This window comes from Hypanus sabinus, chromosome 17 (genome assembly GCF_030144855.1).
Source record: "Hypanus sabinus isolate sHypSab1 chromosome 17, sHypSab1.hap1, whole genome shotgun sequence".
Taxonomy (NCBI): domain Eukaryota; kingdom Metazoa; phylum Chordata; class Chondrichthyes; order Myliobatiformes; family Dasyatidae; genus Hypanus; species Hypanus sabinus.
In genome coordinates this window covers 73,081,650-73,225,828 of record NC_082722.1, presented here as the reverse complement: position 1 = coordinate 73,225,828, position 144,179 = coordinate 73,081,650, and positions in this window count along the sequence as shown.

Here is a 144,179-nt window from a genome sequence, read left to right as displayed (position 1 = left end):
TTTAATTCCTGGTGGAGCAGCTGGTAGGGGACCGTTATGACAAAGCTTTTTGCACTGATCTCCAGGTTTTTGGAGCCAGCTGGATTCAAACCCGGGAGCTTTCGCTCCAAAGTTCGGTGCTGATGCCACTATACCACCAGTCCACCAATGTCTTGGTTACCTTGTAATAATCAAAGCCTCTACCCACAAGAATATCCTCTCCTCTTCTCCCTCCACCCTTACATGAGGCAAAATTTACAAAAGCTTGGAAGAACATACCATCCGGGTGAAGGACATCTTCTATCTAACTATTAAAAGAATACTGAACAGATCCTAATCTATTTTAAGATTATTGAACAGTCTTAGTAGAATAAGATGGACTCTTGACCTCACAATCTGCTTCATTATGGCCTTACACCTTACCATCTTTGTGTGATGCACTGTCCATGTAAAGGTAGCACTTTTTTCTTCCCCTTTCAGACTTCTTTCCCCTTCTTTTCCATTTCAGGTGAATGGTCTTGGCCGAAAACTTTGACTCTTTATTCCCCTACACAGATGTTTCCTGACCTGCTGAGTTTCTCCAGCTTTTTGTGTGTTACTCTTCATCCTTCATTCTGTTGTTCTGTTCCCTCATACCACCTCAAAGCACCATTGAAACAAACTGATTTGCATGGACGACATGTCAATCAAAGATTTCACAGTACCTCGGTACATGTGACAATAAAAAAAACCTCTTAATTCCAGGTTATGAAGCAATGATCTCTTTGAGTCAGCTGTCCCTTGCCCTCTCCATGTAAACTCAACAAGATCACAGTCATCCACTATCCTATAGGTCATCCTTGGGCAAGGTGTAGCCCCTGTATAGCCCCAAGCCTCCCTCCCCCTCCCCAATGAGGCTCACACAAGGCCATGGGAGCAAGTGGTAGATGGTCATATGAGCAGCTGTGTATATTGTATATCACCAATCCTGGTTATGTGACCACTGAAGCCGGCCAGATAATCTCTGAACTGATGATGGATGGGATCATTCATCTTGTAAAGACACTGCTCGAAAGAAGGTAATGGTAAACCTCTTCTGCAAAAACATTGCCAAGAACAATTATGGTCATGACCATGATTGCCCATGTCATACGGCCCAGCACATAATGATGATGATGATGATGATGAAAGGCAATTCTCTCTTCTTGCTACTACCATGAGCCAGAAGGTACAGATACTTTAGATCCCACACCACCAGGTTCAGGAAGAGTTATACAGTGCCCTGCAATTATCAGACTCTTGAACCAGCATGGGTAACTGCACTCACCAAACTCTACAATCTATAGGCTCACTTTCAAGGGCTTGCGACAACTCACATTCCCTTAGCTTTCTTTGCACAGCTTATCTTCTTTTGCATATTGTTATTTGTCAGTCTTTGTTAATGTGCAGTTTTTCATAAATCCTATTGTAATTCTTTATTTCCTATAAATGTCTGCAAGAAAGGACATATCAAGTGAGCATATGGTAATATATATGTACTTTGAAAATACATTTTACTTTGTTTTGACTCGCATTTTAATACCCTCCCTATTTAGTTTGTTTTCTAATTCCTCCCTGGACTCACTTCTTCCTTAGGTACAGAGGTGGTGTCAGGGATAAGCTTTTTACGCAGAGAGTGGTGAGTGCGTGGAATGGGCAGCCGGCGGCAGTGGTGGAGGCAGGAATGATAGGGTCTTTTAAGAGACTCCTGGATGGTTACATGGAGCTTAGAAAAATTAGAGGGCTATGGGTAAAGCATAGGTAGTTCGAAGTTAGAGACATGTTCGGCACAGCTTTGTGGGCTGAAGGGCCTGTATTGTGCTGTAGGTTTTCTATGTTACTGTGATTCCTATCTTCTCCTGCCTGACTATATCTGACAGCTCCTCCAGTTCTGGTATTCTATATCATATATCCCCAACCATTGACTCATCTGCTTCGGCCTTAACTCTGAATCTTACTCTCTGAATATCTCCAGTTCCTACCTCCTCATTTAAAAAAAAATCTTTAAAAACATCTTGCTTTGGTCACCTGTTATAATTGACATTTGTTGTTAAATTCTGTTCAATTTCCTTGCAACATTTTACATCAGCAGTGCCATATAAACACAAAGCAGTTGTTCACTTCTGTCAGTGCAGTGTTCTCACAATAATTAGTTTTTGTGCTTCTAACATTTTCTGTATGATTTTTTTTTCAGTTTTCTAGCACATGCAATTTATGTTCTCCTATTAATTTGGAGTTTAAAGACTACTGTGAACCACTTAGTGGCTGACTTCTAATAGTGATTTATTTCTATGCCAACTGTTCCTCAGTTGATCTTCCTCGTGCCTCTCAGTGCAAGCAGAAAATCTCTTGAGCCTCTGGTACGGAGACACAAGAGACACCAGATCCTGGAATCTGGAATCAACATGTGTAGGAACTCAGCAGGTCAGGTAGCATCTGTGGAGGAAAATGGACATTTGACCTTTCAGAATAAGACATCCCACTGCTGCCTGTAAGGAGTTATGACCACATGGGTTTCCTCTAAGTGCTTTGGTTTCCTCCCATGGTCCAGAGAAGTACCCATTGGTAAGTTCAAACACGAGGAAATCTGCAGATTCTGGAAATTCAAACAACACACACAAAATGCTGGTGGAACACAGCAGGCCAGGAAGCATCTATAAGGAGAAGCACTCTCAAAGTTTCGGGACAAGACCCTTCATTAGGACAAAGGGTCCTGATGAAGGGTCTCGGCCCAAAATGTCAACAGTGCTTCTCCTTATAGATGCTGCCTGGCCTGCTGTGTTCCACCAGCATTTTGTGCGTGTTGTTCCCATTGGTAATTTAATTGGTTGTTGTGAATTGCCCCATGATTAAGATAGGGTTAAATCAGGGGACTGATGCACAACATGGCTCAAAGACTGGAAAGGCCATTTCTGCACTGCATCTCAGTAATTAAATATCAAGGGACATAACCAGTATGAAGTGGTGAGGGGAAGAGTTGGAGAAGAGCTGGCAAATGGCACATGTATCCAGCTGAAGAGGGTTAATAGACAGATTGAGGAGGAAGGAAGAAAAATAGCAATAGAAGTTGCAAGGTGATAGGTGGAAGCAACAAAGGGCTGCAGATGATGGAATTTGATATGGAAGGAAGGTGAAACAGGGAACCAGTAAAGGAAGTAGGGTTGGCAGATTGACTCATAGAGTACTACTTCACAGAAACGGATATTCAGCTCACCTAGTCCATGCCAACCAGGTTTTTCTGTCTAGACCCATCTACCTACACCAGGACCATAACCCTCCAAACCCCTTTCATGTATTTACTTTTCCAAACTTCTCTTATATGTTACAATTGAACTCCGTATATACCACTTCTGCTGGCAACTTACTCCACACTCGCACTACCCTCTATGCAAATCAGCTTCACCTCAGATTCTCCTTAAAAATTTCACACTTCACTCTAAATCTATGACCTGTAGTTCTAGTCTCACCCAACCTGGGAGGAAAATGCTGCATACATTTACCCTAGTATCTATGCCCCTTGTAATCTTGTTGTCAAGAGCTCTGTGGGCCTGTGCATCTGTATTTGTTAATTGTTGTCTTATCTAGAGTTAATAAGCCTTCATGCTTTCTGCTTAATCTTGTCAAATGTACAAAAGCATTTTGATTGACCCAGGTTTTCAACATACTGTGATTGTTTAAAGTGAACTTCCAATTATTGTTGATCACAGGGTCCTTCTATGTTTTGAGAATGATTTGTCTCGCAATGTCACTAGTTGAGCCATTGATGTTTTGTTGGAATTCCTATGAATAAATTCTTGTTTCTGTCTCTACATGGGAATTTGTCACTCTTCCGCACCTGGGTTCAGGCACCTGTCAATGCACACGGTGACACATATATACCAGTAAAAAAATCTCCTATCCTTCCCTGGTGCTCTATGTAAGCAAGGAATCAAATAAGGGTGGTCAGTGTGGCTCTGCAGATATGCTGCACCCTCACTGCTCCCACTTCATGAAATTGTGGGATGAAACCACTTGCGAGTTAGGAGCCGACTTGGAATCAGGAAAGTTTGATGGCAGGTATACAGGAAGACTGGCTGTCACTCGCCTCTGAAGTGGGCACTAGTGATAAGGAAGGAGGAGGTGATGTAAAACATTAGTTTGGATTAGCTGCTGAGAGAATCACCTATACTGTTACATGGAGAGAGACTGCTGGGATAAGGAAGCCAGTTCCCAGTTGATCAGTCAGTCCTAGAACAAAAGAACTATTTTCCATTTCCATTTGTAAATTAGAGAATCAAGAAAAACATGTTAACAGACTATAAATCAGATCCACTGACCGACTGGATTAAAGATCTAAAGATTGGCTTTGTCACTTGCACATCGAAGCATACAGTGAAATTCATAGTTTGCATCAAATCAAATCACCGAGGATTGCGTTGAGCAGCCCTGCAAGTGTTAACATACTTCCGGTGGCAATATAACATGCCCACAACTTACTAAACCTAACTCAACATCTCTGAAATATGGGAGGAATCTGAAGCAATTAGAAGAAACCCACGGGAGAACCTATGGACTCCCTACGGTCAGTGATGGGAATTGAACTTTGATCTTCCAACTAGTGCTGTAAAAGCCAATTCTGCCTGGTTCTGCTTGCTGCTCCACGATGTTCACTCAGCGCTGCACTGAACTGAGACTGTGGCCTGCTCGGGCTGCAGTGATGCCAGGCTTCGCATCTGTGGTCCCACAACATTTACTCTGCTCTGCAATGACTTGAGTCCGTGGCCTGCTCCAGCTGCAGTGATGCCAGGCTTCGCATCTGTGGTCCCACAACATTTACTCTGCTCTGCAATGACTTGAGTCCGTGGCCTGCTCCAGCTGCAGTGCTGCCAGGCTTCACATCTGTGGTCATGTGATATTTTCTTGGCTCTGTGCTGAACTGAGGCTGTGACCTGCTCTGGCTGCATTGTTTCCTGGCTTTGTATCTTTCATAAAGCTTCAGCAGTTCTGAATGCTATCTGCTTACATTTATTGTTTGCTTGATTTTTTTGCACATTGGGTGTTTGACAGTCTTTTTTTAATGTTCTTTTGGGGTTTCTTTGTTTTGTGGCTGCCTGTAAGGAGACGTATCTCAAGATTGTATAATGTATACATACTTCGAGAATAAATGTACTTTTGATTTTGAACATTAAGCTATTGTACCATCCTGATAACAGATTCTAAGGTACTAGAATGTTTGTGGCACGATTCTAAGCACTGAAGATTCCAAATTAAACTTTGCCCGTGCTATTAAGATTTGCATATGCAATTAATAATTTTAAATAATTAAATAATCCTTCAACTAATTCAATGTACTTAAAATAATTCAATAATTGGATGCAACTCACCCTGTGCTTTTCCCTGCAGTTGTTCCTGATCATTCATGTGATGGAGTTCCACAACATCCATCAGCTCAGATCAGGGCTGATTCAGCAGAAACTCTCCACAGGAATCTCCTGAGTCTCTCATTTTTTACCACAACCCTGTCATTTACACAGTAGCAGCAATTTCCAGTGCTCATTAAACCTTTGAACTTCCACATCTTTGGGATACAGGAGGTTGAGGCCTTAAATTATAGGAAAAGATTGAATAGCTTAAGAGTTTATTCCCTGTCGTGTAGGAGTAAATGAGGGGAGATTTGATAGAGGTATATAAACTATGAGGGGTATTGACAGGGTAAGTGTAAGCAGGTTTTTTTTGCACTGAGCTTGGGTGAGACTAGAACTAGTGATCATGGGCTAAATTTGAAAGGTAAAATGTTTTAGAGAAATATGAGGGGAAACTTCTTCACTCAGAGGTGGTGTGTGTAGAATGTGCTACCAGCAGATATGGGTTCAATTTCAACACTTGCGAGAAAATTGGATAGGTGTACGGATGGGAGGGGTATGGAGAACTATGGTCTGGGTGCAGGTCACTGGGATTAGACAAGTTAATAGCTCAGCATGTACAAGATGGACTGAAGGGGCTGTTTCTATGTTACAGTGTTCCCTGACTCTATGATTCTACCCTGACACGGTCGCAGAGAGAATGTGCTAACTCTGCACATAAAGAGCATCTGAGGCCAGGATCAAACTTGGGTCACTGGAACTAGGGAGCTGCAGTCCACCCCACTGTGCTCCCTCTATGCTTCTGTCTCATCTTGCATCCTGCACCTTTCTCGCTTCCTCCTAAATGCTTGGTGCTTATCATCCCTCTGGTAGTGAACCCCATGGTAAAATGTATAGGTCCACATTCCAAAGACACATGGCTAAGGTTAGTGAGTTGTGGGCATGCTATGTTGGCGCCCAAGGCATGTCGGCACTGGTGGGCTGCCCAGCACAATCCTCACTCATTTGATTTGTTGCAAACAATGCATTTCAGTGCATATCTCTATACACCTGTGAGAAGTAAAGGTAATCTTTATCTTATTGGAAAGTTTTCTGATGAATATGCATTCCCTGCTATAGCTTCTCCAGGGCCTGATGTGGCATTGCTTTCACTTAGAACTTACTTCAAGAGTTGAATGCAAAGTGCTTAATTTAATAGACAAGATCAAATTAATTGGGACTGTTAAATCTGAGGAGAGGGAAAGCTGACAATTTTGAAACTGAGGCAGAACATGTACAGAGCTAGAATAATTAATAGAGGCATTTATGGGGAGGAGTGGTGACTCATATCACTGACCTGCAGTGCTGCATATGTAGAATTTAAATGTCCGCACTGTATCAGTGCAGGATTCCTTCAGCAGCTCCCGTTTCCTTCTGCATCCCAATGATATTTTGGTGAATTAATTGACTGCTATAATTTACCCCTGTGTGTGGAGTTAATGGGCATAAGGTAGAAAATAAATTGTGGGAAATGATGGCCTGGGACTGATGTAAATGCCTTGAGGTCTGACATTGACCCAAAGAGCCACATGACCTTCTTCTAGGTTGTAAGGATAAATGTGTAAAGAATAGTACATACACTAGGAATAATAAACCCCTTCAACCCCTTAGTCAGATCCATCATGGGCGCTAGCTTCTGTAGTATCCAGGAAAATTTCAAGGTGCGATGCCTCAAGGAGGTGGTGTCCATAATTAAGTATCCCCATCACCCAGGACATGCTGTGTACTCATTGCTACCATCAAGAAGGAGGTACGGAAGCCTGAAGACACACACTCAGTGATTCAGGAACAGCTTCTTCCCCTCTGCTAACCGATTTCTGAATAGATATTGAACACACGAACTTGCTACTTTTTTTATTTCTATTTATGCACCACTTATTTAATTTAACTATTACATTTTTTTTACTGCAATTCTATTTTTTCTTCTTTTATTCTGTGTTGCATGGTAATGTTGCTGCAAAGTCAACAAATTTCGCAACATATGCCGGTGCCATAAAACCTGATTCTGATTATACCATCGGACTCCTGGACTGGCTTCATTCGCCATAGTGCTGAACGGACTCCACAGCTGGGACTCTGCAGTTTATGCTCTGTCTATTATTTGTTTATTTTTTTATTATTTGCATGATAAGTTCTTTTTTTCACACATTGGATGTTTGCCGGTCTCTGTTGTGTTATGGTTTTTCGTAGATTTTATTGTATTTCTTTGTTGTTTTGTGGTGCCTGCAAGAAGACAAATCTCAAGGTTGTAAATTTTTAATAATAAATTTACTTTCAACTTTGAAGTTTTTGAAGTGTTACAAGAGGTTGGGGCTGAAGTTCAAAATACCAAAATCATAATGATTCCATTTTGAATGCATTTCTGCCTAGTATGAAAAAAACAATGCCCTTGAACAGAAGCTCCTACAAAAAATAATGGATATGGCCCAGACCATCACAGGTAAAGCCCTCTACATCATTGGGTACAACTACATGGACCACTGTCACAGGAAAGCAGCATTCATCATCAAGAACTTCCCAAAATAAAGGCCATGCTCTCTTCTCACTGCTGCCGTCAGGAAGAAGGTACAGGAGTCTCAGGATTTACGTCTCAAGGTTCAGGTACAGTTATTACTCCTCAACCATCAGGTTCTTGAACCAGAGGGGATAACTTCACTCAGCTTCACTCACCCATCACTCAAATGTTCCTACAATCTATGGATTCACTTTCAAGGACTCTATCTCATTTTATTGATATTTATTGCTTATGTATTATTATTATTATTATTATTATTATTATTATATCTTTCCTCTCAGCTCAACCTGGTAAAACTTGAGGTACAGGCATAGACAAACACACTAATTTTTCAATTGCTAGGAACTTCTGGACTATTCTAGTGGTGTTTAGTTTTGTGGCTTTAGATATTGCTATGTAGGACTTATTGTTTAACGCTATTGTGTAGTGACCTTAGTTGCAGATATTACTATTGGGACAATGTGTGCCCTGTTCGTGTTCCACAGTCATTCAAATTCCTCTTTTAATTCAGCATATTTGGAGTGTTTTTCGTAGTGATTTCTATATGTTACATGTGTTTGGAATGGCTATAGCTATTAAGAAAGTTGTTCTTGCTTATTTACCCTATCTTATTATATCCAGATGGTTATTATGGATTGCCCTATTTGTAATAACAAATCAATCAGAATATAATTGTGGGACTCTGACTCTAAAACTAGATCAGGCTTGTATTTATAGTAAGATACGATTTCTTTCATGAGTTTGTATTTTAAAGCAAAATTTTGGTGAATGATATTTGTTATTTGATTGTGCCTGTGTAAGTAATCAGGTTGAGTTAAACTGCTGCAGGATCCTGTAATGTGTTGGAATGTTTTGGTTTCCCATGGAAAGTTTTGCACTTATAATCTTGAACTTATTGGTCTTTTATTCTGATAAATTTTGATAATTTTGTGTTAACTACCTGTCCTGTATTGCCACGAGGAAGCGCTCTGTTTCTGGGAAAAGGTCTCCAACTCTAAGCCAGGTGTTTGACACTTCCTTGTCAACATCTAGTCTGCTCAGTTCATAGGGATATCTTCTATAGAGGGTCATGCTCTTCCATTGGTTAACTTTTTCTTCTATAATAATATTTTTCTTCATTTTTCTGCATTATGCTTTCTCTTAAGTTTAGTGGTGTGCATTTCTTATCAGAATTGCATAGCTCCTGTAGAGAGCTGAAACCTGTTTTCACTGATGAAAGTGTATCCTTAGAAGTTTTATCTGACTGTTATGTAAATTTTGTATATCTGTTATTCCTTTCCCCCTTCTGTCCTAGGTACAGTAGTGTTAATCTAAGCATGTTTGAGTATACATGGTGTTTTCTAAAATCTGTCACTTCAGTTATTTATCTTTGTAAGTTTTCCAGATTAGTTTCAGACCAAGATATTATGTCAAAAATACACTAAATATGGATATAGCAAAAGTGTTTATTGCCTTTGCTATATTTTTACCATTGAGCTCTGTCTGGCAGATTTTCTCAAGCCTTGAAGTAAATTCTGTTGAAAATTTTCCCTTTATCACACTATGATCTATTTTCTTTGCTTGTTGACATCCCAGATACTTATATGTTTCATATTCATCCATCGGTTGGATTGTATTCTGCTGTTCTGTTTTGTATTCTACCAGCTCTATTGCATCATTCTTTATGTTTAATGTTCTATACTTATCCAGTCCAAAGTTCATGTTTATATCTTTAGTAAAAAGTTCTACTATTTGAATTAATGCTTTAGCTGTACTAATGAAGGTGCACATAATTTCAAATCATCTATATATAGGTGTGTCAAGGTAAAATTTGTTTGTTTCTGATTTAATACCCAGTTTTCATCTGATGCAGTAAATTAGTAAGTGTACTTAAAGCTTGACAAAAACCATCGTGTGCTTTGAGAGTCACCCTGGAAAATACCTTGGTTATTATTATTACTATTTTCATTTCCTTTTTGCACTTTCTTTTTGAATTTGCAGCTTACTGTTTTTTTGCACAGCTTAGTGGGTGTGGTCTTTTACTAATTCTATTGTGTTTCAACTATTTGCATGCCTGTCAGTACCTCCAATTGAACTTTGTCTTTTTGTGTGTTTTCCCCCGGCCGTCAGTCTGTGTTTTTGTATTGTCACGTTCTCTTGTTTGTTGTCATGCCCCATGGATTCAACAGTGGCTAGATGGGAGATGCCAGAGAGTAGTGGTGGATAATTGTTTATTGGGACGGAGGCCAGTGACTAGCGGGGTTCCTCAGGGATCTGTTTTGGGCCCAATGTTGTTTGTAATATACATAAATGATCTGGATGATGGGGTGGTAAATTTTGGATTAGTAAGTATGCCGATGATACCAAGGTAGGAGGTGTTGTGGATAATGAGGTGGGTTTTCAAAGCTTGCAGGGAGATTTATGCCAGTTAGAAGAATGGGCTGAATGTTGGCAGATGGAGTTTAATGCTGAGAAGTGTGAGGTTCTACATTTTGGCAGGAATAATCCAAATAGAACATACAGGGTAAATGGTAGGGCATTGAGGAATGCAGTGGAACAGAGAGATCTAGGAATAACAGTGCATAGTTCCCTGAAGGTGGAGTCTCATGTAGATAAGGGTGGTGAAGAAGGCTTTTGGAATGCTGACCTTTATAAATCAGAACATTGAGTACAGAAGTTGGGATGTAATGTTAAAATTGTACAAGGCATTGGTAAGGCCAAATTTGGAATATTGTGTACAGTTCTGGTCACCGAATTATAGGAAAGATATCAATAAATTAGAGAGAGTGCAGAGACAATTTACTAGGATGTTACCTGGGATTCAGCACTTAAGTTACAGAGAAAGGTTGAACAAGTTAGGTCTCTATTCATTGGAGCGTAGAAGGTTGAGGGGGGATTTGATCGAGGTATTTAAAATTTTGAGAGGTATAGATAGAGTTGATGTGAACAGGCTGTTTCCATTGAGAGTAGGGGAGATTCAAACGAGAGGACATGATTTGAGAGTTAGGGGGCAGAAGTTTAAGGGAAACATGAGGGGGTATTTCTTTACTCAGAGAGTGATAGCTGTGTGGAATGAGCTTCCTGTAGAAGTAGTAGAGGCCAGTTCAGTTGTGTCATTTAAGGTAAAATTGGATAGGTATATGGACAGGAAAGGAGTGGAGGGTTATGGGCTGAGTGCGGGTAGGTGGGACTAGGTGAGATTAAGAGTTCGGCACGGACTAGGAGGGCCAAAATGGCCTGTTTCTGTGCTGTGATTGTTATATGGTTATATGTGCGCCTGTCCCCGTTCCTGCTCTACTCCGGCCCCTGTATTACTGAGTACTCCATCTCTCACCTGTTTCTCATTATTACCTGTATTGCTGCCACCCATGTCTCACTGTGCTCCACCTATCATCTGCCTCTCTGCTTATTGCTCTGTGTATTTCAGTCCTATGTTTTCACCTGTTTGTTGCCAGGTTGTGCCAATGAGTTTTCCTGAGTCTGAATAGCGACGCTGCCTGTTGCACAATTCTGGTTTTTGGATTTCTCTGGATGTTTTGATCTCTACCTAAACTTAGATGTTGACTTTGTTCACACCTTGGGATTTGTTACTCAATTAAAATCACTGTGTGCACAGTACAGGGTCTGCGATTGGATCCCTGCTCCAGGGTTCTGACAGTACAATCTGGCCAGAATGGATCCAGCAGACCCTGGTCATCTGAGAGCTGCCCTGGGACAACAGGACGTGTCCCATCTGTCTGGTCGGGTGAGAGAATGGGGAACAGCCGTCTGGGAGGCAGGCTCCCCTTTCTGCAATAGTTTTCAGTTATTTTCTGAGGAGATATGAGAAGTGTTTGATTGCTCCAAACATGGAGAGAGGCTGCCTGTGAAATGCTGCACATGCACCAGGGGCATAGATCTGTGTCAGATTACACCATAGAGTTCTGGACCCTAGCCACCTCCAGTGGCTGGAACTCGGAGGCACATTATGATGCATTCCTGAATGGCCTCTCAGAAGACCTCAAAGATGAGTTAGGCCCCCAGGACCTTCCTGCCACCTTTGAAGCCTTTGACTTGGCCATCTGTAGTGATGTTCGCCTTCAGCAGTGCCACAGAGGCTCCAGAGTGTCCCTGGGGGCACTGGGCGAGTTCCAAGCTCCTAGTCAGTCTACATTGACCTGCTGTTTGCCCTGTTTACAATTCCCATTCCAGAGCCTGAAGCTATGAAGGTTAACTGTACCTGCCTGATGCCAACTGAAAGACAAAGGAGAATCGGCACCCATTCCTGTCTGTACTGTGGCCAGCCAGACCACTTCATCTCCACCTGCCCAGTAAAAGCCAAGTGCTCACCAGTAGGATGAGGAGTACTGGTGAGCGTGACCCCTGTTTGCCCCTCCTCGACACCACTCACTCTCACACCTGCTTCTCTGGAGTGGGCTGTCCAATGGTGAGTAGTCTCCATCTTGGTTGATTCTGGTGCGGAGGGGTTTTTTATCAATTTTGGCTTGGCTGTCCAGTGGGGATTACCCACGTCTGTTCTCTAGTCACCATTGGGGGCCAACGCCTTGAACGGTCGGAGACTGGCTAACATCATCCATGTCATAGCCCCGGTGAGACTCAGTTCATCTGGCAACCATCGTGATCAGGTCAACCCTTTATGTTATTGACTCTCCTCAAGCTCCCATTGTCCTGGTTAGATAAACACAACCCCCATATTGACTGGCTCAGTAACAAGATTGTAGGCTGGAGCCCATTCTGCCCATTCCACCATGCTCAGATCTGCTTGTCTCCAAGCCCAGATCCCCCTGAGGAATTTCCAGATCTTAGTGCCATCCTTCCTGAATACATGGACTCAAGACTGTGTTCAGCAAATTCCGGGGCACTTCCCTGCTGCCTTATCGTCCATATGATGGTGCCTTTGACCAGAGTCTCTGGCTGCAGGCATCATCCGACCGTCTTCCTCCCCTGCCGGGTTTTTTCTTTGTTGAAAAGAAGGACGGCTCCTTACGTTCGTGCATTGATTACCGGGAACTGAAAGAAGTCACTGTTAAGAACCGTTATCCTCAGAACCATGTGCCTTGAAGTCCAGTGCTGACGCCACCACACCACTGGCTGACCCAAATTACATAATACCTGTATAATGATAGGACATCCAAAAGAAGATTACATTTAATGAGTTATATCTGAAGTTAATTTACTATTGCATGATCAGAAATGCACTGGCTTAACTGTACAGTAAGTTCCCACAAACTTGGGAGTGCGACCAGATAATCAGATTTCACAGGACTGCATTCACCAGAGGACATGAAGAACTCTAGACTCTTTACTCAAAAGAGATCCTCCACGTTCAACAGTCAGGGTCCCTGATCAATAGTATGAGAGAAATGTGGTACCTTTGTATGTGCAGCACTGCATCAGTCCAACATCATATTGCCAGCCTGAATTTAGTTAGGCTGACATGGAGGTGGAAACAACAACATGGGCCACAGCTAAATGGAAAAGACCCATGTACATACAGATACCTCCTACACCTAATAAATTGGCCATTCAGTGTATGATGCAGGTCATCTGCTGCTGTAGCCTGTCCACTTCAAGGTTTGACATGTTGTGCATTCAGAAATGATCTTCTGCACACTACTGTTGTAACGTGTGGTCTTTAGTGTTACGGTCATCTTCATGTCAGTTTGGACCAGTCTGGACATTCTCATTTGACCTTTCTCATTAACAGGGCATTTTCACCCACAGGACTGCCACGTACAGGATTTTTGTTTTGTTCCTTGCACCATTCTCTGTAAACTCTAGAGACTGTTGTGCATGAAAATCGAGAGCCTGTAGTGAGTTCAGCAGTGTCTGAGATGCTCAAACAACCCCACCTGCCTCTGTGGTCAAAAGACACTCAGATCACATTTCCTCTCCATTCTGAAGTTTGGTCTACACGACAACTGAACCTGCATGTTCCTGAGCTGTGCTGTTCTAGGTTATATTAAACTCAGAAATGAAAACACTACAGAAAAGTGATCGATACATCCCAGTCTATGATAGGCAAAGTGCTCCTCACAATTGAGCACATTTATGGGGACCGCATGCCACAAGGAAGTAGGGACCATTATCAAGGACCCCCACTACCCTGTCCATGCTGTCTTCTCTCTACTACCATTGGGCATAAGCCTTTGATTCCACACCATCAGATTCAGAAACAGTTATTTCCCTGCAATTATCAGGCTCTTGAACCAGCATAGATAGCTCTGCTCATCATAGCCTACACTCTCAGTTTCAGAATCAGAATCAAGTTTAATATCCCATGTTCTGTTATGCTGTGAAATTTGCTGATTTTGCAACTGAAGCACAGTGTAATACAAAATAACAGACAAAATGTAAATTAAACTCCTGTAACTAAACTAAACACCTTAGAGATAGTATTTATAATTATCTGGATAGACAGGATCTGATTAGGAGTAGCCAGCATGGATTTGTGCATGGAAGGTCATGTTTGACAAACCTTATTGAATTTTTTGAAGAAGTTACGAGTAATGTTGACGAGGATAGGGCAGTGGATGTAGTCTATATGGACTTCAGCAAGGCCTTTGACAAAGTTCCACATGGAAGGTTAGTTAAGAAGGTTCAGTCGTTAGGAATTAATGCTGGAGTAATAAAATGGATCCAACAGTGGCTAGATGGTAGATGCCAGAGAGTAGTGGTGGATAATTGTTTATCAGGATGGAGGCCGGTGACTAGCGGGGTTCCTCAGGGATCTGTTTTGGGCCCAATGTTGTTTGTAATATACATAAATAATCTGGATGATGGGGTGGTAAATTGGATTAGTAAGTATGCCGATGATACCAAGGTAGGAGGTGTTGTGGATAATGAGGTGGGTTTTCAAAGCTTGCAGGGAGATTTATGCCGGTTAGAAGAATGGGCTGAACGTTGGTAGATGGAGTTTAATGCTGAGAAGTGTGAGGTTCTACATTTTGGCAGGAATAATCCAAATAGAACATACAGGGTAAATGGTAGGGCATTGAGGAATGCAGTGGAACAGAGAGATCTAGGAATAACAGTGCATAGTTCCCTGAAGGTGGAGTCTCATGTAGATAGGGTGGTGAAGAAGGCTTTTGGAACGCTGGCCTTTATAAATCAGAGCATTGAGTACAGAAGTTGGGATGTAATGTTAAAATTGTACAAGGCATTAGTAAGGCCAAATTTGGAATATTGTGTACAGTTCTGGTCACCGAATTATAGGAAAGCTATCAATAAATTAGAGAGAGTGCAGAGACGATTTACTAGGATGTTACCTGGGATTCAGCACTTAAGTTACAGAGAAAGGTTGAACAAGTTAGGTCTCTATCCATTGGAGCATAGAAGGTTGAGGGAGGATTTGATTGAGGTATTTAAAATTTTGAGAGGGATAGATAGAGTTGACGTGAATAGGCTGTTTCCATTGAAAGTAGGGGAGATTCAAACAAGAGGACATGATTTGAGAGTTAGGGGGCAGAAGTTTAAGGGAAACACGAGGGGGTATTTCTTTACTCAGAGAGTGATAGCTGTGTGGAATGAGCTTCCTGTAGAAGTAGTAGAGACCAGTTCAGTTGTGTCATTTAAGGTAAAATTGGATAGGTATATGGACAGGAAAGGAGTGGAGGGTTATGGGCTGAGTGCGGGTAGGTGGGACTAGGTGAGATTAAGAGTTTGGCACGGACTAGGAGGGCCGAGATGGCCTGTTTCCGTGCTGTGATTGTTATATGGTTATATTAAATAATTAAATTAAGTTGTGCAAAAATAGAAATAAAAAAAGTAGTGAGGTAGTGTTCATAGATTCAATGTCCATTCAGAAATCAGATTGCAGAGAGGAACTAGCTGATCCTCAATCACTAAGTGTGTGCCATTAGGCTCCTGCACTATCTTCCTGATAATAACAATGATAACAAGGCATGTCCTGGGCGATGGGGGTCCTTAATGATGCATGCCACGCTTTTGAGGCATCGCTTCTTGAAGATGTCCTGGATACTACAGAGGTTAGAGTTCATGATGAAGCTGACTGAGCCTACAACTCCCTGCAGCCTACTTCTATCAAGTGCAGAAGATCCTATCCTCCCAACCCCTGCACACCGGACTGTGACTCAGCCAGTCAGAATGCTCTCCACGGTACATCAGTAGAAATTGGCAAGTGTTTTTGGTGATATATCGAATCTTCTCAAATTCCAAATGAAATATGGCCATTATCTTGTCTTCTTTATAGCTACATCGATATTTTGGGTCCAGGTTAGATCATTAGAGATACTGACACACGGGGATTTGAAATTGCTCACACTTTACAACTTTGGCTTTAGTTATTTGCACAATTTTCCTTCTTTTACACATTGGTTATTTGTCAGTCTGGTTTATGTTTAGTTTTTTTTCGTATATTCTATTGTACATTTTCTTTATTTTCACATACTGTGCCTTGTAAAAGAACCCAGCCCCCAACCCTTTGTTCACTTACACTAAATGCCTGCAAAAACTGAAACACAGGTTAGTATATGGCAACATATACGTAGTTAGATAATAAATTTTACTTTGGTTTTGACTTCGTTTGTTCACAATAACTGCTGGATGTGGCCTCAGTGGTGTGGAGCTGGCTGTTTCCTCTCAGCTAAAATTAGATGGTATTTGTCTTCCAATTTTCCTGCTCCCCTGAAAGATATTCACCATTCATCTGTGAGCTGTGGTTCTGAAGTGATTGCTTCCATTAAATCAATCTTCATGACGCTCCCTGATGGATTTCCATCAGCACCATCTGCTATACTTTAATACTTTCTGATTATTACGACAATGTCACGTCACATTTCCCTTGAGTGTTTGCTTTTTGGTTCACCACCTGCAAAGAGTGTCATTTGGCCAAATTCAGTGTACATGACAACATACAAATTAAATTTAAATAAAACAAACTATGAGATGTGATTCAGATGTGGCCAACTGGGAAACACATTAAATGTTATGAGGGTGTGTAAACAATGAATACATACAGTAGTTCACAATTAGAACATATCCTGTTACAGCACGAAAAACCTGACAGAAGTGTCCAGCTTTGGCTAACAAGAGAAGTTAAACATCGCTTCAGGTCAAAAGAAAAGCCTTGACCTGTATGTCACTAAAACGAACAATAAGACTGGGGACTGGGGAAAAAAAATCTCTAAATGCAGCAAAGTAGAGCCAAGACATCAATAGAGAGGATGTAGAATACAAGAGTAAACGGCAAGAAAAATGGAAAAAACAGTCTGCAAAATTTCTGCATGTAGTAAAATGATGGCAAAATAAAATACAGATTTTCATTGACAGTGAATGATTTTGAGGAAATACTCATTTTATTTAAAGATATAATGTGGAACTGGCCCTTCTGGCCCAAAGAACTGCACTGCCCAGCAACCCACCTAATTAACCTTTGCCTAATCACAAGATAATTTACAATGACAATTAACGTACTAACTGGTACGTCTTTCGACCATAGGGAGAAACCCGAGCACCCGGAGGAAACTCACTCACTCATAGTGTGACCGTACAAACTCCTTATAGACAGTTTGGAATTCTCCAAACTCCAGAACACCCTGAGCTGTAATAGCATCTCACTAACCACTACGCTCCTCTGGCGCCGCAAATGAAAACCTTTCCTCTCATAAGATTTAAGAGCAGAAATAATCAAAGAGTCATTGGAAAATTTACAAGAATGTTGTTGGGCCGTGAGGACCTTAGATACATGGAAAGGTTAAGTAGGTACAAACTTTATTCCCTAAAGCAGAGGAGATTGAGGGGAGATTTGATAGAGGTATACAAAATTATGAGGAGTACTAACAGAGTAAATGCAAGCAGACTTTTTCCACTGATGTTTGGTGAGCCGAAAACTAGAGGTCATGTGTTAACGGTGAAAATCAAAGTATTTAAGACGCTCCTGAGGGGGGTTTACTTTTCTTGGAGGCTGATGGGAGTGTGCAATGAGCTGGGTGTGGGTTGGGTTGCAACATTGAGAGAAGTTTGGGTAAGTACGTGGATGGGGAGGGATATGGAGGGCTATTCTCTAGGTGCGGGTCGATATGACTAGGCAGGGTACAGCATGGACTGATGGGTTGAAGGGCCTGTTTCTCTGCTGAAATGCTCAGTCCTCGCTGATTTCACTGCGTTTTTCAATGTCACAAATAAAGCCAATCGTTTCATGACTCTGGCACATTCTATTTATTATTTCTATTTTTTTAGATTTACAGATAGTGTGAATCGTGTGGAACCAGCCCAACCTAATCACAATGACAATTAACCTCCTAACTGGTATGAGATTGGACAGTGCAGGAAACCAAAACAACCAGAGAATACCTATGTGCTCAGAGGAAGAATGCACAGTCATTACAGACGACACCAGAATTGATCTCCAAACTCTGAAACCCTGAGCTGTATAACGTTGAGCTAGGTTAAACTGGCATCCCTTTCTCATACTGTTAATTGTATACTCTTTGTAGAGATGATTTTCCAATCCATATTTCTCCTGCCCACAGAATGTTTCATTTATAACCGCTTGTGTTGCCGTCCACTATAGTACTTGCAATTCCACCAGCACCTTGCATGTATTTCCAATGTCCTAAATTTATTTTGTTCTTCATCCCAGGGTCTAACTTCTCCCTCCTGTTCAGTGTTTGCTACCCAGCTCTGGATAGGCCTACAACTCTGCAACATGCACTCAGTGGCCTCTTTATTAGGTACACCTGGTCATTAACACAAATATCTAATCAGCCAATTATGTGGCAGCCACTCAATGTATAAATGCATGCAGACATGGTTAAGAGGCTTAGTTGCTGTTCAGACTAACATCAGAATGAGGAAGAAATGTGATCTAACTGACTTTGACTGTGGAATGATTGTTGGTGTCTGATGGGGTGGTTTGAGTATTGGTTTGACCCCCTCTGGGATTTTCATGCATAACAGTCTTTAGAGTTTACAGAGAATGGTGTGAAAAATAAATCAGTGAGTGGCCATTCTGTGGGTGAAAATACCTTGAGAGAGGTCAGAGGAAAATGGCCAGACGGGTTCAAGCTGACAGGAAGGCAACAGCAACTCTGCTAACCATGCTTTACAACAGTGGTGTGCAGAACAGAATCTCTGAATGTGCAAGAGGTCAAACTTTGAAGTGGATTGGCTACAACAGCAGAAGACCAGAAACCTTCATTCAGTGGGCACTTTGTTAGGTATAGAAGACAGCTCTTTTTGAGAATTCCCTCTGACTTGTGTTGTAATTATTCCTCCAGGCTGCACTCCCAAAGGTCCTGCAGTTAATACATTCACTAATAAGCAATTCCTTCAACTCTGTAAAATTGCAATTATCAGCTTTGTTAAGAAAGCCTCCAAAAACTTTCTCTGCTCCTGGTTATGAGTAAAGGACAAGGTAGTAATAATCAATGGGGGAGGGTGTGTGTGTGTGCATGATAATGTTTCTGTTAACGCAATTCTATTTCTGTTTGGAGCTTGGAGTGCAATTCTGGTATCCTCTGAGAAATTTTGTATGCTCTTGTGTGCATTTGAGCATCCTCCAGGTGCTCTCTTTTCCACCCAATGTCCAAAGTTGTACAGTTAGTAGGTTAGTTCATCTTTGTAAACTGTCCTGTGATTAGGCTTGTGTTAACTTAGCATTGTCAGGGTTTGCTGGGCAGTATTGAGACATTGTTGTACTTCACAGAACCACCATATGCCATGGTAGCATACTGGTTGGCAGGGCACTATTACAACATGGGAGCATCAGAGTTGGAAGTTCAATTCTGGCATCCTGAGTAAACAAGCTTGTACATTCCTTTCTATGTGCCTGTCAGTTTCTTTCGGGCATTCCGGTTCTCCCCGCCCCCCACCCCCCCACATAACGAAGACATACTGTTTAGTAGGTTAATCGGTTACTGTAAATTGGGCTGTGATCAGGTGAGAGTTAAATTGGTGGATTGCTGGGTGTTGGGATGGGAGAGTCTGTTCTGCACTGTATCTCTAAATAAAGATAAAGCTATTTTTTGTCAGGATGGCTTCAATAGCCCTGGAATATATCTGGTGGATTCTCCTGGGTTTCATTTAAGGTTTGATGTCTTGCTTGTGACAGATGAGACACAATAAAAAATTTTTACTTTTACCTACTCAGAGCGGTGGTTTTTCATGGACTCTGCTGTATTTCATTGTTTTCCCATGGGTGCCTGCAAGAAAATGAATCTCAAGCTTGTATCTGTAATAACATAGTTTGATATCAAATTTACTTTGAAATTTGAATTTTGAGCATAACATGGAGTCAAACTCTTCCCCCTACCTTCACCGTTCTGTAGGCAAGTTAGTTGCCTGCAGATTCAGAGGCTCTGCCAATTTTCTTTGCTCCTCTATGCTCCATCTCACACCTTAGTATCTCTCAGCACAGAAAATGTGTTACCCCAACTGAAAAAGGTTATGTCAACTATTCTGGACTCTGATTTAGAGAGAGCAGTCAAACTGCATAAATTAATTCACTGGGACTTTTGATACCATGTCTCAATAGTTCCTGTTTTCAATCCCTGATACAGTGGGAGCATTTAAGCTATCATCACTGGTTCAGTGCTGTGCACAATATTTAGGCACATGTATATAGTTAGGGTGCCTAAGTCTTTTCAACAGTAAAGTGTTTGTCAATATGGAGCAACGAATGACTTTGTCAATATGGCAGGAGCAAAGAATGGTCATAATGATGAAGGTGGAGTGCAAGGGGAGGAGTGGGCAGGTGCCCAAGAAGAACTGCCAGTGTGTGCAACAGGTGCAGGCACACCAGCCCTGATTCCAAACAATCGGTTTATTGATCATTACAGAATGTCCTTCCAGTCCTTCCTGCTCTCTCCTCTCTTCCTTCCCCATTTCCCAACAATGATTCCCCTCTCCAGGCCCCCTTTCCATTCTAAGTCCACAGTAGAGACCCATATCAGCATCAGGTTTATCATCACTCATATATGTCATGGAATTTGCTGTTTTCTTTTGTAGCACTTGTACTGTGAAAAGCATAAGATTAATACAGTACAGTTCAAAATAGAATTTTGCATTGTACTGTATTTCACCACTTAATCAGGTTCCTGGTCCAAACATGTTGATGTCACAGGAAAGGAACTCATCTTCAGAAGGATGAATAAATTGGCCATCCCTGTTGACCATTACCAATTTCTTTCGATGCACCACAGAAAGCATCTGATTTGAATGCATTACAGCTTGGCAGCTCCTCCGTCTGTCACCACAAGAAACTGACACACCTCAGCTCATTATGGAAACCAGCCTCCCCTGTATGTCTGTCTATACTTGCTGCCTCAGTAAAGCAGCCAACATAATCAAAGACTTCACTCTCCTGAAACATTCTTTATCACCTCTCTCATTGAACAGATGGGTGGCAGGTGGAGATACATCTCTACCAAAGGAGGCAGAAGGCACTACTTCCCTCTGCTAGACTGCAGGTCACCCTTGGGCAAGGTAGGTGCCTACATAGTCCCCCCAAATCGTAAAGCTATGGAAGTAGCTGGTGGATGAGCAACTGGTGCATATCACAAGTCCTGGTTTTGCGATCACTGACGCCAGGCAGATTATCTTTGAGAGTATTGATGATGGCTAGGGTCACACGTCTTGTAAAGACACTACCCAGAAGAAGGCAAAGGCAAAACACTTCTGTAGAAAAATTTGCCAAGAACAATCACAATCATAAGACCATGATCACCTATATCTTAGAGATGGCACACGATGATAATGATCGATCAGAGGATATAAAAGCTTGAAAGCACTTACCACTACTGTAATAAAACTATGAAATTGATGTTCATTATTATGATATGGTCAAAGTAAATTTAATTTTATTATCAGAGGACATACAGTATGTCACCACATATAACCCTGAGATTTAGTTTCCTGCGGGCATACTCAGCAAATCAGCAGAATACCAATTATAACAGGATCAATGAAAGATCAGGGAGAGTACAAAAGACAACAAACTGTGTACATGCAAATATAAATAAATAGTAATAAATAATGAGAACATGAAATAACAAGATAAAGAGCCCTTAAAGTGAGATAATTAGTTATGGGAACATCTCAATGGATGGGCAAATGAGTGTAGTTATCCACTTTTGCTCCAGAGCCTGATGTCTGTGAGGTAGTAACAACTCCTGATGGTGCAAGTTATGAGATTCTTCTACCTTCCACCTGATAGTTGCAGTGAGAAAAGAGCATGACCTAGCTGGTGAGGATCTCTGATGACAGAGTTTCATGTAGATGTGTTTGATGGGTGGGAGGGTTATACCTGTGATATACTGGGCCGAATCTGCTACATCACAATCTACCCCGTTAAGATCTTGCACTTTATTGTCTGTCAGCTCTGTGCTTTCTCGGTAGTTTTTACACTTTATTCTTTATTTGTTTACCTTGTTCTGCCTCAATTCACTGTGTAATGATGTTATCTAAACGAACAGCATGCAAGACAAGATCCTCACTATATCTGTGTCAATAATAAGACAATACCGATACCAGACCCCTTAACATTCCTACCATGAATTTTTTCCAGACTGCCTGCCTCTGGAACCTTCCACACAAAACACTGGAGACATTTGAGAGCAGTTAGACTCATGACAGAATCATTAAAAAGGTGACAAGATTTAAGAGATAATTACAGTCCATGGATCAATATTATATATGACACATCTGATGCAAAGACTACTCATAATTTTGAACTTGATATTAAACTTTCCCTTTAACTTTATTTTTCAAAGTTCCAGTGAACAAATCAATTTTTAAGCATTACTTCATAACCATAACCTTCCCGTGCCTGACAACACTGTAGTAAATCAGCTATATGGTCCCTTCCCTGCCACTGATAATTTGGCTCAGATGTTGTGCCCAGAATTGCACTCAGTACTCGTGTTGACAAAAACTTCTTCAAATTCAGAGTTCCTGTTCCTAAAATTTCCACTTCTAACATGATCCTGACCAACAAAATTCATTTGCTTTGGTGTATTTAAGACAAAGGTAGGTAGGTTGTGATTAGTAAGGATGTTAAAGGTTCCCACAGAGAAGGCAGGAGATTGGGGTTGAGAGTGAAGGTAACTTAGCTATATGGCTTGTGGGGTGCATCTCTTGTGTCTATAGTGGTCGTTCCAGTTAATTTACTATCTCCTTTCTTGGGTGGTGAGATGGAGACACGTCTCTATCAAAAGAGGTGTAAGGCTCTCTTTCCCTCTGGTAACCGGCAGGTCACCCTTGGGCAAGGCATAACACTGGCTTATCTGCCCGATCAGAGTTATTTGAAGCCATGGGAACAGGTGGTGAATGGTCATATGAGCAGCTGGTGCACACCACAAGTCCTGGATATGCAACCATTGACCCTAGGCAGAGAAGCTCTGGAGTATTGGTCATGGCTGGGGTCACCCATCTTGTAAAGACGCAGCCCAGAAGAAGGCAATGACAAACCACTTCTGTAGAACAATTTGCCAAGAACAATCATGGTCGAAGACCATGGTCATGTACCTCAAACAATGCAGCACATAATGATAACAGATGCACCATAGAAAGCATCATATCTGGGTGCATTGGAACTTGACGTAGCAACTACTCTGCTCATGAAAGCTTACCAACACCTCTACTCTCTGAGGAGGCTGAAGAGGGCTCCACTATGCACATCAATACTCACGACCTTCTAAAAATGCACAGTAGACAATATCCTAACAAGCTGCATCATTGTATGTTACGGAAACTGCTCTGTGGCAGATAGAAAGTCCCTGTGACGGGTAGTCAAATCTGCACAACGCATCACTGGAATCAGCCTTTCTGCCATCAAGGTCATATATACAGAAAGCTGCCAGAAAAAGGCCAGGAATATCATGACGGATCCCACTCACCCTTCTCGTGAACTGTTCGTCTCACTTCCATCTGGGAGGAGGCTGCACAGCATCCACACCAGGACCACCAGACTCAAAAACAATTACTTTCCCCAAGCAGTAGGACTGAGCAACAGCTCCACACACTAACACACCCCTCCACACCCCCAACCATCACAACTTTATCGTTTTCTGTCTGAGTCAATTTATGTACAGACATTCCTGTAGCCAATGTTACTTTATGTGCATACAATCAATCTATGTATATAAGCTATCTTGTAATATATTCGATGTGTTCTTTATGTTATTATGTGTTTTTGTGCTGCATAAGATCTGGAGTAACAATTATTTTGTTCTTTACATTTGTGTACTGGAAATAACTTAAAATAGCATTGGAAGTCTTGAATGCAAGGAAGTGCAGAGAGTTGTGGACAGCACAACACATTTTAGAAACCAGCCTCCCCTCTAACAACTTTGGCTACACTTCCCGCAACCTCAGTAAGGCAGACAGAATAATGTATAACCCCACTCAACCCAGAATTCTCTGCTCTCTGCTGTCCCATACCAAAACCTAAAAGCACATACCATCAGGCTAAAGGATAGTTTCTCTCCTGTTACTCCGAAGGGTACTGAATGGACCTCTTGTATGATTGGATAGACTCTTGACTCTCCTTACCGTTTGCCTGCACTGCAGCTTTTCTCTAACTGTAACACTTCATTCTGCATTCTGTTACTATTTTCCTTTAAACAACCTTGATGCATTGTTGAAATTAAGTGACCTGTATGTGTGGCATATAAAATAAGTTTTTCATTCTACTATCTCAGCACATGAGGCATGAATAACTAATTTACAAGATATTCCTGAGAAAAACTGGCACAAGCCTAGGATCAGGAATAAGGAGGAAGATAAAATGATAGGAATATTCCAGCTCTTTTCACAAGCAATAAGTCTCATAACCATTACTGTATACTAAACAAATAGACTTAGTAACCAAGTTCATGTATCTTCTGCAAGTAAAGTGTGTAATAAATATGCAAACACAAGGAAAACTGCAGATGCTGGAAATTCAAGCAATACACAGAAAATGCTGCCCGGCCTGCTGCGTTCCACCAGTATTTTGTGTGTGTTGTGTAATAAATAGGTGGCTACTATTCTCAACAGAGTGAATGAGCAACCATGGATGAAGTGCATATATAAATATGAAGAGATTATTTTTATAGAGTCATAGAACAATACAACACAGAAGCGGGCTCTTCGGTCCATCTAATCCATCCCTAAGTTTTTTTCTGCTTAGTTCCACCTACCTGCAGCTAGACCCAAGTCTTCCATACTCCCTTCCAAGTACTTATCAGAAGTTCTTTTAAGATTCAAAGTTTCGAGATTCAAAGCATATTTATGATTTAGTATGTATGTAATATACAACCTTGTGATCTGTCTTCCTCACAGAGTCACGAAATAAAGGACCCTTGAACTAAAGCCACTCAAAGAAAAATAGCAAACATAAAACTCTTCTACCCATCCCCCGTGTGCAAAAAAAAATCATACAAATGGTAACAGAAAAAAGAGTGAAAAAAAGAATATATAACACAAGATCAAAAGGCATACTTCATTTCCATTCAGCTCAGTGTTCATTATCTGCAGGCTGCTCCAAAAACATCGCCCAAGAGTAGCAATGAAAAGGAGCATCTGGAACTAGAACTGGCAACTAGAACACACCATAAAAACGGAATTAGAGTCCAGATCCATAATTAGTGTCATTTAAACCTTGCTCCAGCACCATCTACCAACAGCACTGAGGGAGAGAGGGGTCGCTCAAACGAATGAACCTTTCCTCAGGAGCAGAGAGCGAGACTGCCGTACGCAGACACTTTCTCCGACGGCAGCGAGTGGGAGGCTGATACACAGCGCTGAACACTCGCTTGGCCTCTGCATCTACCCACTTTGATGATTTCAATCTTCCTCAGCACTTCAGTCAGCAATTTCAGCAAGAAATGGTGTCGGTCAAGGGCCCCATGTCCCATCTCTTGGCTTCCTAGCCTTCATGCTGCACACATTGTCCATCACCTTGTGAAACTCTCTCAGAGACAGCAAAGTGCATTTCACCTGATTGGCCCAAAATCACAACTCCAGAAAGTAGATAACAGTACCAGAACCATATCTGAAATTATAAGAAGCTGTAAATAAAGTGAAAGGAATTGTTTCATGAACCGTCTTGAGGATGTTGCCTTTGGTAGCATTATTTGCTGGCTCCACCTTTAAGTATAACAATCAAACCTGCATCCACCACTTCTGGTGGCAGCTCATTCCCCACTCATACCACCCTCTGAGTGAAGCTTCCCTTAAATATTTCACCTTTCACTCATAACATATGATCTCTCGTTCTAGTCTCACCCAGCCTCAGTGGAAAAAGCCTGCTCGTATTTACCCTCATAGTGTGTATACCTCCATCAAATCTCCCCTCATTATCCTACAGTCCTGGGAATAAAGTCCTAACCTATTCAATCTTTCCCTGTAACTCAGGTCCTCAAGTCCCAGCAACATTATTGTAAATTTTCTCTGTACATTTCTTTTTCTATTGTTCAGTCTGGTAAAAGGGACTCAGCTGTTTTATTCAAGCATTTTTTAGCTTTATTCATCAATAGAGTTCTGTGGTCTGTTGGTCGCCAACGCAAAGCTAATATGTGAAATTTAATATGGAGCCTAGATCAAAGGACTTTAATAAAATAAATAATGTAAAAAGAGAAAAAAATAAAATAGTGAGATAGTGTTTATGGGTTCAATCTCCATTCAGAAATCTGATGGTTGAGGAGAAGAAGCAATTTCTGAGTCGTTAAGTATATGCCTTCAGGCTCCTGTACCTCCTTCTTAATGGTAGCAATGAGAAGAGCTAGAAGTATAGAGAATTATAAGAGGCATAAACAGCACTAATAGCTCAAATCTTTTCTTCGAATGGTAAGGGTATTAAAAACAATAAGGGATTAGTTTAATGTTGTGGGGGGGGTGGGGTCTGAAAGGAATGGTAGATATCCAGAACATGCTGTCAGAGAAGATGGTTGGATTAGATACAATCACTATATTTAAGACCATTTAGACAGACATTTACATTGACAAGGCATAGAAGCGTACAGACATAATCCAGGCAATTAAACAGGCAAAATAGGTTGGCATGAATGTGTGGGCAGAAGGACCTGTTTCTGTGCTGTATAACTCCAACAGTATGATTCCAAGAGTTATTTTTATATATTTATTTTTTTAATTTATTGAGATACAGTGCCAAATAGACCCTTCCAGCCCTTTGAACTACGCTGCCCTGCAATCCCCTGATTTAATCTGAGTCTATTCATAGGACAATTTAGAATGATCAATTAATCTACCAACCAGTACATCCTTACATGGCGTGGGAGGAAACCCACTCGGTCAGGGGAAGAAAGTACAAATTCCTTACAGGCAACAGCAGGAATTGAACCAGCTTGTCTGTACTGTAAAGTGTGGTGCTAACCACTACACTACCATGCTGTCCCACTATGCTCTGAAGGCAGCAGTGGACTGACTCTTCTCTACATATTTTAATGCATCTAAATCAGTGGAACCTTGAGTATGGAAGGTGAGCGTGAATGATAGACAATGATGGTATCTTGCTTTGGCAATAACTGAAGATAAATCTCTCCCTAAAGTATTTACATAATCTCTGAGAATGAGAACAATTTTGAACGTCTTCCTTAAAAACAGTAAATCATTCTTTGATCCAAATAAAAAAAATGTTTGTCACATGGCCTTTAAAACTCTTCCTTTCCAAACTTAAACCCATGTCCTTTTGATTTTGATACCATTATAATCAGAATCAGACTCAGGTTTATTATCACTAACATTTCGTATGTCATTAAATTTATTGTTTAGCGGCAGTAGTACAGTACAAGATATAAATTATACTGAAAGTTTCAAGAAGGTAGTATATATATATATATTTTAAAATCAACACACACAAGATGCTGGAGGAACTCAGTAGGTCAGGCAGCATCTATGGAAATGAATAAACAGTTGACGGTTTGGGCCAAGACCCTTATTCAGGATTGAGAAGGAAGGGAGAAGATGCCTGAATAAAAAGATGAGGGGAGGGGAAAGAGGCTAGCTGAAAGGTGATAGGTGAAGCCAGTTAGATGGAAAAGGTCAAGGGCTGAAGAAGAAAGAATCTGACAGGAGATGAGAGTAGACAATAGGAGAAAGAGAAGGACGAGGGAACAAGGGGACATAAGGGCAAGTAATAGGCAGGTGAGAAGAAGTGAAAGGTCAGAGTGGGGAATGGGGGGAGTGTGAAATTTGTTCACCAGAAGGAGAAACCAACATTCAGACCATCAGATTGGAGGCTACTCAGTCAGAATATAAGGAGCTGCTCTTCCACCCTGAGGGTGGCCTCATCTTCGCACAAAAGGAGGTCATGGATCGACACATCAGAATCGGATATCAAGTCAAGTCAAGTCAAGTCAACTTTAATTTTCATTTCAACCATAACTGCTGGTACAGTGCATAGTAAAAATGAGACAACGTTTTTCAGGATAATGGTTTACATGACACAATACAAAAACTAGACTGAACTACGCATAAAAAAAACACAGAGAAAGCTACACTAGACCACAGGCCTACACTGGACTGCATAAAGTGCACAAAAACAGTGCAAGCATTACAATAAATAATAAACAGGGCATTAGGGCCAGGTGTCAGTCCAGGCTTTGGGTATTGAGGAGTCTGATAGCTTGGGGGAAGAAACTATTATATAGTCTGGTCATAAGAGCCCAAATGCTTCGGAGCCTTTTCCCAGGTGGCAGGAGGGAGAAGAGATTGTATGACGGGTGCATGGGGTCCTTCATAATGCTCTTTCCTTTGCAGATGCAGCGTGTAGTGTAAATGTCCATGATGGCAGGAAGAGAGACCCTGATGATCTTCTCAGCTGACCTCACTATCCGCTGCAGGGACTTGTGATCCGAGATGGTACAATTTCTGAACCAGGCAATGATGCAGCTGCTCAGGATGCTCTCAATGCAACCCCTGTAGAATGTGATAAGGATGGGGGTGTGGGAGATGGACTTTCCTCAGCCTTCACAGAAAGTAGAGACGCTGCTGGGCTTTCTTTGCTATGGAGCTGGTGTTGAGGGATGAGGTGAGATTCTCCATCAGGTGAACACCAAGAAATTCGGTGCTCTTTATGATCTCTACCGAGGAGCCGTCGATGTTCAATGGGAAGTGGTCGCTCTGTGCCCTCCTGAAGTCAACAACCATTTCTTTTGTTTTGTTCACATTCAGAGACAGGTTGTTGGCTCTGCACCAGTCTGTTAGCCACTGCACCTCCTCTCTGTAAGCTGACTCATTATTCTTGCTGATGAGACCCACCACGGTGGTGTCAAAGGCGAACTTGATGATAAGGTTTGAGCTGTGTGTTGCAGCACAGTCGTGGGTCAGCAGAGTGAATAGCAGTGGACTGAGCACACAGCCCAGCCCCCCCCCCCCCCCCCGTGCTCAGTGCTCAGTGTGATAGTTTTGGAGATGCTGCTCCCGATCCAGACTGACTGAGCTCCCAGTCAGGAAGTCTAGGATCCAGTTGCAGAGGGAGGTGTTCAGGGCTAATAGGCTCAGCTTTCCAGTCAGTTTCTAAGGAATGATTGTATTGAATGTTGAACTGAAGTCTATGAACAGCATTCATACGTACGTGTCTTTTTTGTCCAGGTGGGTTAGGGCCAGGTGGAGGGAGGTGGCAATGGCGTCATCTGTTGAGTGGTTGGGACGGTACGCAAACTGCAGGGGGTCCAGTGAGGGGGGCAGCATGGTCTTGATATGCCTCATGACGAGCCTCTCGAAACACTTCATGATCATGGATGTAAGTGCAATGGGACGGTAGTCATTTAGACAGGACACTGAAGCCTTCTTCAGCACAGGGACAATAGTGGTGGCCTTGAAGCACGTTGGAATGGTAGCACTGCTCAGGGAGATGTTGAAGATGTCAGTGAGAACATCTGCTAGCTGGTCTGCACATCCTCTGAGCATTCTACCAGGGATGTTGTCTGGTTCAGCAGCCTTCCATGGGTTGACCCTGCACAGGGTTCTTCTCACATCGGTCACAGAGAGACACAGCACCTGGTCATTCGCAGGAGGGGTGGACTTCCTCGCCGCCATGTCATTTTTCGCCTCAAACCGGGCATAGAAGTTATTCAGCGATATGTAATAGGAATGGGAATTAGTGAAAAAGAGAGCAAAAATAGTGAGATTGTATTCATGGATTTAAAAATCTCATGGTGGAGGAGACGAAGCTGTTCCTAAAACATAGAGTATGTGTCTTCAGGCTTCTGTACCTCCCCTTTGATGGTAGTAATGAGAAGAATACATATACTCAATGCTCGTGAGGATAGTGCCCATGATGGAGCAAGCTGTAGCTTTTTTGATCCTGTGTAGTGGTTTCTCCATACCAGATGTTGAGAGGATTAAGCACATTGTCCGTCTACCCTATCTGTGCTCTTCAGAATCAAGCATAGTCCTATCAGGTCATGTCTTTTCCCTGCAGCCTCAGTCTTATGGACTTTCTGCATCCACCTTGAGAGAACAGACAAGAACAAACCAATCACTTATCTGAAAGGCAACACCTTAGACTGTGCAGAACTAACTCACACCACATAATCAATGCAATAGGTTCAGTTTGCTCAAGTCTCTCGAATGGTTTTGAGTGCAGGATCAATCCAATACAAAGTAAAGATGCTTCCTATCAAACCACTGCTGACTCTAAGAGATACAATGAGCAATGAGCTGTACTGCATCTGTGGACATGATTAACTATTTCCTCTTGAATTAGCTACCGTCTTTGACATGATTTGCTGAAACGTCTGCACTTTGTAACAAAGAAAAGCTCTGTAGATGTAACTGGAGATAAGAGGAGATAATTTGCTGCTGTTATCCCTAACTGGAGATTTGGCTTGATCTCTATTACTAATTTTAATTGAATTTGCTTGAAGGCTTTACTTAAAGCCATTATGAAAAGTGCAGATAGTCATGTAGAAAATACTTACCCTCGCTAATCATCAATATAATTATCATATTTGGTACTGAATTATGATTGCAAGATAACAATATTGCTCTTTAATTAAATGTATAACATATGTATGACCTGCCTGGCAATTATGATAATTATAGTGCGTGAGGTTAATACATTTCTTTTAATATCTTCTTCCAGATGACATTCATCTTCCAGATGAACCTATAGACCATAAGATCTAGAAGCAGAATTAGGCCATCCAGCCCAATGAGTTTGTTCCAGCATTCCACCATGTTTGATATATTATCCCTCTCAACCGTATTTTCTGCCCTCTCCCCATTCTTGATAGAGTGGATGTGGAGAGGATGTTTCCTCTGGTGGGAGAGTCTATGACTAGGGGGCACAGCCTCAGGATAGAGGGACATCCTCTTAGAATGGAAAAGAGGAGGAATTTCTTTAGCCACAGAGCTGTGAATTTGTGGAATGCTTTGCCACAGGCAGCTGTGAAGATGAAGTCTTAATGTATATTTAAGGCAGAGGAAGATAGATTCTTGATTGTTCAGGATATGAAAGTATATTGGTGAAGGCAGGAGATCAGGCTGAGAGGAAAATTAGATCAGCCATGATGAAATAGCAGAGCAGATTCCATGAGCCAAATGGCCTAATTCTGTACCCTTACTAATCAGGAACTTATCAACCTCTCCTCTAAATATATCTAATGATTTGGCCTCCACATCCGTCTACAACAATAAATTCCACCGATTCAATACCCTCTAGCTCTATAAATTCCTCTTTATCTCATTCTATAGGGATGTCCTTGTATCCTGAAGCTCTGCCCTCCAGTCCTAGACTACCCCATTCTCTCTTAAATTGTAAAGAAGGAAGTTTTCTCTCTCTATGGCTTACTGGACAGGGTATGATAATGGATGAAAGATGATATTTTTATTCTCTCCTTTAGTTGGGGGCATTTTATTCCACACCTCTAAACAGTTTTGAGATCTTAAAGCTGAGCTTTTTGTGGCAGGCTGGTGTGTGCCTTGGAGAAAAGTTGCTAGGTCATGATCTGATATATCTCCTGCTTCTGTTTTTTTTTAGGTGGAGAAGACTGAATGCTTGGAAGGAACTGTTGATGGAGTCTTGATTAACCAGTTACAATCTATCTTTTGTCAGATGTACCCTAATCAATGCCTTCTATAAATTCATTGCTTCAATGCTCCTACATCCCATGTTACCTGGTCTGGAGGGCTTGTGTTATAAGGAGAGGTTGGAAAGGCTGTAACATTTTAACACTAAAGCAAAATCATAAAGAGCACCTTGGTCACAACCCTTCCACGTATCAAGGACATCTTTAAAAGGTGTTACTTCAAGAAGGTAGAGTCCATCACTAAAGATCGTCATCATCCAGACCATGCCCTCTTCTTCTTGGTACCATCAGTGAGGAGATACAGGAATATGACATCCCACACAATGATTCAGAAACAGCCTCTTCTCTTCCAAAATTATAAGACCTTAAGACTATAAAATATAAGAGCAGAGGTAGATCATTCAGTGCATAGCCATACGCTTCCTAAAACTGTATTCCATCTGCTACTTTGTTGCCAATTCTCCCAATCCATCTAAGTCATTCAGCAGACTCCCTGTTTCCGCAAAACTATCTTCCCCCTCCACCTATCTTTATATCATCTGCAAACTTGGCAACAAATCCATCAAGTCCATCATCCAAATTATTGACATGTAACGTGTAAGGAAGTGGTCCCAGCACTAACGCCTGTGAAACATCTCTAGCCACTGGCAGCAAACTAAAAAAAGGTCCCCTTTATCCCCAATCTACATCTCCTGCCAGTTAGCCAATCCTCTATCCAAGCAGGTACCTGTCCTGTAATACCATCAGCTCTTATCTTGTTAAGCGGCCTCGTGTGCAGCATCTTGTCAAAGGCCTTCTGAAAATCAAAGTACACAACATCCACTGACCCTCCTTTGTTATTTCCTCAAAGAATTTCAATGAATTAGTCACACAAGATCTCCCTTTAAGGAAATTATGCTGACTTTGACCTATTTTATCATGTGCCTCCAAGTACCCCAAAACCTCAACTTTAGTAATGTACTTCAACATCTTCCCAACCACTGAAGTCAGGCTAACTGATCTATAATTTCCTTTATTTTGTTTCCTTCCATATTTTTGAAGAGCTCATGAATTTTTGAACACAACCTCATTATTTATTTCTATTTGCTCGATTTGCTTTTGTAACTCAGTGATTTTTTATCTTTGCTGAAGACAGCTGCTGCAAAACAGCAAATTTCATGTCTTATAATTCAGCGATAATAAATCTGATTCTGATTCTGATAAGGTGAGTGGTCACAGTCTTTTTGCAGGCAGGCTAGTCTAAAATTTGAAGGCATAGAAAGGGAAATATTTAAATGGTACCTGCTGAACAATTTTTTTTTTTCACACAGATGGTGGTAAGTAATAAAACGGTTGTTGTGGTTATGCTCAAAGACTCAAAGTATATTTATTGTGCTTTTGTGTATATGCAGTATTCAATCCTGAGATGTGTCTTCCCATAGACAACCATGAACCAAAGGAGAACACTGGAAATGGTTCAAAGAACAAAAAGATCAAACCCCCCACAGGCAAAAAAATTGCACAATCGGCAGAAAGATGAGCACAAAACACAGAATATAAAATAGAAAATCGAAAGAGTCCAGGCACTGTTCAATCAAGCACTGTGTTGTTCATTAGCTGCAGGCCACCCTGACCAAAATTGTCCAAAACAGCAACAAATTAGAAGTGATCAGAAAGCACCAACACATCATAACAGGAACTGCAGAGTCCAGTCCACAAACTGCCCAAGATCCAGAACTCCAGCACAATTCACGGGCAGCATTGAGCGAGAAGAGGAGAAAGAGAGAGCCCTTTTGAACACCAGGAGTAGTGATCAAGAGCGAGAGAGAGAGATTTAGGTAGGTACCTGGATCAGAAGGATATAGAGCTGGGGATCTCAGCCCCCATTGATCCCTCAGTCAATGATAGGGTCCCATAGCATAAAAAATGTTGGGAACCATTGATGTAGATGGATATAGACCATATGTAGGCAGACTGGATTAGTTCAAGTAGACTATTTGATCAGCAAGGACAAGATGGGCTCAAGATCCTGTGCTCTTGCTGTATAATTCTATGACTCATTGATTCTGTGCATCTTTGATTATGTTTCCCCATTTTTATAGAATATGGTACTGTGCAGTAACATCATAGTTTAATTACTGAATGTGATCAAGGGGTCAAGATTATTTGATACACAAATTTAATGCTCATCCCACCTGCATGACTACTGGGAAATTAAAATTCATGTAACACTCAATTAAATAAAGCTAGATTGAAGGGCTAGTGGTAGTAAATGAGACCATGAAACTTCTGGATTTCCATTAAACATTATCTGGGTAATTTTTTATTCCTGTACTTAATGTTACTGTGTCGAATAGGCCCTTCTGAACTTTCAGTCATACCATACAGTAGCCCATAATTTAGCACAAGCCTAATCAACGGACAATTTACAATGATCAATTAACCTACTAACTGGTACTTCTTCAGACTGTGGAGGAAACCAGAGCACCTGGAGGAAATGTTGGCGGGGAGAGCGTACAAACTTACAGACAGCGCCAGAATTGAACTCTGAACTCCCTGAGCTGCAACACCATTGTGTTAACTGCTATGCAGTCATACCACACACCCTTTAGGAGAGCAAATCTGTCATCCTTAGCAGTTTATCTTGTATATTATTTCAGATTCACTGCCTCCTCAGTTCAGGGACAAGAAGCAATTGACAAACATTGCTGGCCTTGTTAGCAATATCTGTGCTCAATTAATTAAAAATTAAACACAATTATATTGGTCTTTGTTATGGATTCGTTCTTCAATCTCCACAGCTGCTTGTCGAACCGTGCAGCACAGTCACTTATCAGTCAGGCTGCTCCCTGTTGATGATATATGACACCCAAATTTAAATTGTATTTCCCTAAGTCATGTTGAGTTTAATACCATGTGCACAGATATGGTGAGACTATAAGATCATAAGATATAGGAACAAAATTAGGCAATCTGGCTCACTGAGTCTGCTCTACCATTTCATCATGGCTGATCCATTTCCCTCTCAGTCCCAAACTCCTGCCTTCTCCTCATATTGCTTCATGCCCTGACTAATCAGGAACATATCAACCTCTGCCTTAAATACACCCAAAGAGTTGGCCTCCACAGCCACCTGTGGCAACAAATTCTACAGATTCACCACTCTCTGGATAAAGAAATTCCCCCTCATCTCTGTTCTAAATGGACGACTCTGTATTCTGAGGCTGTGTCCTCTGGTCTTAGACTCCCCCACCAAAGGAAACATCTTCTCCATATCTACTCCATCGAGGCCTTTCAGCATTCGATAGTTTTCAATGAGATCCCCCTCACTCTTCTGAATTCCAATGAGTAAATGCCAGAGCCATCAAATGCTCCTCATACAATAAGACTTTCTATTCTGGAATCATTTTCAAGAACCTCCTTTGAACCCTCTCCAACATCAGCTCATTTTTTCTTAGATAAAGGGTCCAAAACTGCCTCAAAATACTGCAAGTGAGGTGTTGGTACAATGAAAAACTTGCTTGCAGCAGCACCATAAGCAGCTAGGTTCAGACAACATACAGAATATACGCTCAATAGCTACATTATTAGGCACACCTGTACACCTGCTCATTAGTGCAACCATCAAATCAGCCAATTATATGACAGCAATTCAATACATAAAAGCATGCAGACATGGTCAAGAGGTTCAATTGTTGTTCAAACCAAACATCCGAAAGGGGAAGACTTGTGATGTAAGTGACTTTGCCCATGGTACCCTAAGAGGTGGTTTGAGCATCTCACAAATTTATGACTTCCTAGAATTTTCATGCACACCAGTCTCTATAGAGTTTACAGAGAATGGTGCAAAAAACAAAACAAAAAAATGTGAGCAGCAGTTTGGTGGGTGAAAATGCCTCGTTAGTAAGAGAGGTCAGAGAATGGCCAGACATGTTCAAGCTGACAGTAACTCAAATAACCACATATTATGACAGTGGTGTGTAGAAGAACATCTCTGAACACACAAACGCATCTAACCTTGAAGTGGATGGGCTATAGCAGCAGCAAACCACACAGGGTTCCACTCCCATACCTAATAAAGTGGAGACTCAGTGTAAATTGTTATTGGCAGGTCAGTTTTTTTGAGCCATGTTGCTAAACTGTGGAATTCAAAACTTAAAACTGAATGCCCCAAGGCGTTCTATGTGTATGTGAAGAACTGGAGGATGACGAGAACGAAGGTGGGATCGCTAAAGGATAAAGAGGGAAACATGTGCCTGGAGGCGGAGGAGGTTGGGGAGGTCCTAAATGAATACTTTGCTTCAGTATTCACAAGTGAAAAGGATCTTGAACAGGGTGAGGTTGAAATAAAGCAGGCCTGTGTGCTGAATAATGTAGAGATTAAGGAAGAAGAAGTGCTGGATCTTCTTAAAAACATCAAGATTGATAAATCCTCAGGGCCGGATACGATACGCCCTTGGTTGTTGTAGGATTTGAAAGAAGAGATCACTGGAGCATTAGCTATGATCTTTGAATCCTCTTTGGCTACAGGGGACGTGCCGGAGTACTGGAGAATGGCAAATGTAGTTCCCTTGTTTAAAAAAGGTAATAGGGAGAAACCTGAGAACTATAGACCAGTGAGTCTTATGTCGGTGGTCTGCAAACTACTGGAAAGGATTCTTAAGGATAGGATCTATGAGCATTTGGAGAAATACAGTCTTCTCAGGGATAGTCAATGTGGCTTTGTGAAGGGAAGGTCGTGCCTCATGAGCCTGATTGAGTTTTTTGAAGAGGTAACTAAAGAAATTGATGAGGGTAGGGCAGTGGATGTGGACTACATGGACTTTAAAAAGGCATTTGACAAGGTCCCTCGCGAGAGACTCAAACAGAAAGTCATGAGGCATGGGATAAGTGGAACCTTGGCTGTTTGGATTAAAAAATTGGCTTAAAGGAAGAAAGCAAAGGGTAGTTATGGAAGGAAAGTATTCTTCCTAGAGGTCGGTGACTAGTGGAGTGCTGCAGGGATCTGTTCTGAGACCCCTGCTATTTGTGATTTTTATAAATGACCTGGGTGTAGAGGCGGAAGGATGGGTGAGTAAGTTTACAGGTGACATGAAGATTGGAGGAGTTGTGGATGGAGCTGTAGGTTGTCGAAGGTTACAAGAGGATATAGACAGGCTGCAGAGTTGGGCAGAAAAATGGCAGATGGAGTTCAATCCGGACAAATGTGAGGTGATGCATTTTGGAAGGACAAACTAGAGGACTGAGTACAGGATTAATGGTCAGTTACTTAAGAGTGTGGATGAACAAAGGGATCTTGGGGTTCAAATCCATACATTCCTCAAGGTCGCTGCACAGGTTGATAGGGTGGTTAAGAAGGCCTATGGGATGTGAGACTTCATTAACAGGGGGATTGAGTTCAAGAGTAGAGAGGTCATGTTGCAACTCTACTAATCTCTGGTGAGACTGCACTTAAAGTATTGTGTTCAGTTCTGGTCATCTCATTATAGGAAGGATGTGAAGGCTATGGAGAGGGTGCAGAGGAGATTTACCAGGATGTTGCCCGGTTTGGAGAACAAGTCATATGAAACAAGGTAAGCAGAGCTGGGACTTTTCTCTTTGGAGCATAGAAGAATGAGATGGGACCTAATAGAGGTCTACAGGATTATGATAGAAAAGGTGCATAGTCAGTATCTGTTTCCCAGGGCACCAATAACAAACACCAGAGGGCATATGTACAAAATTAAGGGAAGTTTAGGGGAGACATCAGGGTTAAGCTTTTTACATAGAGGGTTGTGAGTGCCTGGAATGACTTACCAGGGATGGTGGTGGAGGCTAAACATTAGGGGTATTTAAGAGCCTCTGGGACAGGCACACGGATGAAAGAAAAATAGAGGGTTATGGGGTAGTGTGGGTTTAGTACTTTTATTTAATGGATTATATGGGTCAGCACAACATGGAGGGCTGAAGGGCCTGTACTGTGCTGTAATGTTCTATGGTTCTATGGCAAGGGATGTAAACTCAGCTGATGCTTTGAAATGCCAGTTCAAAACCTACGAGGGGTGATTGATAAGTTTATGGCCTAAGTAGAAGGAGTCAATTAAAAAAAAAACAGCATGTTTATTTTTCAACATAGTCCCCTCCTACATTTACACACAGTCCAGCGGTCGTGGATCATATGGATCTTGGACCTCCAAAAAGTGTCCACAGTGTGGGTGATTGATAAGTTTGTGACCTGAGGTAGAAAGAGATGAGTTATACAGCTCTCATTACATGCACAATGCAGTTCAACTCTTTGAGTGATTATGCAGAAAGTTTGAAGTTAATAACTCATCTCCTTCCACCTTAGCCCATGAACTTAGCAATCACCCCGATGAGTTAGTAACTGATGAATTATTAACTTCAAACTTTCAGAGTTGAACTGCATTTGCATGTAACGAGAGCTGTATAACTCATCTCCTTCTACCTTAGGCCACAAACTTATCAATCACCCCTCGTATTTATTGAACCTGACTTTTAACTAAAAACTTTTTATCTTTTATTTTCATGTTTACTTTTATTTTATTTCTATTTTTTATTTATGCTTTCTTATCCCTTTGTACAGCATTTAAACGGTATCATCTGCACATAAAGTACTCTGTAAATTGTGGCAACCCACTTTCTGCACAGGCGAACTGGCTCACAAATAGCCAGCGCGCGGGGGGAGACTTTGGTAATGCACATCTGACGTCATTTCCGACCGGAGAGGGTGGGCGCTAGGGATTTAAATGCCAGCACTGCAAAACAAGACGTAAGTGCAAAAAGGAAAATGTATTAGAAGAAGTGGTCCACAGTGTTCCATTGCTGAAGGATTGGGGTTGTGTAAATCAGTTCAATAAAGTAAGAAAGTTTCTGTTGGGAAGTAGCTGTTCCTGAACCTGATGCTGTGGGATTTCAAACTTCAAATTCAAAGCCAAAATAAAATTTATTATCAAAGTACCAAAGGTTTAAAGGCTCATTTTATTGTCAAAGTATGCATGTGTGATGCAATGTCTTCTCCAGAAAGCAATGAAATACAGAAAAACCATGGGCTTTCTTGAAAGAAAAGACATCAACTTCCCTCCATGGCATTAAAAGAAGAAGAAACAAAACTTGCAGACAGCAAAACCCTCCAGCCCCCACACAAAAAAGTAACAGATTGCCCACATGGAAAACAGCAGCTGGAACATCAAAAAACTCAAACCCCCCCAAACTCTCCCTCACAAAAAAATCAACCAAATCATCAAAGCCCCAGCCCCCTCCCTTGCAGAAAAGAACAGCCATGACGGCGTCAAAACCCCCAAACCCTTTCTCACACACAAAAATCTAACAGATTGTCCACACAGGAAAACACCAAGAAGAACATCAGACCCCAAATCCTCAACCCCTCCCTCGCACAGAGAGTAATATACGACCCCGCCCCCACCGCCGCTGATCGGCAACAAGAAAGAAACCAGCAAAACTGAAGAAGTCCAACATAAAGTACAGTCCAATAATCACACAAGTCTCCGAATTTCAAAAACATCCTCCCATCAGCATTGGGGAGTGCAGCCGCACAAACTCGCTCCTTTCATGAAGAGTAACCGCTACATAAGTCCGACCACCAATCAACCCGGATACTGACTTCTGTCGACCCCATGGCCTCCTTAAAGAGTGACCACTGACCTCCTCCGCATTCACCTCGATGCTTCAATCTTCCTCAATGCTTTCAAATGGAGTTCAATGTGACCCCTGTCTCTGATCTTCTCCCCAAGGCTGCTCGTGATCTCAGTCCTCTCCAGACACGGCAGAGCACTAGACCATTCGATCAGATTTCAAACGGCACATCACAGGCTCCACAGACTCTAGAAAACAATCAAGACAAAAGGAACAAGCAGAAGCTGTAGAGAAAATGAAATAATTGAAGAGGCGGGCTATCTTGAAGACATCGTCCAAGGAATCATTGTTTGCTGGTGCCATCTTGGCTGGGTGTATTTGTAGAAGTATTCTGCCCCCAACCCTTTGTTCACATAAATGAGTACTAAGGCTAGGGTTTCAATCAATTTACCTGAGAATTTTTATTAGTGAATTACATGGTTATTTTTCACAGTAGATCCCAAAAATCAGGGATAATTGTAAAGCATGAAAAACTAAACATTAAAGAAGTGAAATATTATCAGTTCGAAAGTATTCATCTCCTTTTGCTCAGTACTTAGTTGAACGACCTCTCACTGTCATTACAGCCTGTATGTAAACTTTTTGGATAAGTCTCTATTAGCTTTTCATAACATAATGGAGCAAGATTTGCCCATTTCTATTGCAAAATTGCTCAAGCTGTGCTAGGTTAGCTAGGGAGTGGACAGCAATCTTGAGGTCTTGCCTCAGATGTTCATTCGGCAGCCTGACCTACGCAGTGTGCTGCGGTTTCATTTATATTCCACTTTTTTTACAACGGACTGCACTGAGCTGAGGTATGTTCAGTACCTTTGAGACGATCTTGTATCCTTCCCCAGATCTGTGCTTCTCTATTATCAATTCCATGGCTTGCCCTGAATGCTCTTTTGTCTTCATTTTGCTTGGTCTGTTGAAAATCTACCATTCTGTTGGAACTGACAGAGAGAAGGGTTATTTATTCTTAGGAATTCACTGAAACCAGGTAATCCTCCAGTTTTATACACAACAGCATATTGGGTGAGTTAGTGAGGTAACGTATAGTATTGCTAAATGAAGAAAGTTCCTTTAGTAATTACAACGTGAATGTATACTTCTTTAGCTTCACATTTTGGTTTTAAAATTTTAGTAAATTGTTAACAGGTTTTGGAATTTTTCCTTTGATTTGACATGATGTACAATGTTTTATAAATCTTACTTCAATGTATTTTAAATTTAGAAAATAAGACAGTAAAATGTGAGAATAGTTGTGGGTGCTGAATACATTTTTAAGGCAGTATATTTTTCAATCTTAATTTTTAGCAATAAGGCACAGAGGAAGCCTCTCCAGTCCTTCAAGCCATGCTGCTCCAGCAACTCTAACCTAATTACGGGACAATTTACAATGGCCAATTAATCTACATGGTACCTCTTTGGACTGTCAGAGGAAACTGGAGGACCCAGAGAAAACCCATGTACTCCACAGGGAAGATGCATGGAGACTCCTTACAGAACCTATCTTTGCCTCGTCTGCAGGGTTCAGGATTGTAATGCCTGTGTCCAAGGATCTAGGTAAGTTAAAACCAATGCCACTACTGATACTGACATAATCCATTTCTCCCATTCACACTTCACAGTAAATTTATTATCAAAGTACATAGAATTCACCATGTACAATCCTGAGATTTATTTTCTTGCAGGCATACTTAGTCAATCCATGAACCATAATAAAATGAATGAAGGGCCATACCCAACACGATGGGCAAACAACTGATGTACTAAAGACAACAAACTGTGCAAATAAAAAGAGAAAAAATAATAATAGTGAATGATTAAATAATAACTATTGAAAACATGAAATGAAGAGTCTGTGAAAGTAAGTCCATAGATTGTGGGAACAGTTCAGTGATGGTGCAAGTGAAGTTGAGAGAAGTTACCCCACTGGTTCAAGAGCCTGATGGTTGAGGGGTGATAAATGTTCCAAAACTCATGGTGAGAATCCTGAGGCTTCAGTACCTTCTTCCCAATGGTAGAAGTGAGAAGAGAGCATGTTCTGGATGGTGGGGGCAACATATAGGAGCTCAATGGTAGAGAGGGCTTTACCCATGATGTATCATTGCACTGTATCCAATACTTTTTGTAGGATCTTCCATTCAAAGGTATTAGTGTTTCCATACCAGGCTGTGATGCAACCAATCAATGTACTTTCATCTGTAAAAGTTTGTCAAAATTTTAGATGCCACACTGAATCTTTGCAAACTTCTAAGGAAGGTAGAGGAGCTGCCATGTTTTCTTCATAATTCACTTACATGCTAGACCCAGGAAAGATTTGCTGAAATGATAACACTGATGCACCATCAAGAACTCTGAGACGTGGGTTAAGGTAGGCTTTTATCGGCTGGAAGAAAGCACAAGCAGCAAGTGACCATCACACAACATCCTGGAGACTGAGGAAGGGTCTTTGGCTCCAATCGCCTTTATACCGGGGTTTGTGGGAGGAGCCACAGGAACAGTCAGCGGGGGGGGGGGGGGGGGCGTGTCCAGACAGGTATATGTAGTTCTCCACTTCTGATTCTCTGATGAGGACTGGCTCATGGTTAATAATCAGCTCCTTGGTCTTGCTGACATTGAGTAGGAGGTTGTTGTTACTGTACCACTCAGCCAGATTTTCAATCTCCCTCCTATATGCTGATTTGTCATCACCTTTTATCCGGCCAATGTCAGTCGTGTCATCAGGAAACTTAAATATGGCAGTGAAGCTATGCATAGCCACACCATCATAAGGATAAAGTGAGTAGACCAGGAGGCTAAGAACACAGACATGTGGTGTGCCTGAACTGATGGAGATTGTAGTGGACATGTTGCTGCCACTCTGAACAATTGGGGTCTATAAGTGAGGATGTTAAGGATCTATTTGCATAAACAGGTATTGAGGTCAAAGTCTTGGAGCTTATTGATTAATTTTGTGGGGGTGATAGTATTGAATGCTGAGCTGTAGTTGATCAAGAACATCCTAATGTTACCATTTTTTCTGTCCAGATGTTCCAGGATTGAGTGATGAGCCAATGAAGTAGCATCTGCTGTTGACCTGTTGTGCTGGCAGGAAAATTGGGGAGGATCTAAATTGCTTCCCAGGTAGGAGTTGATATATTTCATCAGCATCCTCTGAAAACACTTCATCACCGTAGGTGTAAGTGCAACTAGATGATAGCCATTGAGGCAAGTTACCAAGTTCTTCTTAGGCACCGGTATAAATGAAGACTACTTAAAGCAGGTTGCTATCTCAGACTGCCAAAGTGAGAGGTTAATGATGTTAGTGAACACTCCAGCCAGTTGATTAGAACAGGTCATTAGTACTTGGTCAGTTCCCCCAGCTGGTCCAGCTGCTTTCTGGGGTTTCACCCACTTGAAGGAAGCTTGCATGTCAGCCTCACAGACTGAAATCAGAAGGTCATTGTGGGCTGTGGGAGCTTGTGAAGGTTCTTCCATGTTTTGACAGTCGAAGTGAGCGTAGAAGGCATTGATTTAATCTGGAATTGAAAACCTGTTGTCACCTATATCCCTTGATTTTACTTTGTGAGAGATGATAGTATAGCATTCATCCATGTTAATGAGTTCTTTTTTATCCTTGCTCCTTTTTCTCCTCAGTTATCACATGCTGAATTTTGCAAACAGACCTTTGGGAAGACTCCTTATTGAACACTTTGTAAAAATCCATATATTCTACTCCTGCTGGCTTCCTTTCATCTATGTATACAGTGAGTCTTCAAAAAACAATTATTTTGTCAGATGTTCACCTTTAACAAATCCTTGCTGGAGATCCAGATTAACCTTTACCTTTCTACATGTGTAGTAATTTGAACTCTTATTGTAGCTTCAAAGACTTAACTGCTAAGTTACATAGTTGCTTTTACCTGGCTTATCTTTCTGTCTCGTCTTGCACAATTTGTTGCGACCCAAGAAGAACAGAGGAATCATTTCCATGAGGAGCATTAGACCATAAGCTAATGGAGCAGGATTAGGCCTTTTTGGCCCATTTTATAAGGTGTTTGATAAGGTGCCACAACTTGATAAGGCTGCTTAACAAGATAAAATCCAAAGGCATTACACAAAAGATATTGGCATGGATAGTGGAATGGCTGATAGGCAGGAGGCAGCAAGTGGGAATAAAAGGGGCCTTTTTTGGTTGGCTGACAGTGACTAGCGGTTTTCCTCAGGGCTCAGTCTCGTGACTGCTGCTTTTCATATTGTTTGCCAATGATTCAGATAATGGAATTGGTGGCTTTGTTTCAAAGTTTGCGGATGATACGAAGAAAAGTGACGGGGTAGGTAGTGCTGAGGAAGCAATGCGATTGCAGCAGGACTTGGACAAATTGGAAGAATGGGCAAAATATTGGCAGTTGGAATACAGTGTTGGGAAATGTATGATAGTACATTTTGGTAAAAGAAACAAGAGTGTGGACTGTTATCTAAGTGATAAGAAGGTTCAAACATTAGAGGTGCAGAATGACTTAGGAGTCCCCGTGCAAGGCTCCCAGAAGGTTAATTTACAGGTTGAGTCTATGGTAACGAAGGCATTAAGTTCAAGCAGAATAGAATATGAAAGCAAGGGGATAATGCTGAGCCTTTATAAGACATAGTCAGACGGAGTATCGTCAACAGTTTTGGGCTGCACATCTCAGAAAGGATTGACATTAACTCTTTTACTTCTAGGATCATGCTCTTGAACCTTCTCTGGATCCTCTCCAATGCCAGCACATCCTTTCTTAGATAACAAGCCCAAAACTGTTCACAATACTCCAAATGTGGTCTGACCAATGTCTCATAAAACCTCAGCATTACATCACTGGTTTTATAATCTAATCCTCTCAAATTAAATGCTAACATTGTATTTGGTGTCCTTACCACCAACCCAACCTGCAAGTTAGCCATTAGGGAATCCTGCCCAAGAGCTTTCAAGTACCTTTGTACCTCTGATTTCTGAATTTTCTCCCTGTTTAATCTACACCTTTATTCCTTCTACCAGAGTGCATGACCATACACTTCTCTGCACACATATTGCATCTGCCACCTTTTTGCCCATTCTCCTAATCTGTCTAAAGTCCTTCTGCAGTTGCCCTGTTTCCTCAGTACTGTCTGCCTCTCCACCTCTCTTTATATCCTCCACAAAAGTGGCCACAAAGCTAAGAATTTTGTCATCCGAATACAGAATGCAAAACAATTGGCCAATGAACCAGTAGTGCAGAAAACAATACTTACCATCTACTATCTGCAGAATGCCAGAGGGAAGCACAGATCCAAAAACTTTTCACACCTCCATCTCTCCCTTTCTCTCACCTTCTTGACATCCTTGTTCAGAGCTTAGACCATAAGGTACAGGAGCAGAAGTAGGCCATTCAGCCCATCATGTCTGCTCTGCCACTCAATCATGGGCTGATCCAATTCTTCTAGTCATCCCCATTCCCCTGCCTTCTCCCCATACTCTTTGGTGCCCTTTAGCATCTACCAAGGGGGACTCCTATTAACTCTTTCCTTACAAGTGAACAGAAATTGGTAAGTCTATTTTAGGAAAATAGGGGGGAGGGATGGCAGTGGTGGGTGGTGGGTGGAGGGTCATGGGATATCCTAGCAGGGCTGGTGAAAGAGGCACATTATTGGGTAAATTGTAAACAATTTTGAGCCCCATTATTTAAGAGAGAATATGCTGATGTTCAGAGGAAATTCATGTGAATGATTCCAGGAATAAAAGGCTTATCGTGTGGCTCTGGGCTGTTACTCACTGGAATTTAGAAGAATGAAGGAGGATCTCACTGAAACCAAATGAATTTTGAAAGGCCTCGATAGAGTGGATGTGGAGGGGATGTTTCCTATTGCAGGAGAATCCAGGACCAGAGAACACAACCTCAGAATAGAGGGACTTTGCTTTAGAATGGAGATGAGGAGAAATCTCCTTAGCCAGAGGGTGGTGAATCTATGGAATTTATTGCCACAGGAGGCTGTAGAGGTCAAGTCATTTGGTATATTTAAGGTGGAGGTTGATAAGTTTTAATTAGTTAGGGAATCAAAGGTTATGGGAAGAAGGCATGTGAATAGGGTTGAGAGGGAAATGGATCAGCCGTGATTCTTCTCCTATGTCTTTTGAACATTTAAGAGCATTTGGATGAAAGGAAAATTGAAGGTTATGTGGTAGAAAAGAGCTAAATTGATTTTGGAGAACTTAAAATATTAGTGCAACATCATGGGTCAAATCATATATGCTTTGCAGTACTATGTAATGTTCAAATGCCAGCTCGAATCAGAACATTGAGGAAGTTTGTTTGAATGAAGGGGAGGAAATGGAGAAATAAGGGATTGCAGATGCTGAGATTTCAGCAATTGGGCTTCAACTCAAAACATTGACTGTCCAGAGAAACTGCTTGACCTCCTCTAGTATCTTGTTTGGTGAAGGAATGAAAGTGTTGCAACTTGACTGAGGAGGTTGGAAGAAGCATGTCAGGCTGAACTCAAGAAAGAGAAAGAAGAGTTACAAATGGCTAAGCTAAAGAAAAATAAAAGTTTTCAGTTTGAGATGGATGGGGTTGGGATTGGGTTATGTGCATAAGAACAGGATTGGATTTATTATCATTATCATATGTATGACATTAAATTTGTTGTATTGTGGCAGCAGTATAATACAAAGACATACATCTATTATGAATTACAAAATAAATAGTGCAATAAAAAAGGAAAAATGAGATAATGTTCATTGGTTCACAGACTGTTCAGTAATCTAATGGCAAAAACGAAGAAGCTGTTCCGAAATCATTTAATGTGGGGCTTCAAGCTCCTGTGCTTTCTCCCTGATGGTTCAGAGAAGAGGGCAAGACTTGGATGTCTTGTGGAAGGTTCTTAATGATGGATGCTGCCTTTCTTGTGGCCCCACCTCTTGAAGATGTCCTCAATAGTAGGGATTATTGTACTTCTGTGCTGGCTGATTCTACAACCCTCTGCAGCCTCTTGCTGTCCTGTGCATTGGAGCCCCAATACCAGGCTGTGATGAAGCAGTCAGAAAGTACTCCGCCATATAGAGTTTCTATAGAAAATTGTAAGATTCTTCCACTATCTTCTAAGGAAGATATCCTCTGGTGTGTCTTCTTTGTGGCTGCTTTAATGTGTTGGTCCAGGATGGATCCTATAAGATTTTGAAGCCCAAAAGCTTCAATGATATATCATGAAATTTGTGGTTTTGTGGCAGCAGTGCAGTACAATACAAACACAGTGTTGCTACCTGCAGTGGTTAGAGTTTTGCCAGTTGCCTCAAGAACCAAGTGGTTTTTGAACTTAGTGCTGTGGGTTTCAGGCTTCTGTGCCTCCTTCCCTTGTGATGCTTGTCCATGCCACTAGACTTGGCCCTCTGAGGTCGAGAGAATGGAACTACCCCAGTGCAATAGCTTTTCCACTTTAAAAACTCTCCAGCCCAGATTTCCTGTCGTCGTCGGACATGATGGACAACCACCATCCCCTGCCCAATGATGGTTGCGAGAAGATGGCATGGCCTGGATGGGGAGGAGCCTCAATAACAGATGTTGCCTTCTTGAGGTAGTGTCTCTTGCATATGCCACTGATAGTGGGCAAAAATGTGTCTATAATGTACTGGGCTGAGTTCATTACTCCCTGCAGTTTCTTATGGTCCAATGCAACCAAAATTGCCATACCAGGCAATGATGCAACCAATCAGGAAACTTTCAACAGGTCATCTGTAGAAGTTTGTTAGAGTGATCACTAAAGCCCTGGAGGTTGAAGGGAGACTGGTCAAACTATAAGAGGTGTAGATAGGATAGACGGTCAGGACTTGTGTTTTCCAATGTTAATATGTGAAACACAAGAAGACGTACAGTTAAGCTGAGAGGTGGAAAGTTTAAAGGAAATGTAAGGGACAAGTTCTATTTTTAACATAGAGATTGTTAAGTGTCTATTTTTAACATCGAGATTGTTAAGTGTCTGAAACTGGCTGCTGGGGGTACTGGAAGAATCAAGAATGATGGTGGTGTTTGAGAGGCTTTTAGATGGACACCATGATTGTGCAGGGAACAGAGGTTCAGATGAAAGAGATTAATTTGGAATTATGTTCAGACCAGACGTTGTGGATCAAAGTGCTTAGCCCTGTGCTGCACTGTTCTATGTTCTGTGTTCTACTTTCTAAAAGGTATCTGCATCAATGCAGCATTGTAGGGTTAATGTTACGTTCAGTCGTCCGGAGTGGAACATGAACTCTCAAATTGTTGAGTACAACGCAATCAACAATGGTTGAATACCACTAGCTGTGAATCATAACTCCAGCCTGAGCTTACTCCTGCAAAAGGGAAAGAACAGCCTGCATAAAAACTGTCCACACTTCGCAGCAGTAACTTCGTTCAGCGGACAGATAAGCAAGGAAGGCAAAGAAGCAGAAGCAAACGAGGAGCTTTCAGATGCAGAATTATGATACGATATTATTTGAGAATGAGATCGAACTGGAACACCATCATTACAATCTCTGTCTTCCTGAGTGCAAATCACAGCAATAACTGCAACACCAAATTGATTTTTGAATGAAGCCCAGAGCACATGATAAATTTCATTTCATTACCAGAACTCAGGTTTCTCCTGCTAGCTGTGTTTATTTATTTTGTTCTTTCCTACCTTCTTTTATATCTTGCAGCAAAATTGCAATAATTAATCAAACAAGTCAGATCCTCCATTTCTTTATACTCTGTTGATGTTTCTCTACCACAATATTATTCTATTGGTCATTGACTAGAGTCCTTCTCCCCCACCCTATCCTTCTTCTAATCGAGCTGTTGTCAGGTGCTTTCAATTAACCCCACAGTCAGTGATAAAGCAACAAAGTAAGTAAGAAAGTTACCTGTTTTATCATTGCCCAACTTCTCACAAATCCAATATGTGATGGTGAATGTGTGGAGTTTACTTTTGTAACAAGAGCGAAGATGGAGTTTTATGCCTCAAGGTTAAGAAAACAATCGAGGAGATTTATAGCTTCTTGATCTCTTGTTTGGCTCACCTTGTTCACCCTTCCCAATCATGAAATTAAATTATACCTAATGGCCAATTTATTAGATACTGCCTGTACCTCATAAAGTGTCCATTGAGTGTACTTTCAGGGTCTTCTACTGCTGTAGCCGTTCCATTACAAATTTCGACACGTGTGTTTGAAGATGTTCTTCTGCACCTCACTGTCTTTATCATGTGGTTATTTGAGTTACAGTTGCTTTCTCGTCAGCTTGAACCAGTCTGACCATTCTCATCTGACCTTTCATTAACAAGGCGTTTTGCTCACAGAACTGTCACTCAGTGGATGTATTTAATTTTTGCACCATTCTCTCTAAACTCTAGAGCAGGGGTTCCCAATCTGCGGTCCATAGATCCCTTGCTTAATGGTTGGAGTCAATGGCATAAAGGAGGTTTGGAACTCAGCTCTGGAGACTGACTTGTGTGAAAATCAAAAGATTTCAGCTGTTTCTCAGTTACCCAGACCACCCCGTCTGCCACCAACAGTCATTTCATAGTCAAAGTCACTTGGATCACATTTCTTCCCCATTCTGATGTTTACTATGAACTGCAATTGAAAATCTTGACCATGTCTGCCACTTTTGCCTCAAAGCTGCAGAGGTGTGCGGCTACACAGAAATTGAAATGCTCCCGTGCACATAGCCTTTTTTACTGCAGAGCTGGAATTAGACGCAACAGGAAAAAGTTTACGAAACATGAAAGATTTTCTTTGCTGTACTGTATTCCATTATACTCGTCAATTAATAAATAAAATCAAAAGTATGTGATTTTTCAATTTTCATTCAAAATATTCATACAATACATTACAAAAAAAACAATTAAAGTGCCACACAGTTTTCAGTCCATGTAAAAATTTCTTGCTCAGAGCAATGGTTGGTCCGTGCAGCTGTAAAAATATTAGAGGGAGCATTAACGCCTGAATGCTTTCATGTTTTAAGCTGCCACATGATTGGTTAATTAGATACTTGTACTGACAAGTAGGTGTGCAGGTGTACCTAATAAATGGCTATTGAGTGTTATTACTTTTACAAATTCAGTTTTAATAACACTGGCATATGTCATGAAATTTGTTACTTTGCAGCCACAGTGCAAAGAATTACATGATAATATACGGTATTTTTAAAAAACCGTAAATTACAGTAAGTATATATATTCACAGTATATTAAATAGTTAAATAAGTAATACAAAAAAAAACCAGAAGAAAACGTAGAGGTAGTGTTCATGGATTCAATGTCCATTCAGAAATCAGATGGTAGAGAAGAGGCTTTTTTTGAATTGCTGAATGTGTGCCTTCAGGATTCTGTTCTCCTACCCTGATGGTAACAATGAGAAGAGAGCATACCTTGGGTTCCTTCATGATAGGCACTTTTTTTTTGAGGCACTGTTCCTTGAAGATGAGTTAGATACCATGGAAACTTGTACCCATACTGGAGCTGACTAATTTAACGAGTCTCTGCAGCTTACATTGATCCTGTGCAGTAGCCCCCCCCCCCCACCAACCCCACCAGACAGAGTTGCAGCCAATCAGGATGCTCTCCATGGTACACCTGTAGAAATTTCAGAAGTTTCCTTTTACTCATTATTTCAGTCACTGAATATAAATCCATTGACTTCACAATGTGTGTTGAAAAGGCTTTCTTAATCTGAGCCTAGGAGATTGATGCTCCAATGGGCTGCAGCATTCAGCATTCCATAGTTCTTTCATATTCTTTCCAAAAATAGAACATAGAATACTGCTGGAAAGCCCCTTCACTCCATGATGTTGTGCCAACCTGTGAACTGATGAAGTCAATCTAACCTCTCCTCCTACATAGCCCTTCATTTAAAAAAATTGTTTATATGCCTATCTACGAGTTCCGTAAACGCACGTAATGTATCTGCGTTTTCGACCACCCCTGGTGAACATTGTGGGCATGGTATGTTGATACAAGAATGTGTGGTGTCACCTGTGGGCTGCAAGAAAACCAAAACTTAACAAAATAAATTATATTTGTTTTCTGTTAGGTTATGTCTGATTAATACAAGTACATGGTATAATTGGGAAGATTTATTGTAACAAAAGGACTTTGTATCAACAAAATGTTCCTGGAAATTACCTTGGCTAGGTGTGTGAAGGTGAACTTGGTCAGGAGTACATGGACAATTTTCTGTATAGGCTATTAACGCTGTATTCTGATTTGGTGTCAGAGCCAACATTTTGCCCATTGATTTCAACCTGAGTTTGACTGATACAATTCCCCATTGGTAACATTCACCCTGTTTTGTTCAGTTGTAAATCTCACAAGGTATGGGAGCTTCTTGCTGTTACCAATTGGGAAGGAGATACAGGAGCCTTTGCTCTCATATCACCAGGTTCAAGAATGGTTATTAAACATCAACCATTGGGCTCCTGAACCAGCATGGATAGCTTCACTCTCCTCAACACTGAACTGCCTATGGACTCACTTTCAAGGAGTCTACAGCTCATGTTCACAGTGTTATTTATTTATTTGTATGTCTGTTTATTTATTTTCAGTTTGTCTTCTTATGCACATTGGCTGTTTGTCAGTCTTTGTGTGTAGCTTTTCATTGATTCTATTTTATTTCTTTGTTTCACTGCGAATGGTCCGTGAATTGTACAGTCACAGGGAGAATATACAAATGCTTTCCAGCTGCTGCTTGTAAGGAGTTTGTACGTTCTCCTGGTGATCGTGTGGATTTCCTCCCACAGGCAAAGACGTACCAATGGTAGGTAACTGGTCATTGTAAATCGTCCCATGATTAAGGTGGGATTAACCTGAGTGATTGCTGGGCCTCATGGCTCAAAAGGCCGGAAAGGCCTGTTCCCAGCTATGTCTCACTAAATAAAAAAATAGGGTAGTAAATGGTGACATATACCCACTTTGATAATATTTTTACTTTGAACAAGGGTTGTTTTATTAGCTGTGCTAAAGGAAAATACACCGTTATATCTGTGTAATTCAGGCAGATAGTGATTTAGACTTCCTCCAATATTTGGCCATCCCTTCCCTAAAATGAGTTATGAAATCAGTTGTCTACACATCTTACTTTACATAGAGATTTACTAGCCTTGACAAGTGCTTCAGACAGCCAACTCTGCTGTAACTGTAATCGTTTTGCTCATTTCCTAACCAATCGCACAGGGTGTGGAATCCGTCACGGTCTCTTTATCACGCATCACTCACCCTTGATTGTGTGCTACCAGCAGCTTCCTTCCGAACTCATTAGAATCCTGAAAATAGGTTGGGACACTTGCCAAAAGGGGCGCTGATGTGTGGCCATGTGCTTCCTCTCTCCAGATTTCTTTGCTGGCTGCCAAGTAGTGGAAAAAGGTCAAGTTCAAGTCAAAGTTCTACCTCACTGATTCCGCACTTTTCAACTGAATGCTGTAACATTTTATCAGATTAAATGCAGGGACGCTAATACAAATGCCATCCAGTGAGATCTTCCTTTATTCTCAACTGTCAGTCATGGACTTGCACATGGAACGGTGGTGTAGTGGTTTGTACAATGCTTTACAACAATATAGGTGATTGAGTTCAATTCTCACCACTGCCTGTAAGGAGTTTACACGCCCTCCCCTTGACTGCATGGGTTTCCTCTGGGTGCTGTGGTTTCCTACCACACTCCAAAATCGTAATGGTTGATAGATTAATTGGTCATTATAAATTGCACTGTAATTAGGCTAGGATTAAATCAGGGAATGCTAGCCAGTGAGGCTGTAAGTGCTAGAAGGACCTATTCCATGCTGTATCTCAATGAATAAATACATGAACTATCCTCATTAGTGTGTGGGTTCCTCCTACGTTCCAAAAAGATGCATGATTTATGGTTAGTGAGTTGTCAGTTGTCAGATTTATGGTTAGTGAGTTGTTGGCACCGGAAGCATAGCAACAACACTAGTGCTCCCAGCACATTGCAAATGATGATGCAATAAATGCATTTCATTGTATTTTTTGATGTTCATGTGACAAATAAAGTTAATTTTTAATCTTTACGTTCAGGCACTCTTCCTTCTCACTTCCAATCTGCCTCCTTGGCAAGCCAGAAACTCTGCGCACGCATACCCAGTTGCCGAAAGCAGACCTTTCAGGATAGCAAGAGGCTGCAGAAGATTGTAGGTGGCTCTATCATGACCAGAGCTCTCCCTATCATTGAAGACTTCTTCAAGAACACCCATCAGTAAAGGTACCTAAGAAGGAAGCATCCATCATTAAAGACCTTCACCATGGGAACATACTACCATACTACCATTCTTCTCACTGCTACCATTGGGGAAGCGGTACAGGTTTCTGAAGACCTGCCCTCAATGATTTAGGAACAGTTTCATCCCCTCCTATCATCAGATTTCTGAACAGTCCATAAACCCATGAGTACCTCTGCATTAATCCTCCTTTCCACTGTTCTTTTTTGTAACTTACAGTAAATTTTGTCTTTGCACTGCATAGCTGCCAAAATACAACGAACTTCATGACATACATCAGTGATAATAAAATCAAGATTTGGTTCCTGAAATATCTGAGTGCTTGAACTTGGTCCTATAAAGTAAAGAGATTCTGGAGATGCTGGAAATCCAGAGTAGCACACACAAAATGCTGGAGGAGCTCAGCAGGTCAGCAATCTATAGAAAGGAATAAAGACTTGATGTTTAGGGCTGAGCCATGATGAAGGTTCTCATCTGAAATGTTGACTCTTAATTCCTGTCTATAAAAGCTGCTTGACCTGCTGAGGTCCTTCTTTTTCTTATTCCCTGCTTGTTCCCATGGAATGGGCAAAGCTTGCCCCCTCAATGCTTCTCCAATTCACCTCAGAGGGTGATGAGAGTGTGGAACAAGCTATCAGCAGAAGTGGTGGATGTGGTTCAATTTCACATTTACCAAAAATTTAGATAGGTTTCGTACAACGATGGGAAAGGTGAGAGGACTATGGTCCAACTCAGGTCGTAACTACAGATTAATAATTCAGCATGGATAGATGGGCTGAAAGGCCTGTTTCTGTCCTCTAGTGTTGACTCTATGACTTTGTGACTTGACTGAAAGTTACCAGCGAGTCTTCTCTCCTTCCGTACTTTCTAAATGACCTGGTGTGGCATCAGATGCCCAGAATAAGAATCCCAAAAGAAAAAATTACAACAAAGATCTCAATTTGGCTCAATGAGTCTTTGGCAGTTAAAAACTAACTCATGTTCCAGGTCTAGGTCCAAAGCCTGCAAATCTGATCTGTTTGAGTTTTGATTGTTTAAACAGTGATGTGACTTTCAACATCTCCCTTCAGGTGGAAAGATCAAAAGACTGAAAGCATGTACCATCATGCTTATGGCAGTTTTTTTATCCCATTGGTATTAGACTCTTGAATGGACCTCTTGTGTGATAAGACAGAATCTTGACTTTACTATCTACTCCATCATGATCTTGCACTTTGTTTACCTGTACTGCACTTTCTCTATGACTCTTTCACTTCAGTCTGCATTGTTGATGTTTAATCTTATTTCTACTTCAACACACTATGTAATGATCTGATCTCTATGACCAGCATGTGAGACAAGCTTTTTACTGAATCTTGGTATATGTGACTATTAAACCAATACAAACCAGTCAGGTGATGAGTTCTGCACGTCCATCCACCTTTTGGGACACCCTTTACTCGTACTTTTCCTCAAAACTTTCAACTCATTATTATCATCATCTTTATGTGTTGTGTCGTATGACATAGGCGATTAAGGTCAACATGGCCATGAATGTACTTGGCAAATCTTTCTACAGAAGTGGTTTACCACTGCCTTCCCCTGGCCAATATCTTTATAAGGCAGGTGATCCCAGCCATGATCAATACTCTTCAGAGATTGTCTGCCTGGTGTCAGTGGTCACATAATCAAAACCTGTGATATGCAACAGCTGCTCATACGACCATCCACCACCTGCTTCTGTGGCTTCAGGTAACACCCTGATCAGGGGGACTAAGCAGGTGCTACACCTTTCCCAAGGGTGTCCTGCAGACTGGTGGAAGGAAGGAGTGCCTTACACTTCCTTTGGTAGAGACTACCTATAAACTTTCAACTAATTATTTTAAATTTATGACACTTTGTCTTTGACCCCTTTCCCTACCACTGTTGGCTCTTCACATCTGCTAAAGAACAACTGCTTTGAATTTACTGTATATAGTTGTACTCAGAGCTCTCCACACTGAGGAATGAATTCATTGTTGAACTACCTCAAATCAGTTTGTCTAAAATCCAATTTATTGTATTTGAGAAACGAGCTTAAAACAGCGGCTGCACAAATTGAGAACAAATTTATCATTGTGATACTTCTTTTAAAGATCTTATTTTTGCACAGCTAACAAAATGAGAGCACGGTTTGAATCTTTTCAATTATCTTTTTCTCAGGTAGTCGGTGCACTTTTTCACAAACCGTGATAAAAATTAAATTTTATCCCGAAGGGTCTTGCTCTCTCAAGGGTTCTCAACTCCGAGTGGCAATGTAACATTACAAAAGCTTCCCAGAATTAGTCTCACTTCAGGAACACAGTACTCTGTGAGGGTGGTGGAGTGGAAATAAGTGCAGTAGAAGAAAGTAATGTGTATGCTAAATAAAATTTAGAACACGGAATGGTAGAGCGCAAGATTACACTGTTCAGCTCGCAATGTTGTGTCAATTGAATTACACTAGTAATTAAATGCCTAAGTGAACATCTTCTGCCTGAAGAAGGTCCATATTCTTCCATTCTCTGCACATCCATGTGCCTATCTAAGACTCTCTTAAATGCCTCTTTCGTGTTTGCCTCCACCACCATCCCCCGGCAACACATTCCAGGCACACATGTATGCCTGTGTAAAAAAAAACTTGCCCCACAACATCTCCTTTGAACTTATTCACTCTCACCTCAAATGCAGCCCTCGAGTATTTGACGTTTTTACAATGGGGAAAAAGGTATCTGCTATATTTCATAACTGAGGTGACGCCCATCACCCGGGTCATGTCTTGTTCTCATTGCTAGCATCAGGAAGGAGAGACAGAAGTCTGAAGGCACACAGTCAACGATTCAGGAACAACCTCTTCCCATCTGCCATCTGAGTTCTGAATAGCTATTGACCCCATGAGCAGTAGCAAACTACTTTTTAATTTCTATTTTTGCACTACTTATCGAATTTAACTATTATATACTATATATATATTTACTGTAATTCACATTTTTCTCTATTATTATGTATTGCATTGTACTGCTGCTGCAAAGACAACAAATTTCACAGCATATGCTGGTGATATTAAACAGAATTCCAGTTTCGAAGAACCTGCAACATTACATTAAGATTGCTGTGGATGCATAACACTTCACAGCACCAGCGATCAGAAGGTCAAAGTCCAATTTCCACTGTAAGATCTTTGTATGTTCTCATGATCACATGGTTTTCTTCATTGACACAAACATGTTTCAACATACATGTGATAAATAAAGCTATAACTTAAGGTTTAAAAAAAAACTGTAGTTAAAGCAATGGGTCGCAGAAAGAGGTATTTACCACTGTTTACTTCCGGTACCAACATCATTATGCTTTTATTTCCCAGAATGCCCTTCAAATGTTTTCTTCTCCCTCTTGTACTTAACCTAATTCCCTTTAAAAAAAAGCATCTGGGCAACTTGTAAAGCAAAACACACAAAATGTTAGAGGAACTCAGCAGGTCAGTCAGTATTTATTGAAGTGAATTAACAGTTGATGTTTCAGGCCGAGACCCCTCATCAGGATTGGAAAGGACAGGTGAATGTGCCAGAGTAAAAAGGTGGGGGGACGGGAAAGAGGCTAGCCGGAAGGTGATAGGGGAAGACAGGTGGGTAGGAAAGGTAACAAGCTAGAGAAGAAGGAATCCGATAGGAGAGCAGAGTGGACCAGGAGAAAGGGAAGGAGGAGGAGACCCAGGGAGAAGTCATGGGCATGTAAGAAGAGTTGAAAGGACAGAGTGGGGAATAGAAGAAGAGTGCAGGGGAGTGAAGGAAAACAATTACTGGAAGGAGAAATCGATAATCATGCCATCTTGCTTCCTGTAATGGCAAGTTCCAGCTACTTGGTGCAGAAATTTCTCCTGAATTCATTATTGACTGCTCCCAGGGATCATGGTAATGAGCCAATTATTTTATTTTGCGCTTGGGAGTTTGGAGGGCAGATGAGAGTCATTCTTCTGAGTGGGTCCAGAGTTAAGGAATGACATAAGTGATTAGATTATATTTTTGCATCATTTCTCTGATAGTCATCATTACCAGTAATACCTCTTTTAAAATTCCAAGTTTGTTTAATTGTTTGAGTTTGAATTCCCAAGCTCTCAATTCGAGATTAACAGAGTATAACTCAGAACCGCCAGTCCAGGAACAATCATATTCCCACGTGATTGTATCCCTGATTGCCCATAAAGTGCTACTTGATATCGAAAGAACGTGCAATGTGTAATAAAAATGCGAGTCTTTCATCTTAGGTGTCAGGAAACCCCTTGAGAAATAGGCAAAGTGACCTTACTTAACCCCTGATATGCTTTCAAAGTCCTGTAAAACACCTTGATAATTTTTTTTTGCTGCTCTACAAATATGAACAAGAGAACAAAAGAAATCAGAACAGGAGACTAGAAAGCCTTTCAAGCCATCATTCAGTGAAAATCACGACCAATCAGGTCTTGATTTCAGATACGCTTCGCTGCTAATAATGAAAAGCTTCAGAGAGTAATGGACTCTGCCCAATCCAGCACGGGCACATCCCTCTCCACTGTCTATAGTATCTACAGGAGACATTCTGCCTCAAGAAAGCAACATCCAAAGTCAATTAAATTAATTATCAAGCTACATGTATGTTAGTAAATACTACCTTAGGATTCTTTTTGTTTTGCAGGCATTTGCAAGAAAATAAAGACAGAGAATAGAATTTTTTGAAAAAGCAATACATAAACAGGGATTGACAGGCAACCTATATTCAAAAGAAGACAAATTGTGCAAATAAAAAATAAATAATACCAAGAACTTGAGTTGTACAGTCCTTGAAAATGAGTCAGGTTTAGCTTCAGGAATCATTAAGAGTTATCCATGCAAATCTAGGAGCCTGATGGTTTTGAAGGGAAGTAACTGTCACTGAACCTGCTGGTGTTGGACCCAAGGCTCCTGTATCTCCTGCCCAATTGTAGTAGCAAGAAAAGAGCATGGCCTGGATGGTCAACCATGTGGACCATGGCACCTTGTCACAGCTACAGAAGCCTGAAGTCCCACAATACCAGGTTATGCAATTCCTGTAGATTCAATAACTAGTCCTTGAATCATCCAGCAAAACAGTTTAGTAACACTGTGACCACTTTGATCACTTTGCACTAAAATGGACAGTTTTGTTTTTGTAATTGTGTTTTTTTTTAAATTGTGTATAATTAATGCTTATTTTAGGCTTTTCTTGAAAATGTTGCATATATCATATTGTGCAGAAATCTAAGGTAAATACTATAGATAAGGTGCCTAAGACTTTTGCACAATACTGTATATCTATACACACCTCAGAATATTTTTCCTCTCATTTGCTGCTACTTATTTAATTTAATTTTCTTTTTTATATATACTTACTGAAATTTATAGTTTGTATTATGTGTTGCAATGTACTGCTGCTGCAAAAACAAATTTCACGACATACAGTACTGCACAAAAGTCCTAGTCACTTTAGTGATACAGGTGTCTAAGACTTTTGCACAGTACTATATGATGCTATTACCTGTAATGCTGCTGCAAGTTTTTCAGTGCAGCTCTGCACATGTGTACTCGTTCATATGAGAAAAACAAACTTGACTTTGACTATGAAATGACAAAGATCTCTGTGCACTGTGGCATTCTAAAGTGTCCCTCCAAAATGCAATGGAACATCTCACATTTCCTCCATGTTGTGCTTCATCTGCCAGACTGTTAGTTTGTTTCCACTTATCTGTCCCCATCTGGTGGCTCATTTAGTCAGAAAGTAGACTGCACAGCTTGCGATGGATAATCTGGAGGAGATTCCAGTAGTGATCATTTCCAGATGAATTTGTGCAGTAACCTTAGAGACTTCCCACAGGGTATGCAGTTCTTGTAGATGTTATGAGTGCAATGTTAAATGTGCAGTTAGTGACATCATATCATTGGCACTGCACCCTACAAATTAAAATTTACCCCTCACATGTGGTGAACTATTACTGTATTTTGGATATATAAGCAGCCCAGTCGGGCACTCAATGGAACTAAGGATATGGAAACAGGCCCAGATGGTCTTTGCTAATGAAGATTTTCATCTAAGCTAGTCCCACTTGATCACATTTGACCCAGATCTTTCAAAAGTTTTCCTGTCCTTTACCTGTCCAAGTACCTTTTAAATGTTCTTCATATTCCTGCTGGGATGGTGGGGTGCATTTACATCTCTATCAAAGGAGGTAACGCGCTCCTTCCCTCTGCTAGCCTACAGATCACCCTTGGGCAAGGTGTAGCACTTGCTTAGCCCTCTGATCAGGGTAACATGGCAGCTGGTGGTGGATGGTCATATGAACAGCTGGTGCATATCACATGTTTTGGTTATGCGACCACAGATACCAGGCAGACAAATCTCTGAAGGTATTGACAATGGCTGGGGTCACATGTCTTGTAAAGACACTGCCCAGAAGAAGGCAATGGCAAACCACTTCAGTAGAAAAATTTGCCAAGAACAATCGTGATCACCCATGTTATACAACACATCATATAAAGAGCGAATGTATCTGCCTCAAATACTTAACCATATAAGACAATAAAGTAATCTGATCTGATTTGAAAAGGTGGCATGGTAGTGTAGTGGTTAGCATAATCGCATAATAGTGGCAGCAGTCACCAATCAGGGTATGATTCCCATCACTGTCTGTAAGGAGTTTGTATATTCTCCATGTGAACGCATGGATTTCCCCTGGTTTTCCCACACACTCCCAAGATATATGATTAGAGTTAGTGTGATGTGAGCATGCTGCTTTGGCCTGAAAACATAGCAACATTTGAGGGCGACTGTTAGTACAACCCTTGAACAGTGTTGGTCATTTTTCCGTAAAACAGTGCATTTCACCGTATGTTTCAGAATCAGTAACAGATTTAATATCACTGGCATAGGTCATGAAATTTGTTGCTTTGTGGCAGCAGCCCATAATAATAAAAATATATAAATTACAACAAGGAATACTGTATGCATTTAAAAATAAATTAAGTAAGTGACGTAACAAGAGAGTCAAAAAAATGAAGTGGTGTTCATGGGTTCATTGTCCATTCAGAAATCTGATGGCAGAGAGGAAGAAGCTTTTTGCAAAACGTAGAGAGTGTGCCTTCAGGCTCCTGAACTTACTCTCTGATGAGAAGAGGACAGGACATGTTCTGGTTGACACATGCATGTATGTTTCGATATACATGTGACAAATAAAATTAATCCCACTATTCAGGACATTTACAAAGACAGGTATGTATAGGGAGCCTCCACTCCCACACCAGCAGGCACAGGAAGAGCTTCTTCCCTGAGGCTGTGACCCTGCTGAACCTCACATCACAGCGCTAAGCAGTATTGCACCCATATTGGACTGACTCAATACTTTCATGTTTGTGTGTTGTAGCACTTACTTTTTATTTGCAGTTATTTTGTAAAATAATACTATTCTTGTGCACTTCTGGTTACATGCTAATTGCATTTCATTGGCGTTGTATCTGTATTCGGCACAATGACAATAAAGTCGAATCTAATCTAACCTAATCTAAAAAAGGGCCTGAAGGATCATTGGAGACCCGAGACTCCCCAAACACAAACTTTTCCAGCTGCTGCCATCTGGGAAACAGTACCGCAGCATAAAAGCCAGGACCAACAGGCTCTGGGACAGCTTCTTCCACCAGGCCATCAGACTGCTTAATTCATGCTGACGCAACTGTATGTCTATGTTATATCGACTATCCTGTTGTACTTAATATTTATTATAAATTACTGTAATTGCACATTGCACATTTGAACGGAAATGTAACATAAAAATTTTTACTCCTCATGTATATGAAGGATTTAAGTAATAAAGTCAATTCAATTCAATTTAATAATCTTACCTTAACCAATTCCTATCCTCACTTGGTGGCACGATGCTTCTTATGGAAGTAATCTTGTGGAGGAATGTATAAAGTTGACAGCATTTGCAAGTAGAAGTTGGCAAGTGACAAGAAGGAGATCAATTCATTGATTGATCTGCATCAGGAAAAGTGTCACAGAAAAAAACAATAACTTCTTCCCTACTTTGTCCTTAATTATCCCATCTCTGCACTGCTTGCTGTGCACTCTTCCTCCTCGGTGGCCTCTCTCACCCCAACTTGTAGGGGAGGAATGGAATAGTTTCAAATACATCTTTCACCTTTAAGCTGAACTCTAACGTGAAGTTTTGTGCTCTTTGTGCTCTCTTTCTTCCTTTTGTCCTGGTCCGAATCTTATTCATAATTCAGGCATCGACAGCAGGGGAGATGAGGTTGACTTTCCCATTTGCACGCACAAAAGGGAATAATTTGTTCTTGCTTTTGGCTACCTCTGCCGCAGGAACTCGAACCCCTGCTGACATTTGGCATTAAGAAAAATAAGCCAGGCATCAGGGACCTAATGGTCCAAAAGCAGCTCAGAAGGCATTTTTTTTCTCCCCCTTTGTTCGATAAAGAAGCATTGAGAAAATAAATTGCATTGCAAATGAGAATCGGTTTTCTTTGTGAGCAGCATCCAGTTACCTGGAATGCATGAATACTCCTACCAGCAAGTCAGCTTCATTCAGCTGGTCAGATAGAGAGAAAAACTTACACACTCAGTGGCCACTTTATTAGGTACCTCCTGTACCTAACAAAGTGGCCTCTGAGTATTAGTTCATGGTCTTCTGCTGCTGCTGTAGGGCACCCACTTCAAGGTTTAACCACAAACGAGAGAAAATAAGCAGATGCTGGAAATCTAAGCAACAAACACAAAATGCTGTGAAGGTCCTTGACCCGAAACATCCACTGTACTCTTTTCCATTGATGTTGCTTGGTCTGCTGAGTTCCTCCAGCATTTTGTGTGTGTCACTTCAAGGTTTGCTGTGTTGTATGTTCAGGGATGCTGTTCTGCACACCACTGGCGTAACGTGTGGTTAGTTGAGTTACAGTCATATCCCTATCAGCATGAACCAGTCTGGCCATTCTCCTCTGACCTTTCTCATTAACAAGGCGTTTTCTCCCACAGAGCTGCCACTCACCTGATGTGTTTTACGCCATTCTCTAGAGACCACTGTGTTTGGGAATCCTAGAACATCAGCAGTTTTTGAAATATTCCAACCACCAACAATCATTCCACAGTCAAAGTCACTTAGATCATATTTCTTCCCCATTCTGATGTTTGATCTGAAAAACCACTGAACCTCTTGACTGTGTCTGCATGCTTTTATTCATTGAATAATTGCCATATGATTGGCTAGTTAGATATTTGCATTGATGAGCAGGTGTGCAGGTATTCCTACTGAAGTGGCCACTGAGTGTATATATCTGTGGCATTTGTCACATATCCACGACATTTAAAAGCAATTTATGCCCAATGAATTGGCACCAGTTGGCACAAGTTATCTTGTGCTAGATAACTTACAGCACAGTTTTGCTAACAGGAATTTGATAGCAGCTTGCTAGGCATTTGTTCCACAATGTTAATTGAAAAAGAAATCCCTTGACTCCCTTCTGTCTTTCTTTTGTTAGTTTAGTCATTGGCAATCATTTACTTTCTGTCCCCGAATTCCCTGAACTCTTACTTAGTTGTTTAAAAGCCAGGAGATCATGGTGTAAATTTATCAAGCATTAGTTAGGCCACATCTGGATTGCAGTGTGCAGTTCCGTTCCACTGTTACATGGGCTTCTTGTAAAATAAGGTTGATTCTTTACTTCTTAATTTACATTGTTATAGTCTTGCAGCTTATTATCTGCCTGCACTGCACTTAATCTGTAAATGTAACACTCTGTTCTGCATTCAGATTCAGATTAATTTATTTATCACATGTACGTACATCGAAACATGCAGTAAAATGTGACATTTGTGTTTACAAATGACAGCTTCTTTCCTCAGGCTGTGAGACTAATGAATACCCTGCCACTACTGAGGTCTCGTCACCGGGACAGCGTGCTGTTTGCTGTTCACTTCCTACCTGTGCTGAGCACTACATACATCTTGAATTATATTTCATTAACTTATTTGTGGGAATATTTTGTTTTATGTATGTGCTGTGTGTGCTGTATGTTTTACAAGAGCACCATGAACTGGAGGCTCGCTGTTTCCTTTGGTTGTGTTTATGTACAGTCCGATGACAATAAACCTGTACTTGAACAGAACCTAGCAAAGTGATGGGGGCAACCTGCAAGTGTCACCAAACATTCCAGAGGCAACATAGCATTCCCACATTGCCTGGCAGAGCAATACAGAACTATACAATTCAAGTCCTAGTCCTCCCTATGTCCAGTATATACACAGTCCTCCAAACCCTGAACAGGTCATCTCTAGCCTCAAGCAGACTCATGGACTCACAGACATTAGGCTTCGACTTCCCCAGGAGACTCAAAGACCCAAGTTTCCAGAGAATTCTGGACTTCCGATTGACCTTTGAACTTCCATCTTCATTATCAACACCAGGACTTGCTGATGATGATAGATGATGAACCTGGTTAGTTGTTTTCCCTTGTACTACCTAGTGAAATGCTTCAATCTCTGAAGAATGGTTATGCAAGATGCAGCTTTTAATTATGCTTCAGTACATGTGACAATAATAAACCAATGTACCAATTTATAAACACAAGAGCTTCTGCAGGTGCTGGAAATCTTGAGCAAAGCACACAAGAGGCTGCAGGAACTCAGCAGGTCAGGTAGCACCTATGGAGGGGAATAAACATTTAATGGGTTTATTCCTAATTCCTAATCCTAATCAGGAATTCCTGATCAGGAAGGAAGGGAACAGAAGCCAGAGCCAGTTTACAGTTTTTGTCGTCGCACTTATGGAAGGATGTGACTGTATTGCGTTTGGTGAAGAAGGGATTCACTTGGAAGTTACCCAGATGAAGTGTTTTAGTCTTAGTTAGGGATCAAGTAAGCTAAGTTCGTTTTCCTCGGAGTGGAAGAAAATGAGAGAGGTTAAGGGGAGCAGATCTTGTTATACAATGTATGAGGAGTAGTAGCAGGATAGCTCTTCCCCATGCCTTAAGAATCTAAAAATAGATGCTATTAGTTTTGTGTAAAGTGTAACAGGTTTAGAGGGGGCCTGATGAAGAACTTCTTCATTCAGGGGATAGCTGGAATCTAAAATTTACTGTCTAGAATCTACTCCCACAACTTTGAAGAGTTAAGTGGAGGCCCTCCATTGGCCAGGGTCCCAGCTGTCTACGTGATATGCAATCTAGAATGCAAGCCAAGGCAGTATGATGTGGAGAGCTGAGTGTTGCCAATGCAGCAGCACCCCCTCTCTCCACACAACTAATGAGTCTAAAGAGATGGCAGAGATCAATGTAGTTTCGATTCAGCTGAATTGTCGGTTTTACCAGTCAGCAGCAAACTCAATGAAGGGACTCCAGCACCAGATTTTACCTTAAGGTTTACTCCTGAAGCCTTCTCCATGAGTGGGTATAGCTGCAAGGCAGTAGAGGTTTGAGATCAGAGTTTTCCTTCTCCTGGGTGAGATGCCAACCATGACTGACGAGTCACATTTGCCCGAAGCGACTGGGTTTAAGGTGCCAGTGACCTGCCTTTGTCCTTTTTCCTGTTAGTAGAAATGGTGCAGCCAGGCTTAGTAGTTAAATCACACATGGAGGCCAGGACTGATCCTAGTTGTCAGGGGATACTTAAGATGAATGCCAGTGGAAATATTTAATAGGCACTGGGAATTTAGCCTCACTACCGAGAGTTAAGTGAATGGGTATTTGGATCATCATGGCAAGAAATCAATAGACCAAGTGGAGGTGAGTGGGATTACAACCGAAAGGATAGCATGGGTATGGTGGGCAGAAGGGCCTGTCTCTATGCACTGTGACTCCCTTTGTGAATGAAGTCAGGAGTCAATCACCTTGCTATAGACCTGGAGTTACATACCAGCCAGATTTGCTTCCTTCAAGGACTATTTTAGTAACCCAGATACGTTTTTTCAGGAGCATGGCATACACAAGGCCTTTAGCATTGTCAAGGATACCTCTCATCCATTCCATAATCTCTTTGAGCCACCAACCATTAGGCATGAGGCACCATAGTGTTAGGACAAGAGCTGTCAAGATGGGAAGCAGCTTCATCCCCCAGATCAGGAGGCTATGGAACTCCCTGTCATCACCCAGATCTGATTTGATGGGGTGAGGATACAGCTCAAAAATAACACCTGGTGTTTATGGGACTCATGTTTCTCAGGCTTGGTATTTGGGTTATTTTTGAAGAGCCATTTGAGAAACTTCTATACATGCTGGATGTGTTCCTGATGAGAACTGCAATCGATAAGGATGTTGTCTAAATACACAAAAATAAACTGGTTCAACATGTCTCTGAGCACATTGTTAATTAAGGCCTGGAATGCAGTGCGGACATTGGCCAGACCAAATGTAATCACAAGGTACTCATGGTGGCCATTAGAGGTGTTGAAAGCTGTTTCCCACTCATCTGCTTCTCTCATATGAACCAGATTGCAAGCATTCTCAGATCAGTTTCGTAAAAATGGTTGCTTGCTGGAGATGTTCGAACGCAGACACCAGCAGGGGAAGAGGGTAATGGTTCTTCACAGTGATGTTGTTCAGGGGGCAATAATTGATGCAGTGATAGAGCTTGCCATCTTTATTGCTCACAAAAAAGATGCCTGCTCCTGTCAGCAAGATTGATGGATGGATGAACTCCATGGTCAATGCCTCCTTGATGTATTCGTTCATGGCCACCATTTCAGAATGAGAGAGAGAAAAGAGCCAGCCCCGGAGAGGACTAGTGCTAGGTAGAAGGCCTATGGCACAGTCGTATGGCCAGTGTGGAGCAGGGTGGAGGCCTTCCTTTTACTGAAGACCTCAAGAAAATCTGCGTATTCAGTTGGAATCCCAGATGGATCCATATCCTTACTTGTCACAGGATGGGGTTCATGGAATTGCAGACACCATGAACCCCTCAACTCTGATCGGCTCCGATGAGGTGTTGAACAGTTGCAGTAAGGGATGATAGCTGTAACTGCAGATGAGACTGCGCTTGTCGACACAAGATTATCTGCGTCATTGCTTCCGTAACTTCACTCAGAACAGATTTAATTCCCTGTAGCTCGTCCCCTACCTGACCAATGAATCTCAGGGCCAAGGTCAGCAGCTCACTCTCTTTTGGGTCCATTTTTGTGTGGTCAAGACTTGCTGACAGTTCATTCAGATGTGGTCCAAGTGTGGGGAAAGAGTCACTGAAGTGGGGTGATTGTTCAAAGTCTTAAATGCGATCAGGGTTTTAAGGGAAAAGAAACATAATATTAAATGCTAGGTCAAGCGGGGCTCTTAATTAAAACTCTCAAAATGAAAAACATAGCAGCTGAAAGGATAATTTTAATACCACTAGTCTTCAGCGTCCACTTTCTCGGGCAAGGCCGAATGCAAGCAGGCAGCCTAATGTTGCTGTGCTTTGCTCAAGCCAAGACAAGCGCTACAACAAAAATGGAGTTAAATACAGCCATAATGAAATAATAATTAGCTGATATGTGCATAGTCACAAATGCAGTTGCCGAATCTGCAGCACTGCTGAGTCCGTGGTTATGACACCACGAAGATGGATTTTTAGATTGAGATATATTTAATTAACAAAATTCAGAATCCCTCGTCAGCATAATGGGATTTGTGTAAGTCCCCAGATCATTGCATGGGGCCTTTAGATTAATAATCCAGTAAAGTCACCAATCTTATTTTCACCATGCTTCTGGTACCTTAGTTTAACATCTCAATAAAGAAAATAGACCATCACTCAATGCTACCTTGGAGTACCACCGTCAAAATTTTTCACCAAGTCTTCGTACTTCATGGATGATGGGTTTAAATCTTGCTGCGAAAGAGGAAGAATTAACAGAAAAAAGACATACACCGGATTCTGCAGATGCTAGAAATTGAAAGGAGCACACAAAAAATGTTGGACAAACTAGTAAATCAGGAAGTTAGAGAAATCGATGTTCATATCATCAGATTGGCGGCTACCTGGACTGTATATGAGGTGTTGCTTCTCGAATCTGGAAAAGGCCTCTTTGTAGCAGTAGAGGAGGCATAGCCCGACATGTCAAAATGGGAACTGGCAGTGGAAATAAAATGGATGGCCTCTGGAAAATCCTGCTTGTTCTGGCTGAAGCTAAGGTTGTTGCCAAGGCCGTCACTGAGTCTATGTCAGGTTCAAGATTAGGGTAGCCACTGATCCAAAGATTACTTGCACTCATTGCATTTAATATGTAGCCCCAGAACACCATGTTGATTTCCATTCACTGCTTTTTTAATATATTGTTGTTATTTGTGTTTGGGCTGAATCTGTCCAGGTTGGCTGGCAGACACAGAGATGTAGTAGTTAGCACATTCACTTTACAGTACCTACCCATCTTCGGGGCCCAGTTGCTGCTGCTGTCTGTAAGGAGTTGGAACGTTCTCTCCGTGAGCACATGGGTTTCCTCCTGGGGCTCTGGTTTCCTCTCACATTCCAAGCTGATACAGTGATGGTTAGTGAATTGTGGGCAGCCCATGTTGACACCGGTGGTCTGGCGGCACTGGCAGACTGCCCAGCACAATCCTCACTGATTTGATTTGATGCAAAAATGAAACTTCTCTTTATGCAACATGCACAAAATGCTGGTGGAACACAACAGTCCTGATGAAGGGTCTCGGCCTGAAACGTCGACAGTGCTTCTACCTATAGATGCTGCCTGGCATGCTGTGTTCCACCAGAATTTTGTGTGCGTTACTTTTCTTTATGTACTGATGTACATGTGACAAATAAAACTAATCTTTATCTTTGAAAATCAGATAAGGCTCACAAAGGGCAGCACGATGAAAAACTCTTTTAAAACCATTTTATTAAAACCAATCCAAATACTGCAAACAAAATAAATATAAATGCAAGTACTACTAATATTTACAATGTTACATGAAATGACCAGAAGTCTACAATACAGCCAGGCACATAGCCCTGAGTCCTGATGCAGTGTTGCAATCCAAAGCACTGATAATTTTTTTCCCTCCACTGATGTTTCTGTTCGAGTCTAACATCTCCAGTTTCTTGTGTCTCCATAACATGTAGCCCTTTGCCCACAAAATCCATGCCAATCATCATCCACACACTTACACCAATCCTATATTAATCCCGTTGTTTCAACTTCCTCTAGATTCTGCTGTTCACCTACGCTCAGGACACTTGTGAGGCTTCATAGAACATAGAAATCTATGGCACATTATAGGCCCTTAAGCCCACAATATTCTGCCAACCATGTAACCTACTCCAGAACCTGCCTAGAATTTCTTTACCGCATATCCTGCTATTGTTCTAAGCTCCAGGCACCAATCTAAAAGTGTCCTGTTGAAACCACCTCTACCACCGTCACTGGAAGTGCAATCTATGCACCCACCACTCTCTGTGTGAAACACTTAACTCTGACATCCCCCTTGTACCTTCTTTCAAGCACTTTAAAACTCTGCACTCTTGTGTTAGCCATTTCAGCCCTGGGAAAAAGCCTCTAGTTATCCATATAATCAATGCCTCTCATTATCTTAAACACCTCTGTCGGGTCATCCCTTATCCTCCATGGCTCCAATGAGAAAATGCCAAGTTCACTCAACCTATTCTTATAAGGCATGCTCTCCAATCCAGACAACATCCCTGTAAATCATTAGGAACACAGCTGTACCAGTCATTGAGGAAACATTGGAAATGGATTGGGCACACAATGAGAAGACAGGCCAACTCCATCATCAAGACAGCACTTCACTGGAGTAAAGAAAACTTGGTGCCATACCACAGAGACAGAAATGTGGACTCTGAACCACACCTAAAGGTTCAAAGGTTCATTTTATTATCAAAGTGTATATACAGAATACAACTCTGAAATTTGTCTTCTCCAGATAGCCATAGAATACAGAAAACCGCATAAGTAGTTGAAAGAAACACATCACTCACCTCCTTGCATGAAAAAGAAGCAACAATTCACCAACCCCAAACACTGAACCCCTACCTCACACAAAAACTAACAGATCACTCAAACACTCAGCCCATTAATCTGCTACAAGAAAGAATGGGCGAGAACACAAAAAAAAACATTAAACTGAAAGAGTCCAATCCATAAATCTCAGAATTCCGATAACATTTCCAAGAGCATTGGGACCCAGCGACTCGAACCAATGGCTCCCCTGACACCAGCGACTCAAACCAGTGAACCTGTGGCACAATAGAAAAGATGGTTAAGGACAGACAGAGAAGGAGGACCTTCATTGCTGCCCTAAACACCAGTGGCATAACAAGCATTTAATGATGATGATGATGATGTACAAGACATTGGTGAAGCTGCATTAACAATATCATATTCCATTTTGGGCACCCTGCTTGAGAAAAGATGTAATTAATCTGAAAGAGCACAGAGGAGATTTACAAGGATATTGCTCAGACTTGAGCGACTGAGTTATGGAGAGACATTGAATAGACTGGGACTTTTCTCAAACGAGTGTAGGAGAATGAAGGCTGATTCGACAGAGGTGCATAACATCATGCAGGGCAAAGAGCAAGGGTTCCCAACCATTTTTATGCCATGAACCAATACCATTAAGCAAGAGGTCCATGGGCCCCAGGTTGGGAACACCAGGCATAGGGTCAATGCTCACAGACTTTTTCCCAGGGATGGGGTCTCAGGAACTAGGGGAATTGGTTTAAGATGAGGAAGAAGAGATTTAATGGGTGTCTGAGGAGCAACTTTTTCACGCAGTGGGTGATCAGTTAATGGAGGGAGCTGCAAGAGGAAGTGATTCTGGCAGGTACATAAACCGCATTTGGCATAATAAAGATGATTTGACAAAGAAAGGTTTCTTTGTGTTTATCAGCAGTCAAGAACTTGTTAACAAATGTTTTATGAATATTCACAACTGCAAATACCTGCTGAGGACAGAGACACACCGCACTACTTCATTTTATTGATGTGATGGCTTGTTACTTGGATGACATTGTCACAAAGCACGGGGCTGGAGGATATGCCTTTCAAATAAATAAATACTTCAGGAAATCCTTTCCAATTTACAATCTGTTTGAAGTATTCAGTTCTGAGACTAGAGACTGACAGCATTGCGGGATAGGAATTTCAAACATCCTTTTGGTCAGTTTTTTGGTCCATCATTAGTTATGCTTTCTACCTGCACGTGACTACAATGGCAATACCCATCAAGGACTCCTAGCAACCAGGCCATTCTCTCCTCTCACTGCTGCCATCAAGAAGGAACCTTAGGTCCCTCACCACCAGGTACAGGAACAGTTATCATCCTTCAACCATCAGACTCCTGAGCAATTATGTATAACATCACTCACCTCAACACTGAACTGCATCCACAACTGACAGACTCATCTTACCTGACTCTAAAATGTATATTCTCAGTATATATGTATGTAATTATTCATTTATTTATCATTTTTATATTTGCACGGTTTGTTTTCTTTTACATTGTCTGTTTGTTCGATTTTGCTTACATTTAGTTTCCCATAGACTCTATTGTATTTCTTGGTTCGACTATATATGCCTGCAAGAAATGAATAATACTATATGCTGATATATGCATATTTTGATTAAAATTCACTCAATTTTGAACTTATAACTCAATGTACAGCAACATTCTTGTCCACCTGCCTGACCTATTGTAGACCTAAATATTGATGAACACACACAAAAAGCTGAAGGATCTCAGAAGGTCAGGGCAGCATCTATGGAAATGAATGAACAGCTGATGTTTCAGGCTGAGACCCTTCTTCAGGACTGAAAGGGAAGGGAGAAGATGCCAAAATAAAAGGTGAGGGGTGGGGAAGGAGGAGAGCTAGAAGGTGGTAGGTGAAGCCAGGTGGGTATGTAAGGTAAAGGGCTGGAGAAGAAGGAATCTGATAGGAGAGGAGAGTGGAACATAGGAGAAAGGGAAGGGGGAGGGGGGAATGCAGGCAAGGTGATAGGCAGGTAAGAAGAGATTACAGTCCAGAGTGGGGAACTGCCTGTCAACTCTACTTGGGTCCCCTCTTCCTCCAATTTCTCCTATGGTCCGCTCTTCTCTCCTATTGTGTTTCTTCCTCTCCAGTCCTTTATCTTTCCTATTCACCTGGCTTCACCTATCACCTTCTAGCTCTGCTCCTTCCCCTCCCCCCACTCTTTTTATTCTGGCATCTTCCCCTTTCCTTTTGAGTCCTGAAGAAGGGTCTCAGCCCAGAACTGTTTATTCATTTCCAACTTTCGGCTGTTTATTCATTTCCATAGATGCTGCCTGACCTGCTGAGTTTCTCCAGCAAATTGTGAGTGTTGTTTTGGATTTACAGCATCTGTAGACTTTCTTGGGTTTATATATTAATGAACGTTTGCTGTACTACCCAGACAGGCAGTCCATTGTCTGTACTTCCTTGCCATGTGAAATAAAAATCCAGCCAGGTATCCATCAGGGGTGGCAGGGTGATTGATATCAGTGGTTTAAGGAAATGTGGCTGCATGTTCAGAACACAGATACACAGCAGGGCACTGGAACTAAACAGTTGCTTGCCAAAATCACCAGCAGAAGCCTGAGATGATTTGTACCCTGGAAGCAAGAATGTTAGCAGTAAAAAGAAGCTTGGCAGAGTCTGGAGGCCACTAGTGTTTATCCCTGTGAGAAAAATTTAATGAATGGCTTCCAAAAATGTCCAAGAAAATGTCGCCTTCTAATTAAAACAAAAAACGATGTTGACTTTGCTCGTCTTTAATGAGGTAAAATGCTAATCTGAAGCAAATAATCACAACATATTTCAGTTGTCTTTACGGTTTAGAAAGGATTCAATTCTACCCATTTCTTTTCTGCGTAAATAAAAGCTGGGTTTGCGATGGTATGTAAAATATGTACAATTTGAATCTGAGACAGAGCAGTGTGTCGTTAAAGAAGATTCAATCCTGGGAGCATGTTGAACTATATCCTACTATCCATTAGATCAAACTGACCTCAGATTCAGATTAGATTATTGTTAGACACAGCAAAGTGCGAGAAAATTCTTTATGTGAAAGTGACACAGTAAACAGTACACAGAACTGTGCAAAAGTTTTAGATGCATGTATATAACTAAGACATTTGCACAGAACTGTAGTAATTTTATATATTGCATTGTATTACTGCCACAAAAAAAATCATCACATGAGTTATGATAAATCTGATTCTGATATGGGTCTGTACTGTGGACTGAGAGTGGGAAGGGGGCAGGAAGAGGGGAATCATGGTTGGGAAAAGGGGAAGGGTGAGGGGAGGGAGTGGGAATCAAAAGACCTTGCCTGGTGTCTCAGGCCTGGGCGTGTCTGCACCTGTGCAACCCCCTGCCCCGACACTCCTTCTCTGCCACCTGTCCCACACCCCTCCCACGGCACTCCTCCATCGCCATTCCCATCATCCTCCATCCACTCGCTCTCCATCCATGTCAACAAATACAGTACAATGAAAAAGTTCTAGACACCATAGCTATAGATATATGCCTTAGACTTTTGCACAGTACTGTCCATTCATTATGTGCCGTGTTGGGTGATATAGACAGCCATGGTCTTCCATGACCACAATTACGCTGGGCAATTTTTTTCTACAGAAGTGGCTTGCCATTACTTGCTTCTGGGCAGATCTACAAGACTGTTAACAATTTCAAATTAAAATATAGTTATTTCTATTTATGAAACACTCAATTCCCTGGGGAGACTCATTGTTTCTGAAAATCCCCCAGTGTACTCACAGTTACTGCATGTTCCCTCTCTAAGGACACCCTGGTATGACCATAACCTTATAAGAGGGGTAGTCAATCAGCTTGGACAGAGCCCTCAACTGCCCAGCACCTGGGCATGTGAATGGCTGTCTTTGTCAGGCCAGCAGCAAGCCCACCAGATCTCCCCAGTGACTCGTCCCACCCCTTCGGAATGGGTGCCTACATGTTTCTCCTTCATTCATATGTGCTGTGTCGTATCATGTGTTTGATCATTGTCTTTGCATGACCATGAATTGAACTGAATTGAATTTATTTGAATTTTACATCCATCCCACCATGTGAAGGAGTAAAAACCTTTGAGTTATGACTCCATCACTATATACAGACATGTAAATTTATAAGTCTAATGGTTTGTAGAAAGAAGCTCTCCCATAGTCTGTTGGTCCTGGCTTTAATGCTATTTGCTTGACGGGAACAGCTGTAACAGTTTATGGTTGGGGTGACTGGTGTCCCTGATGATCTTCCAGGCCTCCTTTATGCACCTGCTGCTATAAGTGTCCTCAACAGAAGGAGGTTCACATCCACAGAGGCACTGGGCTCTCAGTACCCCTCTCTGCAGTGTCCAGTGATCAGTGTAGTTCCCGTACCAGGCGGTGATACAGCCAGGCAGGATGCAGTCAATGCTGCACCTTAGAAAGTCCTGAGGATCTGGGGGCTCATGCTGAACTTGTTCAGTCGCTCTGGGTGGAAGAGACACTTGTGTTTTTTTTTTGCCGCACAACCGATGTGCACAGTCCATGTGAGGTCTTCAGTGATGTGTATACTGAGGAACTTGAAACCATTCACCCTTTCAACTGCAGTCCAATTGATGTTGATTGTTCTTGGCAAATTTTTCTACAAAAGTGGTCTGCATTGCCTTCTTCTGGACAGTGTCTTTATAACTCTTGCCATTATCAATGCTCTTCAGAGATTGTCTGCCTGGTATCAGTGTTATGCATAACCAGGACATGTGATATGAACTAGCTGTTCATATGACTATCCACTACCTGCTCCCACAGCTTCATGTGACCCTGATCAGGGGGCTTAAGTGGGTGCTACACCTTGCCCAAGGGTGACCTGGAGGCATAGGAGGGAATGAACACCTTTCACTTCCTTTGGTAGAGATGTATCTTCACCTCACCAGCCAATATCTTTAGGTTAGAAGTCTAAAATCATACACAATATACCAGGAATAGTCTCAACAAAGTCCTTCAAAATTGCAGTAAGAATTCTTTTCTCTTGCATTCAAAACCTCATAATAAATAAAGACTAATGCGTAATTTGCCTTTTTAATTGCATTAGGGCAAAATCAAAATTAAAATCAGAAATTGTTGGAAATTCTCAGCAGTTTAGGCTGCATCTAAGGAAGGAGACACAGCGTTAATGCTTCAGATCCAAGACCCTGCATCAGAAATTTTACATGTTGGCCTTCAATAACTTATACTCAAACACAGCTATGTCTCTTTGTATTTTGTTCTCATCACCCTGTTATACTGCATCATTTCTGCTTTCCTTAATACAGGAAGGATATAAAGGCTTTGGAGAGACTGCATAAGACATATATCAGTGTATTCATTACATAGATATAATCATGGAGGAGGTATACTAATGCCTCTATATTCTCAGAAGTTTAAGTGTCATAGAGTAATTGAATAACACTACATAGAAACAACCTCATTTGCCAAACTTGTCCATGCTAACAATGGTCCTGATCCCAGGAATTTGCCTGAATTTGGCCAATATCCCTCTGTTTTGTGATAAAACAGATCTGATGTGCACTGTACATTAAGCGCTAAATCATGAGTGCAAGAGATTCAGCAAATGCTGGAAATCCAGAGTAACACACACAAAATGTTGGAGGAACTCAGCAGGGCAGGCAGCATCTAGGGAAAGGAATAAAGAGTCAATGTATAGGCAAGGACCCTTTATAAAGATTTCTGGAGTCCTGACCAGAAACCAAGGAGACCTGATGAAGGGTTTTGGCCTGAAACAACAACACTTTATTCCTCTCCATCATTGACCATTATGCCATAAGACACCCCTTTATCCTGAGGCTATGCCCTCTTGTCCTAGACTCCCCCACCATGGAAAAAATCCTTTCCACATCTACTCTGTCTCAGCCTTTCAACATTTGAAAGGTTTCATTGAGGTCCCCCTGCCCATCTTTCTAAATCAAATGTCCCTCTTATGATAACCCTTTTATTCGCAGAATCATCCTTGTGAGCCTCTGCAGAGCCATCTCCAATGCCAGTACTTCTTTTCTTAGATGAGGAGACCAAAACTGTTCACAACACTCAAGGTGAGGCCTCAGCAGTGCCTTATAAAGCCTCAGCATCACATCTCTGCTCTTGTATTCTAGAATGCTTGAAATGAATGCTAACATTGAATTTGTCTTCCTCACCACTGACTCTACCTGCAAGTTAACCTTCAGGGTGTTCCACAAAAGGATTCCCAAGTCTCAGGTTTTTGCATTTTCTCCCCATTTAGAAAATAGTCTGTACATTTATTTCTACCAAAGTGCATAACCCTGCATTTTCCAATATCATTTATATAATTTGCCACTTTCTTGCCCATTCTCCTAATCTGACCAAGTCCTTCTGCAACCTACCTGTTTTCTCAACACTACCTGTCCCTCCACCAATCTTCATATCATCTGCAAACTTGGCAATAACACCATCTATTCCATCATCTAAATCATTGATCTATAGCGTTAAAAAAAAAGTGATCCCAACTCTGACCCCTGCGGAACACCACTAGACACTGGTAACCAACCAGAAAGGATACTTTCATTCTCACTCACTGCCTCCTACTTATCAACCAATGCTCTAACCATACCAGTAGCTTTCCTGTAATACCATGGGCTCTTAACTTGGTAAGGAGCCTCATATGTACTACCTTGTCAAAAGACTTCCGAACGTCCAAATATTTAGCATCGACTGCATCCCCTTTATCTATCCTATGTGTACTCTCAAAGAATTCCAACAGGTTCATTAGGCAAGATTTTCCCTTAAGGAAACAATGCTGACTTTGTCCATCCTTGTCCTGTGTCACCAAGTGCTCCATGAAGGGTCTCGGCCAAAAATATCAACTGTTTATTCCTCTCTATAGATGCTACCCGATCTGCTGAGTTGCTCCAGCTTTTGCTGTGTGTCACTTCAATAATGTGCTAAGAAAAGGAACATTCATTTATTTTCTTTTCATAGTTTAAATGGATAGAATCAGAATATCCCACACCTAATGATTGATTTCAAGAGCCACAAATTATCAGTTGAAAATTTAATTGTCTACAGGTTTTCTGAATAGTGTTTCTCCTTTAGTTAATGCATATAATGCTATCCATAATGTCATAACTCCAGTCTGATCCCTAACAGGATGAAGAATTTGATGACAGAACAAAATCTCAGAGGGATGGACTTTTTTAGCATGCAAAATATTCTGGATGAACTCAATGTGTCAGGCAGCATTAATGGAGAGGAATAAACAGATGATATTTTTGGCCGAGACCATTCAACAGGATGTGAACTCTTTATTCCTTTCCATAGATGCTGCCTGACCTGCTGTGTTTCTCCATCATTTTGTATGTGTTGTTCAGAATTTCCTGTGTTTTTGACGTTTTCAACATTGTTAGAACATATGAAATAGGAGCAGGAGTAGGCCTTCTGGCCCATTGAGCCTACCCCGCCATTCAATAAGATCATGGCTGATCTGGCCATAGACTCATCTCCACCAACCTGCATTTCCCCCATAACCTTTAATTCACCATACTATGCAAAAATCTGTCCAACCTTATCCTAAATATATTTACTGAGGTAGCCTCCACTGCTTCATTGGCAGAGAATTCGAAAGATTCACCACTCTCTGGGAAAAGCTGTTCCTCCTCATCTCCGGATTAAATCTACTCCCCTGAATCTTGAGGCTATGTCCCCTAGTTCTAGTCTTGCCTACTAGAGGAAACAACTTTCCTGCCTCCATCTTATCTGCCCCTTTCATAATTTTATGTTTCTATGAGATCTTCTCTCATTCTATTGGATCTACTTCTCATTGTTGTTTAGAAAAGTGAAAACAGTTGCCTAATCTTAATCTACTTGAAATAGTGGATTCTGAGGAGGGAATCATGTGCAGAAGAGATATTACAGATGCTTGAAACCCAAAATAACACCACAGTATGCTGGAGGAGCTCAGCAGGTCAGGCAGAATCTATGATGAAGAGTCTCAACCCTTTATTCCTTTCCAAAGGATTGTGTAATCAAAACTAGAAAGCACAGATGTAAGGCAAGAGGGGAGAAATTTAAGAGACCTGATAGGTAAATTTTGCTTTTCAAAGGGTCACGAGGGTAGGAGTGAGCTACCAGATGCAGAAACAATCCCTACATTCAAGAGGCATTTGTATTGGGACATGGAGGGAAAGGGCTTGGCAATTATAGTCCAAGCCAGACAACTAAGACTAGCAAGAGTGATGCCATGGTCAGCATGGATAAACTGGGTGGAAGGGCCTTTGTTTCCATGCTGTATAGCCCTGTGGCTACAGTTTGACATGGCGGACAATCAAAAGGAGGTTGTGGAATAAGAGGATTTAAATGCATCAGAAACATTATTACAATAGTTGGCCATTTTATTAGTTACACCTGTACACCTGCCCGCCAATGAAAATATCAACTCAATGCATAAAAGTATGCAGACATCGGCAAGAGGTTTATTTGTTCAAAGCAAACATCAGAGTTGGGAAGTATTGTGATCTAAGTGACTTTGACTTTGGAATGTTTGTTGGTGCCAGACAGGGTGGTTTGAGCATCTTTGAAACTGCTGATCTCCTGGGATTTTCACACACAACAGTCTCTAGAGTTTACAAAGAATGCAAAGAATGGTGCAAAAGGCACCCCCCCCCCCCACCCCGCAAAAATGTCTTGTTAATGTGAAAGGTCAGAGGTCAATGGACTGGTTCAAGCTGACAGGAAGGTAACAATAACACAAATACCCACGAGTTAGAACAGTGATGTGCAGAAGAGCATCTCTGAATGCACAGTATGTCAGACCTTGAAGTAGATAGGCCTACAACAACAGGTCACACAGAGTTCCACTCCTGTGACCACATCATTAGGTACTAGGGGTATCTAATAAAGTGGCCACTGAGTGTACAGTGAGTGCTCTGGACAGAAGGAAGCCATTATTCCTGGTCCCAATCAGTCATTATCGCTTCCCCCATGATTCCCAAACTGTAGTGGCTTAAACATGAGACCCGATGAAGGGCCTTGACTGTTTACTCTTTTCCATAGATTCTGCCTGACTTGCTGAGTTCCTCCAGCATTTTGTGTGTGTTGCTTTGTAATGGTTCAATATCATTATTATCAAACTTATGTTCAAAATAAAATGAAACTCTTGTGAAACTGTTAATGGAATTAAACTCTGAGCCAAAACCAGTTAATAGTGAATAATTAGAATTTTCTTAATTGCGTTTATTCCTGCAATCCCCACAATAATTAGCATTCTATTTTTTTCAGCCTTTTCTATCATACCGTACTGTCACCCTGCTTGTGTTGTTTATAGAAGCAATTTTTGTTATTTGCCATTCTGTACCTCATCCTCCAATTTATTACTGGGCATTGTTCCACTGTATGGTGGGGGAACAGCAGGTAGTACTGCTTCCTCACAAATTCTAAGGCCTGGGTTCGATCCTGACCTGTCTGTGTGGAGTTTGCACATTCCCACTGTGACTGTGTGGACTTCCACTGAGTGATGCAGCTTCCTTCCATAGGACCATAGGATTTGACGTACATTTATTATGAAAGCATGTATGCAGTACACAACCCTGAGATTCATCTTCCCACAGACAGAAACGAAGCAAAGAAAACTATGCAGACCATTTGGAGAAAGCAGTTCGTGCAAACAGCAATCCCCTCACACAAAAAACAAATTGTGCAAGTGGCAACAAGAGAGAATGACCAAGAATACAGAATATAAAACATGAAATTGTAGATTATGTATTCAGTTCAGCCCAGTGTTCATTATCTGCAGGATGCCCCTATTCAAAGTTGCCCAAAATAACAACAGAGAAGGGAGTGATCAAGAACTGCAGTCCACTCCAAAACCACAGACCCTGAACTTCAGTACCATCATCTAACAACGTCGAGGGAGAGAAATAGACCATTCAAATGCAGGAGTCTTCCCTCGGAAGCAGCGACTGAGAAGCTGGTAGACAGTGCTGAACACTCGCCCGCCTTCTGGACTCGCCTCCATGTTTTCAATCTTCCTCGACTCTTTAATCGGTGAAGGAAATGGAATTGATCATGGTCTTGCTCCCTGTCTCTAAACCTCTTGGCCTCAAGGCTGCTTGCCTACTGGAACCCTCTTGGAGACAGCAAAGCACCGGGTTGCTCAATCAGCCTGAAAACACACCAACAAACTGTAGATCACAGGCTCCAAAAGTACCAGAACCACATATAAAAGAAAAAGAAGATGCAAAACTAGTGAAAGAAACAGTACTGGGGACATCACCCATGGTAGCATTGTTCACTGGTGTCATCTTCTCCTGGATTGAGGCCAAGATCATGAGACACAGGAGCAGAATATGGTCATTTGGTCCTTCCAGTCTGCTCTGCCATTCCACCATGGCTGATTTATTATCCCTCTCAACCCCGTTCTCCTGTCTTCTCCCCTTAACCTTTGACACCCTTACTGATTAAGGACCTATCAGCCTCCACTTTCAATATACAAAATAACTTGGCCTTCACAGCCATCTGCGGCAATGAATTCCACAGATTCATCACCCACATCCCAAAGGCATGTTGGTTGGTTAATCTCTGTTAAGTATGAAGCACCAGTCATGTATACTGTTTACTTTTTGATTTGTGTTTTAAATGCACTTTATTAATTGTTAATTTATTTGTGTAATATTACATTGTGTTGTGTATGTTACATGTACCGCATTGTTCATCTTGGCCTGGAGGAACTTTGTTTTGTTCGGCGACATACATGTGTATGGTTGAATGACAATAAACTGAATTTGAACTTGAACTTGTCATCTACTCTAAATGAGCCTCCATGTCTGGTCCTTTGAACAACTGTTCCATTACTAGCAACCAAGAATTTGGCTGCCAAGATCCTAGACTCTAGAATCTCTTCCTGAATTTCTCTCCCTTTCTAAATATCCTCCCATCTGTAAAATGGGTTTGAATTCCTGATCCATTGATAAATATTTTTACAACCAAGTTAGGATGTTGTGCAAACACCTTGCATCAGCCCCCCGGGATGTCTGATGTTACCGCTGTAAGCAAGTTGATCTTAAACTCAGTGTTAAATTCTGGATGCAGGGTTTTGAACAGAAAAATCGACAGTTCCATTCATTCCACAGATGCTGTTCAACCTCTGGAGTTCCTCCAGCAGATTATTTTTAAAGCGATACACTCATACAGTCATAGAAAATAGCTGAGGTGAAAATAAAAATGGTTCACCTACTCCTTGCTGAACTATGAATTTACCTAGTCCCTTTGACCTTCACCTTGACCATAGTTGTCTATACCTTCCCCATCTATGTACATCGGCAAATTTCTCTGAATTGTTAAATTGAAACCCACGTCTATAACTTCTGATGGCAGCTTATTTCACCCTCTGAGTGAAGAAGTTTTCCCTCATGTTCCCCTTTAACATTTCACCTTTCACCCTTAACCCATGACCTCTAGTCCAGTCTTATCCAAACTCAGTGATAAAAGCATGCTTGCATTTCCTCTATCTATATCCCTTATACTTGTGTATACTTCTATCAAATCCACCCTCATTCTCTGATACTGTAGGGAATAAAATCCTAACCTAATCAACCTTTCTCTATGCCTCATGTCAAACTATATTACTTGAAATTTTGGAAGACGAAAGCACAATTTCATTGAAACGTACAAAATGTTTACAGGCAACACACACGAAACACTGGACGAACTCTGCAGGCCAGGCAGCATCTGTGGAAAAGAGTAAACAGTCAATGCTTTGGACCGAGATGCTTCATTAAGACCAGAGAAAAAAAAGATGAGAAGTCTGATAAGAAATTGAGGGGAGGGGAGGAAGAAATACAAGGTAGTAAGTGATAGGTGAAACCAGGAGTGGGAAGGGCTGAAGTAAAAAGCGTGAAAGTCAATTGGAGAAAGAGATAAAAGACTGGAGAAGGGGGAATCTGATTGGAAAGGACAGAAGGCCTTGAAAGAAAGGGAAGGGGGAAGAGCACCAAAGTGAAGGTTATAGGTAGGTAAGGAGATAGGTGAGAGTGGGAAATGGGAAGGGGGATTGGTGAAGTGGGGGCTATTATCTGAAGTTTGAGAAATTGATGATTATGCTCAGGGGTTGGAGGCTATAAGGTGCTGTTCCTCCAACCTGAGTGTGGCCTCACCACGACAGTAGAGGAAGCCATGGACTGAAGAAAGGGAAGTGGAATTAAAATGGATGGCCTCTGGGAGATCATGCTTTTTCTGGTGGATGAAGCATAGATGCTCAGCGAAGCGGTCTCCCGATCTACATTGGGTTTCACCGATATACAGGAGGCCACACCCGGAGCATTGGATACAGTAGATGACCCCAACAGACTCAAAGGTGAAGTGTTGCCTCACCTGGAAGGACTGTTTGGGTCCCGGAATGGTAGTGAGGGAGGAGGTGTAAAGGCAGGTGCAACATTTGGTCTGCTTGCAAGAATGTGTCAGGAGGGAGATCAGTGAGGAGTATGAATGGACAATGGAGTCGCGTAGGGAGCAATCCCTGCAGAACGCAGGAAGTGGAGGGGAGGGAAAGTGCTTGGTGGTGGGATCCTGTTGGAGTTGGTGGAAGTTATGGAGAATTATGTGCTGGATGCAAAGCCTGGTAGGGTGGTAGGTGAGAACAAGAGGAACCCTACCCCTGGTGGGGTGGTAGAAACATTGGGTGAGGTCAGACATGTGTGAACTGGAAAAGATGCAGTTGAGGTCAGTGTTGATGGTGGAGGGTGCAGATTGCTACCACCCAAACTGGACCCCTTACAATTTGTCTACTGACACAGTTGATCGACAGCTGATGCAATAACCACTGCTCTACATACTGTCCTTACACATCTGGAGAAGAAGGATGCTTCTGTGAGAATGCTGCTCTTGGACTACAGTTCAGCATTCAACACTATATTCCATCTAGGCTCGACAAGAAGCTCAGAGACCTCAGCCTTGACCCTGCTTTATGCAGCTGGATCCTGGACTTCCAGTCAGATTGACGGCAGGTGGTAAGAGTGGGCTCCCTCACCTCCACCCCTCTGACTCTCAATACAGCAGCCCCTCAGGGCTGTGTACTAAGTACCTTCCTTTACTCCCTGTATACCCAAGACTGCGTCGCCACCCACAGCTCTAATCTGCTAATTAAATTTGCTGACAATGCTACATTGATTGGCCTAATCTCAAACAATAACGAGGTGGCCAATAGGGAAGAAGTCTTCTTTCTGACACAGTGGTGTTAAGAAAACAACCTCTCCCTCAAAACAAAGGAGCTCCTTGTGGATTACAGGAGGAATGGAGACGGGCTAACTCCTATTGACATCAACGGATCTGGGGTTGAGAGGGTAAACAGCTTTAACTTCCTCATCATCCACATCACTGAGGACCTCATGGTGTCTATACACACCAGCTGTGTGGTGAAAAATGCACAACAGCGCCTCTTTCACCTCAAACTGTTTAGTAAGGTTGGTATGGGCTCCCAAATCCTAAGAACTTTCTATGGGGGCACAATTGAGAGTATCCTGACAGGCTGCATCACTGCCTGGTGTGGGAGCTGTACCTCCCTTAATCATAGGATTCTGCAGAGAGTGGTGTGGGCAGCCCAGCACATCTGTAGTTGTGAACTTTCTATTATTCAGGACATTAACAAAGACAGGTGTGTAAAAAGGGCCCGTAGGATCATTGGGGATCTGAGTCACCCTGATCACAATGTATTCCAGCTGCTACCATCCAGGAAACAGTATCGCAGCATAAAAGCCAGAACCAACAGGCTCCAGGACAGCTTCTTCCACCAGGCCATCAGACTGATTAACTCATGCTGATATGAATGAATCTCTATGTTACATTGACTGTTCTATTTGTTATAAATTATTATAAATTACTATGATTGCACATTGCACATTTAGATGGAGATGTAATGTAAAGATTTTTACTCCTCATGTATGTGAAGGATGTAAGAAATAAAGTTTATTCAATTCAAATGAAAGGAATCCCCTTTCTTTGATTAAGGAGGATGCCTTTTTAGTTCTGGGATGAAAAGCTTCATCCTGAGAGCAGATGCAGCAGAGGTGGAGAAATTGAGAAAATGTTTGCAGGCTTGAACAGAGTCAATGAAGTGTTAACGACTCCCCTGACTGGGGTGTGAAGAGCTAGGGGTACAAATTAAGAAGCCACCCAGATTAATGATCTGAACTCGAAACTTCAACTGTCCGTTTGCCTCCATTGATGCCACCTGACCTGATGAGTTCCTCCGGCTCTTCCATGCGCTGCTTGAGATAAGAGGGCATATTTTCAGTAAGAGGAAAATGAATCTTCTCTACCGCAATCTGAATTGCTTAATAAACTGATCAAGGATTGGTAATTTTGTTTTTTGATATGAAAGGAATAAAGGACATGAAGATAATATAGAAAATGGCGTTCAGGATGAGGTAGAAAATTGGATTAGCTTGGCTTCGTGGGAGAATCCAGAGAATGGTAGTAGATGGACGTCTCTCTGGCTGGAGGCCTGTGACTAATGGTATACCACAGGGATCTGTTGTTGTTTGTCATCTATGTGTGTATCAATGATCGGATGATAATGTAGTTAACTGAATCAGCAAATTTGTAGATCACATCAAGATTGGGGGGGTGGGTAGTGAGTTGGGCAGTGAGGAAAATGATCAAAGATTGTAGCAGGATTTGGGCCAGCTGGAAAAATGGGCTCATAAACTGGCAGATGGAATTTAATGCAGACTAGTGTAAGGTGTTACACTTCTGGAGGACAAACTAGTGTAAACTTACATGGTGAATAGTAGAAATGCGGTAGAACAGAGAGATCTGGGAATGTAGATCCTTGAATGTGCCATCGCAAGTAATTAGGGTCATAAATAGAGCTTTAAATATATTAGTCTTCATAAATCAAAGTACTGAGCAAAGAAAATTAGATTTTATGTTGAAGTTTTATCAGATGGTAACAACTAATTTGGAGTATTGTGTGTAGTTTTGCTTTCTACCAACAGAATAGATGTCAATAAGGTTGAAAGAGTGCAGAAAAAGTTTACAAGGTTGTTACCTAGAACATGAGGATCTGAATTATAGGGAAAGTTTATATTATATTATATTCAGACATTATTCCCTGGAGCAAGGGAGAATGAGGGGAGATTTGATAGAAGTATACAATATTATGAGAAGTTTAGATAGGGTAACTACAAGCCATTCTTTTGCACTGAGGTTAGGTGAGATGGAAGGTAAATGGTTTACACAGAACATGAGGGGGAACTTCTTCACTCAGTGGGTGGAGAGGGTATGGAGCAAGCTGCCAGTGGAAGACGTGAATTCAGGTTTGATTGCAGCATATAATAGAAATTTCGATAGGTACTAACATGGATTGAAGGGGTATGGTCCAGTCGCAGGTCGATCTAACTGGACAGACTAATAGGTTAGCACAGATTAGATGGACCAAAGAGCCTGCTTCTGTGCTCTAGCATTCCGTGACTCTCTGACTTTCTGACTCTAAAGCAGGCTGAAAGAATAGCAGCTAAAGATTTTATTGAATAGCAGAGCAGGCATGTGTAAATGAATGGCCTGTTCATTTTCTGATCATCAAGTGAATGGGCTCTTGAAATGGGCTCTCAATTAAGCTGTGAGATGATTACTCTTGAAGTTATGATATTCACTGAGGTTTTTTACCAAAGTATTGCACTGATGTATTATTGCCACCTATAGTGAGATATAGTGAGAAGCTCGTCTTGCATACTGTTCATGCAGATCAATTCATTAGCCTGTGCAATGAGGTAGAACAAGGTAAAATAATAACAGATGCAGAATAAAGTGTAACAGCTACAGAGGAAGTACGGTGCAGGTAGACAAAAAGGTGCAAAACAATAATGTCATTACCAAGAGCACAGAAAAGCACAAGATGTCGGAAGGACTTGGTGGGTCAAGCAGCATTTACAAAAACAATTGTTGTGAGTCGACGTTTCGAATCGAGATCCTGCTTCAGGACTGAGAGGGTGCAGAAAAGACTGCCAGTATATAGCACTAGAGGAATGGGGATTGGAGCTGGTAGCTGATAGGTGGAGCCAGAGGGAAGGTGAAGATAGGCAGAGGGAACCAAGTGGAGTTCAGGAACTGGAAGGGGGCAGAAAAGCAGAATTAAACTGGAACATAGAATACAGAACGATACAGAATGGAAGCAAGCCTTCAGCCCACAATGTGGTGCTGAACCAAGTAAATTAGTAATGAAATGGCCAACTAAACTAATCCCTTCTGTCTACACAATATCCATTTCCCTCACATCAATTTCTCTTAAATATCCCTAATGTATTGGTCTCTACCACCACCCCAGGCAGCCAGCAATGTGTGTAAAAAGTTTGCCCCTTTGAACTTACCCCCTCTCACTTTGAACACTGAAATTAGACATTTCAACCCTGAGAGGACAATACTGTCAGTCTACTCTCTCTATGCCTCTCATAATCTAATAAACCTCTATTATATTTCCATTCAGCCCAGGGAAATTAGAGGGAAAGGTGAGTGTGTGTGGGAGAAGAGAACCAAGGGTGTGGGTTATTTGAAAACAATGTTTTTATTTTGCAGAGGGTTGAGGACTCGGGTAATTCTCCAAAGTTAAGGGGTCACTACTACGAGGTGAAATACAGAGATATCCCTTCATTCAAAGGCTTGTGAGGTGGTTACATTCTCTGGCCTGCAGTTCAGTACACATTACTGTTACGTATGCACTGAGCAAGAATGGCAATGGAGTAGCATGATCAAATGTTCTTATTTGGAACGATACACTCTGGGCAACCTACAACATGGCCCTTCTGAGATAGACACGCACACTCAAAAGTCTGCACCCAAAGACAGTTCATCCCACCAGTAAGAGGTCCAATCAATTCACCGTGCTATCAAATGGCTGCTTGCACACCTGATACATTCTCACAATCGATTCTGATATGGTAGCATTGAATTATTGAGTACCGCATAGGACCACAAGGCGCTACGGAGAGTGATGGACTCAAACCAATGACAGGTGAGAAACCCCAAAATGACAACAGCCTCTGCTGTCATAGAGAACAACTATCAACAATTCACATCCACCTTACAGCTCTCTATCCCTGAAGGACCTCTGTCGATACACTCTTTCTACAGTATGTGAAACAATTTTTAACTTGGTCAGTGACTACAGAGGACAAACTAACAATTCAAAGCTTCAGGCAAGGTAAGCAGCATCTATGTAACCTTTTTTTTAAATCTTGCAAATGTATTTTTAAAATCTTCGCAGAATAATGGTTACCACGATTTAAAATAAAAATCCTGGTTTGGCCTCAGCTACCACCTTCCAATCAATACATAGAGGTGATGCGAAATGTCAAAGGTTTGGGCCAGGATGTCCATCTTGAATTTGGCATTGTGTGCTTTTTTCTCACCTCCTGCCCTGTTCCATCAAATAGCATCGTGGCTAGACAGTCGTGTCTTGAGAAATACAAAGAGATAATCCAGGGTCATAGAGCACTGAGACATAGAAACAGGCACATCAGCCCATCTAGTCCATGCCTAACAGTTATTGGCCCACAAGAGCATAAGAGTTAGAAGCAGAATTAGGCCATTTTGTCCATTGAGTCTGCTCTGCCATTCCATCATGGCTGATCTATTATCCCTCTCAACCCTATTCTCCTGTCTTCTTCCCATAACCTTTGACACCCTTACTAACTAACTACCTATCAACCTCTGCTTTAAGTATACCCAGTGACTTGGCCACCACTGCCAACTATGGCAATGATGTCCACAGATGCACCAACCTCTGGCTAAAGAAATTTCTCCTCATCTTTGTTTTAAAGGGTCATATTTCTATTCTTAGGCTGTGCCCTCTGGTCCCAGACCCTTCTTCCATAGGAAACATCCTCTCCACATTCTTTCTGTGTAAGCTTTTTAATATTTGACAGGCTTCCATGATATCCCACTTCATTCTTATGAATCTCAGTGAATACAAGCCCACAGCCATCAAATACTCCTCATACATTAAAGCTTTAATTTCCGGGATCATTCTCGCGTACCTCCTCTGGACCCTCTCCAATTCCAGCTCATCCTTTCTAAGACAAAGCATCCAAAACTGCTCACAATACTCCAAGTGTGGTCTGACCAATGGCTTATTCTGCCAAGTCCCTCACTGGTCATGGAGAAAAGGTACAAACTCCTAATGGATGGCGGGGGAGTTGAACCGCAATCCTTGGCGATGTAAGGTGCTAAGCTAGCTGCCACACTTCAGTGCCAAACTACTCCACACATCATAAATCTAGTTCATTCACTTTCTTCTCCTTTAGCAAGCCTTCTATCCTAGGAACCAGTCTTGCTGAATTCCTTCTACATTAAATGTGCTTTTTTTTCAAATAGGAAAAAAAGATATGCTCCCCAACAAGCACCACTGTAACTGCCATAACACCTCAAGGATCAAGGGTTATCTTTATTCACCCACTATAAACATGCACATGGACTGGGAATTTTCTGCGGTGTGTTGCTCAGGGCATGACATGCAGCAGAAAACAATAACATTCAATCATTATAGACAATAAAGACATAAAAAAGTTTTAAAAAACAAATAAAGTTAGAGGTTGAAGGATGGAATAAATTGTGAATAAATAAATGAACACCAGCATGTATTTACAATGTAAACAGCATTATAAAAAATGGCTTTAATTGTTGTGAGGAGCTAAAGGTAACAGCAGAAGTTTTTGCGTCCTTGGGTGACTTCTTCCAGTTCGTCCATGAAACAGTTTACTTCTCTTTTAATGCCTCTTTTTTTCCCCCTTTCAAGGTGGCCAGGTTCCTGTCAGAGTCATGATCTACAGTTGTACGTAAACTGTGGTTCTTCACAGCAAAGGGTTCTCGCTCTCGGACCCTGTCGAGCGACCTGGCATTTTTGATATCTCCAGGTGTGACCTGGAAGATGTGTACATTCTGGATGTGGCCCTGTAGATGACCAAATTCCTCAACCAGCGTCGTTGACTGTAGCATCATGGGAGACTGAAATATTGTGACAACGGAGCATGTTGCCGTCAAAAGGAGACCTCTGTACTTGAGCAATTTTTCTCTTGATGGTGCAATGAGAGTCTACGGGCCTTCAAGTTGGGTGAACTCGAACAAGCAATGCTGCAGATTGTAACATTGAAATAATGAACTGCTGGTCTCCCTCTTGGCTATTTGCAGGAGTAATATCTCTTTGTTCCTCACTAGTGAGAAAAAGAGTCTGCCTGCGATGTTGGGATGGACAGTAGTTTTTCATGGACTCTAGATCATGTTCTCTGAGTGGCTTTACTATTGCTTGCATGGTGCAAGGTGGGAGCTGATGCTCCTGCTGCAGCAGCTGGGGGGAGGGGAAGGGGAGGGGGGTCTTTAGATTCTAATGTTTTCTGCCATTTATTCTTTAGGGTTTCTCTTCTGTTTCAAGGATGTCTGTGAAGAGTAAGGATTTCAAGTTGTATAATGTATACATTCTTTGATATTAAATTGAACCATTGAACCATTCATTGAATTACTTACAGTGCAGTGTAGTCAATGGGATAATACAGCGTGTGGGGGAGGCTAAATAGAATAGTCGATCAATATAAATCCCTGGGAAAGACAGCTTTTCAGATGGTGAGAAGTTTTTTTGTGTGTTTTAATAGCGCTATTGCACTTTCCAGAAGGAAGCTTTTGCAAAAGGCAGAAGCCCCCTCCTAAAAGGTTTGGATCAGCATGGCTTTTCTTGCTCACATTTTTGTCCTAGACACGTACAAGTCCTGCAGTGATAGAGGACTGATCTTAACCCCTCTGCTCAAATCCTTTTGATCGGAATGTTTTCCACATGGGGGGAAGTGAGCTGTGAATTTTGAATCAGCAGAGAAATTTAGATGTCCGAGTCTAGGCTAGCAGAAAGGCATCAAAAACCAATTATGAAGACGATGGAGGCAACATGCTGTGTGCATAAAAAATTAGTTTGTGACATTCACTACAAGATGATGTCTGTTGGCCTTTTGTTCAGAATTTCAAATTGTGCTCTTTTTCAGTGCTAATAAGATATAATTATGATTTTAGTGTTTACTGGTCAGAATTGCTCTGTAACTTTCTGCTTGATGAAACCTCCTGTTACCTCTATACTTGTCTGTTTTAGTACACCCTAGACTGACCTCCAACCCTGATAACTTGCAAAGTTCATATATGTCACCCTGAGATTCATTTTTTTGCAGATATTCACAAAGAAACACTACACACAAATACGGGCAAAAAAAAGTGTGTGAAAGAAGACAGACTGTGCAATACAAAATAAAAAGCAAATAATAATAATGAATACATAAGTAATAAATAATATTGAGAATATGGCTGTTGAGTCCTTAAAGGTGAGTGCAGAGTTTGTGGAATCAGTTCAGTGTTGAGGTGAATAAAGTTATCCCCTCTGGTTCAGGGACCTGATGTTTGAGGGGTAATGACTGTTCCTGAATGTGGCTCTGTGGGACCAAAGGCTTCCGTACCTTTTTTGAGAAGACAGCATTCAAACCTTGAGCTCATCCAAAACTCTTCTTCCCTAATGGTACTCACACCAGACCAGTTGTACACTGGACTTGCATATTTATGATTGATGCACCATCAATAACTCACTCTGAGAGGTAAAGGCGCGATATCGGCTTTTATTGACTTGAAGAAGGAACAAGCAGTGAGTGACCACCATACTACATCCTGGAGACTGAGAGGCCGGGCTCAGGCCTCGATTGCCTTTATACAGGTGTCTGTGGGAGGAGCCACAGGAGCTGTCAGCAGGGGGCGTGTCCAGACAGGTATATGTAGTTCACCACAATAATGTTTTCAGATCCTGGAGTATACAGTTTTAAATTGTCTTTTACCATTTTTAAGTTTTGGAACCTCTGTCAGTCTCACTACCCTCATGAGACCCATAGCCTCCAGTTCTGATCCCATGGACACTGGTGAATGCACAACCAACTCCATTTCCATCTCCTTCCCTGTCTTCATGACCTACCCATCACATCTCTTCTGGATCCTCTCCTGCTTCTCTTTATTTTCCCCCATTCCAGTTACCATCTCACCATTTTCTTCCCTCCACCACCCACACTCTCATAACCTGAACATCACCTTCCTCTGACTCCCCACCCTCTTCCCTTTCCTCTCCTCTTCTATTAGATTCATTCTACTTCTGCCCTTTACTGTTTCCATCTGTCACCTCACAGCTTCTTATATCACTCCCCGCTTCTATGCCCACCTACCTTCTCCCTGATCTGGTCTCATCAATTACCTGCCAACTCTTCCCACTCCCCTCACCTTCTTGTTGTGGCTTCGACCTTCTTCCTTTGCAGTCCTGATGAAGAGTCTTGGCCCAAAATATTGACTGTTTATTCCTCTTCTTATCCAGAAATTTGCCTGACCTGTTGAGTTCCCCCAGCATTTTTTTTAGTGTGTTGTTTGTGTGATGCTTGAGAGGAGATAACACCTCCCAGCATATTAACTAGATGAATCTTCATTTTGTCATAGGATGTAAATATAAATGGAAAGACCAATATTTTAATTCCCAGTAAATCAACCCAACTGTTAGAATCTTAGGTAAAAACCAAAAATGCTAAATTTTGAGAATCTCTTGTGTTCCTAAATTCTTTGCTGCTTTTGCACCCTTTAACCTGTTCCTTAAAATCCTTTCGATGGGGTGAGAGTTTGCTGCCGAATCTCGGGTTGTGAATCTCAGAATAAAAAGCAACCTAGCAGAGTGTGACACCATGACAGCAACTGTTAGTCTTCCCTTTCGCTGTGAAATGGGTGACAGCTCTCTGTCTCTTGTTAGAGAGAGAGAGAGAGAGAGAGAGAGAGAGAGGGAGAGAGAGAGAGAGAGAGACTGCGGCATGTCAAACTGTTGGTAAACAATAGTAAACAATAGCTTTTGTTGACGACAGATGATGGTCTCTGAGTGCTTTGCTTTTGCTGGGTGAGTTCTGGGCAGTGACATTTTTTGCTGAAACAGGTGGGAGGGGAGGAGTCGGGACTTTTTTTTGTAATTTTTTTTATTGAAGTTCATCAAACAAACATTACCATAAGATGTATTTCAGACATTGTACATATATATCATATAATCATATATATCGCAAAATCTCCACAAAGTATTTATCTAGGGTATACTTATAGAAAAGAGTGAAAAGAAAAAACAAGCAAAAGGAAAGAACTGTATACAAGCAGGGAGTGATTTTTTTCTTTACAACAGATTCATTGATTTGTGAGAATAAAGTTTTTCCCAGTGTGAATCAAATTGTTCCAGCTTATGATTAACAGATGCTATTATCTTCTCCATTTTGTAAATGTCCATTGTAATTTACATCTATGTATTTAAAGTTGGGCTCTCCTGTGATAACCATTTCCTAGTAAGAGTGATACTTTGCTGCTGTTTGCACAGGGGAGAGGGGGCTTTGGGATTTTAATGTTTATCTGTTGTTCATTTCTCTGGGGTTCTGCTCTTTGTCGATGTCTGCGAAGACAAGTAGTTCAGGTTGTATACTGCGTACATTCTCTAATAATAAAGGGAACAATTTGAAACATTTGATTTGAAAATAAATTTGCTTTGGTCATCTGTTAATGTCACTTTGTGGAGATTTGATGGATACAACTCCTGGAAATGGTTCTTAGCTGTATTAGCACATTGTGCTGCTGACGTCACCTGCCATGACCTGTGCCAGATTTTACAGGTACACCATAGAAGGCATCCTAACTGGATGTATCATGGTTTGGTGTAGCTCTGCCCAAGACCCAAGAAAATGCAAAGAGTTTTGAACACAGCCTGATCCATCACTAAAACCAGCCCCTCTACCATTGCCTCTGCCTACACTTCCCGCTACCTAAGGAAAGAACCAAAAAAGCCACTCCCACTGTTGTCATTCTTTCTTCTTCTTCTACCCCCACCTTGGGCAGAAGATTAAAAAAAATGCAGATTAACAGCCATGTGTCAAGAACGCCTTCTAACCTACTGACATAAGACTCTTGAATGGTCCTGTTTCCTGGGGAGAAAGACTAGTATTCACCCTATTTGAGCTCCTGATGATTTTGTACACCTTGTCAGTCTCCTATGCACCTAAGAATAAAATCCTCTCTTATCCTGCCTCTATGAGTTGAATGGGATCATTTTGTATTGTAGATAGATAGATACTTCATTCATCCCCAAGGGGAAATACAACATTTTTCCCGTGTCCCATATACACTTATTGTAGCAAAACTAATTACATACAGTATTTAACTCAGTATAAATATGATATGCATCTAAAATCACCAATGACTAAGTGAAATTTTGATTAAGCTTATTTTTAAAATGAGACCTCAAGTCAGCCCAGACAGTTCAGGACATTCTCTGTTTCAAACAAATCACCTCTCACCTCCTTGAAAGTTCAGCCTAAATGAACCTACAGTACATCCAATGAAACTATATATATATATTTTGCATAGTACTGTATTTGTCAATGTGGAGTGGAGAGCAGTTCATCAATCTGGCAGAAGCAAAGGATGCTGGGAATGGTGAGTGGTGGAATGCTGCAAGACAGGTGGCAGAATAGGGGTCAGGGTTGGTACAGGTGCAAACACCCCCACCCTGAGATATTAAGCAAGGTCAATTGATTCCAGACAATTGGTTTATTGATCATAGCAGAATATCTCTCTGATGCTTCTCATTACCTCCCTTCTCCCTTCCCCCTTTTCCTAACCACAATTCCCCTCTCCCTGCCCCCTTCCCACTCACAGTCCACAATAGAGACACATATCAGAATCAAGTTTATTCTCACTAACATAGGTTAGGAAATTTGATTTTTTTAATGGCAGCAGTACAGTGCAATATATTAAATTACAACAGTTCTGTGCAAAAGTCTCAGGCACCTTAGTTGTATAAGACTCTTATATAAGACTCCTGCACAGTGCTATATATATAAACAAATATATGATTGCCCTGTGCAGAGGTTGAATCTAAAATATCAACAGTTATTCCTCCCCATTGCTTTCAAACTTGCTCAATGCACTGATTAGCAAAATTGGCAAGAATTGGAGATGATCGTGGGCCCGTGCCCTCCCTCCAGGCTTCTTGGCTTCTAGGCCACACATTCTGCTTGAAACTTCAGCAGATCTTCAGCGACAGCAAAGCGCCAAATCATTCAATCAGCCTGAAAACATGCCATCAAAGTGTAAACCAAAGGTTCCAAGCTCAGTAGCAGAAGCATATTTGAAAGAAGAAGTGAAAGAAGTAGCTTTGTTAACTGTCTGAAGGACGTCACCTTTGGTTGCATTGTTTGCTGGCGCCATCTTCTTTAGCTTTAAGTCTGTGCTGAACAATTAATTACCAACTCACAAGTATCTGCTACTGAATTTCAAGGTAAATGAAAGTGAAACGAATGATTCTGCATAGGTTGATCAGCTTATTAAGTTGTTCTGAAAAGCCTACAGCAGATGCGCTGTGATAACCCTCCCTCTCATCTCAGATTTTATATTACACATGTTCTTGTTAGTTCCTCTTTTACAATGTCTTATTGATACTGTAAAGTTCTACATTAATGAGCAAATGTTATGATGTTGTAAATCAGTCTTGAATATCACAGAAGAAATGATCCATATTTGCAGTGGTTTGCAATTTTTGTTTTTGCAGGAGTGACTACTGCATGAAAGTGGAACTATACAGCCTGAGAAAGGGCCATTCAGCCCATCATGATCGAGACAACCATGATGTCAATTGAAACTGCACATCGCTTACAGCACTGTGCAAAAATCTTAGGCCCCTAGCTATACGCAGTATATCTGCCTAAGTCTTTCACGTAGTATTATACACAAAAGAAATTACAGTAGTTTTTACATTTGCTGAAATTATGGCAATGACATAAAGGGAGAGAGCTAGGTCTTCCTATGGTTCATTTGAAAATGGCCATTGGCTTCATTTTGTGGGGGAAATAGATTTTTACGGCTATCACAGAACCTTTCAGCATCGGGTCAGTTTGGCACAGTGGTGTCGCAGTTAGCGTAACGCTTTGCAATGTCAGTGACTGGAAGATCTTGGCTCAATTCCCACTACTGTCTGTAAGCATTTTGTACGCTCTCCTTGTGACCGTCTGGGTTTCCTCCAGGTGCACCATTTTCCACCCACATTCCAAAAAATGTATAGGTTAGGGTAAGTGAATTTTGTGCACGTTATGTTGATGCCAGAAGCATGGCAACAAGTGGACTGTCAAGCATATCCTTGGACTGTGTTGGTCATTGATGCAAATGACATATTTCGCCTTGGGTTTTGATGGTTCGACACACGTGATAAATAAAGCAAATCCTTCTTTAATTCTTCTTTTTCCTACGATGTAGTTCATGCATGGGGAGAATCGCTAACACATCATGTTGATGGTTCCACTTTATCTTATCACCCTCCCTTCTATCTGCCCTCAAGACAAAGGCATACTCTGCTGCAGCAGTTCTGCATGTTTCGAAAGTACTTCAGCTAGGATGTCTTGTCTATCACCTCGTGCTTGCTAACCTACACTGACTGTCCGTTAAACAGTGCCTTGATTTTAACATCCATGTTTTTATCTTTTATTTTATTGTACTTAGAGATGCAGCATTGTAACGGGACCTACTTGCCCAATGAGCGCATGATGCCCACATGACCAATTAACTTACCACCTTGTATACACTGTACTGGGAACGTAGGAGGAAATTGGTACACCTGGAGGACCTCAGCTGGTTGGCACTATAATAGTGTTAGACTAACCACTATGCTATTATGTTGCTGATTCTTGGTTTTAACTCCCTTTATGATCTTGCCTGTAACTATTTCAAGCTTAATTGTTATTCAACCATACGCATGTATAGAACTAAACAAAACAGCATTCCTCCAGGGCCTATAGCCACATACACCATACAGCCCAGGTTGCTGCGATAACACAGAGTCACAAAGGTAACACTAGCACAATACACTGAGTGGCATGGCCTGAAGATTGGTGGTGGATGGGACAATGTCCTCGAGCCAAGTTTTTGCAGGAACAAGTACGCAGCAGTTCCACATCTCACGCTGAATCAGCCATAGAATGAAGGCAATCCAGCTTGTTTTCCAGGGAGCGAACACTAGAGAGCAGCACTGAGGGGAAAAATGGCCTGTAGTGGCCAGTCCCCAACCCAGCATGAATTCCAGTGTGCCCGCCTCACCTTTGGTCACTCCCACACTGCCTACGGTTCTGCCTCCCCTTGGTGGCCTAGTTCGTGCAAGAACTGAAAGCATGCAGCTCTCCTATCACCAGTCTCACCAATGAACCGAAAAACCAGACTAGCAGTGTCCAACAGGGTCTTGTGATCAAAGAGATATATTTAAGACAAACGTGTGCACCATTTGTAGGTGCTGGAGGGGCCATTGAGACAAAGCGTGCCACAACCTTACCAGAAATCCATTATTTCTATCATTGCCTTCATCTTCTCTGAGCTCTATCATGCACATCACCAAATTTTCTTGCTCCCCCACTGCTGGCCATACCTTCAGCTGCCAAGGTCCAGGTTTCTGAAATTTCCTTCATAGGCCTTCTTGTCACTCTTCCTTTTATATAAGATTTTCTTTTGCCAAACCTTATTATTTTTCCTGTGACAAATCGTCAATAAGACCAAAAGAGATAGGAGCAGATTTAGGCCATTCAGCCCATCAAGACTGCTTTGCTATTCAATCATGACTGATCTATTACCCTCTTGAACCCACTCCCTTGCCTCCATCCTGTAACTTTTGAAACCCTTACTAATCAAGAACCTATCAACTTCTGCTTTTAATATACCCAGTAACCTGGTCATCACTGGCTGTGGCATGAATTCCACAGATTCTGGCTGAAGAAATTCCTCCTAGTCTCTGTTTAAAGGGTACTCTGAGGCTGTGCTCTCTGGTCCTAGATCTATCCAACATCCTCTCAATATCCGCTCTACAGGTATTGAGGCCTTTCAATATGCGATAGGTTTCAATGACCCCCCCCCCCCCCCCAATTTAGCTCAACTCTACAACATGGTGCTATATCTTATTTTGTTGCTTAGCTTCATATGTCGAGGCATTTCAATGTACAACTCAATGTACAGTTAACATTATTAGTCAGACCAAATAGAACTGTTTTTACACAACAATATTCAGAATCTAATCAAGTTTCATATCAGTCGTTTCTTTGTTTTGTCACTGTCTGCAAGGGGACAAATCTGAAGTTTGTTAAATGTATACATATTTTGATAATAAATGTACTGTGAACTTTGAACTTTAAAAAAAAGTTTCATATCAGTAAGTCCAAAAGACATTCAGCAAACTAGTTGCTGGGAGGAAAGTGTAATTGATGAAGGAGACAATAGGGTAATTGGAGGAGGCAAGTGAATTGGTGCAGAAGACTGTAAGTTTCATAAATGCCTGACCTGTCAAAGACTCAAAGTACATTTATTATCAAAGTATGTATTGAGTACCGTATCACCATGCACCAGGTGGGACTTCCCATTGGCCAAACATTTTAATTCTGATTCCCGATCCCATCCATTCCAACATGTCGATCAATAGCCTCCTCTTGTGCCAAGACGAGGCTACCCTCAGGGTGAAGGAGCAACACCTTGTCTTCTACTCTATTCCCCTCCACCTTCTTTTTCTCCTATTGCCCACTCCCTTTCCCTGTCAGATTTTTTCTTCTCCAGCCCCTGATCTTTCCACTTGGCTTCACCTATCACCTTCCAGCTAGCCTATTTCCACTCCCCCACCTTTTTATTCAGGCATCTTCCCCCTTCCTTGTCAGTCTGGAAGAAAGGCCCAAAACATTGACTGTTCACAAGATCTCCCCAAGGCAGTCACAAACACCACGGAACCAATTCAAAGAAAAACATGAAAGAAAAAAGAACAAATCACACAATGGGCAAGAAAATGAGCAATAAACACAGAATATTAAACATCAAATCACTAAATTTATGAAGCAGTCCAGGAATGATCAGTTCCAGCTCAGATCAGTTCAATCTAGCACTGTGTTGACTGTTGGTTGCAGTCTGTGTGCTGTGTTGTCTGTGTGTTGACCTGTTGTGACACCATTGGCAGGCTTTGTACTGGATAACTACAGCATACCTTAATTCTGCTGAGGAGTTCCATGCTGAAGTTTTGAATTTTAGAATCACCATTGCTACAATTTAAATACAAAATCCACAGGTGATATCACTCAGCTCATAAACTAAAGGCACTAAAAGTCTGAATCATGCAAACTGCTCTCAAGCCAACCATTTAAGCCTTGCACCACACTGGTAAATGTGTACTCTGTAATTGCACAAAGGCATAAAGTCCATGGATGTCAGAGAAATTACTAGCTGTGTGTTGAATGAGCAATATTGTGTCACAAGCATGTTGAACTCTCCTATTTAATATTTTCCTCATGTTGACTTCAATGGAGCCAAACATTGAGAGCCTATTTCAAAATACATATGAAATCAAGGACAAATTTTATCCTCCTGTACCTAATAAAGTGATAAATGAATGTATGTTCATGGTGCTGTGCTGCTGGAACCCTTCCACTTCAAGATTTGACACATTGTGCCTTTGAAGATGCTCTTTTACACAATACTGTTATAATGCCTGGTTATTCGAGCTACTGTCAAAATCAGAATCAGGTTTAATTTCACCAGCATATGTACTGAGCATTGAGGTAGTGTTCAATGGTCATTCATAAATTGGATGGCAGAGGGGAAGAAGCTGTTCCTGAATCACTAAGTTCCTGAAGCACCTCAGTCTTCAGTACCACACTCCTGATAGTAACAATGAGAACAGTGCAAGTCTTGAGTGAAGGGGATCCTTAAAGATCGATGCCACCTTTTTGAAGCATCAATCCTTGAAGATATCCTGAATACTATGGAGGCTATCCTGAATACTACCTTGAACCAGTCCAGCCATTCTCCTCTGACATTAACAAGGTACTTTTGCTCACTGACCTGCTGCTCACTGGATGTTTTGTTTTTGCTTTTCAAACCATTTTCTGTAAACTCTAGAAACTGTTGCATGTGAAAATCCTGAGAGATCAGCGGTTTCTGAGATACTCAAACCACCCCGTCTGGCACTACAATCATTCCAGTCAAGTCACTTAGATCACACTTCTTTCCCATTCTGATGTTTGGTCTGTATGACAATTGAATCTCTTAACCATGTCTGCATGCTTTTTTATGCATCGAGGTGCTGCCACATGATTGGCTGTTCAGATATTTACATTAATGGGCAGGCGATCAGGTGTACCTAATAAAGTGGCATTGAGGAGACTAGTTCTGTCTTGTCCAAAATAGCAGTTCTTGAAGTGTTTTTGAATATTCATAGCTTTCAATTCTGAAAATGAGGGTCTAGTTTTAGAATATTCTTGTTAAATTGTACAGGTAATATAATATAAAAAGAATCGGAAGGATGAATTTATGATAACTACTTAATTGTGTCACCAACAGGAACGTGAACAGGAGAGTGAAGGTGTGCTTAGATGAGAAAATGTGTTGCAGGTTTGGTAAAGAAAGACTGATTATGCAAGCTACAAAGTTATTCAAATAATTAACCTTTGCATTATGCATATTGCTGTCAATTAGAGAGTTAACGCGTACATATATTTGGCCTCCTCTTGGAGCATGGCATGGCAACAATTCTGTTGGTTGTTCAGTAATTGGGACAGTTTTCTTTATCAGACTGTGGTAACGATTATCAGGAGACATGATTATAATCGAAGGAGCAAAGTATAAATTAAGCAGCGACTGCCGCATAATTAAAATTGTTAATTTATGTAATGGAATGCCGCCTTGTGCGGAGACTGCAGCTCGGTTAAACTGACAGTCAGAGAAGGAGAAAGGACAAAGGATTTTAGAGCAACTTTATCAACATGTTCAGAATCCGCAACACACCACTCTGTTCAATTACACCAAAGTACCTTGTCAGGCAGCCAGTGGAAAAAAAAATGTACACAGCAAGATCCCACAATAAATGGGATGGGAATAAAAGCCACAATTCCTGGGATGTTCACAGTAATTTTCATAGATATCTCATCAGATGAGGTCCAACGTTAATACCTGGCTCAGATGTTGCTCATATTAATGTAGTGATACTGAGTAACATCTTCACTTACGTCTTCACCTTCCAGTTTCATTCTGGTAAGATGGTGGCATGTGGGAATGCAGGGGTGTACCCGGAGCCACCCAAAGGTGCTTTTTTCCTTTTTAAAATTTGCTTTATATGATCAAGAGGCAATTCTTCTCCAAGAACATTGGGTACTGCAGGGTTACTCCATCACTGAGCTGTTCATTGATCGGGGTAATTGGACAGGTGTTGGTGTCAAAGGGGCCAATTCCAATGTTGGAGTAGCAGCTGGCCAAGGCCAGGATGGTGGAGAAGGAGCCTGTCGGGATTTTGGAGGAACCGTTCGGGACTTCTGAGGAGCCCGTTGGGATTTTGAAGGAGTCTGCTGATGCGTCAGAAGAGTTGGTTTGGGTTCAGAGAAGCTGGTCAGGGTATCAGACGAGCCTGCTGGGATGTTGGAGAAGCCAGTTTGGTTACGGGAGAGCTGACCTGGCTGCAGGCTGTGTTGCTTCCCGCTACACAAAAGCATTAAAGTTGGTGCAGCATAACCGTGCAAGGTTGTTCCAGACACCTCACTTGCAATCACAAGACTCTGATGGACAGTGATAAAATGTAAGTTGCCACAGGTCTGTTACCCCCGATTGGTGGTGAGACAGACAACATGGGAGCTGTGTAGCCTTGGTTGCAGCCAGGACTAGGCCTCAAGCCTCAAACGTTCCTGCTGCTATGGACCAGATGGAAGCATTTACAAAGTGGTGTCAAGCTCGGTTGGGACCTGGTCTCTCCCATCGGTGCTGCCCTCCCGTGATTGAGCAGTGGAATGACAGGCTGGATTGCATGTGAATTCACACTGCCGGGAGACTCTACCATCGATTGCTAGAGATTGTGTCTGAGGGCCTCAGAATATATATGTTTTTTTTGAGTGAATATGCGTATTTGCACAATATTTTTATTACGTTGCTCATGATTTTTGAATGTTTGCTTGCTATTTTGAATGTTTTGCACCTTGGCCTTGGAGGAAAGATTGCTCATTCAGTTCTATCTACGTATAACTTGAATAATAATTAAGCTTGATTTGATTTGAATTTCTTTTGATGAAGACACAAATCAACATTTGACTTGAATTTGACCAGCAGCCAATCAGTGTTTGGAATTGATTATCAAGAGCAAATGAAAACCATGCAGGTGCAAATGCACCGGCCATCCTCTGAGTAGACAGAGTCAGGGTGGAGTTTTTGAGGCATTAGCTCTTTGAGGCTTTAATGAATAGAGGCTTCAGTCAGAGAAAGAAAGGGAAAGAAGAGCTCAAAGTTAAGTTTTCTCGTCCTTCCCTTTTTTATATCTGCTCAGCTAGGATGGTAGAGATGCCAGGCAGGATAGTGGAATGCTCCTCTTGCAGGATGTGGGAAGGCAGGGAGACCTCTGGTGTCCCTGATGACTATGACTGCAAAAAGTGCATCCAGCTGCAGCTTCTAACAAACTGCATTAAGCAGTTGGAGCTGGAACTGGATGAACTCCGGATCATTTGGGAAGTTACGGGGTTGATAGATAGGGTGTATAGAGCAGTAGTTACACCCAGGGTGCAAGACGCAGGAAACTGGGTGGCAGTCAGGAAGGGGAAAGGGGTTACAGAGCCAGTGCAGGGTACGCCTGTGGCCATCCCCCTCAACAACAGGCATATCACATTGTATGCTGTTGGGGGGATGATCTAACAGAGGAAAGTCACAGTGGTCAGGTCTCTGGCACCGAGTCTGCCTCTGTGACTCAGAAAGGAAGGGGGAAGGATCCACATTGTGCTGATAGGGGATTTGTCAGGAGATTCTGTGAGCAAGAATGAGATTCCCTGATGGTTTGTTGCTTCCTGAGTGCCAGGGGACGGCACATCTTGAATGAAGTCAGCAGCATTTTGAAGCGGGAAAGTGAAAAGCTTGAAGTTGCGGTTCATGTAGATATCAACGCCATAGGTAGGATCAGTGATGAGGTTCTGCACAGGGCGTTTAGGGAGTTAGGTGCTACGTTAAAAGGAAAGATCTCCAGGATTGTGATCTCAGGATTGCTACCTGTGCCACATGCTAGTGAGGCCAGAAATAGGAAGATTGTACAGTTTAGTGTGTTGCTAAGGAGTAGGAGGGACAGCATAAGATTTTTGGATCATTGGGTTCTCTTCCAGGGAAGGTGGGCCTTGTGCAGAAGGAATGATTTGCACCTGAACTGGAGGGGGACTAATATCCTTGCAGGAAGGTTTGTGAATGCAGGATGGTGAGGTTCAAACTAGAGTTCCGGGGGATGGGAAACAGAGTGCCAGAGTGTTAGTGGAGAGTTTGTGAACCCCAGACAAAGTCAGGACTCGAAAGGTTGAGCATAGTGCGAATAGTGTCCTGAGCTGTATATATTTCAATGCAAGAATATTGTAGAAAAGGCAGAATCTAGTGCTGAAGATGAGTTAGCTGGTTTACAAACAGAGGGAAAGTGTAGTGTGGAGAGGTTTTTGATAGGGCAAACTTGCAGTCAACAGGACGGGTTGCAATATAAAAGGCAGACAAAATCAAAAAGGGTGAATACAGGACTGAAGATGTTTTATTTGAATGTGTGCAGTATACAGAATAAGGTAGATGAACTTACAGCACAGTTGCAGATTGGCAGGTATGATGATGTAGACATCACTGAATCCTGGCTGACTGAAGGTTATATCTGGGAGTTTAATGTCCAAGGATACACATTGCATCAAAAGTAGAGGCAGGAAGGCAGGAGAGGTGGAGTTGCTCTGCTGGTAAAAAATGAAATTAAATCATTAGAAGGAGGTCTCATAATAATGGAAGATGTTGAATCACTGTGGATAGAGCTAAGGAACTGCAAGATAAAAAGACCCTGATTGGAGTTATATACAGTAGCAAGGATGTGGCCTACAAATTACAATAGGAGATAGAAAATGCATGCCAAAAGGGCACTGTCACACTAGTTATGGGAGACTTCAATATGCAAGTAGATTGGGAAAATCAAGTTGGTGCTGGACTCCAGGAGTGGGAATTTCTGGAATGCGAAGGAAATGGCTTTTTCGAGCACCTTGTGGTTGGGCCCACTAGGGGTTCAGCTATTTTAGATTGTGTGTTGTGCAATGAACCAGAAATAATTAGAAAGCTTAAGGTAAAAGAATCCTTAGGGGAAAGCAATCATAAAAATTGAATTGACCCTGATATTTGAGAAGGAGCAGCTAAAATCCGATATATCAGTATTACAGTGGAGTAAAGGGAATTACAGAGGCATGAGGGAGGAGTTGACTAGAATTGATTGGAAAAGAACACTAGCAGGAGTGACGGCAAAGCAGCCATGGCTGGAATTTCTGGAAGGAATTCGGAAGGCACAGAATATATACATCCCAAAGAGAAAGAAGTATTCCAAAGGCAAGGTGACACAACCGTGGCTAACAAGAGAAGTCAAAGACAACATAAAGCCAAAGAAAGGGCATAAAATAGAGCAAAAATTAGTAGAGTATTGGGAAACTTTAAAAACCAACAGAAGGCAACTGAAAATTCATTAAGAAGGTAAAGACGGAATATGAAAGAAAGCTAACCAATAATCTTAAAGAGGATACCAAATGTTTCTTCAGATACATAAAGTGTAAAAGAGAGGTGAGAGTGGATATCAGACTGCTGCAAAATGATGCTATTGAGGTAGTAATAGGGGACAACAAAATGGCGGATGAACTGAATAAGTACTTTGTGTCAGTCTTCATTATGAAAGACACTAGCAGTATGTTGGATGTTCTAGGTGTAAGGGGGCATGAAGTATATGAAGTTACCATAACTAGAGAGAAGGTTCTTGGGAAGCGGAATGTTCTGAAGGTAGATATGTCACCTGGACCAGATGGTGTACACTCCAGAGTTCTGAAAGAAGCGGCTGAAGAGATCATGGAGGCATTAATAACAATCTTTCAAGAATCACTAGATTCTGAAATGATTCCAGAAGACTGGAAAATTACAAGTATCACTGCTCTCTTCAAGAATGGATAGAGGCAGAAGAAAGGAACCTATTGGCCAGTTAGTCTGATGTCAGTGAATGGGGAGATGTTGGAGTCAATTATTAAGGATGAGGTCTTAGGGTACTTGGGGGCACATGATAAGATAGGTCATAATCAGCATAGTTTCCTCAAGGAAAAATCTTGCCTGAGAAAACTTTTGGAATTCTTTGAAGAAGTAACAAGCAGGATAGACAAAGGAGAATCAGTTGATGTTGGTGTACTTGGATTTTCAGAAGGCCTTTGACAAAGTGCCACACATGAGACAGCTTAACAACCTATGAGCCCATAGTATTACTGGAAAGATTCTAGCATGGATAAAGCAGTGGCTGATTGGCAGGAGGCTAAGAGTGGGAATAAAGGGAGCTTTTTCTGGTTGGCTGCTGGTGACTACTACTGTTCCATGGGGGACTGGGTTGGGACTGATTTGTTTTAATTTATACTGTATGTCAGTGATTTGGATGATGAATTTGATGGCTTTGTTGCAAAGTTTGCAGCAGATGTTATGAAGATAGGTGGAGGGGCAGGTAGTTTTGAGGAAGTAGAGAGGCTACAGAAGTACTTAGACAGATTAGGAGAATGGGCAGATGAAATACAGTGTCAGTAAGTGTATGGTCATGCATTTTGGTAGAAGAAATGAAAGGGTTGATTATTTTCTAAATGGAGAGAAAATACAGAAAACTGAGGTGCAGAGGGACCAGGGAGTCCTTGTGCAGGATTCGCTAAAGGTTAATTTGCAGGTTGGATCTGTGGTGAGGAAGGCAATTGCAACGTTAACATTCATTTCAAGAGGACTAGAATATTAAGACAAAGATGTAATGTTGAAACTTTATAAAGCACTGGAGAGGCCTCACTTGGAGTATTGTGAGCAGGTTTGTGCCCCTTATCTTAGAAAGGATGTACTGAAAAAGGAGAGGGATCGAAAGAGGTTCACAAAAATGATTCCAGGATTGAACGGCTTGTCATATGAAGAGCATTTGATGACTCTGGGCCTGTACTCACTGGAATTCAGAAGAAGGTTCAAATTTAATGTCAGAGAAATGTATACAATATACATCCTGAAATGCTTTTTCTTCGCACACATCCACAAAAACAGAGAAGTGCCCCAAAGAGTGAACGAGAGCTAAATGTGAGAACCCCAAGGTTCCCCCATTCCCCCCTCCCACATGTAAGCGGCAGTAAGCAATGATTCCCCCTACCCCACCAGCAAAAATAAATATGAATTGCTACTATCACCGAGCCCAAGCGTGTGCTAAGCAATAGCAAAGACACAACCAAAGGTACCTCAAAAGCTTCACATTTCATCCAAAATTCAACAAACCACAGGTTCTGTCTCTCCCTGGCAAGGGTGAGGGAGGTGTCCCCCATTTTCATAGCGAGCAGGAGACATAACAACATCCTGCTGGTTTACAATATTAAAAGTCCGTATCATTGGTTTTTTTTAGCTCTGTGTCCAAAGATGGCAAAGACCTTGGTTCTTCAGACCTGATGCACCATCAATAACTCACACTGAGACGTAAGGCGAGATATCGGCTTTTATTGACTGGAAGAAGGAACCAGGAGTGAGTGTCTATCATACAATGTCCTGGAGACTGAGGCCGAGCGTCAGGCCTCAGACCTCCTTTATACAGGGGCCTGTGGGAGGAGCCACAGGAGGAGTCAGCAGGGGCGTGTCCCGACAGGCACATAGTTCACCACAGGACCCACAGTGAAAGATTTTCTGCCCTCCCCGATGTCACATGAGCTTCCCTGCCGTAACACTGACCCTGGATCCGCCCGTCTCCAGAGCCTCAAGATCTTAGGCTTCCGTAAACAATTGAGATACTCAGACCAAACCCTTGGTATGTTGAGTAGTGGCCAGTCGTGGAACCCCGAGAATGGTCCCATTTCCGCAAAGAGCGAAAGCCTGTATGTAACTCCAGGCCAGGGTCTTCAAAAGAACCCTAAAAGGGAAAAATAAAGATATTAAAGGTAGAAATAGAGTTGTTTCTCAAGATGCAAGCAATGGAGCAAAGAGAGAACTATTGAATGGTGAAGGGCCCAGATAGAAATGATGTGGAGAGAATGTTTCCTGTGGTGAGAGAGTCTAAGACCAGAGGACAGGGCCTCAGAATATGGGGTCATTGTTTCTGAATGGAGGTGTGGAGGAATTTATTTGTCAGAGACTGGTGAGTCTATGGAATTCTTGGCCATAGGCAGTAATACAGCCAAGTTTTTGTGCACTAGAATCAGGTTATTATCACTGATATACTTCATGTCATTGTTATGAGGAAGCAGGGTCATGGATTTGGTAGGTGAGAGGACACTGATTATGAATCAGCACATTAACCATTTATTAGCAAACAAACAGGGAAACAAACATCTTAGGTACCCAAAGAAACACAGGCTACAACACTAAGCATTCAGTAACTCTTCAAACTCAACAGGTACCTCATTAAATCTCCCCAAGTTACCCAACTGCAAAACTAAACATCAGCAAACAGATACTTCGCTAAGTGTGTTTTGTACCATCGGTACCATCACTGAGCCCAAGTGCGTGCTAAGCAATAGCAAAGACACAACCAAAGGTACCTCAAAAGCTTCACATTTCATCCGAAATTCAACAAACCACCCGTTCTGTCTCTCCCTGGCAAGGGTGAGGGAGGTGTCCCCCATTTTCAATGTGAGCAGGAGACATAACAACAACCTTTGAGTCCAGAGATTGCAAAGACCTCGGGTCTTCGGGCCCACAGCAAAAGATTTTCTGCCCTCCCCGACGACACATGAGCTCCCTGCCGTGACACATCTGCAGCATACTTTCCCAATGATTCTTCAGCACTGGTCATGACCTCAGTGTGAAGAGAAGGCCCTGGAGACAAAGGAAAGCTTGTGAGTCTCTTGGATGTGTTACTCTTATACCTCTGTGGCACCCAGAACTGGACATTGTGCCATGGCAAGCAAGGCAACCCATGAGAAAGAGCTACTGTATCATTGAAAAGGGTCAACCAACAACAAGCACGGTGGAAGCAGCTTTCAACCATCAAGTTAAACTAACCCTTCACATTACAGTTGTACAATTAGTTGTTTTGCACCAGCAGTATAGTGCAATTCTATAAGTTACAATACAAAATATTTGAAAGAATAAATAAATATTACAAATGGAAATAAAATAGTGAGGTAATATTCATAGGTTCATGGACCATTTAGGTATCCAAATTCAGAGCAGTAGAGGCTGTTTCTTGAACATTAAGTGTGTATCTTCAGGCTCTTGTTCATCCTCCCTGGTGGTTGTAATGAGAAGAGGGCATGTCTGGATGGTGAAGGTCCTAACTAATGGATACTGATTTCTTGAGGCACCACACTTTGAAGAGGTCCCCTAGGGGAGAGGGTGGGGGGAGGCTATGTCCATGCTGGATCTGGCTTAGTTACAAACCTTTCCGATGTTGTGCTTTTGAGCCCCCATACCAGTGAGGCATCCACCACAGAACGCTCTCCACAATACATCTGCAGGAAGTTGCTAGAACTATTGCTGGCATCCCAAATCTCCTCAAACTCCTAAAAAAGTATAACTACAGGCATGTCTCTTTTGTGATTGAATGCTTGGATCAGGATTAATCTCCTGAGATGTTGATGCCCAGGAATTTAAAGCTGATCTTCTTTTTCCCTGTTGATCCCTCAATGTAGACTGGTATATGATTTCCCAATTTCCCCTTCCAGAAGTCCACATCGATTCCTTGAATTTACAGCATTCAGTGCAAGGTTGTTGTGTGATATCTCATATAAACTGTTCTGCTTATCTATTCAACCTTAAGTCTAATCTTCACCTACTCTGGTTAACTGTATGTGTCTAGATTGAATTAAGCCACCACCAGCACCTCGACAACATCATCAGGACAGTTATCAATGGAACCCCGCTGATTCTTTATCCACTTTTAGCATAGTCCAAAGTCTTCTCAACTCTGGATTAAATTAGCATTATTGCTTGCATTTCTGAAGTGTCTTAAAATGATTTTGTTACTCAAAGGTCACAATTTCATTTGAACATTTTTTTTATAACATTAATTGGCGGTTCCATTGCATGATTTGGCTCAAGGTGATCTGTGATCCTGGAAAGCCAGAGGAACAACTGCCATTTCCATGAAAGTCTGGTATGGTAAAGACTAAAGATTAGCTTTATTTGTCACATACACTTTGAAACATTGAAACATACAATGAAATATGTCATTTGCATCAATGACCAACATTGTCCAAGGATGTGCTGGGGGTAGCCCATAAGTGGCGCCATGCATCTGGTGCCAACATAGGATTCCAACAAGTCGACAACTCTAACTTGTGCGTCATTGGATTGTGGGAGGAAACCCAAGCACCTGGAGGAAATCCACATGGTCACCGGGAGAACGGACAAACTCCTTACAGACAACAGTGCAAAGTGAACCCGGAAGGCTGGTCACTGGCAGTGTCATAGCATTACATTATCCACAACTTTCATTCTTCAGTCCACGAGTAGAAAGGAAAATAAAATCATTATTACTGCAGCATAAAACCACAATAAATCATTGTTGATACGACATAAAAAGCACAATAATCATAATGTTCGTTTGTTATATGCCATGTTGCATGACATGGGTGATCATGGTCTTTCCATGACCATGACTGTTCTCGGCAAACTTTTCTACAGAAATGATTTGTCATTGCCTTCTTCTGGGCAGATTTTTTGGAAGACGGGTGACTTCAGCCATTATCAATACTCTTCAGTGATTGTCACACAACCAGGTTGCGACATGTACCAGCTGCTCATACGACAATCCACCACCTGTTCCCATGGCTTCTCGTTACCCTGATCGGGGGCTAAGCAGGTACTACACCTTGCCCAAAGGTGAACTTGCAGACTAGTGGAGGGAAGTAGTGCCTGAGGCTACCTCTGGTAGTCATAACTCCACCCTGCCACCTGGAATAATCATAACTAACACAATAAAAATACAAGACTAATTAGAAATATAAAAATAATCCTATAAAACCTGTTTAATACTTTGTATATGCATTTGATGCACCATGTTGACTGTGCTATCAGGCCCTGTGGTATAATGCTTCAGAATTCAGCCTCAACAGTTTTCCATGGAAAGGTTCAGGAAATACTAGAAACAGAACAATATCAATCAGCATGATGACCAGTGGCAGATTAAGGCCTGTTTTGGGGAATGTAATGGAGCAAAGACTAAGCCAACTTGTCAAAAATCTACTCTCGTTGCATTGCACAGTTGCTTAGATGGTCTGTTCTTGCTAAGATCAAGCTGAAATGTCGGAAAACTTAGAATAAACTCAGGGAGATGTCATCTTGTTTTCTTTTCAGTTTGATTGGCATCAGAGTTTGGAGAGTTGCAATTGGATTTGTTTTGTATTTTCCAGTTGCCATGGCAACCCAATGAGGCATCTGGATAGAATGCTTTCTGTGGGACATTTCTGGTATGAACCTTGGTTGGATAGATGTGAAGGAGTCTTTATTTTCTGCACATGGTTTCAAGGATTTAGAAAATTCTAATGTACTTGCCAGTAAATATAGTGTTTCTCCAAACACCTTCTACATTCTTAAACATTGTTAAATTGATTTATTATTGTTACACTTACTGAGATACAGTGAAAAACTTTATTTTGAATGTCATCATAAGGTAACATAAGATGACAATTCACAAATTTGTTACATCAAGATAGCACAAAGGGATAAAATAAACAGTAACAGAATACAGAATAAATTGTTATATTTAGAGAGAAAGTGCAGCGCTGGTGGACAATAAGGTACAAAGGATTCAAATACATTTATTATCGAAGTATTTTTGCAGTATACAACCTAGATTCGTCTATGTCACAACAATGGATTCAGCAGCACAGTAGGTATAGCAATTGTACTTGTGAATTTCCATATGTCAGCTGATTATTACTTAATCATGATAGTACTTAACTTCATACTTGTCATCGTGATGCATGTCAAGACTTGGACAGAGCATAGCAATGCTTTGCTGCTGTTTTGCTTTCGGCCTTCCCAGAGATATTGGACTTTCAAGTCAACTGACTCTGAAGACTAGTGGTATCCGTTTAATGTTTAGATGTTCCTTTCAGCTGCAGTCTAAGCTTTGTTTTCCTTTTGAGAGTTTTAGTTAACAGCCCTGTTTGGCCTAGTGTAGTGGTCATCAACCTTTTTAAGCCCAAGATCCCCTGCTTCGGCTTTAGTGAACGGCAAGATCAACCTACTAAATCATTTAGTCACATGCATGCTCATCAGGCAGAAAAGACCAGAAGTAAAACTCCGCAACCCGGAAGTAGAAATAATGTATGTACACCAAGGGTCACCACATTTTTTTGTACCACAGACGGGTTTAATATTGACAATATTCTTGCGGACCTGCCGACAGTGGGGGGGGAGGTGTTAAACACAACTGTAATACAGTGATACTCAAAGGAGGTTCCTTATGTCTAGTCTATTCTGCAATTTGGTTTATGTGGCTCTCAGCATTTAGCTTCTGTCCCGCTTGCCCGCATTTTTTTTCTGCTCAAAATATTCAACGGGTTTCTCTTGAAGTTCAGGGTGCTTGCACTCAAGGTGCCGAAGCAGTTTTGAGGGCTTCATTGCCTCATTAGACAGCCTCCGGGCCCGAACCACAGCCTCCGCACGCCTGTCACCAGACGCCTTGGCCGGGCGCGGCTGGTCGTGGGTGGGATGAGAGGACAAGGTCAGGGCTGGAGGACCCTGTACCGGTGCCATGGCGGTCGCAGTCTGAAGAGAGCGACAACCAAGCGAGGTGTGTGACAGGGCGTGGGCCCACCCCCCACATAGGTAGGTAGGATCTATTAGCCAACAAAAGTTTGGCTCGAGGGATGACTTTCAGTAGATCGCAGCGAGGTAGCTGCTCTGCTGCCTATGAAACCCTGAGCCTGAATTAGGTCATTTGTGAATATTTTAGCACTGGGTTCCCCACGAACATTCAGTTTACTAAACAGGTTTATAGGCGGCGCCCATCTGTCCGCGCTCCAGGCCAGTAGCAACGGCACTTCCCAAGGCCAACCAGTGATCCCTGGTGCGAGGGTATCACTGTGTTTAGGCAACTGATGATATCACGTGCATTCAAGTTCAACAGTGAGCTTGAAAAGGAATGAGGAAAGGCACAGCTGACTCATATCATTTCATATCGACAACTCGTATCACTTCCTCACAGCCCATTGGTTGGGGACCACTGAAGTACACTGTGTAGTGCGTGGCGGGGGAGCTACACAACATTTGTCTTACAACATTTGGATGTAAGCTGTCCTTGAACTTTGCACTGCATATTTTCAGGCTTTTGTATCTTCTGCCTCAAGAGAGGGAGTAGAAAAGAATGACCAGGGCGAGTTGGGTCTTTGTTTATGCTGGCTGCTTCACCAAGGCAGCGAGAATTGTACTGAGTCCATGAAGAGGATGCTGGTTTCCATGATGTACTCGGCTGTGTCCACAACTCACTGCAGTTTCTTATGGTCACAGGCAGAGCAGATGCCATACCAAACCATAGTATATACAGATACAATCCTCTCTATGGGGTAATTCTGGTGTGAGGAGCCTTGGCCTGCCAGGACAGCATGAATTACTCACCCTGTCACCTAGAGATTCTCTGACCTTCACCACCTTCACTAGATGAATGCAAACATCATTAATCCCAAGTCTTCAAGAAAAATGTTTGGCTTTACAACTTGGCTAATCCTTTATTATCATTGGGTTAAACACTTAGAACTGGCCTTTGGTACAAAGATGTAGAGCATCAAATGTTTTGAAAGAAAAACAGGGCTATGTGGGAAAGAGGAGTAAGTTGCTCTTGGAGCAGTTTAGAGGGTTAGCATAATATCATGGACCAAAGGGCTTAAGCTGCTTCAGAATCACTTATTATCACTGATGTAATATAAAAATATGTAATAAAATATACAATATATACTTGTATGCAGTACACACACACACACACACACACGTATATGTTCTACAGTATATTTGTGTGAATGTGTGTGTAGTGCAGAAAGAAAGGAAAAATAGTGAGGTAGTGTTCAAAGGCTCTTGGACCATTCAGAAATACAATGGTGGCAGAGAACAATACTGTGCTTACTGTTCTATGTTCTAGATCAATTGCTGAAGGAGCTTCAACAATGACAATAAACATAGAACAGTTTATTATTTATTGCTTTGACATTATGATATTAATATTCTCTGTTAACTTAAGATATTGGAGTTGGGTCATGTCAAAATTAAGTCACTTGTGCCTGATTTTCTGACGATATCTCGTACACCCCACATACATTGCATTTTCTATATCAACCTAATGCATGGATTCTCCAAAGTGCTTCACCAACGCTGTTAAATATGATTTGCCTTTTCCAAATCGATCTGTCTGCCCTGCGCTAAACCAATGCAAATAAAGAGAAGCTGTATGCTCTGGCAGATTGCCAGTGAACATAGATTTAAGATAATTCATAGAGGAGTTTATAGAGTTGGTAAGATCTAGAGCACATAGCTTGAACAAGTAGCGGAAACAAGGTCAACTGGAAATTGGATAGGCAAACTCTGCAGAGGAAACAGTGGGTTGATGGAAATGATTGATGCTAACTTTCAAAGTACCAGCCTAGACTCAAGAGACTAGAGGGAAAAACAATTGCGTAAGGGAAAATTGCAACAAAGGGTGCAGGCAAGATTCTTAATAGTGTGCAGGAGCAAGCACATGCATATGCAGAGCAGTGAAAGGCAGGTAGGATTCTACATTTTATAAATAGTGGCACTGAATATGAAATTTAGGAAGTGAGGCTGAATCTGTGCAAGGCATTAATTAGACCGCAGTTATATGCAGGGCCTTACTTACCCTTCTGTAAGATGAATGCAAAGCATAGATAAAGGGAAGTTGGCTTACTGGGAGTAATGATTATGAATGCATAGTACCATGCAAAAGACTTAGGCACAAGTAAAAAGTAATTTGTAAAGTGAAAATATTTTCACAAATAATTAAATGAAAAGTTTCTAAATATCAGAAAAAAATACTATAAAGAGCAGTGGACAGTAAAAAACAAAATCAAAGTTCAAAGTAAATTCTATTATCAAAGTACAGATACCGTATGTCAATATATACACCCCTGAGTTTCATTTTCTTGTGGGCATACTCAACAAATTTATTGAATAGTAACTATAACAGACTCAATAAACAATTGCCAAACTAGAGATTTCAACCAGAGTGCAGAAAACAACAAAATGTGCAAATGCAAAAAGAAGAAACAATAGCAGAAATATAGAAAACCTACAGCGCAATACTGGCCCTTCGGCCCACAACACTGTGCCGAACATGTACTTACTTCGGAAATTATCTTGGGTTACGCATAGCTCTCTAAGCTCCCTGTACCTATCCAGGAGTCTCTTAAAAGACATGATTGTATCCGCCTCCTCCTCTATCGCCGGCAGCTCATTCCACGCACTCACCACACTCTGCATAAAAAGCTTACCCCTGACATCTCCCCTGTACCTACTTCCAAGTATCTTAAAACTGTGTGCTCTCATGTTAGTTATTTCAGCCCTGGGAAAAAGCCTCTGACTATCCACACGACCAATGCCACTCATCATCTTGTACACCTCTATCAGGTCACCTCTCATCCTCTGTCACTCCAAGGAGAAAAGGCCAAGTTCACTCAACCTATTCTCATAAGGCATGCTCCCCAATCCAGGCAACATCCTTGGAGATCTCCTCTGAGCCCTTTCTATAGTTTCCACAACCTTCCTGTAGTGAGGTGACCAGAACTGTGCACAGTACTCCAAGTGGGGTCTGACCAGGGTCCAAGATAGCTGTAACATTATCTCTCAGCTCTTAAACTCTATCTGACAGTCGACGAAGGCCAATACACCGTATGCCTTCTTAACCACAGAGTCAACCTGTGCAGTAGTTTTGAGTGTCCTATGGACTCGGAACCCAAGATCCCTCCGATCCTCCGCACCGCCAAGTATCTTAACATTAATTCTATATTCTGCCATCATATTTGACCTACCAAAATGAACCACCTCACTCTTACTTGGGTTGAACTCCATCTGCCACTACTCAGCCCAGTTTTGCATCCTATCAATGTCCCACTGTAACCTCTGACAGCCCTCCACACTATCCACAACACCTCCGACCTTTGTGTCATCAGCAAACTTACTAACCCATCCCTTCACTTCCTCATCCAGGTCATTTATAAAAATCATGAAGAAAAGGGGCCCCAGAACAGTTCCCTGAGACACTCCACTGGTGACCAACCTCCTTATAGAATATGACCTGTCTACAAACACTCTTTGCTTTCTGTTGGCATGCCAATTCTGGATCCAGAAAGCAATGTCCCCTTGGATCCCATGCCTCCTTACTTTCTCAATAAGCCTTGCATGGGGTGCCTTATCAAATGTCTTGCTGAAATCCATATACACTACATCCACTGCTCTACCTTCATCAATGTGCTTAGTCATATCCTCAAATAGTATAAATAAAAAAACAATAAATATCAAGATGGGGCAGGTAGGATTCATCAGTCTTGGTCGGCAGCCCACCTAGGAGAAGGAAAACTCTGATTTTAAACCTCCGCTGCCTTGCGGCCATTCCCACCCATGGGAAAGGGTTCAGGAGTAAACTCCAAGGCAGAAATCTGGAGTCGGGGACCCTAAAAGACAGGTTACATTGTTTACAAAATATCTTCGGCAACATCTGCAATGACACTGGTGCCAAGCTGTATCGACATTTGTCATTCCCTTGGACTACATCAGTGACGTGGAAAGGGGGAACCTGCTACATGGGCAACAGCCGGTTCTTCAAATCTTCACACCCAGGCTTGTGCCCTGGAGTGGACACAGTCCACCAGAGGCAAAAACCCATGATCCCCTGGGATTGATTGCTGCCTACTAAATATCAAGAACATGAGATGAAGAGTTCTTGAAAGTGAGTCTCTAGGCTGTGTTCAAGTAAAGTTGAGTGAAGTTATCAAATCAAATCAATACTTAGTGTGATCACCTTTGCCTTTAAAACTGCATCATTCTCTCAGGTACACTATCATGCAGTTTTATAAGAAAATCAGCTGGTAGGTTGTTCCAAGCATCTTGAAGAACATGCCGCAGTTTCTCTGAAGACTGCTAGCTTCTGACTCTCCAAGCATCCCAGACAGTCTCGATGACGTTGAGATCAGTGTCTGTGAAGGCCATACCATCTGAAACCATATAAAACATCTAGCATGACTAAGACTTTTTACACAGTATTGTATATGAAAATCAATTAAAAGAAACACAAATACTGGAAAATCTGGACCCTGGAATGTCGACAGTACCTTTCCTCCCATGGATGCTATTTGACCCATTGAGTTCCCCTCGCAGATTGTTTATTGCTAATGTCGAGGGCATCTGATAAAAATGTTTTCAAGATTAAATAAACGCTATACTTAAGATTCAGCGAAGAGTCACTGCCTTTGAAATTGTTACGGGGACCAGGGAGGATGTTGAAATACTTCTTTATTAAATAGAGAATTATTGCAAGATGAATTATTTTGTTTGGTGACTATGGAAGCAGTGACCGTCACGCTATATAAAAGGAACAGCAGAAGTGATTGAAGGTGGGTATAAAAGGAGGACAGAGGATTTGGATTAATAGAGTCTGTTCCGAAGGAGTTTGAGTCAGAATAAATGCATTGTTCCGTCGTCTTCTTCCACGATGAATGACCCTCTTTTATGTAGTAATTTGGCCCTCAATTCTGCTCCACCAATTTTTGATTCGAGTATTTCTGTAACCTTCTCCAGCACTGAGGTAAAACTCAGAATATAGAACTTGGGACAGAACAGCACAGAAATAGAGAAACTCGAGAAAGTCTGCAGATGCTGGAAATCCAAAACAACACACACAATATGCAGGAGGAACTCAGGAGATCAGACAGCATCTATAGAAATGAATAAACAGTGAACTTATTTATTTATTAAGATACAGCAGCATAGGCCCTTGCAGTCCTTCAAGCCGCATCACCCAGCAAATCCTCCAATTTAATCCTAGCCTAGTTACAGGAAAATTTATGATGAGCAATTAACCTACCAACTGGTATGTCATTGGAATATGGGAGGAAACCGGACCACCTGAAGGAAAGACACAAAGTCACGAGAGCTGAACCAGTGTTGTTGAAACTGTAAAGCGTTATGCTAACCACTATGCTACGTGCCTTATATCTACCCCTGTATTCTCTATTTATTCATATCCTCTCTAAGTGCCTCTTAAAGGTAGCTTCCGCCACATATCCTGACATCTTCCAGCCCTCTATGATTCCCTGTGTTAACAATTATCTAGTAAATGTCCTTTAAACTTACCCACTATCACCTGAAATCTTTGTCTTTTAGTATTTGATGCTTGCTTCTTCCCTGAGAAAACGGTTCTGACCAACTCTCTGCCTCTCATGATCTCAAGTCTCCCCTCAGCCTTTGACGCTCCAGAGAAAACAGTCCACGCTTGTTCAATTCTCTCCCAGTGAATCTTCCGTTAACAAGAGGTCACAGGTTTAGGGTGAAATATTTAAGGGGAATCTGAGAGGGAACTTCTTCAGTCAGACTCCCGACCTCTTTTTATGCCATGGAGGCCTATCATTAAACGAGCGATCCGTGGACTGGAATGTGGTAACCCTAACTCAGACAGCAGTGTGAGTGTGGAAAGAGCTGCTAGTGGAAGTTGTAGGTGCAGGTTCAATCACAACATTTAAGATAAGTTTGGATTGGTGCATTGAAAGCAGGGGTTGACAGGGATCTGGCATGGATGCGAGTGGATGGGACGAGGCAGAAGATCAGGTAGGCATTAACATAATGGTCCAAAAGGTCTTTCTCCATGCTGTAGTCCTCTATAACTCAATGACTTTATGGCTCTCAGATATTAAATGTACTTAACTTTCATCCAAGCAGATCACAACCTTGTCATAGTTTTCAGGCTTGCGTGCCTCAAAAACCTAGAGAGCTATGTTGGCTGAAGTCAGGGCTTTATGCTTTAGCTCTTGGTAGGGTCAAAGGGTAGAAGCCAGACTAAAAGTGGTCCACCTGTCCTCCAGGTTTGGGGGTTCAGCTCAGGGGTAACAACCCTGACTGGTCAAACTAAACTGTTATGGAAATCTGGAAACAACACTGAATAGTCCTTCTACATCTGTGTGTGGCAAAGGACAAACAGGGATAAAGGACCTTCATTGCTGTCCTAAATGACACTGGCATAATGAGCAGTAACTAATCCTTAACTTTGATTCAAATTTTCTGTGACAAATTCCTAGCCATAATCATGACTCACCTTATATTCCATCCACTCTCTCATTCATTCGCTGTATCTTTTGACTCTCTGTCTTAGCTGGAAGATGCCTGGTTCCTGAGCCTTCAGAGTGCTTTGGGGAGGGTCCTAAATATTCATCACCTTCTAAACAAAAAGGAAATATTCTTAGTCACAATGTCCCCCACAATGTTCTGAGACAATGGCTGCTGGTTCCAGAATTATCAATCAGAGGAAATAGCCTCTCAGGATCTATCCCATCAATCATACTCAGACTGTTGAGATGCAATTGGATCTCTTGTCATATTTGCATATTACAGGGAGCATTGATCCATTTCCCCAATCTTAGTAACTCTCTAATTCTCAACCCACTACCAGAAATGTGCCTCGCAAAGCAATGTTGTTCATTTCTTCATGATATTGGCAAATAAGCAATGATTTCCATGACCTCTGATATCCCTCTGACATTTATCTTAAAATTACCTTTTATTTAATGTTTTCACAAAATGAGACACCTGTCAATACCAAAGATTGAAACTGCAAGGTCAATCAGAAGTCTGAAGGTCAAAACCCAGTGGCCGAAGCCTGGAGATTGAGGGCCTGGAGCCCTGTCCCAGAGTGGGAGGACTGTCCATGTATGTGGATAGGTGAGAGGGAGGAAAGGGTTTTGTTTTGCTCTTGTTAAGTCATTACTGGCTGGTTGTTAATGCAAATTACATATTTTGCTGTGTGTTTTGATGTACATGGGATAAATACAGTCGGCCCTCCTTATCTGCAGGATCTGCATGCGCGGATTCAACCAACCACAGATCGGGAAAACCCGGAAGTTCTCTTCCCAGCACTCGTTGTTTGAGCATGTACAGACTATTTTTTCTTGTCATTATTCCCTAAACAATACAGTATAACAACTATTTACTTAGCATTTACTTTGTATTAGTTATTATAAGTAAGTCAGAACAGGTACATCCAGTATTATTTAATGTCAGTTAGTCAAATGCTTGTCTTAGTATATAATATATACTTTACCTTTCTACGCATATAAAAAACTTAAGAAACATGTATTTCAATAATTAAACCACTGTGTTGCTTGATAATAATTGTAACTTTCATTGGGGCAAGGCCTTCACATGCTCCATTATTCTCACTTTACCCTTTAAAATTGTTCTGATCATTGACCAACTGTAGCCTAGTGCTTTTCCAATGACCAATGGCGTTTCACCTCTTTCCGATCGCTTTATTATTTCCACTTTATTTTCAATCGAGATCATTTTCCGTCAACGGAACAGAAACACTGTGGGCAGCGGGTCCCAAGCTCCGCTGGGTCTTAAAGTCCACCGTACTGAGACAGGTTAAATAAGGGACTTGAGCATCCGTGTTTTTTGGTATCCACAGGGGGTCCTGGAACCAATCTCCCGGGGATAAGGAGGGCCAACTGTAAATCTGAACTGAGATTGCGGTTGATCAGAGTGCCTGAGCTCAAAACCACACAGCCATTTAAGAATTTAACTTCAATTTGTCTGCCAAGTGTTGTTTTGTAACTTCAAAACTTTAAACTAATTCAAGGGAAGACACGGGAGTTCAGTATGTGAGTCTAACTTCCTGTGTACTTTAAGCAAGCCATGCATGTAACGTGTAGCAATGTGATGAGATATGCAATTCATATATTTTTACGGATATCCATAATGAATGATACAAACAACAAAGAATGCTTAACCTAACAATATATTTACTAAAATATTAACTACACAATAGCAAGCAACTCATTCTGGCATGAGCTAAGATCACAAACCATAGGACCATAAAGTTTAGAATCAAAAATAGGCCATAAGGCCCATCATTCAAACATGGCTGATTTTTCTTTCTGTTTCTCAACCTCATTCTGCTCCCAACATTTACTGAGGTAGTCAGAAGTGTAAACAGATGGGTTTCTGTGGTATGCTGTGTCCAGCACTCTCTGCTGTTTCTTACACTCTTGGGCAAAGTATTTGCTACACCAAACTGTGATACATCTGGATAGGACACATTCTATCCAGATGGAAGAGAAAATAGAACAATACAGAACAGTTTGGGTTGCTTGGGTCACAATGCTGTGCCAACCTACATAACCATACTCCAAGATCAAAGTTCAAAGTTCAAAATTCAAAGTAAATTTATTATCAAAGTTCATCTATGTCACCGTATACCCCAGCAACCCCACAACCCTGATTAACCCTAACCTAATCATGGGACAATTTACAATGACCTACCTGATACATCTTTGGACAGTGGGAGGAAACCGGAACACCCAGGAAAAGCACACACATTCCACAAGGTGAACATACAGAGACTCCCTACAGAATAACACCAGTACTGAAGCCCGAACTCTGGAATGCCCCAGGAGTAATAGCATGGTGCTAGCCTCTACGCTACCACGATGACAATTTTCCTGCAGGTTTTCACAGTAGATACAAGAAGGCACAATAGAATCGATGAAAAGCTATGTCCAAGGATGGACAAACAACCAGTGTGCAAAAGACAGCTAATTGTGCAAATACAAAATGACAAACAAAACACAATAACAATAATATTAATAATAAATATTTCTTAACAGAAAATCACAGGTTGTAGATTGCAGTGATAATAGTTCTGAAGATAGATATTGTATTGTGGCGACCCACTTCCCAGCGCACTCGAACCGGCTCACAAAGTGGCGCGCGCCGGCATTGAGGCCGGTCCCAAAGAGGGCTCCAAGCCTGCTTCACCAGCAAGGGGAAAAGCCCGTGCGCGGGACAGGACTGTGAATACGCGCCCCCTACAGCGTTCCCGCCCAGGGAGGGCAGGAACAGAAAGGCTTTAAAGCAAGGCCGCGAAGTTTGAATAAACCTCTTTTGCAACTGCAGCTCACCGACTACGTGTCATTATTTCAGCGCTGCGTGTAGCACACTGTTGCAGTATCTTGAACTTCTGTGAGCTGCCCACACATTGCCAGTGCCATTTTGACTCATTACAGCCAATCTAATCCTACGCAGCCTATAAAGCTCCATCTTCTGTCGTCAATATGTCTAAGGGTTTTTAAAATGTTTCTGTTGTATCATCATATTCTCTGCCTGTAATCCTTAGACCCCCTTACCAATAAATTGGCCTTCTCAGCCCTCTGGTTCTGAGATCCAGCCACTGCCAGCAATGTCCACATCCTGGGAATGATTAGAAAAACATAAGGATGCTCTGTGTGAGTGTGACTGAGCTTTGAAACACATCTGTGTCTGGCTCTCTCTTTCAGATCTTCCAAAATCACATCCCACAGCATTTAATTATCTCAGGATTATCGGGCCTACATCCAGAGAATACAGCCTGCTTACCGATATTACTGAAAGCATTTTCTTTCTAACTGCTGTTGTTCTGTTGAATGGCCCCAAATGCCTTTGCAGTTTATGCTTATGCTGAGTGACAAGAATACACTGTGTGATAAGTTAGAAAAATGGACTTTATCTTAAGCCTCCATTATTTCAAACAATAATTGATACCGTTGTCCTAATCCTTTTCTCTCACAGGGATTTTCTTGTTATGTCAGTCTATTTTATTTTAAACTATTTATTGAAATCTTGCAATACACAGAGCCAACAGCATAGGAAGGAAATCCCAATGTAATAATACAGTATTTCTTGAATTTATATAATGCTTTATCACTTTCAAAATAATTTTCCACTGTACTTTATATTTGGTATTATGAAAAGGATCAAATTTGTTGTTTTTAGCCAATATTATCAAAAAATGCACCCCCAAAGACCTATTTAAAATGTGGTTTTTGTTACCCCACTGAAACTGAGTTATAGCATCGCTAAAGGTCTTCTCACGTTACAAAGCTTTCAAGATTCCGGGATGAGAAGGCTTATTATATGAGGAACGTTTGATGGCTTTTGGCCTGTACTCACTGGAAATCAGAAAAAAAATGAGAGGTGACCTCATTGAAACCTATCGAATGGTGAAAGGCCTCGATAGAGTGGATATGGAAGAGGAAGTCTAAGACCAGAGGACACAGCCTCAGAATTGAGAGAGGTTCATTTTGAATGGAGAAGAGGAGGAATTTCTTTTGCGGACAGTAGTAAATCTGTGGAATTCGTTGCCATAGGCAGCTCTGGAGGCCTTGTCACTGAGTATATTTAAGGCAGAGTTTGTTAAATTCCTGATTAGACAGGACATGAAGGAATACAGGGAGAAAACAAGAGATTGGAACGGAGGGAAAATGGATCAACCACAATGGTGGGGACGACTCGATGGGCCAAATAGCCTAATTCTGTTCCCATATCTTGTGGTCTTATCTTAAGATTCAGATGCTGTGAATTGACATTCAGATATAGATTATTAAGCACTTGCATTTCATGTGGGGTTTCTAACAACTGCAAAAGCTTTTGAAATGGATTGTAAGTTGAAATTGCCTGAGTGAAAGGTGGAAAAAGACAGAGGAAATATCCAAATAGTAAAATTGTTGATGGAAGCTATGTTCATGAATGTTCACGTATTTTTTATTACTAATTCATTTACAATTAACTTCTTAGAAGTATGAAGGACAGAAGGGTCATTGCTAATTAGGGTCTTGATATTCAACCACCCATTGCTTCAATAAATCATAGTTTGTGTTGGTGGATTGTGAGCGACTGAGGCCTCTGTAAGTCAGAGTCAACCACGGATGTTGCATCCTAGCTGTCTGGATATGCAAGCCTGGACAGTGCGATATGGAGAGCATGTTGTTGCCCATGCAGCAAGCTCCCCCTCTCAATGCATCTGATGAACCCAAAGGAATGGCAGAGACCGATACAATTTGGTACCAACAACGTCACATGAGTTGCAAGTCAGCATGGATCTCAATGTAGGACTCCAGCTCTGGATTTTTCCCTCTTGTTTACTCCCAAAGCTTTTCCCATGAGTGGTTATAGCTACTTCACAGTGGAGGTTACAGATCATAGTTTTCCTTCTGGTTGAGCTGCCCATCACAGATGCTGAGCCCCATCTGCCCGAAGTGACAGGTTTTAAGGTGCGAGTAACTCATCTTTGTTCCTTCTTCCGTCAGTAGGAATAGTTCTGCCGTGCCTAGCAGCTAAGCCACACGTGAAGCTCCAGGAGCCAGACATGGTCCTCAGAGATTACTTAAGGCGCATGCCATTGGGAGAATTTAGTAGGTAGTGGGAGCTTGTCCCCATTACCATCCCCAGCTATGAAAACCTTTGAGGAACCTGGTGCATTGAAGCTTGTGGTAATTTTCATCATCAAGCTTCTGCTTTCACTGAGGGATAGAGTATAAAACACAGAAGCTGGAAGAGTACAGCACCTTAGAGGTCATTCAGCCTATGATGATCTTGATGCCAATTTATGTTCTCTATTGAGACACAATGTAGAATAAACACTTCTGACTCTTTGAGCAACTCTACACAGTGATCCTTCAATTTAACCCTTGCTTAATCTCAGAACAGTATACAATAACCAATTAACCTACCAACCAGTACGTCTTTGGATAGTGGGATGAAACCACAACACCCGACAGTAACCCATAGGTTACAGGGAGAACATACAAGCTCCTTACAGGCAGCGGTGGGAATTGAACCCATGTCAGCTATACTGTAAAGCGTTGTGTTAACCACTATGCTACCATGTAGCCACATATTAAATGTCCACTTCTTGTACATTATCCATTTTCCTCCATTCCTTTCATATTCATGCGTTTTTCTAAATATCTCTCAAACTCCACTAAACTGCCTGCTTCCACTAGTACACCTGGTAACCCATTTTTAGGCAGCTGTGAAAAAACACTTGCCCCTTACTCTGTATTTAAATTCCACTTTACAACCTTAAAATTGTGTCTTCTGACGCTTGCAATGTCTGCAAAGAGAAATGATTCAGGCTGCCTTACTTACACCTCTTAAAATTTTAATCGCTTCTGTCAGATCTCTCCTCAGCCCATGATGCTCTCAAGAGAACAACTCAAGTTTGTCCAGCCTTTCCTTATAGTCCTTACCCTCTATCCAGGCAACTGCTTTCCTCCCACAGATGCTGCTTGACCTACCAAGTTCCTCCAGAGGACACGTGTTAGCTACTCCTGCTGCTATTTTTTCGTGTTCTTCAATACAAGATATTTCACCTTTCACCCTTAACCCATGAACTCTAGTTTAAGTCTCATCAAACCTCAGTGAAAAGCTGGGGTTCTTTTCATTGTGTGCATTTCCTCATTGATTCTGTTGTATTACTTTGCTATACAGTGAATGTCCACAACAAAATTAATCTCAGGGTAGTATATGGCAACAGGTACTAGAGAGTACCCCAGTGGCTGTACCCCTTGACAATAAGTACTCACGTTTGAGTACTGTTGGGGGGGACAGCCTACCTGGTGGGAGTGACAGTGGCCGAGCCTCCGGTACAGAGGACGGCCCTGTAGCTCAGAAGGGTAGGGTTAGAAGAAAGAGGTCCATAGTAATAGGGGACTCAATAGTCAGGGGCTCAGACAGGCATTTCTGTGGAGGTGACCGGGAGTCCCGGATGGTAATTTGCCTCCCTGGTGCCAGGGTTCGGGACATTTCTGATCGTGTCCAAGATATCCTGAAGTGGGAGGGTGAAGAGCCAGAGGTCGTGGTACATGTAGGTACCAATGACATAGGAAGGAAAGGGGAAGAGGTCCTGAAACGAGAGTATAGGAAGTTAGGAAGGCAGTTAAGAAGAAGGACCGCAAAGGTAGTAATCTCGGGATTACTGCCTGTGCCACGCGACAGTGAGAGTAGGAATAGAGTTAGGTGGAGGATGAATGTGTGGCTGTGGGATTGCAGCAGGGGGCAGGGATTCAAGTTTCTGGATCATTGGGACCTCTTCTGGGGCAGGAGTGACCTGTTCAAGAAGGACGGGTTACACTTGAATCGTGGGGGGACCAATATCCTAGCGGGGAGGTTTGCTAGGGCTACAGGGCGGACTTTAAACTAGTAAGATGGGGGGCGGGAGACTATTTGAGGAGACTATGGGAGAGGAGGTTAGTTCACCAGTGGAGCAAGTAAATAGACAGTGTGTAAGGGAGGAAAGGCAGGTGATGGAGAAGGGATGCATTCAGCCCGAAGATGTAGGGGAGAAGAAAGAAAAGGATAATAAATTTGAATGCATTGTTAGGGATGGAAAGAGAGGAGGAGATGGAGAGTATCTTAAATGTATCTATTTTAATGCTAGGAGCATTGTAAGAAAGGTGGATGAGCTTAAAGCGTGGATTGATACCTGGAATTATGATGTTGTAGCTATTAGTGAAACATGGTTGCAGGAAGGGTGTGATTGGCAACTAAATATTCCTGGATTTAGTTGCTTCAGGTGTGATAGAGTAGGAGGGGCCAGAGGAGGAGGTGTTGCATTGCTTGTCCGAGAAAATCTTATGGCGGTGCTTTGGAAGGATAGATTAGAGAGCTCCTCTAGGGAGGCCATTTGGGTGGAATTGAAGAATGGGAAAGGTGCAGTAACACTGATAGGAGTGAATTATAGGCCACCTAATGGGGCGCGTGAGTTGGAAGAGCAACTGTGTAAGGAGATAGCAGATATTTGTAGTAAACACAAGGTGGTGATTGTGGGAGATTTTAATTTTCCACACGTAGACTGGGAAGCTCATTCTGTAAAAGGGCTGGATGGTTTAGAGTTTGTGAAATGTGTGCAGGATAGTTTTTTGCAACAATACATAGAAGTACCGACTAGAGATGGGGCAGTGTTGGATCTCCTGTTAGGGAATGCGATAGGTCAGCTGACAGATGTATGTGTTGGGGAGCACTTCGGGTCCAGTGATCACAATAGCATTAGCTTCAATATAATTATGGAGAAGGACAGGACTGGACCTAGAGTTGAGATTTTTGATTGGAGAAAGGCTAACTTTGAGGGGATGCGAAGGGATTTAGAGAGAGTGGATTGGGTCAAGTTGTTTTATGGGAAGGATGTAATAGAGAAATGGAGGTCATTTAAGGGTGAAATTATGAGGGTACAGAATCTTTATGTTCCTGTTAGGGTGAAAGGAAAGGTTAAAGGTTTGAGAGCACCATGGTTTTCAAGGGATATTAGAAATTTGGTTCAGAAAAAGAGGGATGTCTACAATAGATATAGGCAGCATGGAGTAAAGGAATTGCTCGAGGAATATAAAGAATGTAAAAGGAATCTTAAGAAAGAGATTAGAAAAGCTAAAAGAAGATACGAGGTTGGTTTGGCAAATAAGGTGAAAGTAAATCCGAAAGGTTTCTACAGTTATATTAAAAGCAAGAGGATAGTGAGGGATAAAATTGGCCCCTTAGAGAATCAGAGTGGTCAGCTATGTGTGGAACCGAAGGAGATGGGGGAGATTTTGAATGATTTCTTCTCTTCGGTATTCACTAAGGAGAAGGATATTGAATTGTCTAAGGTGTGGGAAACAAGTAAGGAAGTTATGGAACCTATGACAATTAAAGAGGTGGAGGTACTGGCGCTTTTAAGAAATTTAAAAGTGGATAAATCTCCGGGTCCTGACAGGATAATCCCCAGGACCTTGAGGGAAGTTTGTGTAGAAATAGCAGGAGCTCTGACGGAGATCTTTAATATGTCATTAGAAACGGGGATTGTGCCGGAGGATTGGCGTATTGCTCATGTGGTTCCATTGTTTAAAAAGGGTTCTAGAAGAAAACCTAGCAATTATAGACCTGTCAGTTTGACATCAGTGGTGGGTAAATTAATGGAAAGTATTCTTAGAGATAGTATTTATAATTATCTGGATAGACGGGATCTGATTAGAAGTAGCCAGCATGGATTTGTGCATGGAAGGTCATGTTTGACAAACCTTATTGAATTTTTTGAAGAAGTTACGAGGAATGTTGACGAGGGTAAGGCGGTGGATGTAGTCTATATGGACTTCAGCAAAGCCTTTGACAAAGTTTCACATGGAAGGTTAGTTAAGAAGGTTCAGTCGTTAGGTATTAATGCTGGAGTAATAAAATGGATTCAACAGTGGCTAGATGGGAGATGCCAGAGAGTAGTGGTGGATAATTGTTTATCGGGATGGAGGCCAGTGACTAGCGGGGTGCCTCAGGGATCTGTTTTGGGCCCAATGTTGTTTGTAATATACATAAATAATCTGGATGATGGGGTGGTAAATTGGATTAGTAAGTATGCCGATGATACTAAGGTAGGAGGTGTTGTGGATAATGAGGTGGATTTTCAAAGCTTGCAGGAAGATTTATGCCAGTTAGAAGAATGGGCTGAACATTGGCAGATGGAGTTTAATGCTGAGAAGTGTGAGGTTCTACATTTTGGCAGGAATAATCCAAATAGAACATACAGAGTAAATGGTAGGGCATTGAGGAATGCAGAGGAACAGAGAGATCTAGGAATAACTGTACATAGTTCCCTGAAAGTGGAGTCTCATGTAGATAGGGTGGTGAAGAGGGCTTTTGGAATGCTGGCCTTTATAAATCAAAGCATTGAGTACAGAAGTTGGGATGTAATGCTAAAGTTGTACAAGGCATTGGTAAGGCCAAATTTGGAATATTGTGTGCAGTTCTGGTCACCGAATTATAGGAAAGATATCAATAAATTAGAGAGAGTGCAGAGAAGATTTACTAGGATGTTACCTGGGTTTCAGCAATTAAGTTACAGAGAAAGGTTGAACAAGTTAGGTCTCTATTCATTGGAGCGTAGAAGGTTGAGGGGGGATTTGATCGAGGTATTTAAAATTTTGAGAGGGATAGATAGAGTTGACGTGAACAGGCTGTTTCCATTGAGAGTAGGGGAGATTCAAACTAGAGGACATGATTTGAGAGTTAGGGGGCAGAAGTTTAAGGGAAACACGAGGGGGTATTTCTTTACTCAAAGAGTGATAGCTGTGTGGAATGAGCTTCCTGTAGAAGTAGTAGAGGCCAGTTCAGTTGTGTCATTTAAGGTAAAATTGGATAGGTATATGGACAGGAAAGGAGTGGAGGGTTATGGGCTGAGTGCGGGTAGGTGGGACTAGGTGAGATTAAGGGTTCAGCACAGACTAGGAGGGCCAAGATGGCCTGTTTCCGTGCTGTGATTGTTATATGGTTATAACATATACATACTTTGATAATAAATTTACTTTGAACTTTGAAACATCTGGTAACCATCTTTTGCACTATTTTTGCAGTCTCACATCCTTCCAATAAGGGGTGACCTGAACTGGACAGAATTCTCCAAGTGCAGTCTGACTAAAGTTTTTGCTATGACTGCAGTGGAACTTCCATGCTCTTATACCAAAAACTGTACCAACAATGGAAAGCATGTCATATGTCTTCTTTGCCACCTTATCTACTTGAATAGCCACTTTCAGTGAACTGTGCACCTGAATCCTTCTGTACTTCAGTGTTATTTTGGCCCAACTAGTTCTGAACTAATATTCTGCCTAATCCCATGAATCTGAATCTAGATCACAGTCCTTCACACCCTTCGCATCCAAGTATTTATCCAGACTTCTCTTAACTGTTGAAATTGATCCACACCCACCACATCTGCCTGCAGCTTACACTTCACTCCGAGTGCAGAACCTTCATCGTTTCCCCATTAAACATTTCATCTTTCCTCTTTGCCTATCATCTTAAGTTCACCAAACCTGAGTGGAAATCCGAGTATCTTTTCATTGTGTGTAGTTTTACATTGATTCAATTGTATCACTTTGCTCTCGATGAATGCCCACAACAAAATTAATGTCAAGGTTGTGTATTGGAACATGTATGTATTTTGATAATACATTTACTTTGAACTTTTGATCATTAAACATCTCTTTTCCTTCCACAGATGCTGTTCTTCCCATTGATTTCCACAAATAAATTGCATGTCGATCCAGATTCCAGCATCTTCAGTCTCTTGTGCCTTTATTAGATGTCGATCCAGATTCCAGCATCTTCAGTCCCTTGTGTCTCTATTAGATGTCGATCCAGATTCCAGCATCTTCAGTCCCTTGTGTCTCTATTAGATGTCGATCCAGATTCCAGCATCTTCAGTCCCTTGTGTCTCTATTAGATGTCGATCCAGATTCCAGCATCTTCAGTCTCTTGTGTCTCTATTAGATGTCGATCCAGATTCCAGCATCTTCAGTCCCTTGTGTCTCTATTAGATGTCGATCCAGATTCCAGCATCTTCAGTCTCTTGTGTCTTTTATAGATGATTTTCAGGTGAGCAAAGAATCAAGGGCTATGTAGAGAGGTGGGGCCTAGGCCAAATCAAACATATTTACTTACTTACCTGGGCTCTTAGCTCCTAAATGAAGCATAGGCCATCATAGACCTCCCGTCTCCATCATCATCTGAAGACGATAGTATAGCTGGAGTTCGTCAATGTTTTTTTAATCTATGTAACAACACAACTTCACCAGAGCTCAGTTGGCCAGCCTTACCCATATCTACTTCTCACAATGGGGATGCAGAGTTGTATTCTGAGAGGCCCAAATCAAACATGTTTGCATTAAATCGCAGGGTAAGCTTGAGGTAACAGATGATCTACCCTTGCTCTTGACTGACCACTCTCCTTCTCCTCTCCACCGCGATCACCATCCCTCTCCACTCTCAGTTCTGATGAAGAGTTTTGACCCAAAACCTTGACCACTCCTTTTCTCCCATAAGCGCTGAATTCCTCCAGCAGACAAACGTTGGCTACCCGTGCTACTATTTTCTTGTGTTTTTCAGTTTAAAAATATGGAATGAAGATGGTAGATATGATTAAAGTCTGAAATAGAGGTTAATGTTGAGTTTGGAAGGCAGTCACATGCCCAGTCAGAAGATAAGGTGCTGTCCCTCAGATTCAGTCACAATAGAGTACATGAGTAGAAATAAAAACATAGGAACAGAAGAAGCAGGAACAGGAACATGATTAGGAGAAACAGGGGCAGGAGTTGGCCTTCTAACTCATCAAGACTGATCTGGCTGTGATCTGAGCTCCACCTACCTGCTTACAATGACAAATTAACTTGCCTGGTAAGCCTTACAACTGTGGGAGAAAACTGGAGGACCTGGGAAAAAACCCACACACTCCCCAGAGAGGACATATAGAGTCTTCTTGTCGAATGGTGCCAGAATTGAACTCTGAACTCTGTCATGCTAACCGCTGGGCTACTGTGGTGATAATAAGGTAGCCTCTATTGATTGCTTGCTGTGATACAAAGCAGCATTTCTCCACTGTGTAATGATTACCACACAGGTAGGGACTTTCACCGAGAGGTAGAGTTTTTGGAAGCCTCTGCAATGAAGTATTTGTGTAAAGATTAGTGAGAAGATACTGACACAGTACGATGTTTAACATGGTACCAACCAGTAATTCATATGTAAGTGAATGTGGGATCCTTTATCAGAGAAGTGAACAGTTATTATTGGGGTAATAGCGAGGATTAAGAGGGCACAAGTGGGAGGTAAAATGTTTTCTGAAGACTTACTGTCAAAATCCTGTAGGGCTGCAAAGTTGCATAGTGGTTGGCGCAATTGCTTTATAGCACCAGAGATCTGTGATCGGGCTTCAATTCATGCTGTTGCCTGTAGGGAGTTGTGCATTCTCCCCGTGACCACATGGGTTTCCTCTGGCTGCTCTAGTTTCCTCCCACATTCCAAAGATGTGTGGGTTAGAGTTAGTAAGTTTTAGGTATGCTGTGTTGGTGCTGGAAGCATGGCAATACTTGCAGGCTGCCCGCAGCACAATCCTTGGACGCAAAATGATCATTTGATCATTACCATATGAGGAATGTCTGCTAGCTCTCGGGCTGTATTCCCTGGAGTTTAGGAGAATGGGGGGATCTCAGAAACATTCCAAATGTTAAAAGGCCTGAACAGATTAGATATGGCAAAGTTATTTCCCATGGTAGGGGATTCTAGGACAAGAGGACATGATTTCAGGATTGAACGACATCCTTTTCGAGCTGAGATGTGGAGAAATTACTTTAGTCAGAGGATGGTAAATCTGTGGAATTTGTTGCCACGAGCAGCTGTGGGGGCCAAGTCATTAGGTGTATTAAGGCAGAAATAGATAGGTTCTTGATTAACGAGGGCATCAAAGGGTGTAGAGTGAAAGCAGAGGAGTGGGGATGACTGGAAGAATTGGATCAGCCCATAATTGACTGGCAGTGCAGACTCAATGGGCCGAATGGCCTACTTCTGCTCCTATATCTTATGGTCTTATATCACTATGTTTCCATGTTTTATTGCATATGTGGTACATAGCTCTTTAACTCTCAGGATTATTCACCAAACAATTTAATGGCTCTGCTACTCTGACTAAAATCACTTGCTTCTCACTCTGTTTCATGATGAAACAAGGTTGTTCTGCTACAGCTGATAATAAGGTGAAGGGTGCTGCTTTGGATCTGTAGAACATCACTGGGTGGCATTTCATTTCTGGTAATATTGCTGAGATCACATGCCAACTGAATACTTTAGAAACATGGCTAGTTAACAAATCTTTGGATTTTGGTCTTGGGATTCACCCAGAACCAATAAAACTTTGAACTGATTACAGAGTTCTTATCCCTTTGATTTTGAGGATTTACTCTGGGATATTTCTTTCTTATTCTGTGTGATCTTCTGAGTGCAAATGAATGAAACTGTGCTTCTGGGAATCTCTTTAAAATGGTGCATTAGTAAGAAGATAAAATGTACGGCAATTCAAGCCATCAACTTTTGTGTCCAGATGAAGGGTCTCAACACTAAATGTCAATTGTCTGTTACCCACCATAGATGCTGGTCACCATAGTTGCTGCAGATTACAGTATCTTCCGACATTTGTACCTCTGAGATCATGTTTTTTCATTTGTATTGTAAGATCATAAAATATTTACAATCATGTTCAACCCAACTCAGTGTTGACCAAGATGCCCATCTAAGCTACTCCTGTTTGTTGATATTTGGCTCAAATCTCTCTAAATCTTCACTATGAACAAACCTCTCCAAGTGATAAACACAAGAGATTAAGCAGATGCTGAGAATCTGCACACAAAAATGCTGAAGGAACTTAGCAAATCAAGCAGCATCCATGGAAATGAAAAAATAGGTAATGTTTTAGGCTGAACCAATCAACAGGACTAGAAAGGAAGCTGGAAGAAGGTGGAGAGGAGACTTTCCATGGATGCTGTCTGACCCGCTGAGTTCCTCAAGTAATCTGTGTGTTGACCTCTCCAAGTGATTTTAATCCCTGGTGCGCAGGAGGTTGAGGGGATATCTTACAGAGGTGTGCAAAACTGAGAGGAGTCTAGATAGGCTAACTGCATACAGATCTTTTCCACTCAGGTTGGGTGAGATTAGAACCAAAGACCAGGGGTGTAGGGTGAAGCTTAAAATATCTGTGGAATCTGAGGGGGGTCTTCTTTGCTTAGAGATGGGTGTGAGTGTGGAGTATGCTGCCAGCAGATGTGGAAGAGTTAGATTTAATTGTAACATATAACAGATGATTAAAGTGCCTATAAAAAGTATTCAGTCCCCCCCCCCCCCGTAAGTTTTCTTGTTTTACAACATTGAATCACAATGGATTTAATTTGGTTATTTTGAAGCTGATCAACAGAATAAGACTATTCTGTGTCAAAGTAAAACCAGATCACAATGGATTTAATTTGGTTATTTTGAAGCTGATCAACAGAATAAGACTATTCTGTGTCAAAGTAAAACCAGATCTGTACAAAGTGATCTAAATTAATTACAAATTAAAAACACAAAAATTGAGTGCAAACACATCCACCACACCCCCTTTAATATGACACACCACATCTTCACTGGAGCAGTCAATTGGTCTTAGAAGTCACGTAATTAGTTAAATGGAGATCTGTTTTTGGAGACCTGTGTACAGCCAAGGAATGTCAATTGATTGTAGTAAAAATACATCTGTATCTGGAAGATCCAACTGCTGATGAGTCAGTAACCCGACAAAAACTACACCATGAAGACAAAAGAATGCTCCAAGCAACTCCATGAAAAGGTTATTGAAAAGCACAAGTCAGGAGATGGAGACAAGAAAATTTCCAAGTCACTGAATACCACTTGGAATATATTTAAGTAAACCATCAAGAAATGGAAATAATATGGCACAGCTGTAAGTCTGCCTAGAGCAGACCGTCCTCAAAAACTGAGTGACTCTGCAGAAGGGGACTAGTGAGGGAGGCCACCAACAGAGCTATGACAACTCTGGAGGGGATACAAGCTTCAGTGGCTGAGATGGGAGAGCTTGCGCATACAACAACTGTTGCCAGGGTGTTTCACCAGTCACAGCTTTATAGGAGAGTGGCAAAGAGAAAGCCACTGTTAGGAGAAAAACTCACGTGAAATCTTGGCTACAGTTTTCCAGAAGGCATGTGGAAGACTCCAAAGACAGCTGAAAGAAGGTTCTATGGTCTGAGGAAACAAAAATAAGTTTTTTGGTCATCAGACTAAATGCCAAGTTTGGCATAACCTAAACACCGTACGTCATCAAAACACACCATCCATACTATGAGGCATCATGCTGTAGGGATGCTTCACTGCAGCATGCTCTGGAAGGCTTAACCATAGAACACTATAGCCCAGTACAGGCCCTTCAGCCCTCCATGTTGTGCCAACCCATATAATCCTTAAAAAAAGTACTAAACCCACACTACCCCATAACCTTCGATTTTTCTTTCATCCATGTGCCTGCCCAAGAGGCTCTTAAATACCCCTAATGTTTTAGCCTCCACCATCATCCCTGGCAAGTCATTCCAGGCACTCACAACCCTCTGTGTAAAAAAACTAACCCCTGATATCTCCCCTAAACTTCCCTCCCTTAATTTTGTACATATGCCCTCTGGAATTTGCTATTGGTGCCCTGGGAAACAGGTACTGACTATCCACCCTGTCTATGCCTCTCATAATTTTGTAGACCTCTATCAAGTCCCCTCTCATTCTTCTATGCTCCAAAGAGAAAAGTCCTGGCTCTACTAACCTTGTTTCATATGACTTGTTCTCCAATCCAGTCAATATCATGGTAAATTTCCTCTGCATCCTCTCCATAGCTTCCACATCCTTCCTATAATGAGGTGACCAGAATTGAACACAATAAGTGTGGTCTCACCAGAGATGTGTAGAGTTGCAACATGACCTCTCTTCTGAAGAGAGAGGGGAAAATAGAGAAATTCTGGAAGAAAACCAGACACAGTCTGCAAGAGAACTGCAACTTAGGAAGAAGATTTATTCTCCAGCAAGACAATGACCCCAAGCATAAAGCCAAAGCTACACAGGAATGGCTTAAAAATAGTAAAGTTAAGGTCCTGGAGTGGCCAAGTCTGAGTCAAGTAAAGTCCTAAAAGCCAAGCCACTTTTAGGAAGGATGTGGTTGTGCAGGAGAGAATTGCAGAGGAGAGTCATCTGCATGTTACTTCATTTGTAGGACTTAATTATAAGGAGAGATCAGATATGCTATACTTGTTTGGAGATTTTGATGTATCTGGCCCTGAACTCGATTGAGTTCAGAAAAATGAGGGACTAGTAGACCTAAGTGAAGCCAAATGAATGTTCAAAAGCCTGGATATAGTTCAAGTCAAGTCAAGCCAATTCACTTTGATTGTCATTTTGACCATAACTGCTGGACAGTACACAGTAGAAACGAAACATTTCTAGGTACCATGGTGCTACATGAAACAGTACAGAAACTACACTGAACTACGTAAAAACAGCCCCAAAAAAATTTACACTAGACTACAGACCCTACCCAGGATTGCATAAAGTGCACAATACAGTGTCGGCTTACAATAAATAATAAACAAGACAATAGGCACATTAGAGAGCAGTAAGTTGGTGTCAGTCCAGGCTCTGGGTATTGAGGAGTCTGATGGCTTGGTTGACATAGAGACAATGATTCCAATTAGAAGAATTTAGGATCCTAGGGAATTGCCACAGAATAAAGAGACATTCCTTCAAAACTGAGATGAAGAGGAATTTCTCCAGCCAGAGGAGGATGAATCTGTGGAATTCATTGATACAGAAGTCTGTGGAGACCATTGGGCACATTTAAGGCAGAGATTAATGAGTTCATGATTGGTAAGGGGAGGATTGTTAATTGTTACAGGAAAAAGTTGGGAGAATGGGTTTGAATATGTCATGTGGATAGTCAGAGGCTTTTTTCCCCAGGGCTGGAATGGCTAGCACGAGAGGGCACAGTTTTAAGGTGGTTGGAAGTAGGTACAGAGGAGATGTCAGGGGCAGTTGTTTTTTTTTTATGCAGAGAGTGGAGAGTGTATGGAATAGGCTGCCGTCGACGGTGATGGAGGTGGATACGATAGGGTTTTTTAAAGAGACTCCCGGACAGGTACATGGAGCTCAGAAAAATAGAGAGCTATGGGTAACCCGAGGTAATTTCTAAGGTGAGGATATGTTTGGCAAAGCTTTGTGGGCCAAAGTGCCTGTATTGTGCTGTAAGTTTTCTATGCTTCTATGTTTCTATGTAATCAGCCATAATTGAGTGGTGGAACAGACTCAATGGACAAAATGGCTTAAATCTGCTCTTGTATCTTACGATCTTACAGTTCTTCTCTTGAATGAAGGAGGCTAAGTTGTGTACAGGTACAGGTAACTAAGCTTATGAAAAGCATTCATAGAATAGATGGTCAGAATCTCTGTCCCCATTTCAGGGCTATTAAAGATAGGAGGACATAGATTTAAAGTAAGTGATAGGAGTATGAAGGCTATTTGAGGGGCAAGTTTTTGCATTACAAAGAGTGTAGTTGGTAACTGGAATTCACTACCAGAGAAGTTGGTTGATTCAGGCACAGCTATGATGTTTAAGAGGCATATAGGATGACACTGGAATAGGCAAGAAAGGTATAGAAGGAAAATAGTTCATTTGCTTTTTTTAAAAAAAGAGATATAGCAAGGTAACAAATCTTCCTGATTCAATGAGCCCAGTAACATCTAGATGACTAACAAGCCTACTAACCCACACGTCTTTGGAATGCAGGAGGAAACCGGAGCACTCAAAGGAAACCCATATGGTCATGGAGAAATAGACAAACTCCTTACAGACAGAAGTGGAATTGAACCTGGGTCACTGGTGCTACTGAAGTGTTACGATCACCACTACAATACTGCGCCTATCCTCAGTGTTGGAACGTGGGATTAGTGTGGATGGGATAAAATATCAGCACGTGTCTGGCGGCCTGGATTTACAATGCTATGGCTCTCTGGGTTCTAGGTCAGATTGATTCTGGTCACGTTCACCCAGTTTTAGTTGCGTGACTAAAGACATGCATTTTTCTCCACTGCGGCCAGGAACTGGAACTCTGGGGATGACCAGCATCATTAATCCGCACATGAGCCTCCTTCATTCTAGAGAAGAACCATAAGACCATAAGATAGAGAACCAGGAGGAGAACAGAATGTAGAGCTCAGGAAAGAGATAACTTTGAAAGGGTCTGCATTGCCACTTCGATGTCCTCAGCCCATTATCTCCCAGCCTCACCTTCAAAAGGCTAGCATCATTTCAGGTAATTGACTGGAGTTCCCTACCCTGATCACTGCCTTTTGTCTTAAACTCAATACCGAGCTGTTGGCTGCAACCATTGGCCTATTGTGCAGCCTCTATCCAAAAATAGGGTGAAGCCATTCAGAGAATGAAAGTCGATCAGGCCAATTCGGGTGAGGAGCAGGGAATGCCAACTTGCTTGCTTTCCTCCTCTCCTGTCTTTCCACCTTTCTCCTCAGCAGCCTTTCTGTACTGTGGTTCCATCCGTGAGAGTTCTCCAAGCATTGATTTGTTTCACGGTGGTTTCCACAACAATACTGCAGCTGCATCCTCCACATCCGATTATGAATCTCTGTAGATGTTCTGTGGAGAGGATTCTGACTGGTTCCATCACAGTCTGGTGTGGAGGCTCCAACGCACAGGGTTGCAACAGGCTGTAGAGAATCGTAAACTCAGTCAGCTCTATCACCAGCACAAGTCTCCCCAGCATCGACGCCATCTTCAAGAGGCAGGGCCACAAGAAGGCAGCATCCATCATGAAGGATTGTCATTATCCAAGACATGCACTCTTCTCGTTACTACCACCAGCAAGAAGGCACAGGAGTAGGAAGACCTATGCTTGATGATTCAAGAAGAGCGTTTGCTCCTCCACCACTGGACTTCTAAACCGTCCACAAATCCAAGTAAACAACTTTTTTCTTGTACTATTTATTTTTATAATTTACAGAAATTTGAAAGCTTTGCACATATACGGTTTTGTCACAAAACAACAAACTTCACATCATGTACAGTACTGTGGAAAAGTTTTAGGCACAGGTATACAGCTAGCCTAAGAATTTTGCACATTACTGTAGTAATTTTAGGTATTGCACTGTACTACTACCACAAAGAGAATTTCATGGGATATTTGATTGACGATAAGCTTGATTCTGATATGGGTTCTCGTGGAGGCAGGGTAAGGGAAATCATGGTTAGGAAAAGGGGAGGGGAGAGGGGAAGGAGTGGGAAGCAACATTCTGTAATGATCAATAAACCAATGGTTTGGAATGAAGTGTCAGGGCACTGGAGCAGGGATCAAATTGCAGACCCAGTACTGCGCACACAGTGATATTAATAGAGTAACAAATCCCAAGGTGCAAACAAAGTCAGCGTCAAAGTTCAGGCAGAGATCAAAACATCCAGAGAAAACCATGCAACACTTACCCAACAGGCTGGTATATGTCTAGGGGAAAAGGAGATCCAGCCACTCATCAACCCCACCTCTCGCTCGCGCAGGTGCTATGGGAATCAAGTTTATGCCTCGCACACACAATCAAATACACACCAGATACCGTTATGAAATACACTTTAAAGATTTTACTAAAACTAAAAGAGTACTATGCAATACAGTATATATGAAAGAAAAGAAAAAAGTAAAAGGCGCCAACTTATCAAAGTTCAGTCAGTTTAGTGCAAATTATTGGAGCTCAGCCATCAAACCATTTAACCCCTCGTCACTTTCCTCCGACCTCCATGTCCTCACACCTGGGACCACCCGGATGGTCAACCAAGCAGTGCAGCGCACATCCACCTTCCTCAGCGTCTTCTTCCCGACTCCCCTGAAAAACCACTAAAACCCCCCAAGCTCCTAACCTCACAAGACAAAATAACATTCCCCATTGGTTAAAAAATGAATACAATCCCCATATCAGCAAGTCCAAAGCTAAACAACTGTGAGAGAAACATTTATCAGACAAAGAAGCATTCCTACTTTTCCAAACCAAAGAGCCCATTTTGAGTAACATACACAGGACATTGTACATTCTCCCCCCACCAGCAAATGCCATGCCCTCATGACATTACCAGAGCTCCCCAAAGCTTCTTGCAACACACAAAGCCCAACCCAGGTGCAGAAAGCAGCGACATAATTACCCAGAGCAGTAGAAATCACGCTCAGTTCTCCTGGCACCATATATGTCAACCGCTCCGGAAGGGCTCCTACTTCTGAAATTTCCGTACCCCTTCTGCTGACCCTTCTGCCTCACTGGGCTCCCTCTTCACCTGCGAACCCCCTGCCTCGGACACCCCAGGTCTACCTGACAGACTCTCACCCCCTCCCTCACGGGGCTTCCCCCCAACCAGAGAACTCTCCGGTTCACGTTCGGGTTCCACCCTCTCTCCCCCCAGTGCTGGCTGCCTCTCCATCTGACCCTCAACACATTCCCAACTCAGTATGGGAAGGGCCAGGAGCCTCCTCTTCTGGTACTGGAGCACCAGCGAATGGGAACAGGGGTCACTCATCTGAGTCGTCATCTTCCGAATTGGTATCCATTCCCAGGTTATGACCCGTCCTCACTCTTCAGCAGCAGCCTCTTCCCTCACTCCACGCCCTCGCAGAGTCCTTGTACTAGGCGTAACCTCCCACTCTGGCTCCTTGTCCACCTGCACCGCTTGACCCAGGGTCAGCAGGTGATTCTGATGGAGTACTTTGATAGGCCCATTCCCATCCGCAGGTTTCACCTGGTAAACTGGTAGATTCGGCATCTGGCTATTACATAGGGGCTGGCCGCCCATCGATCTGCCAACTTGTGCTTACCAGGGAGTCCCAAATTCTGTAAAAGGACCTGGTCGCCCAGCAATAATTGGACAAACTTCACCTTTTGGTCATACCGCATCTTATTCCTCCGATTTTGTTTGGTAGTCGCCGCCTCAGCCAACTCGTACGCCCACTGTAACTCCCTCTTCATGTCAGACACATACTTTAGATAGGGCTTCCCGGGTAATTCACCCACTTCAGCCCCAAAACACAAGTCAATGGGCAACCTCACTTCCCGCCCAAACATCAGATAATAGGGCGAGTACCCTGTAGCATTATTGCGAGTACAATTGTAACAGTGAACCAATTGTCCAATATGACGACTCCACTTATTTTTCTGCCCAATCTCCAGCATCCCAAGCATGTCCAACAGGGTCCTGTTGAACGTCTTTGGCTGAGGATCTCCCTGTGGGTGATAAGGGGTAGCCTTGGATTTCTCAATCCCAAGCATAGTCAGTAATTCATGGATAAGGCAGCTCTCAAAGTCCCATCCCTGATCACTATGGATTCGCCTGGGAAGGCCATAATGAACAAAATACTTCTCCCATAACACCTTCATCACTGTCATCGCCTTCTGATCCTTAGTGGGAAATGCCTGAGCATAGCGAATGTAATGATCGGTGATGACCAAGACATTCGCGGTGTTGTTGGTGTCAGGCTCAATCGACAGAAGATCCATACATACCAGGTCCAGTGCGACAGTGGAGCCGCCAACACTGGCAGGGTCTTCCTCCTAATGCAACAACTGCATTTCCTACAATATTCTTCAACCTCCCCCCAATCCGGGGCCAGTAGAACCGGTCTTTGAGAAATCCATAGGTCTTTTCCACCCCCAAGTGTCCAGAATCATCATGAAAGGCCTGGAGTACAGTCTGCCGATACTTCTCCGGCAGGACCAGTTGCCAATGGCGGGGTTGGTCCTGAGGTGCCGAGACCCGGTACAAGATTTGGTTCTTTAACTTTAACCGAGGCCACTCCTTCAATAACAGAGGCATGGTCGGGTGTTTCTCCTTCTCGGCCCACACCACATCCCCCTTCTCTACCGCTCTCCACACAGTGCCAAGACCTGGGTCATTCTGCTGAGCAGCTGCCACTTCCCCCGGACTCAGTTCTGGCAACTGTTTAGTCCGCAGTGCGGTCAGGCCACAGTAAGCTCGGGGTATGGCATCGTCAAAAACCCCCAAATGGTCCACGGCTCGCTCCAGCCTTCCTCTTCCCTCAGCCTTCACGGTGATAGCAAACTGACACATCACCTTCACTCCAGGGGCAGGGACACTCTCCCACTCCTCGTCCTTCTCCTGTTCCCCCAGCTCCCGACGTGACATAACATCCACATCAACATTCCTGCTTCCTGGGCAGTAGCACAGGCTGGAATCACATACTGACAAGACCGCCAGCCACCGATGTCCTGTGGCATCCAGCTTTAGCTAAAGTCAAAATATAAATAAGTGAGAGGATTGTTATCTGTTCTCACCTCAAACTTGGCTCCGTACAGGTAATCACTCAACTTGTCCACCACCGCCCACTTCAGCGCCAGGAACTCCAACTTGTGAGTGGGATAGTTTCTCTCAGAGGGCGACAAGCTTCAGCTGACAAACGCTACCGGTCTCAATGCTTTGCCATGCTCCTGGTACTGAACAGCCCCTAGACCCTCTCAGTTGGCATCTGTGTGCAGCACATATGACTTTTGGGGATCAGCAAAAGCCAACACCAGGGCATGGGTCAGCACCCTTTTCAAAAATCAGAATGCCTGTTCACATTGATCATCCCATCTCGAGCCAAAAGGTTCCACCAGGTTCCAGTATCCTCCATCGTCTTGCTTCCGGTCCCCCTTCCTTTTCTTTCCCAGCAGGGGATAGCCACACAACAGCTGAATCAACACATGACACATTTTGCTGTACACAGGACATTGTACAACCAGAATTAGTAGACAGACAGAGTACAGATACAAATGCTGGAAAGGCTCAGGAAAACTCACTGGCACAATCTGACAACAAACAGGTGAAAACACAGGACTGAAATACACTGAGCAATAAACAGAGAGGCAGATGATAGGTGGAGCACAATGAGACACGGGTGGCAGCGATACAGGTAATAATGAGAAACAGATGAGAAGCAGAGTTTCAGTAATACAGGGACCGGAGTAGAGTAGGAGCGGGGACAGGAGCACATGGGGCATGAAAACAAACAAGACCACGTGGCGATTCAAAGCTAGGGGGAAAACACACAAAAAGACAAAGTTCAACTGAAGGTACTGACAGCCACCTCCTGGCATCACAGCAGGTAGAGCTGACTGCTGGTGATGAAAGTCCCTGATGAGTGAGGGGTCCAGGATGTTATAGGCAGGGACCCAGCACCTCTCCTCAGGACCGTAGCCGTCCCAGTCCATATGGTACTGGAGGCCATGGCCCTGGTGACGAACGCACCGTGAAGGCCTCTGACACATCGATGAGCTGTGGGTGAGGGAGGGGATTGGGGACAGGAAACAGGGGGTGGCTCATGAAAGGCTTGATGCAGGACACATGGAAGGTGGGATGAATGTGGCAGAGAGTGGAGGGGAGCTTGAGACAGACGGCAGCAGGGCTATGACTTTAACATGGGAAAGGGGCCGATGAAGTGCGGGGAAAGCTTGTGGGAATCCACCTTGAGGGGCAGGTCTTGGGTTGAAAGCTATACACTCTGTCCCTGGCAGTAATGTGGGGCCTTGGAGCGATGGTGGTCAGCTTGGCTCTTGATCCTAGCAGAGGCACAGAGAAGGGCAGAGTGAGTGCTCCTCCACATCTGCTGACAATGGCGGATGAATGCTTCGGCAGATGGAACAGCAACCTTCTCCTCCAGGGCAGGAAACAGTGGAGGCTGGTAGCTAAGGTAGCACTCGAAGGGGGACAGACTGCTGGATGAGAGTTTATGATGTACTCAACTACTCCTCCAGAGCTAGCTTCACAGCCAGCAGCTCCCAGTTTCCGGCATCGTAATTCTGCTCTGTGGGAGTGAGGCGCTGAGAGAAAGCACAGGGGTGTACCTTCTCATCCTTGGCCAAGTACTAAGAGAGAACAGCTCCTACTCCATTGTCAGGTGCATCCACCTCCACAATGAACTGCCAGGAGGTGTTGAGTTGAATAAGGATGGGGCAGAGGTGAAACCATACCCTCTAGTTGTAGTCTCAACCAACCTCAGTGGAAAAAGCCTGCTTGTTTTTACCCTATCTATACCCTTCACAATTTTGTATATGTACCTTTATCTTCTCTCCTCTCAATCTTCTACATTCTAGGAAATAGAATCCTAACCTATTCAATCTTCCTCTATAACTCTTGAATTTCTATGCAGTCTTTCATTCTTACTGACAACTTTTTTGTCTGTAGGTGACCAAAACTGTAGACAATACTTCAACTTAGGTCTCACCAATTTCAACATAACATCCAACTCCATTCATTTATGAAGGCCAATGTACCAAAATAATAATGGTGGCATCCATCAGTCTTGAGAGACCATGGATCTGCGCCTGGACGGGGTTATATGTGAGACCGGCAGTTGCCCAAGCTACAGGCCTTCCCCTCTCCACGCCACCGATGTTGTCCAAGGGAAGGGCACTAGGATCCATGCAGCTTGGCACCGATGACATCGCCGAGTAATGTGTTGTTAAGTGCCTTGCTCAAGGATACAAACATGCTGCCTCAGCTGAGGCCTGATCCAGTGACCTTCAGGTTACTAGTCTGATGTCTTGCCCACTAGGCCACGCGCCAACAATGTACCAAAAGCTTTCTTTCAAAACCTATCCACCAATGATGCCACTTTCAAAGACTAGCTAGCCTAACCCCAGTGGTTAGGAAGATGTTGGAGTCGATCGTTAAAGATAAAGTTATGGAGTATTTGGTGACACAGGACAAGATAGAACAAGGTCAGCATGGTTTCCTTGAGAAAAATGTTGCCCGACGAGTCTGTTGGAATTCTTCGAGGAAATTACATGTAGGATAGATAAGAGAGATGCAATGGATGGTGTTTTTTTGGACTTACAAAAGACCTTTGACAAGGTGCCACACACGAGGGTGTTTACCTATTTAAGAGACCATGATATTTCAGAACCATTGCTGCCATGGTTAGAGCATTGGCTGATTGGTAAGAGGCAGCAAGTGGGAATAAAAGGATTTTTGTCTGGTTGGCTGTCAGTGAGTAGTGGTGTTCTGCAGGGATTGGTGTTGTGACAACTTTTTATGCTGTATGTCAATGATTTAGATGATAGAATAGATAGCTTTGTGGCCAAGTATGCAGATGACACAGACTGGTGGAGGGGCAGGTACTGTTGAGGAAACAGGTAGGCTGCAGAAGGACTTTGTCAGATTAGGAGAATGAGGAAAGTGGCAAATGAAATACAATGTTGGAAAATGTATGGTCATGTACTTTGGTAGAAGAAATAACTGTGCAGACTATTTTCTAAATGGGAAGAAAATCCAAAAATCTGAGGTGCAAAGGGATTTGGGAGTCCTTGTGCAGAACACTCGAAAGTTTAACTCATCTTGGTGGTGAGGAAGGCAAATACAATTCATTCATTTCAAGAGTTCTGGAATACAAGAGCAGGGATGTGAAGCTAAGGTTTTATAAGGCACTGGTGAGGCTTCACCTTGAGTGCTGTGAACAGATTTGGGCCCCTCATTTTAGAAAAGATGCTGGCATTGGAGAGTGTCTAGAGGCTGTTCACAGGGATGAATCAGGGAGTGAAAGGTTTTCAAATGAGGAACGCTTAATGGCTCTGGGTCTGTACTCATTGGAATTTAGATGTATGAGGGGGGGATCTCATTGAACCTTTTGAATGCTGAAAGGCCTAAACAGAGCAGAGGTGGAAAGGATGTTTCTCATGGTGGGGTAGTCTAGGACAGGAGGGCACAGCCTCAGGATAGAGGGGTATCCATTTAAAACAGAGATGCAGAGAAATTTCTTTGGCCAGAGAGTGGTGAATTTTTGGAAGTTGTTTCCACAGGCAGCTATGGAGGCCAGTGTGTTAAGTGTATTTAAGGCAGATCTTGATAGGTTCTTGATTGGACATAGCATCAAAGAGTACGGGGAATAGGCTGGGAAGCGGGGCTAAGGAAGGGAAAATTGGATTAGCCATGTTTAGCCAAATTGCCTACTTGTGCTCCTGTCTCATGGTCTATTGGTCGTATACGCTTTAAGCTTTTCCTGCCAATGTTCCTCTCCAAGCATTTTTAATTATTGTTATTATAGGTGTCTCAACCGCTTTCTCTGGCATGTTGTTTCATTTGGGTATGAGCGCATGTATGGGTTGGAGGGAGGATAGAGATTTGTTGCTGCCTTGTTTTGCTTGTGCTGCTCTGCTGAACATTGTGGGCAGGCAATGTGGCTGTCAGAATGTGTGGTGAACTTGCATGCTACCCGCAGCACATCCTCAGCTTGTGTTGGTTGTTAATGCCAATGACACATTGCATGGTAAGTTTTGAAATTCATGTGATAAATAAATCTGAATTTGACTTGTCTCTGTTCTTTTTCACACTGATGTCTTGTTTTTATAGTCTTTTGTTTCTCTTGACTGCCTGTGTAATTTATGAATAATTTACTGTATGTTTTGTGTGTTGTCTGAACCTAGATGTCTGCTCATAAGAAACTCAGTAGAATTATCATGAGCTGTGCTTTGTTTTGTTACTTCAAAACATTAAATTAATTCAAAGGAAACATGGGAGTCTAAAGAATATGATTCTAGTTTGAGTTTAAGCGAGGCACACACGTAACACTTGATAAAGTGGTGATGTATGCAATTAACAAATTTTTGCCTGTAATTTAACCTGTAATTAATTATTTAAAAGAACAAGAATGCTTAATCAATAACACATTTATAAGATTAATCAAATATTATTGAAATATCAAATTCAAAACAAGCTGCATAGGTCCAACAGATCTGAGCACCCAAAAAATTATTCAATAAAATTCCCTAAAATAGTTTGCACTGTTCTATGTTTTAAAATTTCTTTCTCCTCTTCCTGCCTCTATAGCTGCTACACTTTATACAGCATTGTGATTGTTTCACCTTTTTCTGCCTCAGTGCACTGTGTAATGATGTGATCTGTATGAACAGTACGCAAGACAAGCTTTTCACTATATCTCAGTGCATGAGGCAATAATATACCAATTCCAATTCTATTTTGGTCACATATTCTTGCCCGATACAAGTCTATCAATATCAGCGCTGAAATGTACCCTTACCTCAATATGACAACCATTTGCGAGAGAGAGATTCACTACCTCACTGTGATGAAATGCCAGAAGCAGCATCCATCAAAAATCCTCACAACGCAGACCATGCTCTTTTCTCGCTGCTGCCATCAGGTAGAATGTACCGGTGCCTCGGGTGCTGCACTACCAGATGAAGAACAGTTACTACCCCTCAACCATTAGACTCGTGAATAAGAGGGGATAACTACACTCATTCTATTTCTGGTATTCCCAGAACTAATGATCTCACTTTAAGAACTCTTTATCTTGTTATTTCATACTGGTTATTTATTGCTATTTATTTATATTTGCATTTGCACAGTTTTGTTGTTCATTAATCCTTCTTACAGTTACTTTTCTATAGATTTGCTAAGTATGCCTACAGGCAAAAGGACCACAGAGTTGTATGTGGTTACATGTATGTACTCTGATTATAACTTGGAACTTTGACTTTATCAGCCTGCCCCTAGCTCCTCCTCAGACTGTGTTGGTTATTGACCCAAGTAATGCATTTGATAGTAGAAACACAAGAGATTCTGCAAATGCTGGACATAACAAAGTACTGGCGGAACTCCGCTGGCCAGGCAGCATGTATGGAGAGGAATAAACAGATGGTGCTGTAAGCAAGTTTTTCATTGTAACTGTACCTTACCGTACTTGTGCCCATGACCACAAGCTCAACTTGACAATAAACCGAACTTGACTTGAATGGCACACACAAAGTTATAACTCAATGTTATAACTAAGTTACCATCGACCTCAACCCTACTGTGGCACTCACAAGACTTGCAATCTGCTTATGAGAATTGAAGGCAATTATCAGGTTGAATGCTACTTATCTCCAAAGGAAAATTTGTTTCCACTCATAATAAAAATTTGTACCCTTCGATCATCTCTTTTGATATGATGAACCTGCAAGTAGTTAATGATACATGAGTTACACTTGAATGTATGTTA